The sequence below is a fragment of the Hemiscyllium ocellatum genome, chromosome 23 (genome assembly GCF_020745735.1).
Source record: "Hemiscyllium ocellatum isolate sHemOce1 chromosome 23, sHemOce1.pat.X.cur, whole genome shotgun sequence".
Lineage (NCBI taxonomy): Eukaryota > Metazoa > Chordata > Chondrichthyes > Orectolobiformes > Hemiscylliidae > Hemiscyllium > Hemiscyllium ocellatum.
Window position 1 is genome coordinate 7,142,800 of NC_083423.1, and position 144,179 is coordinate 7,286,978.

Here is a 144,179-nt window from a genome sequence, read left to right on the forward strand (position 1 = left end):
TTTGATTGGTGGAAGTGTTGCCATTGGAGAATGTACCAATTAATGATGATTGATAGTTCATTATTGGACTTTGTTCATATTTTAAACTAGGCAGGTTGACACTTATTTGTCCAGCATTATTCTAAGAAATGAACCATTAAATAGCTGTCACCTATTTTGTTGAGATGAAACAGGCGCATTGTGTATACATAAAATCCGAAAGAACTGCGAATGGTGGAAATCAGAAACAGAAACAGAATTTGTTGGAAAGACTCAGCAGATCTGGCAGCATCTGTGGAGAAAGATCAGACTTAATGTTTCGTGTCGAATGACCCTTTCTGAAAACTCAGAGGGTATTTATGTTCCTTCTGTCTGAAAATAGTACAAATGTTGGTTTTCTACTTGAATTGGTATTCATACAAATTGTCCGGATGAATAAGAGACACAAAAACTTCACAAAAGTGTGCTTTCTTAACTGCATTGGTCAAGGATATGGGAATGGAACAGAAAAGTGGAGGTGAATCAAAAGCCAACCATGATCTGATTGAACTAGACAAAAGTGAGGCCTGCAGATGCTGGAGATCAGAATTGAGAGTGTGGTGCTGGAAAAGCACAGAAGGTCAGGCAGCATCTGAGGAGCAGGGAAATCAATGTTTCCAGTAAAAGCCTGACGAAGGACTTTTGCCCAGAATGTCGATTTTCCTGCTGCTTGGATGCTGCCTGAGCTGCTGTGTTTTTCCAGCACCATACTCTGGGCTACTGATTGACGTTTGGTGTAACTTGAGCAGTAATATGCCAATGTGGTAATCTCCAAATAAGATTGTAGAATTTATGTATTCATTCAGTTAAGGATCCCTGCATCTTTGCTGAAAGCAGACAAAATGTGCAATATAAAGAGAATAAAGCCGCAAGATTCCACAGTTTTGAACAAACAAAATAAATTTCTTTATACAGAATTAGCAAAGTATTAAAACCACTATGAATTGACATAAGCTAAATATAGGTTAACTAGGTTAACTAACAAATGGCAGTAGAACGCCTCACAGAACATCTCAGTTATAGCACTGGGCCTAGGAGCCAGTAGTCACTGCCAAAACTGCTCCAACCAACATGGAACATTTGCAAAGAACGTGCTGGGAACAGTCTCATCAGGACTATGACATCTTGTTGTTTCCCCATCTCGTACCCCTCTGCCCCCACCTCCGCCACGCCTCCCCCTTCCCTCCCCCCCCTCCACACCCAGTAGTGGGGAGTTCTGTCTCAGAACCCAAGAGAAACTGTTTCCATTGCTTGGAGGATCGATAATCAGAAGACATCTATTTAAAGCTCTGGACTGATCACAGGAAATCTATTTTGTTTCAAACTGGAACAATTTATCGTTCTGTCACACATTACAATGTGATAAAAGGCATCTGGATGGGGTACATGAATGGGAAGGATTTTGAGGGATATGGGCTAAGTGCTGGCAAATGGGACTGGATTAATTTAGGATATCTGGTTGGCACGGACGAGTTGGACCAAAGGGCGTGTTTCCGTGCTGTATGACTCTATAATTGCTCTGTATAGGTGCAGTCAAGAGAGTTCCCGTGGATTTCTTAACATCTTATCCAAAGGTTAGTGACACCAAAGGTCAGTCAATCTCATTAAAACTGCTTCTTCATGAGAGATTCCAATTCTTCACTTTGGAAGATCTAACCACGGATCTCCCTTAAATGTAACTTCAGCACAATCTGCATCAATGACTCTCTCCCCATTGGTTCAATCGGTCTCAATGAGTCTCCTCCCATTGGTACAATCAGTCTCAATGACTCTCCTCCCATTGGTTCAATCGGTCTCAATGACTCTCCTCCCGTTGGTTCATTCTGTTTTCCTGGGACATGAGTGTCAAGACCATACTCCAGCAACTTCTCACGGTAAGCATTCCAGTTCTTTCTCAAACAGCAGGCCACTTCTCTGACTTCCAATATTTCTCAACTGTAACATTGTAGGCTTCTGAAAGAGCAGCACGGTGGCTCAGTGATAAGCAATGATTCCAGCCTCGGGTGCCTGTGTGGATTTTGCACAATTGCCTTGTGTCTGCGTTGGTTTCCTCCCACAGTCCAAGGATGTGCAGGTTAGGTGCATTGGCCATGCTAACTTGCCCAGATTAGGTGCATTAGTTGGGAGAAATGTAAGGTAATAGAGTAGGGGAATGTGTCTGGTTGGGTTACTCTTTGGAGGGTCACTGTGGACTTGTTGGGCCAAATGGCCTCTTTCCATACTGCAGGGATTCAATTGACAGGATTAGTGCTGAAAGGAAGTTTCCCATCATGGGAGAATCTAGGACCAGAGGACAAAGTCTCAGAATAAAGAAGTGCCAATTTAAGACTGAGGTAAGGAGGAATAAAGAGTTCTGAGTCTTTGAAAGTCTTTACACAGAGAGCTGTGGGGGCAGAGTGCTTGATTAGATTCGCTATGGTGTGGAAACAGGCCCTTCAGCCCAACAAGTCTGCACCAACCCTCCGAAGAGCAACCCATCCAGACCCATTTACCCCTGACTAAGTACCTAACACTATGGGCAATTTAGCATGGCCAATTCACCTAACCTGCACATTTTTGGATTGTGGGAGGAAACCGGAATACCCGGAGGAAACCCACGCAGACACTGGGCGAATGTGCAAACTCCACACAGACAGTCACCCAAAGTGGGAATCGAACCCGGGTCCCGGGCGCTGTGAGGCAGCAGTGCTAACCATTGAGCCACCATGCCGCCCCTACAGTCTATTTAAATCTGAGATCACTGGTGAATTAAGGATTATGGGAAAATGTGGGTGTGACGAATGTCTGATCAGATATAATCCTAATGAATGGCAGAACAGGCTTGAGGGGTAGAGCAGATGAGTTCTGTTCCTATTTGTTATGTTTAATGGTCTTACGGTAAAAAGCAAATAGTGTTTGCAGACTCCCTGATCCCCAGCTCAGAGCTACCAAATTGCTGATTTGACTTCAATATGGGACCAACAACCCTGAACTGCAGCTGGGAATACCTGCTCACCTCCGAGATACGTGATCTCTCCTCCCGAGTGTCCCATCAGCCTACAACTTGTTCCTGATCAGAAAGTTGTATAATTCCTTTTCAAATATCTTAAGGAAACTTTCTCATCAACCTCTCTCAATCCAGTTAAGGACTGTATAAAGATAAAAGAGAAGTATAACATAGCAAAGATGAGTGGGAAGTCAGAGGACTGGGAAACTTTTAAGGAGCAACAGAGGACAACTAAAAAGGCAATACATGGAGAAAAAATGTGGTACGAAGGCAAACTGGCCAAAAATATAAAGGAGGATAGTAAAAGCTTTTTTAGGTATGTGAAAAGAAAAGAAAATGGTTAAGACTAAAATTGGGCCCTTGAAGACAGAAACGGGTGAATTTATTATGGGGGACAAGGAAATGGCAGAAGAGTTGAATAGATACTATGGATCTGTCTTCACTGGGGAAGACACAAGCAATCTCCCAAATGTAATAGCGGCTGAAGGACCTAGATTAATGGATGAAGGAAATTTATATTAGGCAGGAAATGGTATTGGATAGATTGTTAGGTCTGAAGGCTGATAAGTCCCTGGGACCTGATGGTCTGCATCCCAGGGTACTGAAGGAGGTATCTATAGAAATCACGGATGTATTGGTAATCATTTTCCAGTGTTCTACAGATAGAGGATCAGTTCCTGCAGATTGGAGGGTGGCTAATGTTGTCCCACTTTTCAAGAAAGGAGGGAGAAAGAAAATAGGAAATTATAGACCGGTTAGCCTGACGATCAGTAACAGGTTAGGTCAGAGTCAGCATAGATTTACGAAGGGGAAATCGTGCTTGACTAATCTTCTGGAATTGTTTGAGGTTGTAATTCTGAAGATGGACAAGGGAGAGCCAGTGGATGTAGTGTACCTGGACTTTCAGAAAGCTTTTGATAAAGTCCCACATAGGAGATTAGTGAGCAAAATTAGGGCACATGGTATTGGGGCAAAATACTGACTTAGATTGAAAATTGGCTGACTGACAGGAGGCAAAGAGTAGTGATAAGCGGGTCCCTTTAGTAATGGCAGGTGGTGACCAATGGGGTACCACAAGGTTTGGTGTTGGGACCCAGCTGTTTACAATATACATCAATGACATAGATGAAGGCATTAAAAGCAATATTAGCAAATTTCCTGATGACACAAAGTTGGGTGGCAGTGTGAAATGTGAGAAGGATGTTGGGAGAATACAGGGTGACTTAGACAGGATAGGTGAGTGGGCACTTCTTCAACATGACTTGATTATAACACGGTTTAAGAATTTAGACCATTATTTGCTAAATGCAAACTTTCTTTACCTATATTGGCTAAAACGCAATTCCAGAGCTATTGGTTTTAAATGGCACTCCAATTTTCTTATAACACAGAATCGCACAGGAACAGATCTAGCACATTATATCAGAACAGACTGTATCCCTGTACTGCATACACATGACAATAAAATCTAACTCTTTGTGGTGGAACAGAGGGATCTGGGTGTGCAAGTACATAGATCCCTCAAAGTTTCCGCCCATGTGGACAGGGTTGTTAAGAAATCATATGGTGTTTTGGCTTTCATTAACGGGGAGTCGAGTTTAAGAGCCACAAGGTTTTGCTGCAGCTCTACAAGTCCCTGTTGAGACCACACTTGGACTATTGTGTCCAGTTTTGGTCGCCCTACTATAGGAAGTATACAGAAGCTTTGGAGAGGGTGCAAAGAAGGTTTACCAGGATGCCAGAAGGACTGGAGGGCTTGACTTTTGAAGAAAGATTGAATAAGCTTGGACTTTTCTCTCTGGAGAGAAGGAGGAAGAGAGGAGACCTGATCGAGGTGTACAAGATAATGAGAGGAATAGATAGAGTCAATAGCCAGAGACTTTTCCCCAGGACAGGATTGCCTGGTATGAGAAGTCATAGTTTGAAGATATTAGGAGGAAGGTATAAAGGAGACATCAGAGGTAGGTTCTTTATGCAGAGAGTGTGAATGCATGGAATGCGTTGCCAGCTGTGGTGGTGGAAGTGAAGTCACTGGGGACATTTAAGTGACTGCTGGAGATGCACATGGATGGCAGTGAGTTGAAGGGTGCATAGGTTAAGTTATTATATTTTACATTAGGATTAAACCTCGGCACAACATTATGGGCCAAAGGGCCTGTTCTGTGCTGTACTTTTCTTTGTTCTCAAATTTTAATTTCAATTTCTAACTGCTTATTAAAGTCTCTTTTCTGCTCTTCCCAGTTCCCATGCACACTAAGGTTCAGCGTGTGTAATAAAGTATATTCACAGGCGAGTAAGCCCCAGTTAGTTAACTCACTTACACTCCTAGGTTTGAGCCTGAGCCTCCCTCTCGTTCTCATTGATATTATTGCTTCTTGTGACACATATTTAGATTAACTTTAGGAGGTGTAACAATATACTGTGCTTGAATTCTCATCCACCTTGGGGCTGTCAAAATTTAGTCCTGGACATAGATAAAAGTAAAGCTTTCTTGTTCAGGTGCTATTTGCATCTTAGCCTCTGGCTTTGTCACCTTTGTTAAATTCATGAGATGTAAACATCACTGGCTCGGTCAGAAGTTGTAGCCATTCCTGTAATCCCTGAAATGAGTGGGTTCTTCTGTCATTTCAGGATGAACCATTTTACTATGGGACAAAAACAGAAATTGTGGGAGAAACTCAGCATCTGTGGAGAGAGAAATGGTATAGGTTAATGGTATAGGTTAATGATATAGGTTAATGGTATAGGTTCACTGACCCTTCAGAACTAATGGTAACCAGGAAAATGTGGTATTTATGCTGTAGACAGGAAGTGGGGAAAAGAGTGAGCAGACTGATGGTGATAAACCCCAAGAGAGAGAACAACAGTTTGGGAGGTAAAGGGATGGATGATAGAATGCTCAGGAAAAAGCAAAGCTGAATTAGAATGAGTCTGGATTTACACATTGGCTAAAGTACAAAACTACAGGATATTAAAGAGCCAGGTGAGGCTCCATGAAAATTAGTGATTGTTTCATTATCAATATTGAGATGAGATTTGAATTTCAATTTTTCTTAAAAAAGAATGTGAATTCCACCAGAGATTTTGTTGTGGGATTTGAAGCCGTGCTTCCAGAGTAATATTCTGATCATCTGGATTAAAACGACTTTGTAATCACTGGCAAAAATCAGCAGGTCTGGCAACACATGGAATCCCTACAGTGCAGATGGAGGCTATTTGGCACTTCAGTAAGGCGTTCAATAAGGCTCCTCATAGTACACTGGTTAGCAAGGTTAGATCACAGGGAATACAGAGAGAACTAACCATTTGGAGACAGAACTGTCTCGAAGGTAGGAGACAGAGGATGGTGGTGGAGGGTTGTTTTTCAGATTGGAGGCCTGTGACCAGTGGAGTGCCACAAAGATCGGTGCTGGGTCCACTGCTTTTTGTCATTCGTATAAATGTTTTGGATCTGAACATAAGAGGTATAGTTAGTAAGTTTGCAGATGACACCAAAATTGGAGGTGTAGTGGACAGTGAAGAAGGTTACCTCAGAGTATAACAGGATCTTAATTAGATGGGCTAATGGGCTGAGAAATGGCAGAAGGAGTTTAATTTAGATAAATGTGAGGTTTTGCAGTTGGGAAGGCAATTCAGGCCTTATCCACTTAATAAGACCACTTAAGAAATAGGAGTGGAAGTAAGGCTATTTGGCCCATCAAGCCAACTCTGCCATTCAATCATGGCCAATAGGCATTTCAACACCAATTAACCGCATTCTCCCAGTATTCCTTGCGAGATTAAGAATTTATCAATCTCTACCTTGAAGGCATTTAATGTCCTGGCCTCCACTGCACTCTGTGGGAATGAATTTCACAGGCCCACCACTCACAGGCTGAAGAAATATCTCCTCATTTCCATTCTAAATTGATCCCCTCTAATTCTAAGGCTGTGCCCATTAGTCCTAGTATCCCCGCCTGATGGAAACAATTTCCCAGAGTCCATTCTTTCTAAGCCATGCATTATCTTGTAAGTTTCAATTAGATCTCCCCTCAACTTCCTAAACTCTAATGAATGCAATCCCAGGACCCTCAGCTGTCCATCGTATGTTAGGCCTACCATTCCAGGGATCATCCATGTGAATCTCTGCTGGACACACTCCAGTGCCAGTATGTCCTTCCTGAGGTGTGGGGCCCAAAACTGGACACAGTGTTCTAAATGGAGTCTAACTAGAGCTTTGTAAAGTCTCAGAAGCACATCACTGCTTTTATATTCCAACCATCTTGAGATACATGACAACATTACATTTGCTTTCTTAACCATGGACTCAACCTGCAAGTCAACCTTTAGAGAATCCTGTACTAGCACTCCCAGATCCCTTTGTACTTTGGTTTTATGAATTTTCTCACTTATTATAAAAGAATTCATGCCTATGTTCTTTTTTCCAAAGTGCAAGACCTTGCATTTGCTCACATTGAATTTCATCAGCCATTTCTTGGACCATTCTCTTAAACTGTCTAAATCTTCCTGCAGCTCCGATCCACCCGCTCCCCCCCCCCCCCCAACCTCCTCAGTTCTACCTGCCTGTCCACTAAACTTTGTATCATTGGTGAACTTCACCAGATGCACCTAGTCCCTTCATCCAGATCATTAATGTATAAAGTGTACAGCTGCGGCCCCAACAATGAACCTTGTGGGATATCACTTGTCACCATCTGCCATTCTGAAAAACAACCTTTTATTCCAACTCTCTGCCTTCTGTCAGACAGCCAATCCTCAATCCATGCCAGTAGCTCATCTCGAACACCATGGGCCCTCACTTCACTCAGCAGCCTCCCATTAGGCACCTCATCAAAGGCCCTTTGGAAGTCTAGGTAAATAACATCCGCTGGGTTTCCCTGATCTAACCTACTTGTTACCACTTCAAAGAATTCTAACAGGTCTGTCAGGCATGACCTCCCCTTACTAGATCCATGCTGACTTGTTCTAAATCGACCCTGCACTTCCAAGAATTTAGAAATCTCATCCTTAACGATGGATTCTAGAATTTTGCCTACAACTGAGGTTAGGCTAATCAGCCTATAATTTTCCATCTTTAGTCTTGATCCTTTCTTGAACAAGGGGGTTACAACAGTGATTTTCCAAACATCTGAGACTTTCCCTAACTCCAGTGACTTTTCAAAGATCACAACCAACGCCTCCACTATTTCTTCAGCCACCTCTATCAGAACTCTAGGATGTAGCCCATCGGAGCCAGGAGATTTATCAGTTTTTAGACCTTTAGCTTATCAAGTACTTTCTCTTTTGTAATGGCTACCATACTCAACTCTGCCCCTTGTCTCTCCTTAATTGTTGGGATATTGCTCATGTCTTCCACTGTGAAGACTGACACAAAGTATTTATTAAGTTCTTCAGCCATTTCCTTATCTCCCATCACTAGCCTTCCAGCATCAATTTAGAGCAGCCCAATCTCTACTTTTACCTCTTGTTTGTTTCTTATAAATTGAAAGAAACGTTTACTATCATTTCTAATATTACTGGATGGCATACCTTCATATTTAATCCACTCCTTCCTTATTTCTCTCTTTGTTATCCTCTGTTTGTTTTTGTAGTCTTCCCAATCTTCTGATTTCCCACTGCTCTTGGCCACTTTACAGGCTCTCTCTTTTTCTGTGATACATTTCCTGAGTTCCTGAGTCAGCTATGTTTATCTAATTCCCCCCATCCCCCCCCCCCCCCCCCGTACTGTGTCCTCAATTACATACAAAAACTCCTGCCATTGTTGCTCTACTGTCTTCCAGTCAATTTTCATCAGTTCCTCTCTCATGCCCCTGTAATTGCCTTTATTCTGCTGTATCAGCATTACATCTGATTTTGCCTTCTCTCTTTCAAACTGCAGACTGAACTCTACCATATTATGATTGCTGTCTCCTAAATGTTCCCTGACTTTAAGATGTTTTATAAAGTCGGGCTCATTATATTGCACTAAGTCCCGAATAGCCTGCTCCCATGTGGGCGCCATCACAAGTGATCCAAAAAGCCATCCAGTAAGCATTCCATGAATTCCTTCTCTTTGGATCCATCGGCAACATTATTCACCCAGTCCACCTGCATATTGAAGTCCCCCACGATCACCATGACCTTGCCTTTCTGACATGCCCTATCTATTTCCTGGTACATCTTGTGCCCTGGTCCTGATCACTGCAGGGAGGTCTGCACATAATTCCCATTATGGTTTTTTTGTCTTTGTGGTTCCTCAACTCCACCCAAACAGACTCCACATCATCTGACCCGATGCCATTTAGTGCCATAAATTTAATTTCATTCTTAACTAACAAGGCAGCCCCATCCCCTCTGCCCATCTCCCTGTGTTTCCGATACGTTGTTAATCCTTGGATGTTTAACTGCCAGTCCTGAACCCCCCGCAGTCACGTCTCTGTGATGCCTACCACATCATAATCATTTACAATGATTTGTGCTGTTAATTCATTCACTTTGTTATGAATGCTTCAAGCATTCAGGTAAAGCACCTTAATGCTAATTTTCTTATCCTCATGATTTTCATCACCTCTACCTAAGTTATCCTTCCTTTTGGCTTCATTCCTAGTCTGCCTCGAACTTAAACCCTGTACACATGCTAACCTGCCCCTTATCTTTCGACTTGACTCCATACTCCCTGTTGCTTTCCCTTTCCCTTCCCCCGGACTCACAAGTTTAAAGTCCTAGTGACCACCCTATTTAACACCCTATTTTTCCTTTTTGCCAGAATACTGGTTCCAAATCAGTTCAGGTGGAGACCGGGTACAGATAGTCCCGGTTCCAAAACTGATGCGAATGTCCTATGAAATGGAATCCCTCTTTCCCACACCAATCTCTTAGCCACGTGTTTACTTCCCTAATTTTCTTATCCCTATGCTAATTAGCATGTGGCTCAGTCAGGAATCCAGAGATTATGACTCTTGAGGACCTGTTCTTCAATTTCCCTCTTGATAATCCCCAAACAGGTCCTTCTTCCTAGCCTTGCCTATGTTGTTAGTGCCAACGTGGACCACAACAACTGGATCTTCTCCCTCCCGCTCCGATACCCTTTCAAGCTGATTGGAAATGTCCTGCATCCTGACACCGGGCAGGCACACACCATGCTGGACTCCCGATCCGGCTCACAAAGGATACTATCTGTTCCCCTAATTATAGAGTCCCCTATAACAACTACTTGTCTTTTAGCTCCCCCCTCTTGAATGGCCTTCTGCACCTTGGTGCCATGGTCAGCTGGCTCATCCTGTCCACAGCCCTTTTCCTCATCCATAACAGGGAGCAGGAATCTCATACCTGTTGGACAAGGTTAGGGGCTGAGGCTCCTCCACTCTGAACCCAGAATCCCCCTACCTGCCTCACTTACAGTCATACCCTGTTGTCCCTGATCACTGACTGAATTTGAATTACTTAATCTGCCGGGTGTGACTGCCTCCTGAAACAAAGCGTCCAGGTAACTCTTCCCCTCCTGGATGTGCCGCAGTGTTTGAAGCTCAGATTCCAGATCATCAACTCTGATCCGGAGTTCTTCTAGCAACCAACACTTGCTGCAGATGTGGTCACTGCTGTTCACAATGGGATCAGCCAGCTCCCACATCATACAGCTACAGCACATCACCTGAACAGTCATCTCTACTTATTTAATTAATTTATGAGTTAAACAAGTACTTCTCTATGGTGTTATTCAACTAACCAATTAATAGCAAACTTTTAATCAATCACACGAAACACAAGAAATATCAATTGAAACTCGTTACCTTTGCAACACGAGAGTCCCTTTTTTGGTTCAAGGAGGAGGGCGGGTGGGAGACACAACAAGTGTAGTGACTCAGGATTCGGCCGCTGCCAAAATATGTACTTAAAACTCCTGAGGTAAGTTTATATATTTAAAAATTACCTTCCTGTCATACCACTGGTCCTTGCAGTCACTCCTCCCACTCCAACTGTCGCTGAGAAAATGAAGACTGAAATGGTAAGATTCTAAGGAGTGTTGCTGAAGAAAGAGACCTTAGAGTGCAGATATATTGTTCCTTGAAAGTGGAGTCGCAGGTCGACAGGGTAGTGAAGAAGGCATTTGGAAAGCTTGCCTTTATTGGTCAGTGCATTGAGTATCGGGGTTGGGAGGTCATGTTGCAGCTCTACAAGACATTGGTTAGGCCAATTTTGGAATACTGCGTTCAGTTTTGGTCTCACTGCTATAGGAAGTCTGTTGTGAAACTTGAAAGGGTTCAGAAAAGATTTACGACAGAGCTTGAGGGTTTGAGCTATAGGGAGTGGTTGAATAGGCTGGGACTATTTTCCCTGGAGTGTTGGAGGCTGAGGGGCGGATCTTACAGAGGTTTATAAAATCATGAAGGGCATGCATAGGACAAATAGTCAAGCAATTTTCCTCAGGTAGGGAGGTCCAGAACTAGAGGGCATAGATTTAAGATGTGAGAGGAAAGATTTAGAAGGGACTTAAGGGGCAACTTTTTCAGGCAGAGGGTGGTGCATGTGTGGAATGAACTGCCAGAGGAAATAGTGGAGGCTGGTACAATTGCAACATTTAAAGGGCATCTGTATGGATACCTGAATAAAGAAGGTTTCGAGGGATATGGACCAAATGCTGACAAATGGGACTAGATTAATTTAAGGTTGGCATTGACGAGTTGGACCGAAGGGTCTGTTTCCATGCTGCACATCTCTATGACTTCACGACTCTAATTCACATCACTGCACTCGAAATGTTAACTCCGCTTTCTTCCTGCATGTGCTGCCATATCTGCTGAGTTTCTCCAAAACCTTTTTTTTGTTTCAGATCTCCACCATCAGTCGTTCTCTGTTTTACTTTTGACCTATTAGCTCAGGCATAGTGCCACTACATCATCTGTTAGGTTACTTGTTGATGCTCAGCACAATGCTTCCCTGGTCTGATGAACTGCGACTAATAATCTAACTCCACACACAGGTTTAGCACCATGTTTGGTCATCTCCAGCAGCAGAAAAATGTTACACTCCAAATAGTTTTGAAACTTTTATCTTCAGCGTTGTCAGCCTGACTACTTGTGCTGTACTTCAGCATATATGATTGTTATTTACTCTCTCCACACAGCTCTCACCTTGATTTAGATGGTGCTAAGCATTATTGAATTCCAATGGACGCACCACAGAAATTCACCAAGGTTTCTTTACCAGCACCTTCCAACCATGCAACCACCTCCGTCTAGAAGGACAGGGGCATCAGATACATGGGAACACCATCCACTGCAAGTTCTCTTCTGAGCCACTTATCATCCTGACTTGGAACTATTGTGCCGTTCCTTCAGCATGTCAAAATCTTTGAACTCTCTCCCATCAGCACTGTTGGTGTTCCAACCCTCCAAGAACTATGAACACACAAAAACGAGGAAAGGAAAATAGTCCACTTGGTCCCTCAAGACTGCTTCACCATTCAATAAGACCATAACTGATCTAATTTTCACCTCAATTCGACATTTATGCGTACCCCGATATTTGTCCATCCCCTTGGTCGTCACTGCCCTTTGAGGAAGGGAATTCCAAAGACTCACAGCCCTCTGAGAGAACATGTCTTTCCTCATCTGTGTTCTAAATGTGCAACCCTTTTGTTTAAACCATGAGCCCAAGTTCTAGATTCGCCCATGAGAGGAAACAGCATTTCGGCATCAAGTCAAGGTCCCTCAGGATCTTCTATTTTCAATTAAGTCACTTCTGACCATTCTAAACTCCAAAGGGTACAGGCCTTGCCTGTCTAGCCTTTCCTCATAAAGCACTCCATTCGTTCCAGGTATTAGTCTAGTAAATCTTCTCTGAAATACAAGAGATTGATAAGCCTACTTCCCATCGCTTTCTCAAAAAGCAACCAAAGATGGGCACTGAATGCACCCACAGCCAATGAATGGATAATAACCTACATGAATGGATAGAAGGTTATATTTGATGCATTACCCCAGCCTTTCTCTCCACAGTTATCTGTGAACATTCTGCAAGTGTCTCCCTTTGTGCAGAACAATTCTGGTTTAAGATTGCAAAGTTCCCACATTGATTCCAAGTCAATTATCTTCACAGTGTGTCATATGGTTGAATAGATTGGAGCTCATAGCAGGAGTTGCTGACAGATAGAAATGGAAGGGAATTTGCCTCAATCACAGGAATCCCACTGTGATTGACTTCAGTACTCTATTACACAAATATTGATTTTTCAGCAAAATACAGACGCAGAACTATATTTAAATTACATCCAGTACTTAGATTGATAAAAGTGCAGGCATGTGCACCTCGAACACTGCAGCTGAACAAGTGTAGCAGAGACCTGTGCTAAAATGTTCCTGTGTCAACAATGTGTGAGAAGAAGAATTGAATTAATGCTTTATTATATTAATCATATATTTCAGATCCAAGATGCTGCAAAAAATGACTGTTCAGTTATAAAATTCAATCAGTGTGGCACTTATTTTCAGGCGGTATTACCCAGTGGATTTGCATGGTGCTAAATTACATACATCAACCTTCTTCTGTCTTTTCTATTCCTGTAATGTTATGCTTTATGATCATAAACATACAAATTGTTAGATTGTATATACAAGTATAAATACGTAGGCTATGTGTATCAATCACCACCCTTTGGTGGTTTTGGGTAATGCAGGTTATGCTTTTTAAATACTCTTACAAATATGTACCTTCAGCAGATCTGTTCTCTATATGGTACTGATACCCATAAAATTCATTTGGAAGCCTTCTGCTTATTAGGATGAATGAGGATAACGATGGGGATTGGAAAATACCCAATGTCAGTATCAAGATGAGCCGGGTTTTGAGGTTGATCCAAGCTCTCCATGCTGTCTTCACCGACAGTAATATCTAACCCCAGCCTCACTGCCGACGATGACACTGTGACATTTTATAGCAGCTGTCCACATATTCTCTCTTAATGAGGTTGCCAATTATAATGGAACATCTTTACGCTGTTTAAAGGGAGTGCCAGCTGTCATGAGTGATAGGAATTGACAGGCGATCGAAAGCTCCAAAATGTCCCTTTTGTGTGCAATATCACACAAACAGCAGTAAATCCTGATACCAAAGGAGACCTCAGACTGTTGCTTGTTTTATAAAACCCGTGGATTGTTGGAAAAAAAGATACATTTTTACAAGACTTTTCATTGTGCACTCTCGGGGCAATTTGAAAGATTATCAACATATGGGGAAAATCAACTTTTATACAATACAGTGCAATAAAATACAGCACAGGAACAGGCCCTTCAGTCCACCAAGCGTTGCCAATTCTAGTCCTTATTAAGACCCGCTACTTATTGCCTGTGTGTGGTATGAAAGGACAGTGCCAATTGGTTGGCAAATGGACTCCGACTGTGTTAACGGGAAGCAATGTCCCTACCAATCAGAATCTCCTCTCTTAGTGTGTAAGGGTTGGTTTCCATTTGCATTACTTGGGACGTCCAAAACCTTACCTAAAAACTAGGAGCAGACTTTTCAGGAGCAATGTTCCGTGAATATCTTGTTTTTTTGTGTGCGTGCAGAGTTCCATGCATGGGAGCTGTACAAGGAAGCAGAAACCAATGTATCAGCACAGAATCTCCTAACAACTCAGCAGCTTCAAGGGAACATGGTCCAGGGGTGACATTGGGAAATAGGCAAAAGCTGGCAGTAGCAAAACAAAAAGACCTTTGGGTGCTGGAAATCAGAAGCAAACAGATATTGCTGGAAAATCTCAGCAGTAGCATCTGTGCAGAGAATTCAGAGGTAATGTTTTGGGTCCAATGACCCTCCTTCAGTATCAATGGTGGTTAGGAAAAAATTGGAATTTATGTTGAAGTTGGGGTGGGTGCAGAGGGAAGTGTAAATGATAGGTGGAGATAGAACCCAAAGAGAGAGAAAACAGTTGGTTAGACAAAGGAGTGGGTAAAAGTCAGCCTGAGAAAATGAATAGCTGCTTAGAGGGACATTAGTGACTGACAATGGGTTGTGTGTGGTAGCAGCCCATGTGATGATGAGGCCAGGTGTGTGGGGATTGGTGTAAGGACATGGGAGAAGATGAAGGGCTTATGCCTGAAACATCGATTCTCCTGCTACTCGGGTGTTGCCTGACCAGCTGTGCTTTTCCAGCACCATACTCACTATTCTGATTTCCAGCATCTGCAATCTTCACTTTCTCCATGGGAGAAGATGGTCAAGCCCTAAAATTATTCCCCTCAATATTGAGTCCAGAAAGCAGGAGAGTTCTCAAGCAGAAAATGACGTGATGTTCTTCCAGCTCGCACTGATTTTTGCTGGAGCACTGCAGCAAGCCTGTGACAGAGATGTTGGCCAGGGAGCAGGGTGGGCTGTTAAAGTGGCAGGCAACTGGAAGTTCAGGGTGTTTTTTTGTGGGCAGAACGTTGGTGTTCACCCAGTCTATGTTTTGTTTCCCCAACGTAGAGGGGAGCACATGGTAGAATTGATGGGGATTCATTTGGAACTTTGTTTTGCAGGCAGCAAATGACAATTTGTTCATTTTAAAACCAAGATTGATAGATTTTAATTTGTCAAAATTACTAATGAATCAGCAACAAAGGTGGATGCCTGGAGTTAAGTCATTGAATAGCTGAAAATGTGTTGCTGGTTAAAGCACAGCAGGTTAGGCAGCATCCAAGGAATAGGAAATTCGACGTTTCAGGCATAAGCCCTTCATTCCTGATGAAGGGCTTATGCCTGAAACGTCGAATTTCCTGTTCCTTGGATGCTGCCTAACCTGCTGAGCTTTAACCAGCAACACATTTTCAGCTGTGATCTCCAGCATCTGCAGACCTCATTTTTTACCCTTAAGTCATTGAATAATCAGGATCTCATCGAATATTGGAACAGGCTTGATGAGGTACGTTTCTAGAGAAATTGTCTCCTTTATTTCTTTGATGCTAGTTTTATTTTTGGCTGGATTATTCATTGGAAGACATTTGTGAACAATAAATTCGAAGAACGATTGACACCAAGCTCAGTATTGTTAGGTTTGTCATTCTTTTCCATCAATTCTGTGGCATGTGGGTGTTTTTCCACCATCGTGTTAAACTTAGGAACAGAGGAGTTGCTACTTCAAACTAAAATTCAAACGGTTGTGATTCAGTATCCAAGGGTGTGTGAATGAGTGTGCATTGCACTGTGCAGTGTATTTTTATGCACAAGTATAAACCTTACTATTTTTAATACTTATAATTTTATCTATAATTTAAAAATTTCTGAATTTCTTTACTGCAATGCCTCTTAGCCAAAGTATATATCTAGCTGTTGTGGAATTAGACCATAAGACATAGGAGTGGAAGCAAGGCCATTCGGCCCATCGAGTCCACTCCACACTCCGAATTGTGTCAGAAATCCCAAGAATTTCACCCGCGTGCCCATTCCTCATGCCTGACTCTCGAAAGAGGGCTGACAGTCTATTTGTTGCAAACCTGGTCTTGTAGTCAGTCCTCATTCCCAATTCTTTTTGTTCAATTCTTGAGATGTGGGCGTTTCTGGCAGCATTTATTGTTATGCCTCAACAGCTTTGGGAAGGAAAGTGGTGGCAACTTCCTTGGACCATTCCGGGAGTACACCCACATTGCTCTCAAAGCGGGACACCAAAAATGGTCGCTCAGTGTTGGTGAAGGAATGGTGAACGAGTTCCAAGCCCTTGGTTAGGACATTGGTGGTTGTTGCCAATTTTCTGCTGCTTTTGTCAAATGTTTGGAAGGTGCCGTCAAAGGAAGTATGTTATCACAGTGGAACATACTGCTGAGACTGCGTGTTGGAGATGATGGGAATGAATGTTTAGAATGGTGAATGCGATGCCAATTCAGCTGCTCTCTCGGATGGTATTGAGCTTCTTGAATGTTGTTGGAGCAGCAGGGCAGTGGGCAGTATTCTGTCACACTCCTGACTTGTGCCTTATGGATAGCAGACAGGCTTTGAGAAGGGCTTATGCCTGAAACGTCAAATTTCCTGTTCCTGCCTGACCTGCTGCGCTTTTCCAGCAACACATTTTCAGGCTTTGAGAAGACACAAGATAAGTTACTTGCCACAGAATTGCCATTCTTGGATCTGCTTTTGTAGCCACAGTACTTAAATGGTTGCTCAGGTTATGTTTCTGGTCATGTGTAACTGTCAGGATGCTGACAGTGAAGGATTCAGCAATGACAATGCTGTTGAATGTCAAGAGGTGATGATTAGATTCTCTCTCTTTGAAACTGGTCATTTCCTGGAACTTGTGTAGCATGAATGTTACTTCTTAGTTATCAGCCCAAGTCTGATGAGGACAGCAAGCCAAAGCAGGAAGACCCATTGAAATTTCTAGCTGGTCCAGGAATAGATGCCAATTATTCTGAAGTTTTGACCTCTGGTCAGGCTGGGAGAAAGGGATGTATTTTCTCACATGGATTCAGGATCCTGACACTGGGTCCAATGGGGATCACTGAGTCATACAGCACAGAAACAGATCCTTCTGTCCAACTCGTCCATGCTGGCCCGGTTTCCCAAGCTAAGTTACTCCAACTTTCCTGCATTTGACCCATACCCCTTTAAACCTTTCTTGTTCATGTTGTAAGTGTACTTACATCTATCACTTTCTCTGGCAGCTCATTCCATACACGAACCAAAGTTGCCCCTCAGGTCTTTTATAAATCTTTCTCCTTTCACCTTAAACCTATGCTCTCCAGTTTTGAACTCCCCTATCCTGAGGAAAAGGCCCTTACTATTCACCTTACCTGGTCCTGAGCCAGGGGATACTCTGATTGGATGGCTCCACAATCACTCAGTGCCCCTTAGAGCTGCCATCCTGATTAGGGGCCTGACAGATCTGCACCCTTGCCAGTCTCAGAGGGTGACGGAGGCAAGTGGGCAATGAGGACTATCTCAATATGGAGGCTCAGCTGGTGTTGTGTCTTGAATTGATTGATGATGAGGGAAAGGCTGTTCTGTCCCTCAAAATGGAGGGGAAACACTTCCAAGTGTATCACCTGGGCCAAAGGTGTGGCCTGTTTTGGCCACAAAACCTTTGGCTCTGATAATGTTCAGCAGGAAGACTGCCCTCATTGACTGGCGGTCTCTGAACATGCCTGGGGAATGGGGTGAGAGGTGGGAGTCTGCAATCAGTTTAATTGTCTGCCCACATGCAAGGTCTGTGCAACGTCCCCATCCACTCATGGGAAACTTCCATTACATTGCCAAGTCATCCTGATGTAGCCACCCCCTATTTTCCTGACCACCCCCTGCCCCTTGCCCTTACCCTCTCCAACTCCATCCACATAGACGCAGGGAAATTCAACCCAATTCCAGTCTTCCTGCTTGGGTTTCTTTGCCTGCATCCTAGTGCCATCTACTGGACAGGGCAGGTTTGGACATTGGTCGAGTCTAGTTTTAGTTTTGGGTTTGGATTTGGGCTGAATCCTTTCATTAACTCAACAGCCGTTGCCACTTACTGCTTATTCCTCAATTGCTTTCGGGGATAGCTTGACATTTATGTTGTATCTAATAACTCTCAATGTCTTTAGGAGAGGCCAGATGTGATAGAGAAGGAGTTCTCAAGTGACTCTCATGAACCATCTTTCCCCTGAAACAATGCCAGCATATCAGACGACCTGGTTCCCTTAGCTCATTGCGATCTGTGAGGTCATGCTGTGTACAGATTGGCTGTTGCAATTCCATTTGCTATAACAATAATTAAGCTTCAAACTTCCTTCGTTGACTGTGGGACACCTTGAGGCCGTGAAAATGCTGTATCAAAGCGAGTTATTCCTTTTTTAAGAGAGGTGCTAAAGGTATCGCTTGGAAATTACATTGTCTATTAGAATTGGCTATGTCTTCATGGAATCTCATTGTCTTTGCTGGAATTACACGCATTCCGAATTCCTCTATTTTATATTTTTAAAGACAATTAGAAACACCTCTGGCAATTAGACCTACTCTTTTATTTCAAATCAATCAAGTCACTCCCTGGAGAACAATTGCAATTGGGCTCTCTGCGCTATTAACTTGGAGATATTTTTAATTGACTTGTTCAGATAAATTATGATACGTACATGGAGAATGCTAGAGAAACTTAGTATCTGTGGAGAGGGAAACAGAGTTATCACTTTGGGTCCTACGTGACTTGTTCAGCTAAAAGAATCACTGAACTTAGAACATAGAGCTCCTACAGTGCGAAAGCAGGCCATTCGGCCCATCAGTTCCACACTAGCCCTCTAAAGACCATTCAACCCTGGTTTACCCTTTCACCCTGCTATTTTCACATCCACCCACGTAGCCTGCACATCCCTGGACACCATGGGCAATTTAGCATGGCCAATCCACCTAACCTGCACATCTTGGACTGTGGGAGGAACCTGGAGCACCCGGAGGAAATCCATACAGAAATGGGGAGAATGTGCTAATTCTATCTAGACAGTCATCTAAGGCTCTCAGTGATGCTAACCACTGAGCAACTACACCATCCTTGAAGCATGAATGATCTTCGTCTCTGTTGTGGTTCTGTTCGCCGAGCTAGGAGTTTGTGTTGCAAACGTTTCGTCCCCTTTCTAGGTGACATCCTCAGTGCTTGGGAGCCTCCTGTGAAACGTTCTGTGATGTTTCCTCCGGCATTTATAGTGGCTTGTCTCTGCTGCTTCCGGTTGTAGAGTACTGAGGATGTTACCTAGAAAGGGGACGAAACGTTTGCAACACAAACTCCCAGCTTGGCGAACAGAACTACAACAACGAGCATCCGAGCTACAAATCTTCTCCCAAACTTTGATCTTTGTCTCTGCCAGACCTGCTGATTTTCTTCACCATTCTCTGTGTTTATTCAGAATTCCAGCATGAACAGTATTTTGCTTTTATTATAATGGGCACATATCTGGAGCAAGTGGGATTTGAACTCTGACCTTCTGAAGAAGGCACACTACCACTGCACCACAAGATCCATTACTGTACAATTACTGAAATGCAGCAACTCCAGAAGAATTCATTTCCCTTTTGGCCAATTAAAACTTTACTGGCTAAGCAAGCAACATCTTAAACATTCTAAACATTCCATCACCGTTATCAAATCTTCCCATTAACCTTCACTGTCCTCCAATTACAAACTTTTTTGAGAAATCTGTGCTTCTGTCCTTCTGCCTTCTTGAGCATTTCCTAATTCTAATTGCTTCTCTGATGCCTTGTCTTGTTGCAGCTGTACAAGATGTTCTACAGCCACATTTGAAGTACTGGTCAGCCGACTATAGAAAGAATATTATTAGACTGGAAAGAGTGCAGAAAAGATTGACTAGGATGCTACCTAGACTGGAAAGTTTGAGTTACAAGGAGGGGTTGAACAGGCTGGGGCTGTTTTCCCTAGAGTGTAGGAGACTGACAGGTGACCTTATTGAGATTTATAAAATCATGAGAGGCACAGATAAGTTAGATAGCCAACAGCTTTTCCCCATGGAAGGGGAGTCTTAAGCTAGAGGGCATATGTTTAGGGTGAGAGGGGAGAGATACAAAAGGATCCAGAGGGGAAATTGTTTCATACAGAGGGTGGTGAGTGTCTGGAATGGGCTACCAGAGATAGTGGTGGAGGTGAGTATAACTTGGTCATTTCAAAAATATTTGGGTAGGTACATGGATGAGATAGGCATGGAGGGATATGGACCAAACGCAGGCAAATAAGGCAAGATTAATTGTGAAAACTGCAAGAGGCAATTTGGGCTGTAGGGCCATTTTCCATGTTGTAAACCTCTATAACTCTATGTGGCTCAATTGTCAGACTCCTAAGCTCAAGACTAGAGTGGTGCTGGAAAAGCACAGCAGGTCAGACAGCATTTGAGGAGCAGAAAAATCAATGTTTTGGGCAAAAGCCCTTCATCAGGGCCCTCATTCCTGATGACGGGCTTTTGCCTGAAATGTCAATTTTCCTGCTCCTCGGATGCTGCCTGACCAGCTGTGCTTTCTCAGCACCACTCTAACCTTGACTCTAATCTCCAGCACCTGCAGTACCCACTTTTGCCGAGACCCATAAGCTCGACAATTTCTTCTGTGAACCCGACTCTTTGTAACCTCCCACACTGACTAAGCTTTTAATATAGTGCCCCAATATCTCCTTATATCCAGTTTGACTTTGCATAGAGTACAGATCGCCACAGCACAGTACAGGCCCTTCAGCTCATGATGTTGTGCCAAACATTTATCTTAATCTAAGATCAACCTAATCCACGCATTCCTCAATTTAATGCTGTAAATGTGCTTGTCCAGCAGTTGCTTAAATGTCCCTGATGTCTCTGACTCTACCCCACTGCTGGCAGTACATTCCACACACTCATCACTCTCTGTATAAAGAACCTACTTCTGACATCTCCCCTATATCTTCCTCCAATCACCTTGAAATTATGACCCCTCATGACAGCCATTTCTGCCCTGGGGAAAAGTCTCGGGCTATCTACTCTATCTATGTCTCTTAATACATTATACACCTCTATGAAGTCACCTCTCTTCAGTGTGAAAAGTCCTACCTCACTCAACCTCTCTTCATTAGCCAAGCCCTCCAATTCTTTAAAATGATCCCATGAAGAAACCTGGGACAATTTATTACAAGTAAAAAGTGAGGTCTGCAGATGCTGGAGATCACAGTTGAAAATGTGTTGCTGGTTAAAGCACAGCAGGTTAGGCAGCATCCAAGGAACAGGAAATTCGACGTTTCGGGCCAGAGCCCTTCATCAGGAATGAGGAGAGTGTGCCAGGCAGGCTAAGATAAAAGGAGGGACTTGGGGGAGGGGCGATGGGGATGTGATAGATGGAAGGAGGTCAAGGTGAGGGTGATAGGCCGGAGTGGGGTGGGGGTGGAGAGGTCAGGAAGAAGATTGCAGGTTAGGAGGGCAGTGCTGAGTTCAGGGAACCGACTGAGACAAGGTGGGGGGAGGGGAAATGAGGAAACTGGAGAAATCTGAGTTCATTCCTTGTGGTTGGAGGGTTCCCAGGCAGAAGATGAGGCGCTCTTCCTCCAGCTGTCGTGTTGTTATGTTCTGTCAATGGAGGAGTCCAAGGACCTGCATGTCCTCGGTGGAGTGGGAGGGAGAGTTAAAGTGTTGATTTCTCCAGTTTCCTCATTTCCCCTCCCCCCACCTTGTCTCAGTCGGTTCCCTCAACTCAGCACCGCCCTCCTAACCTGCAATCTTCTTCCTGACCTCTCCGCCCCCACCCCACTCCAGCCTATCACCCTCACCTTGACCTCCTTCCACCTATCACATCCCCATCGCCCCTCCCCCAAGTCCCTCCTCCCTACCTTTTATCTTAGCCTGCCTGGCACACTCTCCTCATTCCTGATGAAGGGCTCTGGCCCAAAACGTCGAATTTCCTGTTCCTTGGATGCTGCCTAACCTGCTGTGCTTTAACCAGCAACACATTTTCAACAATTTATTACAATCAAGACATAACTGTCTTATTTCAAAATAAATACGATTAATTTTGTATAGTGCTGCTCAAACCTGAGGAATAATCCTATGAGTATTAATCTTCTGTTAAAGTGGCTGTAACATGGTAAATTTGCCATAGGCCCACTCTGAAAAGAGAGAAAGAGAGAGATGACTGACCTTGAACTTAACCTGGGGATTCTCACCCCTCATGGAGGAGGTGAGAATGAGGAAGTGGAGGGTTTGTAGTAACCTCACCCGATGTAGGAATTGAACCCATACTCTGGAGTGTAAGCCAGTTGCCCAGTCAACTGAGTTAACCAACTTCCAGTTAAAATGGAAAGACTGACATTTAGATTTTAATTTCTTTGGGATCATAGATTTTATTGTCAGAAGTACAGGAGTACAGTGAAAAGTGTATAATGTCACCACACAAGACGCCATCTTAAGTACCAAGGTACCTAGGTGCAATTTAGTAAGGGAAACAGAGTTAAAACATTAAGCATTACTTCATAGAAAAAGTAGAAAAATAAAGTGATATGGTAATACAAAGAAAACAAAGAAAATTTACAGCCCTTCGGCCCTCCAAGCCTGAGCCTATCCTAATCTACTGTCCAAACCTGTCGCCCAATTCCTAAGCATCTAGATCCCTCTGCTCCCCACCTACTCATGCATCTTAAATGAATCTACCGTGCCTGCCTCTACCACCTCTGCTGGCAATGCATTCCACACACCCACCGCCCTCTGTGTGAAGTATTTGCCGTGTGTATCCCCCTTAAACTTTTCACCTCTCACCTTGAAAGTGTGACCTCTCGTTAGTAGGTCCATGAGGTAATAGTTAATATTAAAGTTTTTCTTAAGTTTAAACAAGGAAAATAAAGGAATAAGTTAAAAGTTCAGCAGTCTGAACTTACCTCAGTCTCTGGGAGACCTCAGCTGCCCGTCCTTGATGCTGCTACTGCCACAGATACCAGTGGGATCCCCCTCACTACTCGCTGCTCCCATATTGGGCTGTGATGCCATCGCTGATGCTGAAGATGCCACCTCCCCGATCTCCTCCTGGTGCCTCGGGACCATGCCAGGCAGTACGCACTCACACACTGGGCCAAAACACCTCCTCGAGCAGCGGAGAGACAGGGCTGAGGAACGTGCCAGAATGCTTCATATGCGACGCATTGCTTTAATGTGCACTGAATTCTGTCACACAGGCAAATACGCTGGTCACTTGATGAACAGGAACCGGCTGTATAAAATCAGATCAATGGCAGTTTATTTAATTGTGTTGGTGAGGATAAAACAGTGACTGGGACACTGAAAAATGCCCCTGAGATCCAATGTCTATTTAGCAACTTCATGAGCACAGAGAGGCAGGCAGACAAAGGAGGTACCTTAATATTTTATCCAGACCACAGAACTGTTGTTGATCAGAAGCAGACCACTTGGCTCATTATGCCTGTACAAGATGGCATTTCTGTCTTCAGTTTTGCACCAGAATGTCAGCCCGGGTTGTGTACTGGGGACAGGGTCAAGATTAGAGTGGTGCTGGAAAAGCACAGCAGGTCAGGCAGCATCCAAGGAGCAGGAAAATCAACGTTTCGAGCAAAAGCCCTTCATCAAGTTCATTCCTGAGGAAGGGCTTTTACCCGAAACATCAATTTTCCTGCTCCTTGGATGCTGCCTGACTTGCTGTGCTTTTCCAGCACCACTCTAATCTTGACTCTGATCTCCAGCAACTGCAGTCCTCACTTTCGCCTTGTGTACTGGGGAACTGAAGGTGATGTATTAAACTGATTAAGTGCTGATTTGTCGATTGGTCAGAGACATTGTTCGCAATCCAGTTTAAATGAATTGATTCAAAAATGGTTACTCCCCACGGTTCTAACATTTCCATGATTGTAGTTTACAAAAGGCGCAGTGATTTGTTGCTCTCAGCAAATCCATGCCATCAAGTCTGTGCTGCCTCATTACTGCCTGATTTACGTTTAGTTACAGGATTAGAGTGTTGCTGGAAAAGCACAGCAGGTCAGGCAGTATCCAAGGAACAGGAAAATCAATGTTTCAGGTAAAAATCCTTCATCAGGAATGAATGATGAAGGACTTTTGCCCAAAGTGTCAATTCTCCTGCTCTTTGAATGCTGCCTGACCTGCTGTGCTTTTCCAGCACTACTCTAACCTTGACTCTAATCTCCAGCATCTGCAGTGCCCATTTCTGCCTTATGTTTAGTTTTGTTCACTGGCAAATATTGTTTTCAAAGATTCCTATTGCTGAGGCTGCTATTAAACCACTCAGTACACTGATCACCCAGGTTTCAATTAAATGGTGGAACAGAGAGGCTGAGTGGCTCTCTCCTGCCCCTATATGACCCTTCCCTCACCTAAGTTTTTTTTAGATTATATTCCCTAGGGTGTAAACAGGCCCTTCGGCCCAACAAGTCCACACCGACCCTCTGAAGAGTAACCCATGCAGACCCATTCTCCTACTCCCTACTAATGCAGCTAACATTATGGGCAATTTCTCATGGCCAATTCACCTAACCTGAACATCTTTGGATTGTGGGAGGAAACTGGAGCACCCGGAGGAAACCCACACAGACACAGGGAGAATGTGCAAACTCCACACAGACAGTCACCCAAGGTGGGAATCGAACCTGTTTGTTAACAGCCATAAAACTACATGTCCCAAGCACATGGGAGAAAGTATAAGACAGAGTGTTACAGAACAGGTTACCAACTAAACAACAGAAAATATAATGTCGGAGCAAATTAGTGCAGATGCTGGAATCTGTACTGAAAACAAAAAAAGTTCTGGAGATCACAGTGGGTCAGGCAGCATCCATGGAGAGAGAGCAAACTAACATTTTGAGTCCAGATGCCTCTTCATCAAAAATATAACCCATTTTAACTTATGAAGGGTGAAAAGAGATTGTATTTTGAGATTCAAAGTGTTTAAAAGCTCCACAGACTAAAATAATGCTACTGAGGGAGCCCAAATCATCCGAACAATGTCAGAACCTTGCACCTGATGTTGAACAGTCAGAAAACAGCACAATTATCTGGTCTGACTTCAAATCCAACACCTTGAAAAACTCACATCGCCCTTGACTCTGTGCAGAGAGTGAAAAGAATTAGTGCAAAAGACACATCCATTTCTTTTTGAACAGCTCAAGCTGTTCTTGTGCAAGCTGAAATAGCCAGAAGAATTGTTGGTGAATTTTAACTTAATGGATTAATATTAGTGAGTGGCTTAATGACTGAATGGTTGTGGTGTTAGGCTGGATAGGAAGGTGAGGTAAGTGGGTGAGGTAAGCCCTTCATCAGGAAGGGCTTATGCCCGAAACATTGATTCTTCTGCTCCTCAGATGCTGCCTGACCTGCTGTGCTTTTCCAGCAACACACTTTCGACTCTGATGTCCAGCATCTGCAGTCCTCACTTTCTCTTCCCTCAGGTAAGTGGGTATCTGAATGAGGTTCTAGGTATTCAGGTTGATAGGTGGGGTCTAGTTGCTTAGGTCAGGGATAGACAGGTGCTGGAGACTGGTCAAGCTGGGCAACGTAATCAAGGAGAGGCAATGGCCTAGTGGTATTATTGCATAGCTGTTAATTCGGAGACAAGGGAAATGTTTTAAGGACCTGGGTTCGAATCCTGATGGTGGAATTTGAATTCAATAAAAATCTGGAATTAAGAGTCTTATGATGACTATGAAACAATTGGTGGAGGGGAGAAGCCAGTCCTGTTCATTAATCCCTTTGGGAAGGAAACTGCCAGTCTGATCTACATGTGACTCCAGACTCACAATAATCTGGTTGACTCTTAACTGCCCTCTGGGTAATAAGCGATGGACATTAATGCTGACCTAGCCAGTGATGCCCTCATCCTGTGAGTAAATTTGAAAAAGGGCAGATTACAGTTAATCAGGTATGGAGAATAGTGTGTGGAATGCAGAGGGGAAGCAAGGCAGTTGGGGAGGAGTTAGGGGGTGGGTGTGTTTTCATTATGAATGCTTTGATGATCAGCTGCATAGCTAGCCTGGAGTTAGACTTGGACGTTTTTTTTTCACACCCCTAAGGTCGGTCCTGTGCAACTGGCTGGAGTTTCAGAACCTTACTCAGCGAGAGAGACCTTTACAGAGGGACCTGGGAACAGAAGAATTGCACATTGGAAGCTCGAACTTCCCAGGCAATTCCCACGTGGGCTGATGTATTCCCACGGATCCCTGCAAATCCCAACACACATCTTGGTTTGTGACTCTGGTCAACAATAATCCACTCACAGGAACTCTGGGTCATTGGTAATGTCAAAAAAAAATTGTCAAATCTCTGGCAATGTCAAAGCTTCAGAAACTTAAACCAGTCTGAATGGAACTCTGGGGAAGAACTGAATGTGTAAATAGATGAAATGATTCAAGATCGTAGCTCATAGCCCCAGAAATGAGGTGATATGCTGGTGGTGTTGTCTAATGGAGAAGAACAGGATGTCAAATTCTGAGCAATCTGACACTGACAGAAATGCAGACTCTCACTGAGGTTTATTTTAATTCAAAATCTGTCTGTTGGTGATAAATTGAGAGAAGAATGGTTACTCCACAGAGTGATGCTTGTTAAAGACTTGCCACCGACATACAAAGAGAGTGTTGGGGGTGTTGATCAGAACAAGCCAGAGAGCAGCCATCATTGAACTAACTTTGACACCTACCCAACACAGAGGGCTGCAGTCTGGGTGAGAAAGTAACACACTCAGGTCCTGTGGTAAACTGTTTCTACCTTGGTTTTTCCCTGCAGGTTGACTGTTAACTGAATCCAAGGTTATCTTATCAGCTTTGACTTTTTGTCTGCAGTAATCAGATGGAATTTCAAATAAGCGGTCACGTGGCAAATGACCTTTAAAGGGCTGTATCAAAGTGTAACCTTTAGCTTCTGTCGATGAGCGATTACAGAATAAGACAACAAAGATCATAACCGCTCAAAGTTGCCAAATATAATGAAAGCAAAAGACTTCTTATTAGTGAACAATAACTTAGACTCCTGGAGGCACTATTGTTTGATCTTTGGTTCAGAAATCTTTACCTAGATGTTCTTAAAGCAGATGCTGTTAACAATGTTTTGGTCTCCAAGACATAGTCACAGAGTCATACAGTATAGAAACAGACCCTTCAGCCCACCATGTCTATGCTAACCAACAAGCACCAATCCACACTAAACCCATTTACCTGCATTTGTTCCATAACCTACTATGGATAAAAGTAGGTACTGCAGATGCTGGAGGTTAGAGTCAAGATTAGAGTGGTGCTGGAAAAGCACAGTTGGTCAGGCAGCATCTGAGGAACAGGAAATTGGTTTGATGGCAGGTGATAGAGGGTGGCAGTAGAGGGTTGTTTCTTTGGACTGGAGGCCTGTGACCAGCAATGTTTCATGAATTGGTACTGGGTCCACTTTTGTTTGTCATTTATATAAATAATTTGAATGAGAATTTAGGAGGCACAGTTAGTAAGATTGAGAGTGACACCAACGTTGGTGATATAGTCGACAGTGAACAAGTTTATCTAAGATTACAAAGAGCTCTTGATCAATTGCATCAATGGGTTGAGAAGTGGCAGCTGGAGTTTAATTTTAGTAAATGTGAAGGATTGCATTTTGTTAAAAGAAACAAGGGCAGGGCTTATACAATTAATAATGTAGTGGATAATGTTGTAGAACAGAGAGAGCTAAGAGTTTAGGTACATAATTCTTTGAAGTTTGTGTCAAAGTTAGACAGGGTGGTTAAGAAGGTGTTTAGCGCACTTGCCTTCATTGCTCAGACCGTGAGTATAGGATTTGCATGTCCTGTTGAGGTTGTACAGGATGTTGGTGAGGCATTTTCTGGAGTATTATGTATGGTTCTGCTTGCCCTGTTGAAGGAAAAGTATTACTAAACTGTAGATGGTTCAGAAAATATTTACCTGGATGTTGCACGGATTGGAGGGTTTGAGCTATAGGGAGAGGCTGAATAGGCTGGGGCTATTTTCCCTGGAGTGTTGGAGGCTGAGAGGTGACCTTAAAGAGGCTTATAAGATCATGAGGGGCATGAGTAAGGTGAATAAGCACCTCTTTTCCCAGCAGTGCGGGAGACCAAACATCTCACTTGCATTGTTCGCACATCACTTTAAATCTCTCTTTTTTTCACACTCTTTTTTTCCTTTCAGTGTGGGAACAGCTTCCCCTCTATCCAGTCTGGCATTGATTTTGACAGTGGAGTTGATTGATTTGGACCTTCAGATCAAAAACACAATTTCTAAACTTATGGATCACACCAAAATGGAAGGGATGATCAACATTCGCTTTATTCTATGCTAAACTAATACTGTATTTGGACAGCTTGATAGTTACCCTTAGTATTCTGGATTGTGGGTTTTTACACTATGAACAATTTTGGGGTTCCTTTTGTAAGGAAAGCTGTACTGGCATTGGAGGTGGTCCAGAGAAGTTTCACTCGGCTGACCCCGGGCGTGGAAGGACTGTCTAGGAGGAGAGGTTGAGTCGATTGGGCCTATTCTTGTTGGAATATTGAAGAATGAGAGGTGAATTTACTGAAACGTACAAGATCTTTAGGGAATTTGACTGGGTAGATGCTGAATGGTTGTATCCCCTTGTGGGAGAGTTTAAGACCAAGGGGCATGATCTCAGAATAAGTGGGTCACTCAGTTACGACAAAGTGGAGGAATCTGCAACAAAAGCTGATGAATTCTGATCAAGAGTCACTGGACTCGAAATCTGAACTGTGTTTCTCTTTCCACAGATGCTGTCAGATCTGCTGAGTTTCTCCAGCAATTTCCGTTTTTGTTTCAGCTTCCCAACGTCCGCAGTTTTAATGAGGAGGAACTTCCTCTCCGAGGCAAGTGAATCCATGAAATTCTTTACTACAGAGAGCTGTCGTGGCTAGTTCATTAAATATGTTCAAGGCTAATGAGTAAATAGAAATCAAGGGTTGTAGGGAAATGGCAGAACAGTGGAGTTGAGGGTTATCAGATCAGCCATGACCTCATTGGGCAGACCCGATGGGCAGAATGGCCAACTGCTGTTCCTATGTCTAATGGTCTACCTCCTTTGTGTTCTGGTTTCCACCCTATCTACTTTTGTAACCTCCTCCAGTCCTTGCTCGGTGTCTACCTCGATCTCTTGAACACCTTGGATTTTAACCTTTACACAATCTGCAAAATCATGTCTTCAACAGTCAAGCCCCATCCCTATCTGCTCTTCCCCTCTAAATCTCTTTGCTCCCGTAGGATGTTCGATAAAATGTACATTTCTGAATTAGCCCTTGGCCTTCTGCACCACAATTTGTTTGTGTGGCTGGATGTCACATTTTCAAAGGTGTTTTTGGGTGCTTTCTAACTCTTAAAGTAGATTACTTACAGTTTGGATACAGGCCCTTCGGCCCAACAAGTCCACACTGACCCTCCAAAGAGCAACCCCACCCAGACCCATTCCCCTACATTTACCTCTTCACCTAACACTAGGGGCAATTTAGTATGGCCAATTCACCTAACCTGCTCATTTTTGGACTGTGGGAGGAAACCAGAGCACCCGAAGGAAACCCACGCAGACACGGGGAGAATGTGCAAACTCTGGCGCTGGCACTGGTGCTGTGAGGCAGCAGTGCTCACCACTGTGCCACTGTGTCACCCACTGTGCCACTGTGCGTACAACATACAAAACATCAGTGCACAAAATTGTTTGTCCTGACTCATCTGCCCGGTATGTCATGCCCTCTGCAATGCATTTGTTGGAGTTATTTTGTAATGTTGGCGTTGAGAAGGGAAAATCTGGTAGATATTCCATAGACTGTAAACCTTTGTGAGAAGGTGGGGTTGGCTGTGAAGTGGAAAATCTAAATGTTAACCCAATGCAAAGTGCTTCCACAGTTGAATGATCTTTCAGTCATATTAATTCTGGGCCCAATGTTGAATTCAATTCATGTTAAAAAAAATTTCAATGCATTTTTCATGTTATGATTGCTGGGTAAAATTAATCTATTATAGTATCCCATCAAAAAACCAATGAATAAAACATTTTTTTTGTATCTCATCAGATGCTTAGATACTATACTGAATAAAAGACTCATCCCTTATGGGACAAAACCATCTGTGAGTCCTTAATAGGAACAGACGCACATGAGTAGGAATGAATTTGTCATCTTCTTTTGCTTACTGATATTGTGACATTTAACACAGAGAGACTATCACCAAAATGATGTTGCAGTTCCTCCCCCATCAAGAAGTTATGACAATATTGAATAAATATATTAATGAGAACTGTCAGTTCTGAAACATCTAAATTGATCGCTTGATGTGTACCTTGGCCAGAGAGTATAACCCATAATAATTCAAATATCTGCTGGGTCCCAATCTGTCTCTTCCTGTCACTTACAGCTTCTCTTGAGTGAGGAGCTTCCTTCGTTAGCGATTTGCACAATTTCATTATAGAGTTAAATCAGTTACTGTGATCAGGTGCATGAACATGGGAGACTCTGTATAATGCAATAGTTTGTGAATTACTCAAAAATTGTTCTTTACAGGAAGGAATTTTTCTTCTGTACACCAAGTGACGTGAAAAATGTTTTTACAAAAGGACCTTGTTACCATAGTGCAGAGACGACTTTTGTTATTTACTTATTTGTGGGATGTGGGTGTCACTGGCAAGGTGAGTATTTATTGTCACTTTGTAATTCTCTTTGGGAAGATGTTGCAGAGATGTCATTCTCAATCCTGGCCTTTCTTACAGTCAAGGCATGTCCCATAGTGCTGTTTCAGGAAGTAACCTGGTCCCAGATCTTTTTTTTATTTATTCTCTTGTGCCATCTTTGGTTGACCAGCCTTTTCATTGCCTGGCCCTAGTTGCCCCTTGAGGAGGTGGGGGTGAGCTGTGTCCATGAACCGCTGCAATCCATGTGCAGTAAGTAGCCCTCCTGATGCCCTTGGGGAGGGAATTCCAGGATTTTGACCCAACCACACTGAAGGAATGGTGATATATTTCCAAGAGAGGATGGTGAGTGTCTTGGAGGGCACCTTGCAGGGACTGGTGTTCCCATGTACCTGCTGCCCTTGTCTTTTGAGATGGAAGTGGTCACACGTTTGGAAGGTGCTGTTTAAGGATCTTTGGTGAATGTTTGCAGTGCATCTTGTGGATGGCACATTTTGATGTTGGTGAGCATTGATGGTGGAGGGAGCAGGATGTTTGGAGTTTTTCTTCAATTATTTGTTGAGATCAGTGATACATTCTACAGCAGATGGTAATCTCAATGATTGTAGAATTATGTTTCAATCAACCAGTCCAGGTATGTTGTGACACATCTCTGGAGCAGATGGGATCTGACCCAAGGTTAGAGGTAGGGACTACACTGGAGTGTACTCCCTTAAATTTGAAAAGATTTTCAACTGAGATTGTTACAAACACTTCACTCAGGTTGATCAAGAAAAATAATTCCCTCTTCTTTTTATTCATTCACAGAATGTGGGTGTCACTTACTGGGCCAGCAGTTATTGCCCATCCCTAATTGTCCAGAGGGCAGTTAAGAGTCAACCACATTGCTATGGGTCTGGAGTCATCGGTAAGTGAGATCAGGAAAGGTTGGCAGATTACCTTCCCTGAAGGATGTTAGAAAGCCAGAGCCTTTTTCCCCCTCAACAATCGACATAGACTTTCATAGACTTTTTATTTCCAGAGTTTTGATGAATTTGGATTCTGCCATCTGTCAGGGCAGGATTTGAACCCCCATGTCCAGAGCATTATCTAGGGTCTCTGAATTAATAATCCAGCAATAATTTCACTAGATCATTGCTTTCTGACCTCTGGTAAAGGGATCCAGAGGGAGAGGGAGTGGTCTGAACATTGACAATCAATAATGGCTTCCTGAAAAAAAGGTGCATTTTTAAGATTGTGATTGATAGATTTACATTGAGTAAGGCAACCAAAGAATAAAGATGGAGAAACAGATCTGGTGCACCAAATCTGGAGTGTACAGCAAGGCTCTCCCTCAGACTGATCCAACACTTGGAATCTCCCCTTCAGGATGCTTGCCATCTGTGATCCCCGTTTGACAAATGGGCTGTTTTGTATCGAGGCTCAACCTTAGTCAGGGGAGTAGGTAACAGAGTCACCAGCTATCTCATTGGCCTGGTAAAGCATCCAGCCCTTGACAAGAAGCAGGAGCGTGAGAACTATTGACGATATAGACATCATGGCAACTTCCAAGGTGTCTAGCACAGACTTATAAAATGACTTCTGATGATCACAGATTGCTCGTGCACTTTCTGTTGATAATGTCAACCATGTCCTAATAGAGTGCAAAGAGTGCATGGTGTGGGGAAGACAGCCATATTGGAAAAGTTGGAATGCAGCACTGACCCTGTTTCAGAGAATCAGGATGAAGTGGTGAGATCTGGCTTAATAACTGCCTTCGTGCATGATTGAGTTGGGAGATTGTACACCACTCTCTGGTGGACCCTCAGAAGCGGCCTGTTGCATGAAATTTAAGAGCAGCTTGCGCCTTGTTGACGATGGGATGGGATGGCCACCTCCTCCTTCTGGCTGTTTGGTAGCTGCTGGACCTAAGGTTTCCTGCCACATTTGGCCGTGCTGTATTTCCCTGTGTCTTTGCTGCATCTTAGCACCAGTGAGGGGAACTCCTGCTGCGGCGGGATCTATTGGTCATGGTTCCAATGAACCTGTGCGGGTAACCTCAGAAACAGAACAGCTCCTGAATAATCTGAGTCTCAGGCTTCACAAATGGCAGTTCAGTGTCAGCCTCGATACAGTGGGACATGGAGGATCCAACAAGGAAAGCCATGGAAAGCCTCTAGATGAACCTTTGGCATTAGGGAACCTTATTCTGATAGATATCACACAAGCTGTGCCACACCAATGCAGTAGAATGTTGTTAGTGCAGTAAGATGACTGAAACTTTACCCCCTTCCGACTGCTCCATCCCCCCCACCCAAAACCCCCTCAGAAAAGCAGCATTGTGCATCATAACATAAGCTCCAATCCTTACAGTTCAAGGTGTGAAGAGAGCAGCTCCCCATTCCAATGCTGCCCGAGACTTTCATGAATTGTGGCTCATAGGTGGCACTTTGAAAGTCACCAGTGATTATTTCTGTCTCCCAAAGATGATAATTTGTAAAGACCAATGGAACTTGTGGCCAGAATTTTGTATCTCACTTCATTGGTCACTGCCTGTGGATCGATTGATTGATTTATTTCTTGTCACAGGTACCGTGAAAAGCTTTGTTTACGAGCAGTACAAGCAGATCAGAGTAAGCTAGGATGTACACATCAGAAAGACATAGATAGAGACATACAGGTTACATTGCACAGGGTGTGCAGTAGGAAAGATTAACATTAGCAAGATCAGCATTATTTGAGGCTAAAGTGTCCATTCATCAGTCTAATTACAGTGGGAAAGAAGGTGTTCCTGAACCTGGTGTGTGTGTGTTGGATATACAGTACAGAGCTCCATGTGACAGCTATATTATAGCTGTTTGGTGTAAGTGTCAGATTAATACACTTACCCCTTGAAGGGTCTCACGTCACTCACAACTACAGCCTGTGTCCTCAGACAGAAAAATAAACCCTTCCTCCATCCACTCTGGGAATGGTTGCAGCCATTTTAAAATTTTCATTGTGAATTTATGATTTGGATGGAAGGCAGCACAGATCACACTTTTCCAAATAAATCACCTGCGCAGCCTGGTAATTCAGGCACTCCCAACAAACCTCCATGCTCCTTTCTTCCTGGCACTCCCTGTTGACACCATCGCCATTGAACTGCCACATGTTCTTACACAAGTCTTGGATGGACACTCCTGATTGATGGATGACCCAGAACCAATAGGGAGCTGATGGCCTGCTGGTATTATTACTGCACTGTTAATCCAGAGACCCAGGTAATGTTCTGGGGAACCTGGGTTCAAATCCTGCCACAGTAAATGGTGGAATTTGAATTCAATAATCTGTGCTTAAGATTCTAGTTATGGTCATGACACTATTATCGATTGTTGAAAAAAACCCAACTGATTCATTAATGTCCTATGGGGAAGGAAATCTGCTGTCCTTACCTGGTCTGGCCTACATGTGACTCCAGACCCACAGTAATGTGGTTGATTCTCAACTGCCTTCTGGGTAATTAGGGATGGGCAATAAATGATGATCTAGCCAGTGATACCCACATCCTGTGAATGATTGAGAAAATAACCCTTACTGATCTCTGTCAATCTTCACGTGACTGACTGTGACTCCTGGACCAACAGGAATGCCATGTCTCAGTGACTGGATTGTAGTGTCATAGAATCCCTGACCATGACCACCCCAAGGCCCTGGACTAATACCAGATACTGCTCTAGACTGACTGCAGTGACACCCTTGACTGACTATAGTCCTCCCCAGTTGACTTGCCTGGGAATTACTTCCTGATGAAGAGCTCTGGCCTGCAACATTGATTCTCCTGCTCCTCGGATGCTGCCTGACCTACTGTGCTTTTCCAGCAACACATTTTTCAGCTACTGTGCTTTATCAGCAACATACTCGTGACTCTGATCTCCAGCATCTACAGACCTCAATTTCTCCTGGGAATTACTGCCCTGAGACTATCAGACAGGGCAGCTTGATGGAAGTCTGGACACTAATGCTGGCTGGGCAAGGTGCTGGCACATGCTGTGGGTGCCATACAATAGCAATGACCAATCATTGCTGACAATGTTCAAAAGATGCCTGGTTTTGCTTCTGTGCTAAACAGTGAGGCAACACGAACCACAATGAGCATTTAAATGCTGAATGAGACAGCAAAACGGAAAGGGGCCAGGCAAGGGGCAGACAGTGCTGTGAGTGCCCATGTAGGTGCAAATGAAGGAACATTGGAAGTGCAAGCAAACAAATCCTTAGATAGACCCTGCTTTGACTCCTGTGGTGGGAGACTGTTCCCTGTGTGTTAAGGGAACTAGCAGGGTTACAATGCAAGATGTCAGGTCACTCCAAAGTGCAAGTGTTGAATTGGAGAACTGTGTTCCAATGGAGCCCACAATGCACCATGACAGTGGGGTGGGTTTCTGATGCCAACCTGCATGGATGGAAGAGGGGGGAGAGGCAGACAATAAGACATAAGAGCAGAAGTTAGGCCATTCAGCCCATCAAGTCTGCTCTGCCATTCAATCTTGGCTGATAAGTGTCTCAACCCCATTCTCCCGCTTTCTCCCCATAGTTCTTGATCTCCCATGGTCACTGCTGTTGGTCCAATACATCCAGTCCAGGCAGTCACAGTGTGTCACTTGAGGATTGACAGCGAGATCAGTAAGGGTTTTTAAATTCATTCACAGGATGAGGGCATCTCTGGCTAGGCCCAGCATTTAACTGTCCATCTCTAATTGCCCAGATGGCAGTTAAGGGTCAATCATATTGCTATGGAAATGGAGTCACATATAGGCAAGACCAGATAAGGAACTAGATGGGTGGAAGTAGTAGTTGCAGAGTACCCAGAGATGCTGGGAACTGGTAGCCATGATGGAGACCAAGAGGAGAAATCCCTAAGCTGGAACTGATAGATATCATCACTGCCGAGTGTCTCCCCAATGTTGAAGAGCAGTGAGCTGCACAATGGCTTAGTGGTTAGCACTGCTGCCTCACGGGACCATGGTTCAATTCCAGTTTTGGGTAACTGTCTGTGTGGAGTTTGCAAATTCTCCCCATGTCTGCATGGGCTTCCTTTGAATGCTCTGGTTTCTTCCCACAATTGAGTTATGTGCAGGTTAGGTGAGTTGGCCATGCTAAATTGCCCATAGTGTTCAGGGACGTGTAGGTTAGTTGCATTAGTCAGGGGTAAATATAGGGTAGGGGAATGGGTCTGAATGGGTTACTTTTCAGAGGGTTGGTGTGGACTTGTTGGGCTGAAGGGTCTGTTTCCACACTGTAGGGTTTCTATTTTATCAATGAGGTGAGATTAGGTACTAATGAGATACAAAGTCATGCAAATAGAGATCTTGCCACTCACTAGTGAGGTTCATAAATTCTGTGTGGAAAATATGACTTCCTTTTTTAAAACACTGAGAATCTAAATTTTCATATTTTCCCAACTGACTCATCAAGAGCCCACATTATGTTTCGGGGCTGGAAACTTCAACTTCAAGTCAAAAAGTGGAGCAAACATGGCCACCAGAGGGAGCTGAAAAACACTTGAATTTTATTTTTTTTTAAATTGTCGCCACGGCCTTTTAATATTTAATGAAGAGAAAATTGAATGAAAATACAAAGGCTGGAATTCTGACATAAAAACATAAAATTATCTTGTTAGGAAGACCATCATGCTATCAAATTATTATAAAGACATTTCTTTTAATGACAACTTCAGTGTTTAAAATCTAGTATCCATGCCAACCTACATTAATTATCGTAATTAGAAAATTAAACTGTTTTAACAGCTAACATTTGTACAAAAGTTATTGATATTTCAGTGTGTATTATCTGACTACTTTTAGAAAGATACATTTAAGCGACTGTATCAACCTTACACTGTGTGAATCGTCAATGTAAATATTAGAATCCCTATCGCGTGGAAACAGGCCATTCGGCCCAACAAGTCCACACTGACCCTCTGAAGGCCATCCCACCCAGACCCATTCCCCCACCCTATTACTCTACATTTGCCCCTGACTAATGCAGCCAACTGACACATCCCTGAAAGCTACGGGCAATTTAACACGGCCAATTCACCTGACCTGCACATCTTTGGACTGTGGGAGGGAACCCATGCAGTCACAAGGAGAATGTGCAAACTCCACATGGATAGTCACCTGAGGCTGGAATCAAACCCAGGTCCCTGGCGCTGTGAGGCAGCAGTGCTAACCACTGAGGCACTGTGCTGCCCAATAGCATAGTACCATAAAATGCTTGCACTGTGCCCTGTCACTTCCTATGGCATGAAGAAACTGTTCACTGAGCAGAACGCAAAGAAAAGAGATCGTCAAAAGAATGGCTTCACAGGATAATGGAATCACAGAATTTTTATGGTGAATAAGGAGGCCATTCAGCCCATCAGGCCTGCACTGGCTCTTTAAATGAGCATCATTACCCAGTGTCAATATCCTGTCTTTTCCCCATTTCCAAAGAATAACCATCCAATGCCCTCCTGATACCTGTCTCCACACATATCCAACCAGTGCATTCCAGATGCTAACTATTCGCTGAGTGAAAAACTTATTTCACTGTTGCCTGGTTTACACATCATTTAAAAATCTTTGCTGTCTCATTCTTGTCCGAAAGCCTATATCAGACCTCTACTCAGCCCTCCTCTCTGCAAGGAGAACTGTCCCAAACTCTTCAATCTGTCCTCATCACTGAAGTTTCTCATTCCTGGAACCATTCATGTAAATCATTTCGTCCCTCTCTTGAATGCATATACATCTTTCCTATAATGTGGCACCTACAACTGTACACAGTACCCCAGCTGAATCAGCAACTATCTTATACAAAGCTCAACACCACTGCCTCGCTCTTGTCACTATTAGTAAAATTGTGCAGACTCTATGCTTTATTAACTGCACTCTCCACCTGCCTACCACCTTCAATGAACCATGCACGCCTACTCCCAGATCCCTCTGCACCTCACCCCCTTTAGAATTGTACCCGCTATTTCATATTCTTTTAGTGTTCTCCCAGCCCAAGTGGATCACCTCACACTTCTCTGCATTAAACTTCATCTGCCATCTATCTACCTACTCCACCAACTTCAAACGTCCTTTTGGAGATTCACACTGTCCTCTTCATTGTTTATAATTCTTTCAAGTTTTGTGTCATCTTCAAATTCTGAAATTGCCCCTGCTCACCAAGATCCAGGACACTAATACATATCGGGAAAATGAAGGTTTCACTAGTAACTCCTGGAGGACTTAGCCATGATCTTTTCTCCAGCCTGGAAAATATCCATTGACCGTTACTCGGTGCCTCCTCAAACTCAGTCAATTTTGCATCCAGCTTGTTACTGTCCCTTTTATATTGTGGGCTATAACCTTCCTCACAGGACCGCTGCGTGGCACTGCAAGAAACACCTTGTGGAAACCCATGTACATCACATCAACATTGTTACTCTCATCAAGCCTCTCTGTTACCTCTTCAAAGACCTTCAGCAAGTTTGTTTTGAGCAGGATCTTAGAATAGAAGAGATAGAAAGAAGGACCGTTTTCAGAAGGAAGTTTCGAACAGTGTCGTGTTATAATAAGTTTCATGTAAATGACAATGATATAACTGATCACATGACTGACCTTAGTAAGAGAGAAGACACAAGTCTAGACCGAGCATGTGAACAGAGAGGTCTCAGACACTACACCAGTGAGGGGCATCACAGTGCCTCAGTGATTAGCACTGCTACCTCACAGCACCAGGGATCCGGGTTTGATTCCAGCCTCAGGAGACTATCTATGCGGAGTTTGCACATTCTCTTTGTGTCTGTGTAGGTTTCTTCCAGGTGCTCCTGTTTCCTCTCACAGTCCAAAGATGTGCAGGTCAGGCGAACTGGCCATGCTAAATTGTGTTCAGGGATGTGCAGGCTAGATGTATTAGTCAGGGGTAAATATAGAGTAATAGGGTAGGGAATTCAAAGTTTGTGAGAAGATTTATAGCTCATGTGCTCGTTGTTGTGGTTCTGTTTGCCGAGCTGGGAATTTGTGTTGCAGACGTTTCATCCCCTGTCTAGGTGACATCCTCAGTGCTTGGGAGCCTCTTGTGAAGCGCTTCTGTGATCTTTCCTCTGGCATTTATAGTGGTTTGAATCTGCCGCTTCCGGTTGTCAGTTCCAGCTGTCCGCTGCAGTGGCCGGTATATTGGGTCCAGGTCGATGTGCTTATTGATTGAATCTGTGGATGAATGCCATGCCTCTAGGAATTCCCTGGCTGTTCTCTGTTTGGTTTGTCCTATAATAGTAGTGTTGTCCCAGTCAAACTCATGTTGCTTGTCATCTGAGTGTGTGGCTACTAAGGATAGCTGGTCATGTCGTTTCGTGGCTAGTTGGTGTTCATGGATGCGGATCGTTAGCTGTCTTCCTGTTTGTCCTATGTAGTGTTTTGTGCAGTCCTTGCGTGGGATTTTGTACACTACATTGGTTTTGCTCATGCAGGGTATTGGGTCTTCTGTCCTGGTGAGTTGTTGTCTGAGAGTGGCTGTTGGTTTGTGTGCTGTTATGAGTCCTTGTGGTCGCTGTAATCTGGCTGTCAGTTCAGAAATGTTCTTGATGTATGGTAGTGTGGCTAGTCCTTTGGGTTGTGGCATGTCCTCATTCTGTTGTCTTTCTCTTAGGCATCTGTTGATGAAATTGCGGGGCTATCCGTTTTTGGCGAATACATTGTTGAGGTGTTCTTCTTCCTCTTTTTGCAGTTCAGGTGTACTGCAGTGTGTTGTGGCCCTTTTGAACAGTGTCTTGATGCAACTTCTTGGGGAATGGGTTTGGGTGGGATGCTCTTCAGAGGGTCAGTGTGAACTTGTTGGGCCTAAGGGCCTGTTTCTACACTATAGGGATTCTATGATGAGAGGTTTGTTTGATAACCACCATGAACGCTTGGAATTGAAGAGCCTTACTTTGAAATAAGGAGCAAACAGCCACAGGGATCGTGCTTGGACAAACAAATACATCCCAGGATGCTCCACATTAAGATCTCAATGTGCAGGGAACAGTTTTTAGATTAGATTACTTACAGTGTGGAAACAGGCCCTTCGGCCCAACAAGTCCACACCAACCCGCCGAAGCGTAACCCACCCAGACCCACTCCCCTACATTTACCTGCACCTAACACTACGGGCAATTTAGCATGGCCAATTCGTCCAACCTGCACATCTTTGGATTGTGGGAGGAAACCGGAACACCCGAAGAAAACGGGGAGAACGTGCAAACTCCACACAGGGAGTCACCCGAGGTGGGAATTGAACCCGGGTCTCTGGCGCTATGAGGCAGCAGTGCTAACCACTGTGCCACCATGCCACCCACATGCACAAGGTAAAACAAATGGGAGTGAGCTGGCTGAAAGCACAACCATTGCAGGCCCAGTGGCCTGAACTGCCTTCTTCTGCACAATAATCATTCCGTGATTCTATGATGGAGCAACGAGGGGAAAGTCAGTCAAAAGAAGGGTTAGCAGCAGTGTTAGTGTGGGAGGAGATTACAGAGATAGCAAAAGGCGAGACATTTGAGAGATTTCAAGAAAATATTGAGAATTTTACACCTGAGCCTTTGCTAGGCCAGAACACAATGTTGATCAATTCAGGCACGGCTGGGTGGCAGGGACGGACTTGGTGTAGGTTAGGAGATAAGGTTAGGAGATAAATGAACTGATATTGGCAGAGGATACGGAAAGGAACACCACCATGAAGAAGTCTACAAGTGGCAAGGCTGGGATGAGTATTTCAATGTCAGATGGGCTGAGGTAGGAGTAGAGGTGTCTACATGGAGCAGATGGTGCCTGTTAGTCCCGGAAAGCGTGAACTGACATTAACAGATAAGCTCCGCCGAGGCTATAAAGGAATATTCTTGGGAGGAGTTAACTAATTTTGCTTGGTTTCAGTGCTGCTTTACCAATTGTAAATGCTAATATCAACATAGCTAACAGTAATGGGCACTTACATTTAAGTCAAGCCTAATGTCGTGGGCTCCATATCTCAGGAAGGATGCGCTGGCCCTGGAGCGTGTTCAGAGGAGGTTCACGAGAATGGTCCCAGGAATGAAAAGCTTAACATATGAGGAACGTTTGAGGATTCTGGGTCTATACTCGATGGGGTTTAGAAGGATGAAGGGGGATTTAATTGAAACTTACAGAATACTGAATGGCCTGGACAGAGTAGATGTTGGGAAGATGTTTCCATTGGTAGGAGAGATTAGGACGTGAGGGCACAGCCTTAGAGTAAAGGGAAGACCCTTTAGAATGGAGATAAGGAGAAACTTCTTCAGCCAGAGAGTTGTGAACCTATGGAATTCACTGTCACAGGAGGCTGTAGAAGCCACATCATTGAGTATATTTAAGATAGATACATTCTTGAGTATCAAGGGGACCAAGAGTTCCAGGAAGAAACTGGGAGAATGGGATTGGGAAACTTATCAGCCATGATAGAATGGTGGAGCAGATTTGATGGGCTGAATGGCCTAATTTCTGCTCCTATGTCTTAGGGTCTAATGGATGTCTCAGGGATCTCAAAACAAATGTTGAGTGCTATGTAATAAATCTTTACTAATTATCCAGTTTGAGACCATCTTTTGCTGAAGATCTCATCTTTCCCTGTTTGGCATCAGTCATTGAGACAAATGCCAATAAGATGGATTGTGGCAATGAATCAGCTCAAAGCATCTCAAATGTCCCAGTGAACATGATGATAGTATATTCTGTGTTGACAGATTTTGCCATAGATACCAGAGATGATTTAAATTTGGAAACTCCAAAGAGGTGGATTGGTTCACTGGTGTGGTAACAGAGATTGTGGAGATGTTTGGTTGGACTATCAGAGAGTGTGGAAGTGTTTGATTGGACTGTCATAGATTGTGGAGATGTTTGATTGGACTGTCAGAGTGTGTGGAGGTGTTTGGTTGGACTGTCAGAGAGTGTGGAAGTGTTTGATTGGACTGTCAGAGAGTGTGGAAGTGTTTGGTTGGACTGTCATAGATTGTGGAGATGTTTGATTGGACTATCAGAGAGTGTGGAGGTGATTGATTGGACTGTCAGAAATTGTGGAAATGTTTGGCTGGACTGTCATAGATTGTGGAGATGTTTGATTGGACTGTTAGAGAGTGTGGAAGTGTTTGATTGGACTATCAGAGAGTGTGCAGGTGTTTGATTGAATTGTCAGAGAGTGTGGAAGTGTTTGATTGGACATTCAGAGACTGTGGAAGTGTTTGACTGGACTGTCAGAGATTGTGGAGGTGTTTGTGTGGATTGTCAGAGAGTGTGGAGGTGTTTGATTGGACTATCAGAGATTGTGGATGTGTTTGATTGGACTTTCAGAGATTGTGGAGGTGATTGATTGGACTGTCAGAGTGTGTGGAGGTGATTGATTGGACTGTCAGAGATTGTGGAGGTGTTTGATTGAAATATCAGAGATTGTGGAGGTGTTTGATTGGACTGTCAGAGATTATGGAGGCATTTGATTGGACTATCAGAGAGTGTGGAGGTGTTTGATTGGACTGTCAGAGAGTGTGGAGGTGATTGATTGGGCTATCAGAGAGTGTGGAGATGTTTGATTGGACTATCAGAGATTGTGGAGGTGTTTGATTGGACTATCAGAGAGTGTGGAGGCGTTTGATTGGACTGTCAGAGATTGTGGAGATGTTTGATTGGACTATCAGAGATTGTGGAGGTGTTTCATTGGACTATCAGAGATTGTGGAGGTGTTTGATTGAAATATCAGAGATTGTGGAGGTGTTTGATTGGACTATCAGAGAGTGTGGAGGTGTTTGATTGAAATATCAGAGATTGTGGAGGTGTTTGATTGGACTATCAGAGAGCGTGGAGGTGTGGAGAGTGTGGAGGTGATTGATTGGACTGTCAGAGAGTTTGGAGGTGTTTGATTGGAGTGTCAGAAATTGTGGAAATGTTTGGTTGGACCGTCATAGATTGTGGAGATGTTTGATTGGACTGTCAGAGTGTGTGGAGGTGTTTGATTGGACTGTCAGAGAGTGTGGAAGTGTTTGGTTGGACTGTCAGAGATTGTGGAGGTGTTTGGTCTGGGCTGGGAAGTGTTGAAGGTTTGATCGGTGATGATGATAGCTTTGGCCTTGCTAGCATGAAGTTGAAAGCTGAAACCTAGATGTTGGATGAGCAGTTGGGCAAAACAACTAAAAGTAGAATGATTTAAAATAAAATCGTTTTGGGACACAAATATCACTGGCTGAGCCAGCATTTATTTACTGTCCATCCCTAATTGCCCGGAGGCTAGTTAAGAATCAACCACATAGCTGTGGGTCTGGAGTCGCATGTAGGCCAGCCCAGGTAAGTGAACCAGGTGGATTTTCATGACAAGTGTTCGCAGTTATACAGTCACTGTTAGACCAGCTTTTTATTTCAGATTATTAACTGAATACAAATTTTACCATCAGTGAGGGTGAGATTTGATCCCATGTCGTCAGAATGCTAGCCTGGGTTCTGGATTACTAGTCCAGTGACTGGAATGCTGTAACAACATTATGGAGACCTAAATGCTGAAGGGGCAATGTTTGTAAAAAATTGAGATAAATGATCACATTGAGAAGGCTATAATGTTATCAGATGATTACAAAGATTCTGATACAATTCATGACTTTTTTGTCATCTTCCAGCAGCTTGTATGAATTATTTGAGTTTGAGTTATTTGATTTATTTTTTGTCATGTGTACTTTATTATAAAACACAGGGAGAAATGTTGTATAGTGTTACCACCTTAAAACACAAAAATAAGCCATAAAATGTAAAGGTACAAGAATAAAGAAGAGCTTTACAGTCCTTCTTGTTGAGTGTTACAAAGTGGAGGTCAAACCCTTCCAGAAACTACCCCAGGAAAGCTCACCTAGCCTTATTACCTGCTAAAAGTGTGAGTACATGCAAGAAAACCTCTGATTTCCACTGTTTAAAGAAAAAAAATATTTTCCTATCGCGAACGGCGAACACTAAATAAAATCTGTTTACAAATTTGAGTTCCCTGTTTCTTAACTAATCACTGTCTGACCCCAACTCTATTAAACTGCTGTTCCAGTAACACAATTATTAAACATTATATTAAACTAATCTTTCAAAGTCCATACAGCCTCTTATGCTGTCTTCCTTCCGGACTTCTGATTCTGTTATCTTCTCTCTGTGTCATCTTCTTACTTTTTACTGTGAGTATTTTGAATAATCGAATGCCTTGGTACCTTTCAAATAGATGGTGCCTTGTTAGAGATGTCTTTTGAGAGCAAGATGTTTATTTATATGGTTGGCTCTGACTAATTTTGAAAATGCCCTTCTTTTTACATCCCCAAAACCTGTACCCTCTTATTGGTCCAATGTTGTCAATAAAATCAAATTCAAATTCAATTGGACTTAGGAACCCTGGGCATATCCTTGCCAATGTAGAGGCCAAAGATGCTGCTGGGTATCACTCCGGCCCTGACATCACCAGGAACTCAAACTTGCTTCCATCACCACTGCAATGAGCCCGTACTGGCCCCACTCAAGTTCACACAGGGTATACTCAAGTCTGCACTGGGTCTAATCGAGTCCATGTTGGACCCTCTTGGGTCCGTGCAGTGCCCACTCGAGTCTGTGCTGGGCCCACTCGAGTCCGCGCTGGGCCCACTCGAGTCCGCGCTGGGCCCACTCGAGTCCGCGCTGGGCCCACTCGAGTTTGCGTGGGGCCCACTCGAGTTTGCGTGGGGCCCACTCGAGTTTGCGTGGGGCCCACTCGAGTCAGCGCTGGGCCCACTCGAGTCTGTGCTGGGCCCAGTTGAGTCTGCGCTGAGCCCAGTTGAGTCTGCACTGGGCCCACTCGAGTCTGCACTGGGCCCACTCGAGTACGTGCTAGGCCCACCCGAGTCTGCGCTGGGCCCACTCGAGTACGTGCTAGGCCCACTCGAGTACGCGCTGGGCTCACTCGAGTCTGCGCTGGGCCCACTCGAGTCTACGCGGGATCCACTCGAGTCCGCGCTGGGCCCACTCGAGCACGTAATGGGCCCACTCGAGTCTGCGCTGGGCCCACTCGAGTCTGCACTGGGCCCACTCGAGTTTGCGTGGGGCCCACTCGAGTCTGCGCTGGGCCCAGTCGAGTCTGCACTGGGCCCACTCGAGTACGCGCTGGGCCCACCCGAGTCTGCACTGGGCCCACTCGAGTTTGCGTGGGGCCCACTCGAGTCTGCGCTGGGCCCAGTTGAGTCTGCGCTGGGCCCACTCGAGTACGCACTGGGCCGACTCGAGTCTGCGCTGGGCCGACTCGAGTCTGCGCGGGACCCACTCGAGTCTACACTGGGCCCACTCGAGTTTGCATGGGGCCCACTCGGGTCTGCGCTGGGCCCACTCGAGTACGTAATGGGCCCACTCAAATCTGCGCGGGACCCATTCGAGTCTGCGCGGGGCTCACCCGAGTCTGCGCTGGGCCCCCTCGAGTCTGCGCTGGGCCGACTCGAGTCTGCGCGGGACCCCCTCGAGTCTGCGCTGGGCCCACTTGAGTCTGCGCGGGACCCACCCGAGTCTGCGTGGGACCCACTCGAGTCTGCGCGGGACCCACTCGAGTCTGCGCGGGACCCACTCGAGTCTGCGCTGGGCCCACTCGAGTACGTAATGGGCCCACTCAAGTCTGCGCGGGACCCATTAGTGTCTGCAAGGGACCCACTCGAGTCTGCGCTGGGCCCACTCGAGTACGTGCTGGGCCCACTCGAGTCTGCGCTGGGCCCACTCGAGTCTGCGCTGGGCCCACTCGAGTCTGCGCTTGGCCCACTTGAGTCTGCGCTTGGCCCACTTGAGTCTGCGCTGGGCCCACTCGAGTCTGCGCAGGACCCATTCGAGTCTGCGCTTAGCCCACTCGAGTCTGCGCTGGGCCCAGCCAAGTCTGCACTGGGCCTACTCAAATCCATGCTGGACCCACTCGAGTCCGTACTGGGCCCACTCGAGTCTGTGCTGGGTCTACCCAAGTTCGTGCTAGCCCCACTCGAGTCCACGCGGGACCCACTCAAGTCCGTGCTGTGCTTACTCAAGTCCATGCTGGGCCCACTCGAGTCGATGCTGGGCCCGGTCATTGACTGCCACAGGTCAGCTCCGGGCCTATTTGCCACCGCCAGTACCATCGCAGCGACCAACAAAAGATAAATAAAATAAATGAGGAAAAGTGAAAAAAAACCAAATGGAATGAAAAAAAAATCGGACAGAGTGTACAAACCCTGGGCTCAGATGCCCTACTCCACTGCCATCTTACTGGATTGCTAATTACTGGATATTACTAATTGTCTTAATTGATAAGCCAAACAATTTCATTACCAGATGAAGAAATCATTCAGAGCAGGGGTTTAAACAAAGGATGAAATAATTGAAATAATCACATAATGTGCCTTCAGCTGCTATTTCAGCTCTGACTAACAGATACCTAAATGACTGATGAACATGTTACTCATGTTTACACAGATATCCCACTCAGTCAGCCCTTCCTTGTCTTTTTAACTTCCTGGAGCTATTGGTATTTATCTGACCAGAGAGACAAAGCAATCTTATTTATTGCGAACTCCTAACATGATTGTAACGCCAAAGTGAAAACACAGCCCATATTAAAACTACAGTACATAAAATTGATTAAGATTTCTCAGGAAGACTGTTAATAGACCGTAAGCCCACAGACAATAGGAGTCGAAAAAGACCATTCAGCCCATCAAATCTGCTCCACCATTCAATGAGGTCATGGCCGATCTGATAATCCTGATCTCCATTTTCCCAATAACACTCGAGACCCTTACTGATTGAAAATTTGGTTGTGTCGATTTTAGATATATGCAAGTTCATTTATTCTCTCAAAATGCTGTGACCTCTTGAAACTAGACGATGTATGTCTATGTTCGAAAGACAATGTCAATATTTGTATCATCGTGATTCTCACAGACTGTGACAGAAAATAAAATACTGTTCTCTCTTGTAATTTACTCCTGCCTATGGTGATGGGGTTGAATGATCTGATTCCACAGCAGGATGCTAAATAGTGAGGAGTATGCTACAGACGTGTTTGATCCTGTCAATGAGTTTAAAATCCTGGAATTCCCTCCACTAAGGACATGATGGTCTACCTACAGCATATGGACTGCGGCTTTTCAAGGTGTCAGAAGTCACACAACACCAAGTTATAATCCAACAGGTTTATTTGAAATCACAAGCTTTCAGAGCGTTGCTTCTTCATCAGGTGAAGTGACATCACCTTTCAAATAAACCTGTTGGACTATAACCTGGTGTCGTGTAATTTCTGACCTTGTCCACCCCAGTCCAACACTGACACCTCCACATCACTGTTCAAGAAGGCAGCTCGCCTTTATCTTCTCAAGGGGCAATTAGGGACAGGTAATAAATACTATCCCAGCCAGCGACGCCTGTCCCAAAAGTGAACAAAAGAAAAACAGCAATTCAGTAGGAAGTAAAACACCCTGACGAAAGCCTGACTGAATGTCCCTCTCTCCCTGCCAGTTAAAGATGCTAAAGTCAAGTATCTGTCTCATATGGTGTCCCTGCCCTCAAACAGAATGACAGAAATATTATGATGCAAAACGAGGCCATTCAGTCTATGTGACTCTTCAGATGAGCATCATTAACTGCTGCCAGTATCCTGCTTTCTCCTCTCCCCTTGCACATGATTTCGAACCAAATAATCTCTCTTGAACATCTCGAGTACCACCACACTTCCAGGCAGTGCATTCCACAGACTGAACCGTGGAGCATTGAGCCATCCATCTCCTTTAGACCTTGGCAACATGGATAAAGAGATTAGGATAAATCTTCATAACACTATAAGATAAAAACATCACCATGCCATTTGTATGGTAGATGCACGTGTTTCCTACAGCTTTATTTAATGTGCATATTGCATTGCTCAACTGCAGACATCGGGTCACTTTTCAACTTAGCGACAAAAAATAACTTTGGGTCTTTTCAAAATTAATTGATATTTGTTGGAATTTTCTGCTTGTCATTTTGTGTGTTATTTATCCCAGCATTGATCGACCGAATCAAATTCCATTCTGGTTAAAAAGTCATTGCCATCAGACATCAAGCGTGGGCAGAATTTTCCCATTTCCAATTAAAACGCTTTGTCGAGTGAGACTCTGACTTTTCTCAGTCTGCCCTCTGCTCTCATTACTGGTGTGGCCAGGTCCCACGGCGCCTTTCGGGCCCAGAGGGGAGCAGGTATTTGCCAGGGCCAGGACCATTGGCTGTCGACGCCATGTTAAAAACTCAGCTGCAGACTACTTCAGGCACCATCAGCCAGGAACGAACATTCACACTGTGATGCTTGAGCCTCTCTACAGTCACAAAATGGGCCCTGAGGAGAAGGAAGCGTGCTGCCCTGCTTTACTGACAGGGACCGTGTTGTTGAACGGGGCTTTTCGGGGGGACAACAGTCTGTTCTCCAGTTGATGGCCCAGGAGGTCATGCCAAGCCAGCCCAGGGACTGATTCCAGCTCAGGACGCTGCTGTGTGAAGTGGGACACCCACTCCAGCAGGGCAGGAAGAAGTTCTGCTGCCTGCAAGGGTAGGCGCTACTAGTATAAGGGCAACTAGGTACTGGCAATAAATGCTAGCCAGCCAGGAACACTCACATCCCACTGAATTACAAAATACCTTCTCTGGATGAAGGGCTTATGCTGGAAACATCAACTCTCCTGCTCCTCGGATGCTGTCTGACCGGCTGTGCTTTCCAGCAGTACACTTTTTGTCTTTGGATTAATAGTCCAGCGATAACACCAGTAAACCATCACCTCCCCTGACATACAGCATTTCAAATCAATGGCTCTCATCCTGTTCATCCTTCCAAACCATTAACCCCTCCCTGCCCTCACTCACTCACAAGGGTGACCTCCACACTGCTCCTGCTCACGCCTTACCACGAGCTGTTCTTTCGTCAGCCCCAACCATCCCTTTGTCTCTGCAGGGAAACTGGGCCCAACTCCAGCCTGGTGTGTGGTGCTGGAACAGCACAGCAGGTCAGGCAGCATCCGAGGAGCAGGAGAATTGACGTGTCGGGCAAAAGTCTTTCACCAGGAATGAGGCTGGAAGCCTCAGGGGTGGGGAAATAAATGGGAGGGGGGTGGGGCTGGGGGGAAGGTACCTGAGAGTGCAATAAGTGGATGGAGGTGGGGGGGAAAAAGGTGATATGTTGGAGGGGAGGGTGGAGCAGATAGGTGGGAAGAAAGATGATTTTACAAGACGATTAGCGGTTTAGATAGGGTTGACAGTGAGAACCTTTTTCCGCTAATGGAGTCAGCTGTTACTAGGGGACACAGCTTTAAATTAAGGGGTGGTAGGTATAGGACAGATGTTAGGGGTAGATTTTTTACTCAGCGGGTTGTGAGTTCATGGAATGCCCTGCCAGTAGCAGTGGTGGACTCTCCCTCTTTATGGTCATTCAAGCGGGCATTGGACAAGCATATGGAGGTTATTGGGCTAGTGTAGGTTAGGTAGCTTCGGTCGGCGCAACATCGAGGGCCGAAGGGCCTGTACTGCGCTGTATTTTTCTATGTTCTTCTATGTTCTATGAAGATGGACAGGTAGAACAGGTCATGAGAGAGGTGCCAAATTGGAAGGTTGGAACTAGGAAAAGGTGGGGGGAAGGGAAATGAGGAAACTGGTGGAATCGACATTGATACCATGGGGTTTGAGGGTCCCAAAATGAAGATGAGACGTTTTTCCTCCAGGCGTCAGGTGGTAAGGGAGTGGCGATGGAGGAGGCCCAGGACGTGCATATCCTCAGCAGAGTGGGAGGGGGAATTGAAGTGTTTGGTCATGTGGCGGTGGGGTTGGTTGGTGCGGGTGTCCCGGAGATGTTCTGTGAAGTACTCTGCGAGGAGGCGTCTTGTCTCCCCAATGTAAGGGAGACAGCATTAGGAGCAAGGAACATAGTAAATGACGTGTGGATGTGCAGGTGAAACTTTGATGGATGTGGAAGGCTGGCCCACTCAAATCCATGCTTGGCCCGGATGTGGAAGGGGGGAGGGGTGGGTGCAGGTTTTGCAATCCATGGTGGCAAGGGAAGGTGCTGGGAGGGGAGGGTGGGTTGGTGGGGGACATGGACCTGACGAAGGAATCGCGGAGGGAATGGTCTTTACGGAAAGAGGATAGGGTTGAGGAAGGAAATATATCTCTGGTGATAGGGTCTGTTTGTAGGTGGTGGAAATGGCAGAGGATGATGTGATGTATATGGAAGTTGGTGGTGTGGAAGGTGAGGACCTGAGGATTTCTGTCCTTGTTGTAAGGGTGGGGCTCGAGGGCAGAGGTGCAAGAAGTGGATGAGATGCACTGGAGGGCATCATCAACTACGTGAGAGGGGAAATCACCGTCCTTAAAGAAGGAAGCTACCTTCTGGGAGCAGATGTGGCGGAGGCAGAGGAATTGGGAGAAAGGAACAGCGTTTTTGCAGAAGGCAGGGAGGGACAAGGTGAAGTCCAGGTAGTTGGTCACTGTTGATGGAGATGGAGACATCCAGGAAGGGGAAGGAGGTGTCTGAGATGATCCAAGTAAATTTCAGGTTGGGGTGGAATATGTTGGTGAAGGTGTTGAAGTGCTCAACCACCTCATGGGAGCACGAGGTGGAGCTGATGCAGTCATCAACATAGCAGAGGAAATGGTGGGGGAGTGATATCGGTGTAACTACGGATGATGGACTGTTCCAGGTAGCTGACCAAGAGATGGTCATAGCTGGGGCCCATGCGGGTGCTTATGGCTACCCCTTTAATCTGGAGGAAGTGGGAGGGTTCGAAGGAGAAATTGTTGGGGAGAAATTGAGGGTCTGGGAGTTAGGAGACATATAAGATAATCAGAGGGTTATATAGGTTGGACAGTGAGAGCCCTTTTCCTCAGATGGTGATGGCTAGCATGAGGGGACATAGCTTTAAGTTGAGGGACGATAGATATAGGACAGATGTCAGAGGTAGTTTCTTTACACAGAGAGTATTAGGGGCATGGAACACACTGCTTGCAACAGTAGTAGACTTGCCAAATTTAAGGGCATTTAAATGGGCATTGGATAGGCATATGGATAAGAATGAAATAGTGGAGGATAGATGGGCTTCAGACTGGTTTTACAGGTCGGTGCAACATTGAGGGCCGAAGGGCCTGTACTGTGCTGTAATATTCTATGTTCTATGTTGTAAGGATTACACCCAAAACATTGACTTCTCCACTTGCTGATGCTGCCTGGCTTGCTGTGTTCCTCCAACCTCCTGCCTGTCCAACTCAGAATCTGTAAAAACTGGACTTCACTGAGGTGAGACTGTGGATGTGAATGCAAGCCAGTAAACATCTTGCTGCTCACGAGGTGAGAATTTCATCTCACCGTGCAAGACCGTGGAAGGTAAGAATCCTTGCTCCTGACATTGGGAATTTCACACAATTCACTCAACTCTCTCACCAGTTGCGCACATTGTTCAGGGGCTGGGAAGGCTTCTCTCTCCTCAGGTGCTGCTTGCATACAGGTGCCCCCCACCCCACGGGGGATACATTCCAAGACATACCGCGGATGTCCAAATTCATGGAAAACTGCGGATCCATTCATTTAAATGGGAAATTTACCTCCCCGGCAGCTCCCAGGTTCTGGAAATTTCCATGTAATATTTTCGGGCTGTGGCAAACCTTGGATATCTGAAACCTGGTATATGGGCCAGAATGAAATAGTGTAGTGTATCTGCAGATACAGTGGCTGCCCTATAAGCAGTTTGTTGCTGGAAAAGGTTCAGCCTTCAGAATGAACTCGATTCATACTTTCATTGGTGGCCACTTCTAAAGACAGTGGAGGGTTAACCATGTTGCTGCAGGTCCATAATACCATAAGATATAGGAGTAGGAGCAGGCCATTCAGCCCCTCCAGCCTGCTTCACCTTTCAAAAGGATCATGGCTGATTTGCCACTTGTAAAGGCAGCTTCTCTGCATTAGAGTCATATATCTGTCAGACCAGATAATTATGGCAGATTTTCTTGCCCTAAAAAACATGACTAAATGGGTTTCAATAACACACAGTGGGGCCCCATGGTCAACATTTTACTCCTACAAGGTTTCTAATCTGGAACGATTTAATTCGCTTCAATTCATCATGGCTATCGTGGGACTTGAATTCACGTCTTTGGGTTCAATAACACAATGTTTACGAAAGTTTCTCACTGATTCTGCAGGGTTCTGTGATCGTTGCTAACCAGTGATTGGAGATTGTATCACGGTGCCAGTAGTTTTATAGGGTGGTGAGGGCAGGCTGGGAGTAAGTGTGTTTCTCTGTGATATACAAATGAACTGTTATCCACAGTCATCAGACACACTCAAAGTCACGACCACGGCTGTGTTCAGTTCTGGTTTTGTTGCGAGGGTTTTCGGAGAACTGAAAACCAGCTCTTGAAACCGAGATATCAACAGCTTCAGGTTCATTTCCTCAGCTTCCCTTCTCCAGAATAATAAACAGGAAGTTGACTGGTCCATGTTGGTTTCTGCAAATTTACTTACATTGACAGAAAGAATTTAAAAATCCAGGCGATTGAACAGGTCCAATCAGAACAATCAACACTCCCACTAGCTTTCCTCTTATGTCTTTGCTTTAAGTTACTTATTCACCCTCATTAATAATTTAAATGAAAATTAAAGACTGAGAAAACTTGAAGCAAAAAGATTTATTTTCTGTCTAAGGGCAATGGATACATGGAGTAATTAACATAGTGAAAATTCGAGGTCACAATTTGAGCGCATAACTTCCGTCTTGATTTGTGGCTTGCCTGGATGAGCTAAATCTACACAATAGATTGAGCAGAAATACTTTGCTGTGTTTGTTTTTCTCCCAGCAAAGTATCTTTACTTGATGTGGCAAAGTTTAACGTATGCCTCGTTAGCATTGGTAACGAGGAAGTGATATGGTTTTGAATAATCCAATAGGTGTTTATTACAGCTCACTAATATATACATGCATTGCATTCTGCAGCAATTTAATACCTGCACTAACACTAAGTTCATAAGTTCATAAGATATAGGAGCAGAATAAGACTAGTCGGCCCATCAAGTCCACACTGCCATTCGATCGTGGCTGATATGCTCCTCAACCCCATCTTTCCACCTTCTCTGCATCACTCTTCAACCCATTACCAATTAAAGATCTCTCCAACACCTCCTCAAATTTACTCACTGTGTCAGCATCCACTGCACTTTGAGGCAGAGAATTCCACAGATTCACAATCCTTTAGGAGATGTTTCTCCTCAATTCTGTTTAAAATTTGCTACCCGTTATCCTAAGTTATTTAGCTAACGAGAGTAGTGTGCTTCCTTCAGCATGTCATGCCTCAAGTGGCTTGAGTTAAGATGGAGTCTGAAACCTTTATTCCCTAAGCTCACAAACGATGTTTCATAGATGAAAGCATGTCCTTTAAAGATACACTCTGTTTGTGAGCTACAATGCAACACAATCTTCTCATACTTTTCAATGATTCGATCTCCATAAATGAATGGTTCGAAAAATCTTGTACTCCATGTAGCAAATAAAAGTGCATTCTGACACTATCTGATCAGCGGGTGATCCAATAACATACACAGTAAAATTTACCTGTGATGGTTAAACTGCCACATTACGTAATAGGAGTTATTTACAGAGGGTGACAGGGGTGTCACACAAGGCTTACAGAAATAGCAGGAAACCCCACATTGTGTCTCTCTCAGAGGCTTGATACAATCACAAGGGAATCACACACTCACCTGGACAGAATAACAAACAGGAAGTTGGCTGGTCCATGTTGGTTTCTGCAGATTTACTGATGTTGGAAGAAGGAATTTAAAAATCCAGGTCCAATCATTTAAATGTAACCTTATTGCCCAGTGGTATTATCACCAGACTATTAACCCAGAGACACAGGTAATGGCCCAGAGATCTGGATTTGAATCCTGACACATCCGATAGTGGAATTTGAATCCAACAAAAATCTAGAACAGCCCCAACCCCTCCTATTTATCCCTTGCCCCTCATCACCCCCCCATTCCTGATGGAGAGCTTATATCTGAAACATCGATTCTCCTGCTCCTTGGATACTGCTTGATCTGCTGTGCTTTTCCAGTGCCACACTTTTTGACTCTGATCTCTAGCATCTGTAGTCCTCACTTTCTCCTCATCATGAATCCATTCTCAATTGTTGGGGGACAAACCAATCTGGTTCACCAATGCCCTTTTGGGAAAGAAACTGCCATCCTTACCCGGTGTGACTCCATCCCCACTGGAATGTGTTTAACTCTTAACTACTCTACGGGCAATTAGGGATGGACAATAAATGCTGGCCCAGCCAGTGATGCCCTCATCTAGTGAAAGAATAAAAAAAATCTTACTGTGTCTAAAAATGACAGTGTGGGTAATGAAGTGGAGTTTCTCCCAGGAGTCTGCCACTCCATGAATGGCCTGTAGATGTCCTCACCCAGCTGCTAGTTCCTCAGGCCTTTTATTGTTGAGAATAGCTCTGTGCTGTCACATTCTGAACCCATATACCATTCTGCATAACAACAAGGGTGCATTGTTGTGACAAGTTCTCCACTGCTCATAAATCAGATCCAGTTTTATCTCAGTCCCAATCACAATGCCACCAGTGTACTGCCTGATAGCTAATGATTTCACATGATTTGGAGATGCCGGTGTTGGACTGGGGTGTACAAAGTTAAAAATCACACAACGCCAGGTTATAGTCTAACAGGTTTAATTGGAAGCACTAGCTTTCGGAGTGTCGGTCCTTCATCAGGTACCACCTGATGAAGGAGCGTCGCTCCGAAAGCCTGTGTGCTTCCAGTTAAACCTGTTGGACTATAACCTGGTGTTGTGTGATTTTTAACTTAATGATTTCACAAGTAGTTAAAGGAGTGTTGCTTTATTTTGTCCACATCGAGAACGAGGGAGGGGTTAGCTAGGTAAAGAGGCTAGGTGAATGTGAATTAATATAAAAGTTGAAACAACTAAAATGTAAGACCACTATGAGATGCTGTCAGACTTGCTGAGTTTCTCCACTGTTCTCTGCATTTGCTCAAAGTAATTATTGGCAAATTGGTCTGCTCCATATTAATATTTAAAAGACCAGACTACTGTTTTTGGTGACAAGTGGTGTTTAATCAAATTTACATCTAAAATTAATGTCATTAGATATAGGGGTGCAGCACAGTGGCTCAATGGGTTAGTGCCAGGGACCCAGGTTTGATTCCTGCCTCGGGTGACTGTCTGCATGAAGTTTGCACATTCTCCCTGTTTCTGCGTAGGTTTCCTCCGTTTGCTCTGGTTTCCTCCCGCAGTCCAAAGATGTGTAGGTTAAGGTGGATTGGCCTGGGAAATTGCCCATAGTGTCCAGGGATGTGCAGGCTAGCCAAGGGTAATGCAGAGTTACAAGGATAGGGTAGGGGGCTGGTTCTGGGTGAGATGTTCTTCAGAGGCTCTGTATGGAATCGATGGCCTCCTTCCACACTTTAGGGAGTCATTAGACAACAGGTCAGCTAAAACCTGAAAGGATTATGGGGAAATACAGGAAAGTGGAAACGAGGAATGGCAGTGCTCTCTTGAAAAGCCTACTCCTATTCGTATTACTTATGATCTCAGATAACTTTGACACAAAGTTGCGTTCAGTAGTGTCTTTGTTGGAATGCTGTAGAAGAGGCTCTTATCTTAAACAACAAGGTAAGCTTTATTATATAGAGTCAGAGAGTCACAGAGATGTACAGCACAGTAACAGACTCTTCAGTCCAATTTGTCCATGCCGACTAGATATCCCAACCTAACCTTGTCCCATTTGCCAGCACTTGGCCCATATCCCTCTAAACCCTTCCTATTCATATACCCATCCAAATGCCTCTTATATGTTGCAATTGTACCAGCCTCCACTACATCCTCTGGCAGCTTATTCCATACACGTACCACCCTCTGCATGAAAAAGTTGCCCCTTAGATCTCTTTTATATCTTTCACCTCTCACCCTAAACCTATGCCCTCTAGAAACTTTGTCTATTTATCCTATTCATGCCCCTCATGATTTTATAAACCTCTATAAGACTACCCCTCAGCCTCTGACACTCCAGGGTAAACAATACGAGCAAAATGCACTGCACCAGGAATTTCCACTTAAGGAAACATTTGTTTAGCTAATTATTACAGACTCAAAATATAAATTATTTGGGACTAAACCTGCAAGATTTAAATAATCATTTACTTCCAATCCGAGGCACAGTTTAGTGCTCAGCTTGTAAAATGCTTTACAAAGTACTGTCTGAGAATTGAGAGATGCATGAATTCCTTAACAATAACAAAAGTGGAAAATAAAGGACAGCTACTAGAGAGGAAAATCATGCAATTGGCTCACAAAAGACTATTTCATGAACTTTAATTTTGGCCTTTAGTAAAATCCACAATTGTCCTTCAAACTGAATTGTGTTGGTGCCACAATGATCTGCTCAGGTACAACTCCAGTGAATTACAAAACTGATGATATTGTATTTTTTTGAATATATATCTAATCCAGATCAGGAAAAAAAGTACCTGAAAATGGATCTTAGTTACTATCTACAGGTTAGATTATCCTGATGGTTAAATAAGGAGCAGATGACACGATAGTGTCTGACTGGAATTGCCCAGAACTCCCTGAGATTTTCTCAGACTTACCAAACACTTCCCATTGTCTCTGTTCTATTTCAGATTAACCAGAGCTATAGAATCGCTTGTAGATTAACTCTTGCACATCTGTGCAAAATGGTGTCAGAAACATGGGTCAGCACATCCGCTCTGAATTGAGCCAGTTCTGTGAGGGAACTGACACATGAACTGCTAACGGATGCTGGAGATTTGAGTGTGAGAGACTGATTTGACTCCAGAGATACCATTTTGAGCTCAATACTTGAGCCAACAATCTCTGGGAATTTTTACCCCATGGTTGATGACTTTTAAGACCGGAGGTTGCAGACTATCTTCATCGATGACCTTGAAAAACATGGCTTCACGCTGTTTCGTCTCACTAAAACTGGCAGTGGCCTGGACTGGCAGGAAACAATGAAGATATTGTCAGCATGGCAGGGTTAGGCAGAAGAATACTACCAACCCCTTGGGTGGCATCTCCGCTATCCAGGTAATCTGTTTGATGACCTGTGTATTGAAGGTTTACCAGACTGATACCTGGGATGGCAGGACTGACGTATGACGAGATGGGCTTGGAATGTGTTCACTGGAGTTTAGAAGAGATGGGGGATGGGGCAGGATGGGGGATCTCATAGACATCTAGAAAATTGTACCAGGACTAGAAAGGGCAAATGCAGGAAGGTTGTTGAATCATCAAGTCATAGAGATGTACAGCATGGAAACAGACCTTTCGGTCCAACTCGTCCATGCTGACCATGTATCCTAACTTAATCTAGTCCCATTTGCTAGCATTTGGCCCTATCCCTCCAAATCCTTCCTATTCATATACCCATCCAGATGCCATTTAAATTTTGTAGTTGTACCAGCCTCCACCACTTCCTCTGGCAGCTCATTCCATACACGCACCACCCTCTGTGTGAGAAAGTTGCCCTTTAGGTCCCTTTTATATCTTTCCCCTCTCACCCTAAACCTATGTCTTCTAGTGCTGAACTCCCTGACCCTACGGAAAAAACGTTCTCTATTTATCCAATAATGATGGTGTAAGGGGTACTTACCTTGAATAGAGTTAAAAGCTAGCAGAGCTACCTGTCAGCACTAAGTGTTCTGAACAAGATACAGTGTAGCCTTTTGGTCCAGTAGCTAGATTAACTGGGTTGCCTGGAGACAAAAAAAACACATATGAATTCAACCAATCAGTTGAAATTATGCCCCAAAATACTAAATTTCAATCAAGTTTGAATTTGATATTTTAACAACATTAACACCAATGAAACGATTCCATTATAAAAATGAAAAATATTGAATAGTTGGAGAACTACCAAAAGACCAACAAATGTAAGCTGTTTGTGAGAGCTCTCCAAAGATCTGTCTAGAAAAGAAGTTTGCACAGAGAGAAAAACAGCAACACTGACCTGGAGGGCAAATCGACAGAGGAAGGTCCAACAATTTTTAACATTTCGACTTTTGGTAAATCTTAAACGGGGGTTTTATCGGACTATTATTATAGAGGGGAAGGTAAAAGATAGGTTAGAGAAAGGAGTTGCAAATAGTTGCTAATTAGTTATTCTCTGTTAGACTGTAAGAAATAAACTTGTTACTTTAACTAGTTCTTGGCCTCTTGAAGTTTCACAGATTAAATCTTTTCTGTGTTGCTGGTTTAAAATTAACAGGTGGGGTTTACCTCATGTCATAATAACTGTATCCATGCCCCTCATGATTTTATAAACCTCTATAAGGTCACCCCTCAGCCTCCAATGCTCCAGGGAAAACAGACCTAGCCTGTTCAACCTCTCCCTGTAGCTCAACTTCTCCAACCCAGGCAACATCCTTTTATATCTTTTCTGAACACTTTCAAGTTTCACAACATCCTTCCAGTAGGAAGGAGACCAGAATTGTACGTAATATTCCAACAGTGGCCTAACCAATTACTTATACAGCTGCAACATGACCTCCCAGCTCCTGTACTCAATACTCTGACCAATAAAGGAAAGCATACCAAACGCCTTTTTCACTATCCTATCTACCTGCAACTCTACTTCCAAGGAGCTATGAATCTGCACTCCAAGGTCTCTTTGTTCAGCAACACTCTCTAGGACCTTACCATTAAGTGTATAAGTCCTGCTCTGATTTGCCTTTCCAAAATGCAGCACCTCTAAATTGAACTCTATTTGCCACTCCTCAGCTCATTGGCCCATTTGATTAAGATCTCATTGTAATCTGAGGTAATCTTCTTTGCTGTCCACTACACCTCCAATTTTGGTCTCATCTGCAAACTTACTAACTATATCTCCTATGTTCACATCCCAATCATTTATATAAATGATGAAAAGTAGTGGACCCAGTACCGATCCTTATGGCACTCCACTGGTCACAGGCCTCCAGTCTGAAAAACAGCCCTCTACCACCACTCTCGGTCTTCTACTTTTGAGCCAATTCTGTATCCAAGTGGATAGTTCTCCCTGTATTCCGTGAAATCTAATCTTGCTAATCAGTCTCCCATGGGGAACCTTGTTGAACGCCTTGTTGAAGTCCATATAAATCATGTCTGCCACTCTGCCCTCATCAATGCTCTTCATTACTTCTTCAAAGAACTCAATCAAGTTTGTGAGACATGATTTCCCACGCACAAAGCCGTGTTGACTATCCCTCATCAGTCCTTGCCTTTCCAAATACATGTACATCCTGTCCCTCAGGATTCCCTCCAAAAACTTGCCTACCACCAGTGTCAGGCTCACTGGTCTATAGTTCCCTGGCGTGACCTTACTATCTTTCTTTAACTGTGGCACCACGTTAGCCAACCTCCAGTCTTCCAGCACCTCACCTGTGACTATCAATGATACAAACATCTCAGCAAGAGCCCAGCAATCACTTCCCTACTTTCCCACAGAGTTCTTGGGTACACTGATCAGGTGCTAGGGATTTATCCACTTTTATGCATTTCAAGGCATCCTCCATCTCCTCCTCTGTAATATGGACATATTTCAAGATGTCATCATCTATTTCCCTACAGTCTATATCTTCCATGTCCTTTTCCACAGTAAATACTGATGCAAAATACTCGTTTAGTATCTCCCCCAATTTCTGTAGCTCCACACGAAGGCAGTTTTGCTGATCTTTGAGGGGCCTTATTCTCTACCTTGTTACCCTTTTGTCCTTAATGTATTTATAAAAACCTTTTGGATTCCCCTTAACCCTATTTGCCAAAGCTATCTCATGTCCCCTTTTTGCCCTCCTGATTTCCCTCTTAAGTATACTCCTACTGCCTCTATACTCTTCTAAGGATTCACTCGATCTATCCTGTCTATACCTGCCATATTCTTCCTTCTGTTTAACTAAACCCTCAATTTCTTTAGTCATCCAGCATTCTCTATACCTACCAGCCTTCCCTTTCACCCTGACAGGAATATACTTTCTCTGGATTCTTGTTATCTCATTTCTGAAGGCTTCCCATTTTCCAGCCGTCCCTTTACCTGCAAACATCTGCCTCCAATCAGCTTTCGAAAGTTCTTACCTAATACCTTCAAAATTAGCCTTCCTCCAATTAGAACTTCAACTGTCAGATCTGGTCTATCCTTTTCCATCACTATTTTAAATCTCATAGAATTATGGTCGCTGGCCCCAAAGTGCTCCCCCACTGACACCTCAGTCACCTGCCCTGCCTTAATTACCTAAAAGTAGGTAAACATTTGCACCTTTTCTAGTCGGTACATCCACATACTGAATCAGAAAATTTTCTTGTACACACTTAAGAAATTCCTCTCCATCTAAACCTTTAACACTATGGCAGTCCCAGTGCATGTTTGGAAAGTTAAAATCCCTGACTATAACCACCCTATTATTCTTACAGACAGCTGAGATCTCCTTATAGATTTTTTTCTCAATTTCCCGCTGACTTTAGGGGGTCGATAATGCAATCCCAATAAGGTGATCATCCCTTTTTTATTTCTCAGTTCCACCCAAGTAACTTCCCTGGATACATTCCCAGGAATATCCTCCTTCAGCACAGCTGCAATGCTATCCCTTATCAAAAATGCCACTCTCCCTCCTCTCTTGTCCCCCTTTCTGTCCTCCCTGTAGCATTTGTATCCTGGAACATTAAGCTGCCAGTCCTGCCCATCCTTGAGCCATAATGGCTATGATATCCCAGTCCCTCATCTGCCTTCCCTGTTAGGCCTCTTTGCACTGAAATAAATGCAGTTTAATTTATCAGTCCTACCTTGTTCTCTGCTTTGTTCCTTCCTGCCGTGACTGTTTGACTCGCTCCCTTTCCTAACTGTACCTGTCTCAGATTGATCTCTTTCCCTGGGCCCCACCCTCACACCTTATTAGTTTAAATCCTCCCAAGCAGCTCTAGCAAGTTTCAATTTAGGTGCAATCCGTCCTTCTTGTACAGGTCACTACTACCCAGAAAAGATTTCAATGATTCAAAAATGTGAATCCTTCTCCCATACACAGCTCCTCAGTCATGCATTAATCTGCTCTATCCTTCTGTTCCTGCCCTAGCTTAAGGAGTAATCCAGATATTACTACTCTCGAGGACCTCCTTTTTAAATTCCTGCCTAACTCTCTATATTCTCCCTTCAGAATCTCATCCTCCCTATGTCATTGGTTCCAATGTGTACAATGACCTCTTGCTGGTCCCTCTCTCCTTTGAGAACATGTCTCTCTAAGACATCTTTGATTCTGACACCAGGGAGGTAACACACCATTCTGATTTTTCGCTGCTGGTCACGGAAACATCTGTCTGTGCCTTGGACTAGAAAGTCCCCTATCACAATCGATCACTTGGAACCCGATATATCCCTCATAACATTAGAGCCTGTTTTGATACCAGAAACTTGGCTGTTTATGCTAAATTTCCCTGAGAGTCCATCACCTCCTACATTTTCCAAAACAGCATACTTACTTGAGATGGGGATAGCCATAGAAGGCTCCTGCACTACCTGCCCACCTCTCTTACCCTTCCTGGAGCTAACCCATCTATATGACAGTATCTGCAGCTTTTCTCCCTTCATATAACTGTCATCCCTCACACCCCCCCTTTGCTCTTGTAAATTCCTCATTGCCTGTAACTATAGTTCCAACCAATCCATTTGATCTGATGTGATTCATAACCAAAGAAGTTTTCTGCAGATATAATCTTCAGTAACATGCAAACCCTCCCTAAACTTCCACATCTGACAAGATGAGCATATCACTCTGCTAAAAACCATCTTTGCTTCTTCACAATCTACAGACCCAGGAAATAGCACTGTCTTAATACTCTCAAGGAAAACACTGCTCAAGGCTAACTTAATACTTATGGATTATATTTTTAAAAGTTAATCAAGAGACAGATCTCAATAAAACATATAATAAAGAAAGAACCCACTCTTGTAGATTTACAGCAAGGCTACAATTAAAACCCATGCACTTATCTGTTCCTGTACTATGAGTTCTCCCACATAGGTTCCTCCAAGATTAATTGTGAATTTCACTGTTTGTTAATTTTCCCAGATGCTCCCTGATGGTCCAGAGATACATGAATTCAAACGGCAAAGGCAGTAACTGTGCAGGTTCACTACTGCGTCAGTTAGCAGAGTGGGTTTCTCTCTCTCTCTCTCTCTTCCCCTCTCCTTCACTGACCATGTGTTGCATGTTGTCTGTCCTTCTCTCTTTTAAAAGTGCCATTGTTTTGACTTTTTTTTCTCCAAAGTTCCAAAACAATGGAACAGCATATTAGTCAGTAATTGCTGCTCCAAGAATTTGAGGAAATTACCTCCAACACCTGAAGTATCTCAAAAAAGAGCAGCTCTACCTGCCACAAATTTTTCCTGCCCTCCATACTGGATTACCCAGAATCCTTTGCCATGTTCCTGATGACTTGGGAGTTCAGAGCCAGGGGGTCACAGTCTGAGGATATAACGTAGGTCATTTAGCACACGGACGAGGAGACATGTTTTCAGCCAGAGAGTGTTGAGCTGGGGAATTCTCGGCCACAGAAAGTAGTTGAGGCCAAAATTTTCAATATTTTCAAAAGGAATTAGGTTTGGTTCTTAGGGCTAAAGGGGTTAAGGTGTAGGTGGAGAAAACAGGAACAGGCACTGTGATGGATGGCCGGCCATGATCATATTGAATGGTGGAGCAGGCTTGAAGGGCTGAATGGCCTACTCCTGCTCCCATCTTCTATGTTCCTATGAACAGTATGGCACATTGCAGGTCATTGGCACATTGGGATCCCACATTCATGATGCCCACAGACTGACCTTGCATCCCAAAGGGGTTTGAGTTTCCATGACGACATCCATACAAATATCACATCGGCTGTCAGATACACTCTCATGGTCCACAACTGTGTTGATGTGGTTGGCCAGAAATGCTGACCTCTCAGCTCTAGGCCATGTTGGCGGTAGTTCCTCTGTGCATTTTACTGTGGGCATCCAAATGGTCTTCCTTTTTATTGTGCAGAGATATATGAGATTTCCTCTGTAGACCTTCTCATTTAAGCCCTCAGCTGCAGTTGACCTTGCATGCAACCCTAACACTCAAGCAAGCCGAGTTGTCACAGCCAGCCCTGTCCAGAATGCACTCATGCCTGGTATTAAGTCTGGCCTCAAATTATCGTTTGAACACAACGTCTAAGGTGGGGGTTCTGAATGGAATTCAACGATGTTTCTGAGTCTTCATCATCACTCATCCAATGTGTGGTCACTTCTTAGATATCTAAAAGGAAAAGGGATGAACTTGCAGGGAGGGCAGAGGGGCTGATATAAGACATCTGAACTTAACCCATCCACAGCTTGTCAATCAGAAGGGAAATTCTGATGGGAGAATGCGATATGTGAATAAAACTCTTAGAGGATAGGGTGAATAGCTGAGGGGTAGGGGATCCAAAACTAGAGGGTGCAGGTTTAAGGTGAGAGGGTAAAAATTTAAAAGGAACCTAAGTGGCAACTTTTTCACTCAGAGGGTGGTGTGTGTTTGGAATTAACTGGCAGAAGAAGTGGTGGAGACTGGTACAGTTGCAACACTTAAATGGCATCTGGATGGGTTTGGAGGGATATGGCCAAGTGCTTGCAAACGGGACTAGATTAAATTAGGATATCTGGTCGGCATGGATGAGTCGGACTAAAGGGTCTGTTTCTGTGCTGTATGACTCACCTTTTATGGTACAATTCCAACAATAAACACAGTTTAAGATGTTACTTGTATTAAAATAATTGAATCGTCCGCGACTACTGAACATTTTGTAAAGCCAGATTTTTAAACTGACAATGTAACAATGAGATTAACATCACTGACAGCATTTATGCTTATTGTGATTGTAGCTTTCAGACAAATAAATGAACAGAATTGTGATCTAGCTTCATACTGTGGTGTTTTCCTGCAATCACTACCAGTGGTTTAAGCATAATAGATATTAATAATGTTCAGTGGGTTAACCTAATCCCATTAATCTTGCTTCTCCATTGCAAAAAGGAAATACAATTCATTTGCACTCGTGTGACAGAAGATAAAAGACCTTGTCTCTCATATCAAAAGTTCTGAAGAAGGGTCACTGGAACCCAAGTGTTCACTCTGCTTTCTCTCCACTGATGCTGCCTGACCTGTCGAGTTTCTCAAGCAATTTCTGATTTTGTTTCTTATCTCATTAATTCCTGACTTCCAGCTGAGAGTGAGTGAGGTGTTGGACCATGGAGCCAAATCTTTAGTTGTTTGATGTTGGAGATTTGCTTCAGTTCACAAATGATGAATGATCAGCTGTGGGATTGTCCAGATCTCTGGCAACAGCTGACAGTCACAGTGGACAGTGGGAGGAGTTTGAGGGCACAGCACTCCCCGAGCATCTAACCAGCTTTCAAATACTTCACCCGCTCAGAAAATAGGGCACTTTGTCGCTCAACTTCAGACACAATCTACTGAATTGTTCACATTTTATCAGATCCCACAGGTGATGTAGATATGAAAAGGAGAAAGTGAGGTCTGCAGATGCTGGAGATCAGAGCTGAAAATGTGTTGCTGAAAAAGCGCAGCAGGTCAGGCAGCATCCAGGGAACAGGAGATTTGACGTTTCAGGCATAAGCCCTTCTTCAGGAATCGCTAGATATGAAAAGGGTCTGATAACGTATGGGGATGCTTGTGGTCGAGTGGTAATACCTCTGCGCCACTTGACCTGGCTTCAACTCCCATTTGCTTCAGAGTTTTGTAATAAAGTTGCTGGATAAGTAGGTTAGAAAATAAAAACTAAGCAGCTATGGTGTTCACACTGCTGAAGATATACTTGCAATTATGCTACGCTGTTCAACAGCTTGCATTTATGTGGAGTTTTATCTATCAAAACATCCTAAAGCTCTTCGCACAGAATAAATTTCTTCAAAGCAAAAGGGAAGGTGTAAGTTCAGATAGCACCTTTAACCAAAGCTGAACACAGCAAGATATTTTGCAGCCTGCACCTCCTGATACTGCCTGGCTTGCTGTGTTCCTCTACCTCCTGATACTGCCTGGCTTGCTGTGTTCCTCTACCTCCTGATGCTGCCTGCCTTGCTGTGTTCCCTCTCCCTCCTGATGCTGCCTGCCTTGCTGTGTCCCCCTCCCTCCTGATGCTCCCTGCCTTGCTGTGTTCCCCCTCCCTCCTGATGCTGCCTGCCTTTCTGTGTCCCTCTCCCTCCTGATGCTGCCTGCCTTGCTGTGTCCCTCTCCCTCCTGACGCTGCCTGGCTTGCTGTGTCCCTCTCCCTCCTGATGCTGCCTGCCTTGCTGTGTCCCCCTCCCTCCTGATGCTGCCTGCCTTGCTATGTCCATCCAGCCTCCTGCTTGTCTGCTTTGGATTCCAGCACCTGCAGTTTTTTTTTGTCTCTAGCCTGTAGAACATGCAGCAGACAATGTGTGTACAGGAAGCTCCCACAGGCAGCCCTGTCAGAATGACTGTGTTTTTGTGATGGGAATTGTAGATTAAATATTGGCCTGCACCTCTCAGAGGATAGGACCATTGTATCATCACATTGATCTTCAAAGGACACCAGCCCTTTAAGATAGCTGGTAGGCATCACGACTTGTGACACTCTAGTATAAGAAGTCTACTTCTTTACAATCGCATCAAGGATCCCTCTGTAGTGAAGTATCTGCCTTGATTTTAGTGCTCAAGGTCCTGGAGTGGGACTTGAACTCACAACCTCTGCCTCTAGGCCAAAAGCACCAATTCCAGCAGCAAACAGCTGTGAATTTCAAAGATGGGAATGTGCAACAGAGAAATGAAACAGCTGGATTTTTGCAGATTGGGCTTGTGGTATAAATTACTGGTGATATATCATTGATGAAAGATTATAGCTAGATTTAACAGCAACTTGTATTTTTACAGTATCTTTTGCAAAATAAAATATGTGTTGAAGTACTTCACAGGAGAATTACAAATATAAAAAAGGAGCCAAATAAGGAGTTATTAGGATAAATGACTAAAAGTGTGACTAAAGGGGGAGGTACCTTAAAGTGAAAAATAATGTATTGAGACAATTCCTGAACGTAGGACCTTAGCAGCTGACAGTACAGAAACCGATGGTTGAATGATTAAAATTGCTGAAGAAGCTAGAATCAGACGAACAAAGGTATCCCTAAGGGTTGTGGGGCTGGATGAACTTAAAGAGAGAAGAAGGACTGTACATTTCATTGCACCCCACTCACAACGTTATACATTCACTCCCGCCACCACCAGTGCCCAGTAACAACAGTGTGTATCATCTACAAAGTGCACTGCAGCAGGTCACCTTACCAACCCATGTCCACTGTCACTTGGAAGAACAAGGGTATCAGGTACATTGCAACATTGCCATTGATAATGTTCCCTCCAAGCCACACACCAAATGTCTCATCACTCCTTGATTAGCACTTGGTCAATATCCCAGAACTCCCCCTTCAAACAGCACTGTGGGTGTAGTTGCCCCTTTGTGGACTGTCACGGTTCAAGAAGGGACCTCACAACCAAGTTCTCAAGGGGTCATTAGGGATAAGCCTTGCTAGCAATACTCACGTCCCATTAAACTGTATGAAAAAGAAGATTGACAGACATCAGAAAGAAGTACATCTTCTTGAATTTTCTTATTTCAAAAGGTTTTGACAATCCAAGGTACTTCTGGAAGTAACATGCTAATATTTGATTTTTTTAGCGGACTAACTCAGGAATTTCCTCTCACAATTATTTTCTTTTATTCATTCATGGGATGAAGGCATTGCTGACCAGGCCAGGAATTAGTACCCAGTCGTAATTGCCCAGAGATAGTTAGGAGTCCACCACATTGCTGTGGGCCTGAAGTCATATGTAGAGTCGAAAAGGGTGGCGCTGGAAAAGCACAGCACGTCAGGCAGCATCTGAGGAGCAGGAGAGCTGATGTTTCGGACATAATCCCTTCAACAGGATTCCCTTTTCCAGCGCCCCCCCTTTTCAACTTTGACTCTCTAACATCTGCTGCCCTCACTTTCTCCTGGAGTCATATGTTGGCTAGATCAGTAAAGATGGCAGCTTCCTTCCTTAAAGGATATTAGTGAACCAGATGGGTTTTGTTCTGAGAATTGACCGTGGATTCATGGTCATCATTCAACTCTTAATTCCAGGTAGTTTTTCAAATTGAATTCAAATTCCACCATCTATCTTACTGGGATTTGAACTCTGGTCCCCAGAACATTTCCTTGGTCTCTGGACCAAGAGTCCAGTGCAAGTACCATGAGGCCATCGCCTACCCCCTTATGCTTTGACTCTAGCTCCTTCTGCTAGGCCTGAAGCCTGATCTATCTGATTGACTATTTTCAGTCTTTGTCAAGAGTGTGGTGCTGGGAAAGAACAGCCGGTCCAGCAGCATCCAAGGAGCAGGAGAATCGACTTTTCGGGCATAAGCCTTTCATCAGGAATGAGGCTTGTGCAGTCCTCATTTTCTCCATTCAGGACACAGCCAAAACAGTTAAGCATCAACTTGCAAATCCTTTCAGTGCACACCAACAGAAGTCTGTAAGAGATGGAGAGATGGATAGGAAGTTGGAGCCTCTACTGTCCGTGCCATCATTCCAGACTGTAACATGCATGTCACGGTGCATGTCTAACCATAACAACTCAGTTTCCTAGAAGTGCAACATCCCATCAACACTTTATCACACACAAAATTGTGAACTATATAGTAAATAGAAAGGTCTGGGGAAAATTGACATACAGACAGATCTGGGTGCTCAGGTCCATTGTTCCCTGATGGTGGCAATGTAGGTCAGTAAAGTGGTCAAGAAGATATACGACATGTTCTCCTTCATCGGACGGATATTAAGTACAAGAATTGGCAGATCATGTTACAGTTGTATAGGACTTTGCTTCGGCCACATTTGGAATATTGCGTACAGTTCAGGTCGCCACATTACAAAAAGGATGTGGATGCTTTGGAGAGGGTGCAGAGGAGGTTCACCAGGATGTTGCCTGGTATGGAGGGTGCTAGCTATGAGGAGAAGTTGAGTAGATTGGGATTATTTTCATTAGAAAGACAGAGGTTGAGGACAGACCTGATTGAGGTCTTCAAAATCATGAGAGATATCGACAGGGTGTATAGCAAGAAGCTTTTTCCCAGAGTGCAGGACTCAATTACTTGGGGTCACGTGTTCAAAGTGAGAGGGGAAAGATTTAGGGGAGATATACGTGGAAAGTTCTTTACTCAGAAGGTTGTGGGAGCCTGGAATGCATTGCCAGCGGAGATGGTAGAGGTGGGAACGATAGCATCATTGAAGATGTATCTAGACAGATACATGAATGGGCAGGGAGCAGAGGGATACAGACCTTAGAAAATAGGTGACAGGTTTAGATAGAGGATCTGGATCAGCACAAGCTTGGAGGGCCGAAGGGCCAGTTCCTGTGCTATGATTTTCTTTGTTCCTTGTTCTTTGAAAAAAATGCCTTAAAGATATTGGTACCTTCGGTGTTAGCATAAAATGCTCAATTACAACAGTAAACATCATTGTTCTCAGCATGGAGTTGGCCATTTAGTCCATTTAGTCTATTCTATCATTTTAATCTCAACCCTTTCTACCTACCCTTTAATCCTTTTCCTTCCTAAATAAATATCTATCTTGGCTGTAAATACTTTAATTGATTCTTTCTTTTCACTAGTGCATTCCATATCCTCTTTTTACAAAGACATGTTTTCTCCCCCGGATTCTCTTTTAACTGGTTTAGATTTAATTTTAGATTATCTCCCCTTGTTCTTGATTCTCCTATAAGTGGAAATAATCACTCCTTATCAGTTCTGTCAATTTCTTTCAGGATTCTAAACACTTCAATTAGATCAGTCCTTAACCATTTCATCTCCAGAGCAATAACTCAAGTTTCCATAGTCCGACATCAGGCGGGATCCATCTTCACAGCTATCATTCAGGTGAATTGCCCTTCCCTCAAGGTCAGTCTATATCTCTCTTGAATCAGTTGAAATGAGGTATGACCAGCACTCCGCATAACTGCCTGATCTCCTCACTTTGTATTCTTTATGGTTTGCAATTCTTCCTGTTGAAGAACCCAGTCACTTGGGTTGGGATTGACAAATAGATTCTATGGCGAATCAAACAGTGGCTTTGGAAGCTCATGGGTAGGCATTTGGAGCTGGGTATTGGGGTGGAAAATGGGAGGATGTTGTGTATCTGTGCCACAGAACTGAACAGAAACAAAGACAGCAAGAAGATGGCACAGGGAGTTCGGTTGAGGTTGGTCCCGGGTTTGTTATTTGCAGAACAGAGTTTAGAAACTTCTCTCAGTCACAGTTGACTCTGTGATCACTGCCCGTTGTAATGCAGTGCCAACACCATTAGGTGTGTTAGCTCAGGAACAGCAATGGAGACTCCCATGGACACAGCACTTTGGTATATGCATTACAAAACCATAGGACAGTCTATTACAGCCATGAGATGTGTTATCATATGTACTGGCTTGATATTGTCTCTCAGAAAGATCTTTAAAGCAGGCCGTATGCAAGGGAGAGAGGAGGTGGTGATGGAAAGCAATGTCAGTAGATGAGGATCTAGAAACTTAAGTTAATGTCCTGGTGGTGAAAATCCTCTTCATGGTGACACTTGAAATCAATTTTTTTTAACAATCTGGAATTACGAAGCTGGTCTAATGGTGTCCATGTCCATATCCATTGTCAATTGATATAAAAACCCATCTAGTTCATGAATGTCCTTACTGAAGGAAATCTACCATCCTTACCTGGTCTGGCCGACCTATAACTCCAGACCCACAGCAATGTGGCTGACCCTCAACTGTCCTCTGAGACGGTCTGGCCTGTCACTCAGTTCCAGGGTAATTTGGGATGGGGCAATAAATGCTGGTGTAAAAAGTGACACCCACACCCCATGAATGAATATTTTTAAAGAACATAGGTCTACAGCATGTAAACATCACAGACACACTACATACAACAAAAGGTGAGCTGTGTCAATGAAATGGCCAGCTATTCTGTTTTTGTTAGCATTGATTGACATAAAAAGGTGCTCAATGCCTGTGAGGGTGGAGGGAGTGAGGAAGGTTGGGAACGCTGAGGAGGTGCAGGATCTCTGTAAATGGTGTCAAGAAGTTTTCGACCATTCTTCCAAACTTAAATAAAAACAGCAAGCACTCATAGCTTTGAAGAAGCCAATTAAATTCTGATGTATACACAGTCATTGAGACATAGAGTCACAGAGTCACAGAGTCACAGAGTCACAGAGTCATAGAGTCATCGAGTCTTCGAGACATTGAGTCATAGAGTCTTAGAGACATCGAGTCATAGAGACATAGAGACATCGAATCATTGAGACATAGAGTCAAGGAGACATCAAGTCATAGAGTCATAGAGACATCAAGCCATAGACACATAGAGTCATCAAGTCATAGAGACATTGAGTCATAGAGTCTTAGAGACATCAGGTCATAGAGACATCAGGTCATAGAGACATCGAGTCATAGAGACATCGAGACATACATAGAGACATAGAGTCATCGAGTCATGGTCATAGAGACACAGAGTCAGAGTCATAGAGTCAAAGAATCATAAAGACATAGAAGCATAGAGTAAGAGAGTTATTAAGTCACAAAGTCATAGAGATGTACAGCACAGAAACACACCCTTCGATCCAACTTGTCCAAGCCGACCAAATATCCTAATCTAATCTAGTTCCATTTGGCCCATATTCCTCTAAACCCTTCCTATTCATATACCCACCAAGATGCCATTTAAATGTTGTAATTGTACCAGCCTCCACAACTTCCTCTGGCAGCTCATTCCACACATGTACCACCCTCTGCATGAAAGCGTTGCCCCTTAGGTCCCTTTTTTATCTTTCCTCTCTCACCCTAAATCTATGTCCTCTCATTCTGGAGTCCCCCACTGCAGGGAAAAAACCTTGTCTATTTACACTATCTATGCCCCTCATGATTTTTTAAACCTCTATAAGGTCACCCCTCAGCCTCCGACTCTCCAGGGAAAACAGCCCCAGCCTATTCAATCTCTCCCTGTAGCTCAAACTCTCCAACGCGGCAACATCCTTGTAAATCTTTTCTGAACCCTTGCAAGTTTCGCAACATTTTTCAGATAGGAGGCCTGATTCTCAATCTCTGAACACCGCACTGCTTAATGGTGAACAGACAAATTAAATTTTGAAACAAAATCAGAAATTGCTGGAGAAACTCAGCTGGTCAAACAGCGACTGCAGAGAGAAACAGAGTTAATGTTTCGAGTTCTACATGTAAAAATAATTAATCTTATTAAAACATGAGTATAATTATATTCCTGGGCTAGCAATCAAGAAATCCAAGTATGTTCTCTATTGATATATGTTCAAATTCATTGTGGCAGAAGGGGAATTTAAGTTCAGTTAATTAAATAAATCAGAAATTAAAAAGCGGTCATAAAATCCCAATTGCTTTATTTACTCTTTAAGACCAGAACATTAGATTAGATTCCCTACAGTGTGGAAACAGGTCACTCGACCCAACCAGTCCACACCAACCCTCTGAAGAGTATCCCACCTCTGACTAATGCATCTAATACTACGGGCAATTTAGCCTGGTCAATTCACCTGATCTGCACATCTTTGGACTGTGGGAGGGTATCAGAGCACCCGGAGGAAACCCACGCAGACGCAGGGAGAATGTGCAAACTCCACACAGACTGTTGCATGAGACTGGAATCGAACCTGGGATCCTGGTGCTGTGAGGCAGCAGTACTAACCACAGAGCCACCATGCCACCCTATATTAGGCTAGTTGGCCATTGGTGGATATGCATATAATTACAGCATTTAAAAGATATTTGGATAGATACAGCAAATATAAAAGGTTTGGAGGGATATAAGCAGGTAGCTGGGACTAGTTTAGTTTGGGATCATGGTCGGCATGGTCTGGTTGGACAGAAGGGTCTGTTTTCATGATGTATATCTCTATGACTCTATGACTTTAGTCTATCATTCAATCTTGGCTGATTATTTTCTAAATCCTATTCTCTTCTCCCATAATCTTGATCCCCTTATTAATCAAGAACCAATCTGTGTCTTCCAGCCACTCAAAGAGTTCCACAGATTCACAACCCCGTGACTGAAGAAATTTCTCCTCATCTCAATTCTTAAGGAAAGGAAATGTGCTCCCTTGACCAAAGTCTGGCTTCATGTGACTCCAGACCTACAGTAGTGTAGTTTACTCTGAACCATCCCCCAAAAAGGCTGATTAAAGAGATAGCTCATCATCACCTTCCCAACGATACTTAAAGGAAGGCAATAAATTCTATTGTTACAGGTGCTCAAATCTTGAACAAATATACAAAGAAAAGGTTTTACTCGGTTAAGAACATAAAAGTGCAACTCTCCTCATCAGGACTTAAGAAATATATTAAATGAAGTATCAGGTTTATTCCGAAGAACATTGAACTGGACAGGAAAAGGCCCTTCTGTCCACAACGTTGTGCCAAACATTAAATTAAACTAGTGCCTTCTGCCTGCCCTTGGTCCGTATCCCTCCAATCCTTGCATGTTCATGTGCGTATCTAAAAGTCTCTAAAATGTGCCTGTCATATCTGCCTCCACCACTACCCCTGACAGTGTCTTCCAGACCCTGCCACTTTCTGTGTAAAAAAACTTACCCCTCACATCTTACCCCTTACTCCTTTGAACTTGCACTCCCCAGCCCTCCCCCCCACCCCCTCCGCCCCACTTCATCTCAAATGCATGCCCCCTAATATTAGATATTTCAACTCTGGGGAAAAGATTCTGACCATCAACCTTATCTGTGCAACTTAATTTTACGGATTTCTATCAAGCCTCCCCTCAGCCTTTGTCATTCCAGAGAAAACTCCTGAGTTTTTCTGGCCTCTCCTTATAGTTCCTGCCCATGTTAATATAAAGTGCACTTTGCATTACCAGATTTAAATATTGCTGCAACCAAATCTGAACATGCAAAACACAGGATCCATTTCCTAATAAAATCAATGCTATGCCTCACTTTCAAAAAAGCGTTATCATTTTGCGACTATTTGTGAACTTGACATCTGCTATATTTCAGGCTTTAAACTCAAAACGGTTTGTAAAGATTGTAGCTGTTGATATATTCAAGTGAAACATTCACATCAGGTTATAATGGATACTAGATTTCTAGACCATTAAAAGATTGTGTGTGTGTTATCATGCCATCTGAGCTCTGCCCAAAGCTGGTCCTTGGCTCACTGTCTACTGATGCCTCAAACAGAGCTGCTTTCTTCACAGATTTTGTTGGTGGGACCTTGCCATTTCCTTCCACCCACTGAGGCAGAGTGAAAACTCAGGTCCAGAGTCCACCTCGGTCAGAATGGGAATCAAAGCCACACTGTTGGCATTATACGAAACTACATGCTAGCTACCTGACCCAAACCCAGTCTGAATATAACAGTTCGATATGGATATGTCGGTAGTGCTGAATAATATGCTGATGGGATGTAGCATTATCTATAACTTAATAATGACATGGATGTAAGTATTTATATTTGAGTGCAAATAACATCTTGGGTAAAGCACAAAAGGAAATCATTGATAAATAGACAAGGCCTTTTCCCTGGGGTGGGGGAGTCCAGAGCTGGAGGGCAGAGGTTTAGGGTGGGAGTGGAAAAATTTTAAAGGGACCTAAGGGGCAACTTTTTCATGCAGAGGGTGGTGCATGTCTGCCAGCGGAAATAGTGGAGGCTAGTACAATTACCATATTTAAAAGGCATGTGGATGGGTATAAGAATAGGGAGGACTGAGAGGGATATGGGCCAAGTGCTGAAAGTGAGACTAGATTAGGTTAGGATGTCTGGTCAGCATGGACGAGTTGGACCGAAGGGTCTGTTTCCATGCTGTACATTTCCATGACACTATCTTGTTTCCGGCACTGACCTGTCATGCAAGGAAATGTCTAAAATATTTTACATTAAAAGGAATATAAGTGGACAGCTGCAGTTCAAGAAGATAGCTCGCCACTATCTTCTCAAGGGCAGCTGGCGATGGGCGATAAATTCTGGACCTAGCCAGCAACGCTATCTTCCCTTGAAGGAATAAAGAAATATAATAATTAATGAAAAAGTTGTGAAATTAAAAGTAAAATGTCTTGCGAATCAGTCTCAATATGGGAACAGATAAAGTTTGGTAATGGATGTCACATATCCAAGGCAACGTGGCCTTTCTTCTGAGAGGAAAGCTCTCTGTTATTTTTCTTTGGCTGTGCAATACTGTAGATATTCATTACTACACTTTGTTTCATGAAATTCCTATCTTAGCCAACATATTTCATTTTATTGAACTCGTTAACTTTTCACAAAGTTAGTGAGGACAAGATCCCCTTCTGTTATTGCTTTCCTGGTCAATATTACTTCCACTAATCATTACCATGAGCATGGATTATTTGGTTATTCTCTTGCTGCTGCCTATTGAGAGATTGCTGTTCCTAAATTGGCTCATACATTGTCCATATCACAAGAAGCCTCCACACTTCAGAAGTATTCCTGTCGCTGTACAAAGGGACATTCTAAGACTGTGAAAGTTGCTACAGAAATGTAAATCACTTCTTCTTTCTTTCCCTACAGTCAAGTTTTGTGAATTTCAATTAATCTGAAGAAACTCACTCAGCTTCTTCGAGATAACTTTGAAATATGTGTCCCTCCGTTGTGGTCTTTATTCCCAGGGAGATCAAACAATTGCTCCGTAAGGCAGTTTTCCTTTCTTTCTGCGAACATTCAGAATGGATAATCAAAATATCCGAACTTCTCAAGTGACACTGTGGTCAATTCTGATCTCTGTGCGATAAGAAAGATGTTCTTAAACATGAAAGGGTTTAGAAAAGACTTACAAGGATGTTGCTGCTGTTGATTGTTACAGAGAGTGGTTGGATGTGCTGGGCCTATTTCTCCTGGAGTGTCGGAGGCTGATGGGTGACCTTACAGAGGTTGATAAAATCATGAGGGGCATGGATGGAGTGAATACTCAAGGGTTTTTCCCAAGGGGAGGGGAGTCCAAATTTAGAGGGCAGAGACTTAAGGTGAGAGGGGTTGAATTTAAAAGGAACCTAAGGGGCAACTTGTTCACGCAGAGGGTGGTACATGTGTGGAATCAGCTGCCAGAGGAAGTGGTGGAGGCTGGTACAGTTACAACATTTAAATGGCACCTGGATGGATATATGAATAGGATAGTGTTCAGAGGGATATGGGCCAATTGCTGGCCACTTGGATTTGATTAATTTAGGATATCTGGTCGGCATGGGCAAGTTTGACTGAAGCGTCTGTGTAATTCTATGACTATGATAAGCCTAGGGGAACAAATTGGTGATATCTGTGTATTGCATACTATTAAGTCTAGCTTCCTGAAATTGTCCGGTTAAGACCAATATGAGGCAGAGGGTGCTGAATCTTCCAGGAAAACTAAAAGCTGATAATGATTTGGGACATTGGAAGCAGTAGTGTGATGACAGAAGTAGTAAATATAAATGTATTGTCGTAAAATTTCTGGGCTGAAAATGTGTTGCTGGTTAAAGCGCAGCAGGTCAGGCAGCATCCAAGGAACAGGAAATTCGACGTTTCAGGCACAAGCCCTTCATCAGGAATGAGGAAAGTGTGTCCAGCAGGCTAAGATAAAAGGTAGTGAGGAGGGACTTGGGGGAGGGGCGATGGAGATGTGATAGGTGGAAGGAGGTCAAGGTGAGGGTGATAGGCCGGAGTGGGATGGGGGCGGAGAGGTCAGGAAGAAAATAGCAGGTTAGGAGGGCGGTGCTGAGTTTGAGGGAATCGACTGAGACAAGGTGGGGGAGGGGAAATGAGGAAACTGGAGAAATCTGAGTCCGGACTACATTCCGACCAACAAAATTTGGACCCAACCAAACTGTACCTACATAAAATTTTTGGGATTTGGATTTCAAAATAGAGACAATTGAATGTGGGTCAGTGCTGTGGAGATTTTTAAAATTTTGTCAGAAAGTCCTTTGGAAAGTAAGCTAAGGGCATTAGTCCATATACTACAGTCAACTGCCTGAGAGAATCGTTGTGATTTTAATGTTAAAATGTTAATAAAGGTGGCTTTATGATAGGCAGAATTAATACATTGAGGCAGTTCATTTAAATTTGATTTCCATTAAGAGGGATCAAAACTTTTAGTTCAGAAGAAACCAGAGTTTAGTTCAGAAGGTAGAATATTTTCTCCTAGCAAGAGAGTCAAGTTTTATCCAGTTCCATTCAGAGGAACCAGTCACTTTAGCAGAAGCAATTTCTACTCTGTGTAGTTTCCAACCTGAGAAAGCTTGGATAGAAATCTTCAAGTTGTTAGAACAGAGAAAGTTTAGGTCATCAGAACTATGAAATGTTCATGCCATCATACTCGGTGAAAATATTTGTTCAAGACATGTCTTCAGAAATCCAAAGTAAAGAGAATGGAAAGTGTCATTAAGAAAAGATTGAAAAAGTAGAGATAGGAATGATATTTCTCTGGGATTGAGTAGCTGTAAGGAATGATGTTGGGAAACAGGCTGAAACAATGTCTTGATTTTTTTGTTGAGATATTTCTAATTATAGTATCTATAAACATGTATAGATTTGTGTGTTCAATCTCTTTTGTGAAATAAACTTTTGCTCTAATGTTAAATAATATCTGCAGGCTTGTGTGAATATGTTTCAATGACTAACTATAATGATAGCCAAAGGTGAAAAAGTAAAACTATCAAGCCAGATTTTATTCAGGTATCTGACTTCACCCATAACGACATCAGCTGGGATCATAACAAATCTACAGGAAGGCTGGCATTGGACAGTGACTTTACACAGGGAGTGCAGAACAAATGGCCTCTTCCAAAGCCACAAATGCCTAAGGAGCATTTGTAGAAGAATTTCACCAAGTTTGCAGATGACAGTCATAGAGTCATAGGCATACAGCATAGAAACGGACCCTTCAGCCCAACCTGTCCATGCTGACCAAGTTTCCGAAACTGAACTAGTCCTATTTGCCTGTGTTTGGCCTATCCCTCTACACCGTTCCTAGTCATGTACCTGTCCAAATGTCATTCAAATGTTGTAATTGTACGTGCCTATACCATCCTCTTGTTCCATGCATGTACCACTCTGGGTGAAAAAGTTGTCCCTCAAGCCCCTTTTAAATCTTTCCCCTCTCACCTTGAACCTAGGTCCTCTAGGACATAACAACTAGGAACAGGAATAGACCATCGGCCTTAGTTTTGGACTCCCCTACCCAGGGGAAAAAACCTTTGCTGTTCACCTCATCTATGCTGCTCATGATTTTACAAACCTTTACAAAGTCACCCCTCAGTCTCCTACGCTCCAGGGAAGAAATTCCCAGTCTGTCCAGCCTTTCCTTCTAACTCAACCTCTCCAGTCTCAGCATAGAGTAGAATAGCTTTTTATTTGTCATTTCTCCATATGTAACTGATACAGTAACAACGAGACAGTGTTCCTCCAGGACCGAGAGTGCTACAAGGACAACACAAACTACACAATCGTACACAGCATAAAGTGCATGAGAAGTGAAAAACATGCAAGTTACAGTGAAATGGAGGAATGATAACTAATAGACATTGTTCTAGCAACAATTCGAAGTCGTGCAAAGAATTCCAGATGCCAAAGAGTCCAATCATATTGTGTTATGGAGCCTGTTGATTTGGGGGAAGAAACTGTTGCAGTCTGGCCACAAGAGATCGAATGTTCCAGTATCTTCTGCCAGACGGCAGGAGGGAGGAGAGTTTGAGTGAGAGGTGTGTGGGGTCTTCCACAATGCTGTTAGCCTTTTGGATGCAGTGTGTGGTGTAAATGTCTGTAATGGAGGGGAGAGAGACCCCGATGATCTCAGCTGTCCTCACTATCCGTTGTAGGGTCTTATGATCCGAGACGGAGTAATTCCCAAACCAGGCAATGATGCAGCAGCTCAGGGTACTCTCAATGAACTCTCTGTAGAATGTGGTGAGGATGGGGTCTGGGAGGTGGGTTTCCTCAACCAGCACAGAAAGTAGAGACACTGCTAGGCTTTCTTGGCTATTGAGCTGGTGTTGAGAGTCCAGGTGAGATTCTCTGCCAAGTGCCAAGAAATTTGGTGCTCTTCATGATCTCCTGGGAGAGCTGTTGATGTTCAGTGGAGAGTGGTTGCTCTGTGCCCTCCTGAAGTCAACAACCACCCCTTTTGTCTTGTCCAAGTTCAGTAAATCTTTTTTTGCATCCTTTCTAGTATCCTTCCTATAGCAGTGTGACCAGAATTGTTTGCAATACCTCAAATTTTCCCTTACCAATATCTTTGTTTGTGATTAGGTGATTGATTTTTCAAAGAATTTCCTCATGGTCAAATAAAAGGTATCTGACAGAGAGTAAGAAGAATGATCTCTCACTTTAGCTCATCAATGATTTAACTGAAAGTTCAGTCTATTGATTGATCTGGTCTGGCAGGAAACTTTGGATAAAGTACATTCAAGAATATCCTGGTGTGTAAAAATGTTATCATCTTTTCCAATCCTGCTAGATGTTTTCATCAAGGTATTTACACTTTTATAAGGGTCAGGTTTATACAAACAAAAGTAAGGCCTTGGCGAGTGTTGTAGAACAAAGAGACCTAGATGTTCCCGTACATAATTCTTTGAAGTTTGCCTCACAGATGATGGTTAAGAATGTGGTTAGCACATTTGCCTTCATTCCTCAGCTCAGACCTTTGAGTATAAGAGTTGGGAAGTCATCTCCAGGTTGTACAGGACATTGGTGAGGCCACTTTTGGAGTACTGTGTACAGTTCTGGTTGTCCTTTTATGGAAAGGCTATTTTTAAACTGGAGAGGGTTCAGAAATATTTACCAGGATGTTGCTGGGAATGGAATGCTTGAGCTACAGAGACAGGCTGGATAGACTGGGACCTTTTCACTGGAGTGTAGAAAGTAGACAGGTGACCTTACTGAGGTTTATAAAATCATGAGGGGCATACATAAGATGAATAACAATGTTCTCTTACCTAATGCGGGGGATTTCAAAACTAGGGGGCATTTTTTTCAGATGAGAGGAGAGAGCTTTAAAAAGGATATGAGGGGCAACATTGTTTTGACACAGAGAGTGGTTCGTGTGTGGAATGAACTTCCAGAGGGAGTGGTGGATGTGGGTTTTGTTACTATGGTTAAAAGACATTTGGATAAGCTCATGAAGAGGAAAGGTTTGGAGAGATATGGGCCAGGCGCAGGCAGGTGGGACTGGTTTAGATTGGGATTACGTTCGGCATGGACTGGTTGGACCAAAGGGCCTGTTTCCATGCTGTATGAATCTCCGATTCTGTCAGAAGCTTGCACAAGTGCTGATGGGAAAATGAAAACACAAGACGTCCTTACAGATTAGAATGAATAACTGAGACACATCAGCAAAATGCCTTGGTAAGGGGACTGGGAAAACATCTGCATCCTTTTAAAACAGACTTAGTTCAAAAACATTTTAAACCTTCAGATTTCATTTTTCTCTGACAGGAGTGTTCTAAACTCTAGTTAAGCCAACTACACATGACCAACATATACAGCCATTTTCTTGCGTTCAAATGAACAAAGCTCTTTCGAGTATGTCTTCATAGATTGTAAAACTACAAAGTCGCCATTGAACTTTCCACATTTAAATTACAAATGCATTACCTGGTGAGAAAGCAAAAAAAATGCTGGAGATCACGACGGGTCAGCCTGACCACGGTGATCTCCAGCATGTTTTTGTTTTCAGTACAGATTCCAGCATCTGCAGGAATTCGCCCCTTTATCTGGCACAAAGTTCTTGTAAAGGCATTTTCAAAGACAGGACAAAAAATGACACGTCGAAGGCAAACCGACCTTGCGATTTGCTCAAAGGTGAAGCCACATTTCCGCCATCAATATTCCAAACTGCACTGATGCGACAGCAGAACACAGGAAAATGGAAATGAAACCTGAAATGCTGGAAGCCTCCTGTAGGATTCCCTCCATCTGAAAGAAATAGAGTTTACATTTCAGTTCTGATGAAAGGTTATTGGCCTGAAACGTTAACTCTGTTTCTCTCTGTGTATTTACTGCCTGACGTGTTGAGTGTTTCTATTCTGATTTTCTCTTCATCAGAATCTGTGGAACGTGGTGAGCCACAGTCACACAGTCAATTTTTGGGGATCTTTATTGACCGTGTGGATCCAGGCCATGTCAGATTTGTGGAGCAGGGAGGGCAATGAGCTTATAGAAACTGTGTTCCTGTGAAATGGATATCACTGACAAGGCTGAGTTTATTCCCAGTGGAAAATAAAATAGTAAAATAAAACGGTATACTTGGGATTAAATGTACTGGGGCTCCATTCTGTGATACGCAAGATGAGTTAGACCATCATCAGTCACTTATAGGCTTTAATGGTTATTCCTTCTTGCCTGTCTATCCTTAGCTAACCTTAGATTCCTGCATCTACAAGGCATATGCTGAGGGTGCTCCCACAGTCCATGCAAAGATTACTTACGGACATACAGAATCTTGTGAAGCCGAGGAGGAAGAGGAAAGAGAAATGATGATCTAATGTTCCGGTGAAGTTTATCTGAAGTGTTTCAGCTCATTTTGAATGAGTCATTTAGGACCTTTGTTAAACACAGAATTCTGGCATTTAGACAAACAAGTCTTTAGTACAAAGCATGACAACTAGAATTACTGGAGACAAGAATGGAAATACAATAAACATTTTCTTTAATAGCCGACCTGCCATTTAATGTTGCTGTTGCCTTCACACAACTTGCCTCAGATTATGTTGAAGCACAAGGTGCATTGAGAAGATGCAGTGTATCCCAGTTGGAAGCACATTTCTGAACTTGGTTATGAAGATGCAAAGTGAAATCTGAGCTTGAGTGAGTAGAAAGAGGTAAACTCAACTCCATTCAGCTCCTGCTAATGACTCTTCAATGGTTTTCATTTTGAAGCATTGGTTGTGAGAAAGAATAACAAAAGGATTACAAAGGTTGTGTTTAGAGATTAAAGTATAATTAGAACACAATTTGAGACAATGCTGTTCTATAAATATGGACTTTGTTCCAGTTCATGAATGAACCCTATAAATAGATACCTACAGCAGCTCTTTTGAAAGTTATACCAAATGAGTACAGCATTTACTCAGTGAAAAGAAAACTTAATGCAAGTTGGCCAGTTGTGAGTTGAATCATTTCATGTGTTTAGAAACAGCTAACATTTGGAAAGACAGAATAGCGCTCACACAGCCAATTAACAATGAGAAGGTGCATTGACTTATCCATTGACTTCAATAAGCTATTCAGTTGGGTGGCACTGAATTGCCCCATTTCATTTTTAACTATCCAGTTGTGACTAGCGAAACTAAGCTTCTGTTGTCACCTGGTTTTCAAACATAGAGTTGACTTTTACATGCATCAGGACAAATGCAAGAATGCCAAATTTCAAATGATTACAGCAACTTATACTGTAGAAGAGTAAGGTTGGAAAGTTGATCCTGATTGGCTGAAATGTTACAATTGTCACAATACTGGTTCTTTTTACAAGGTTACTATGCTTTTGTGTTTTTATCCAGGGTGGGGGAGGGGGTAAGTGGCCAGACTCCAACTAAGCTGGGTTTGAAAGTTTTATTGAGGCCCTTTGTTTACCCCTAATAGATAGTGATTCAGGCCAAAAGCTTTCATGTCTTTAAAAGGGGAATGGCCAGCTAACTGCATAGCTAGCCTTCATTTAGATTAGAGTTTTTTGATTCAGTTTAGTTACAGCGGGGGATGTGTGAAGCAGGGTGCTGACCGCTCTCTCTAACTTCAAGCGTGTAAGGTCTAGATTTTTTTTCATTTTTACTGTTTGTGCTAAAGGATGTGTGTGTTGGGACTGTTGCAAGTATTTTCGGAACATCATCATTAAGTAGGAAAAGTTATCTGGTACTCGGTTTTTTGTACTTTGTGTTTCATTCCATAATTTCGTAAATACATTTTGTTTGTTTAATAGTTGGCAGTTGAATCAGCTATCTACTCCAGGAATATCCATTATACACCTAGCTAAAACAAATAGCAAAGTTATGGTCTGGGCTACCTGCTTATAACCGTTTTGAGGGGTCTGGCCTTGTCAATAACACCAAGGTGGAAGTAGCAGAGAGCTATAGACTACCCAAGCTCCTGCACAATTTAACATATTATTTTTGTTTGCAGAGAACGGTTCCCTGCATTTGAATATGTGCTGGCTCTGCAAATATAAAGGAGCCAAATTATGAACCTGAATGATTATCTCAAAATTATTTCTGAATTAGCTATTGAGGATTGATCACTTGGGATTGATCAACAGGTGTTACCCAATTGCAGAATCTCAGCTAACAGTAGATTATTTGTTGTTGTGTTTTGGATGCATGTGCTGGTTGTGCTCTGTCTATTATGAGCAATCAAAGGGATATATTGTTTGACTCAATCTGTCAGTATATTAGGATTACAGTGGTGTTGGAAAAACACAGCAGGTCAAGCAGCATCTGAGGAGCAGGAAAATTGATGTTTCAGGCAACAGCCCTTCATCAGGAATGGCTTTTGTCCGAAATGCCATTTTCCTGCTCCTCGGATGCTGCTTGACCTGCTGTGTTTTTCCAGCGCCACTCTAATCTTGACTCTAATCTCCAGCATCTGCAGTCCTCGCTTTTGCCCAGTCAGCATATCAGCTTGCTCCTGCAGGCATTTGCAATAAACTGACAGATTGCTTGCCCGACATACCGGATGAGCAGAAATCTTCATCAACTCCAGAGGCATTATGATGAGTTCCCACAACAAACTGGTTCTGCAGCGAGGATACAGTTTGAAATTGTTGAACTCAGCGTTGAATCCTGAAGGCTGCTGACATAGAATTGACGAATGAGTTCCTGTTTCTGAAGCATGCACTGAGTGGAACAGAGGTTAATTGTTAGACCGGAGATTGTTTTGGGATATTATTACTGGTCGTAAGCTAAGTGTCCATTTTGTTTCCTCTTCTTTCAGTTTTGAGTTTTCTCTTTCTTATTTATCTTGCAGACAGCAGCAGAGTGAATGATGAAAGAGCACCATTTTAAGGTGAAGGGCAAAAGGGTTAAAAGGGATTTGAAAAAAACGTTTACTTTGGTTGCACTGCCTGGGTGTCTAGTTGAGGCAGGAAGCCTCACAACCTTAAAATATGTAAATGTGAAATGCCATAATATTTAAGGCTATGGGTCTAGTGCTGGAAAGTGGGAATAGTGTAGATAGGTCAATGGGCTGAAGGGCCTCTTATCTGCTCCATGAATCTATGGGCAAGACGTCGGCTCTAAGACATTCCTTTTCTTGTTTCCATTTGTATTCCTTTTGGTCTTGGAAGACTCATTCTTCTCTTATTAAATCTCTACATTTAACCTTAAAAACTGAAACAACTGCGGATGCTGGATATCAGAAATAAAAACAGAAGTTGCTGGAAAAGCTAAGCAGCATTTGTGTAGAGAAATTGGAGTTAACGCTTCTGTCCAATGACCCTTCCTCAAAAGCTGATGGAAGGTTGAAAAAAGTTGTTTTTTATGCAGGTGATAGGGTGGGGGGAGGGGGTACGGAGTAAACAATAGCTGGAGATCGATTCTGGATAGAGAGAGAGAGAGAGAGAGAGAATAGAACAGTTGGACAGATAAAAGAGTGGACAATGATCAGCCAGGAAGAATGTTTAGTTGTGAATGGGAACTGTCAGTGGCTAACAATGGAATGTGTGTAATAGCAGTCCATGTGATAACAAGGCCTGATGTGTGGGGATTGAGGTAAGAACATGGGAGCAAGTGCTTCAAGCCCTAAGATTGTTGAATTTGATATTGAAAGTAGAAGGTTTTAGAGTTCTCAAGTGGAAAATGAGGTGCTGTTCTTTCACCTCTGATGTAAAGCTCACTGGTCTATCATTCCCTGACTTTTCCTTACCACCTTAACCACCCTCCAGTCTTCTAATGCCTCGCCCCTGGCTGTTGATGTTACAAATATTTCAGTAAAGGCCCATCAATCACTGTCCTGGCTTCCTGCAAAGATCTGGGATCCCCGGGATTTACCCATCTTTATACATTTTAAGTATAAAGTACCAGCTCCTCTGTTAAGTCAACACTTTTCAAGATGTCACTGTTAATATTTCTCTAAGGTCTCTAGCTTCCATATCATTCTCCACAGTAAACACTGACGTGAAATACTCGTCTAGTATCTCACCCATCTCCTGCGGTTCCACGCGTAGACAACCTTCTTGATCTTTAAGGGGCTGTATTCTCTCCCTACTTACTCTTTTGTCCTTAATGTATTTGTAGAATCTGTTTGGATTTTCCTTAACCCTACTTGCCAAAGGTATTTCATGTCCCCTTTTTGCCCTCCTGATACCCCCTTGGATAGACTCCTACTGCCCTTATATGCCTTGAGGGATTCACCCGATCCCAGCTGTCTATACCTGCCAGTGCATCCTTCTTATTCTTGACCAGACTGTCAATTTCTCTTGTCATGCTGCATTCTCTACACCACAGCCTTGCCCTTCACAGGAACGTACTGCCTCCAGACTCTCACTGTGAGGAAGGGCCACTGAAATGTTAACTCTGATCCCTCTCCACTGATGCTGTCAGACCCGTTGAGCTTTCTTAGCAACTTTTGTTCTCGTTTTCTGATTTCCAGCAGTCTTTAAGGTCCGTATAAGATTGGTATGTTTAAGTCAAGGAGAGGAAGAGTGGAACAAACGTTTGATGGTTTTGCCTCTGGCTGGGTGAGGAGGAACGTGACCTTGACCATGTTGTCAAGCCCCCTGGAAACTCCAAGGGAAAGAAGGTTCTTGGAGCTGGGTATGTTCCGAAGGCTTTTGTTGAGGAACGGTTACAGGCCATGAGATCAGTCAGAACAGCACAATCTGCTGCAGAACCAAGAGAGCATGGAGACTCAAGAGGGTGGACCAGTAGAACCAGCTTGCAGTGCGTTGCTGCCCAGCAACTGCAGCATTCCATGCCTTCAACGCAAGTCAATGCAAGAGATGAGCACATACACACTGGCCCTCACATTGGTAATTGAGTATTTAATCTGCAAGTGTCAGTGTAGCCCTTCCAAGCCACTCCAAGCCATTGCAATCAACAATTCGGCTTAAAAATATGTGCTGAATCCAACATTTCCAACTGTCTTATCTGAGCGCTGCACCCATTCAAGATCCAGTTTTACCTTGGGGTCAAAGTAACCTCAGAGTGTCCGCATGTCGGACACATCAATGGGTGGGATAATACCATTTGTCTTTAAATTATAATGAGGGAATGCAACACATCAACACTTAGGGAATGAAATATTTGGTTACAGAGTACACTGATTGGCTGGGAGGGCAAGGGGAATGAATAATAATGTGGGAGAGAGCCAGAGTTGCCAGGTGCCTGCCTCGTAGTGGACCACGCTATGCGAGAGTCATAGCATAGTGTTTACATTCTACAACCACCCCCTCCCATGAGTCCATAACAAAGTGGCTACCTCTTAGTTGCCCTCTGACATGGCCCAGCAAGCTGTGCAGTTGTGTGAGGGTCAGCTATAAATGCTGTATGCCAGCCATGTTCACATCCCATGAGAGGATCATGCCAATTAGGTAAGTGTCCCCTCTCAGAAGTACAGATTTTTGGGGTCTGTCATGTGGGAATTGTCCTCAATGCACTTCAGTGGGTTGGTGAGAATTATAGCAGCTAAGTTGACTTGCTGAATCATTGGGCAAAAGTGAGGACTGCAGATGCTAGAAACCAGAGTCCAGATTAAGCTTTGACAAAGAGTCAGTTAGACTCGAAACATCAGCTCTTTTCTCTCCTTACAGATGCTGCCAGACCTGCTGAGATTTTCCAGCATTTTCTCTTTTAGTTTCAGATTCCAGCATCTGCAGTAATTTGCTTTTATCCTAGGTTAAAGTGTTGCTGGAAAAGCACAGCAGGTCAGGCAGCATTTGAGGAGCAGGAAAATCGATGTTCCAGGCAAAAGCCCTTCACCAGGAATGGGTGATGAAGGGCTTTTGCCCGAAATGCTGATATTCCTGCTCCTCAGATGCTGCCTGATCTGTTGTGCTTTTCCAGCACCTCTCTAACCTAGACCCTTGCTGAATCATTGGTATAGATTAAATCATTGCCTCGGTCATTGTTCCCAAATGGACTGATGGCCTTTTCAATGTTGCTCCTTTGCACCTCTTGGATAAAGAGGTAAATATTTGGAGGTTTGCTCCTTGTCCCGTTATGGCCAATGTTTGTCTGAATGGGATGGTGCTATACCGGGTTGTTCTTTGCAATGGCTTCTGGAGAGGTACTGACCATCCGGTCTAACCATAATGGGCAGAACTTTACCACAAATCGGCCAAGAATAAATTTTGGTGAGTTTTTGTGGCAAGTTTCTCTTGTTCCCTATGAGCCCTAGTGAGGTTTACAACGCTGCTCTCCAAAGCTCACATCCTTAGCAACGTAGAAGTATCGCTTCTGCGGGGAGGTCTCAGATTTCTGTTACACCATGATTGTTAAAGTCCAGCCGCATATTCGGTTAAGAGCTGAGTCATGAATTCTCCTTCTTCATGTACCTAGTGGCTGGAGAACTGAACTGAACTGAACTGAATGTACTTCATTGCAAATGCATGTGTACATTTCTAAATATATTGCTACTTCAGAACCAAGTTACGTAAGGTACGTGTCTTTAGCCTCATTCTGTTGTCGAACCCTGACTAACGGAGTGCCAATCTTCCCCAGAGCCCATTGTAACCCGCAGCTTAGTCACACCAGTCATTACACTGCACTGTCTCACTGACGTAGCCAGGCTGGTTCTGTCCATCAATGACGTCGCTCTCATAGCAAGGCCTGTACTCCAACACACTACCATAATCCACCAGCCCTCTTCCCACTTAGATGTTGAGCTTTGCCACACCTTCAGCATTATTGTCCCTCCCACTATCAAACATACTGCTTCCAATTGCCAGGATCAATTCCCCCAACTTCCATGTGACAGTATTAGCCCGTGATAACCCTCTTTACCTTTCACTAAGTTGAGCACCAGCACTGACTGTGGCCCCTGGCCTTGACTGACATGTACAGACAGCCCTGGCAGATGAGTGTCCAGACTCCTGACTGAGGTCTGACTGGATAGAAGACAGGAGCTGGAGTAGGCCATTCAGCCCTTTGAGCCTGCTCCTCCAGTCATTATGACCATGGCTGATCATTCAAATGTTCCCACTTTCTCCTATAGGCTCTGTTCCTTTCAGCCCCTAAGGACCATAGCTAATTCCTTCATGAAAACATTCGAAGTTTTGACCTCAACTACTTTCTGGTGTAGGAAATCCCACAGGCTCACCACTCACTGGGATGTAGACATTTCTCCTCATATAATCGCTACAGAGTGGAAGCAGGCCATTCAGAACATTACAATCACTCTGACTCTCCTAAAGGCATCCCAATCAGTCACCACCCCAACCCTATAACCTTGCATTTGCCATGCTAACCCACCTAACCTGTCCTTGGACATACTAGCCTTGCCCATAGCCTCATGGCAGATTTACAACTCACTTACAGTACAGCTCTGCATTGCAGCACTGTACTTTGTAGTACCACAACTTTATCGTAACATTATTGCCAGAACTATTTGAAAACCGGAACAGGATTCCCAACTGTTGGGATCGACCAGGATGCACCTCAGGGCTCCTCACCATTTTGATTCTGGGATGGCGAGACTGACATATGAAGAGGGACTGAATCAATTAGGATGATATTCCCTGGAGAACAAAGGATGATCTTGTAGGAACCTGTAAAATTCCAACAGGACTAGACCAGGTAAATGCAGGAAGGATGTTTCTATTAACTGGGGAGTCCAAAACCAGGGATCATAGTTTAAGGATAAATGGTAGGCCATATAGGACTGAGATGAGGCTATTTAGGGTGGCACTGTAGCTCAGTGGTTAGCAGTGTAGCTTCATAGCGCCAAGGACCTGGGTTCAATACCACCCTCAGGTGACTTACTGTGTGGAGCTTGGATTATCTACACCAGAAAGTAGTTGAGAAAATTTGAATGTTTTCATTCAACAGACTGTGCCCTGAGTTCTTGGTGACTACTGTTCAAGATGGAGGGCCAGAGGAGTAAGCAGTGAACTGGAGTTAAACAAAACCAGAAATTGCTGGAGAAACTCCAGCAGCACGGTGGCACAGTGGTTAGCACTGTTGTCTCACAGCACCAGAGACCTAAGTTCAATTTTCGCCTCAGGCAACTGTCTGTGTGGAGTTTGCACATTCTCCCTGTGTCTGCGTGGGTTTCCTCCCACAGTCCAAAAATGTGCAGGTTAGGTGAATTGGCCATGCTAAATTGCCCATAGTGTTAGGTGAAGGGGTAAATGTAGGGGAATGGGTCAGTGTGGACTTGTTGGGCCGAAGGGCCTGTTTCCCCACTGTAAATAATCTAATCTAAAAAAAATCTCAGCAAGTCTGGCAGCATCTGTGAAGACAGAAACAGAGTTAATGTTCTGAGTCCAGTGACTCTTCTTCAGAGCTGCAGTTGCTAGGTTACTATGGAAGTAATCCCTTTTTCAGTTCTGAGGATGGGTCACCAGACCCAAAACGTCAACTCTGATTTTTCTTCACAGACCAGCTGAGCTTTTCCAGCAATTTCTGTTTTTGTTACCAGATTAAGAGTTTGACTTTCACTTTGGGAATGGTTGGATCTCGATTCTATTGTGGGCGCAGAAGAACGAGAAACTGCGCGTTAATGAGGCGACATTGGGTAATAACAAAGTGTTAAGACCTGCAAGTGGGTCTCATGCATGAGATTCTCATCTTGTCACTCCTCACTGAGTTGGAGAGACGAACATTTTCCTCTCAACGTTGAGAATCTCCTCACTGCCACAATTTCACCCTATTTTACCAAATTTGTCACCAAATACCTATGTGGTTCAGAGGCTGGAAAGTTTCCACCCCGACCCCCATCTCTGTAATTTGGAATGTAACCTTAATGTTTTTGACTGAAGGCAGTCAGGAGCAGACACCCGGGTAAATCAAGTTCCACACAATGTGTTTGGCTGAAATTGCTCTCCTCTATTTGTGCAGAGCTGCAGGCAACTCTGACCTACATAAAATAACCAGCGAGAGCTTGGGCCAAACATTTCGAAGATATTATCCCAGAATATTGTTTGAAGGGCAGAGTTATACCACTGTTAGCAGTGATACTGGGTTAACATTCTCAATTACCAGTCCAAAAAAAAAGCTGCGATTACATAGGAGAGTTGATCTCCACTTACTGTACTGACATTCAAAAGCTCATAAAAATTTAACATTATCAGAGTCACTTTTCTGCTAACATGAGGCGGATTTTTCAATTTCATTTTAACAGGCCTGCAAACTCTATAAACATTACTTCGGACTGATTGCATTTATCCTGCGTGACTATCTGCTCAAGGCAGTCCAACACTCAGAACTAAATCAGTTTAGGAAACTTCACACCCAATTATAATGGGCAATCTTCATTTATATAGCGTCTTTAACACGGAAAACATGTTCCAAAACGCTTCACAGAGATGTAATATAAAAAACACCAATAAAAATGACCCATAGCAGCTTCGTATCAGCACACACTGTGTTATGTGACTGGCCTGTAAATGAACCTGTGTCACTTCACAAACTGCTTCTCAACATGTTTAAATCAGTTCTAAAATGGATACAATTAGTTTGAGCCACAATTTTTTTTTAAACCTGCTTTTGGCACTTTTTGACAATGACTTTAGCAGAATGTGACTTTCTGGGAGAATAAACAGAATTTTTCTTATTGCAGTATTGAGCTCAGTTAAACGTAAGAACTGAATTAAAGTGCACAGTTGAATTGACAATAAGGCATTGCACCCTGAGCTAATGGTGTCTCAGCAGATATTAATCAGTTCCCTTATGCAAGCAGTTTTTCAGACCTATGGGCTGATAAATATATTAAAAACTAGACAGAACAAAACAAGCTGAAGTCAATCCCAGTTTTCACACTGGGATTTGATATAAATTTTAATAATATTTTTACTTGCTGCAAAGAAACAGGACTCACATCAGTGACTGCTTATTACCTTTTGCCTATGTCACACATCTCTGCATTCTAAAAATATTCAGTTTGCCTGCTGAATAACAATCAGGGAAAAAAATCAGGCTATGTTTTCTAAAATCAGCCATTCAATTTCTATTACACACAATGATAAATAGCTGGCAACTAGTTGCAAGCTGTAATTTATCCCTGTTATTCTGTTGTATGCAACATTCTAGCTGCGCTGTCATTGGTTTATGATCTCATCAGAAGTGCTCGATTGAATTACAAACTTGTAACTCACTGCTGGCCATATATCACGGCACATGCAGGCAATCTATAACTGGTTTCAATCAGAGTCTGTAACAGGTTAAGGAATCATTTACCATAATACATTGGCAAAGTAAAACGAAGAGACTGTGCAATGATTTAGGAACAGGTACTACAGTGAGCTGAGTTCTCTGATTGATGGTACTTTCCAGTTTACAGAATAATAAAGTGTAATGAGAATTAGACCCTGCTCAGGATGAAGAGATAAGCGACAGAGCATGGCAGATGCTTGAAAATCTTTAATAACCTCTAGTTTATTACAAATTAACAGCATGTTATACAGTATTACTGAGCATTTATGAACTGGCTGTAGATTCGTGTTTAGTTTGGTGGACTTATTATGAACAGAGCAATCTTGTTTATGTGTGAGAGGTCAGAACAGATGGAAATACTGCATGTAGCCAGGTCTGCGTGTAACAGAACTAAGGACATTGGTGCTGACTATGAAAGCTAAACAATTTACACTTACCAGAACCTTGCCAGAAAGATGTTTACATTAGGCTTCTAAAGATGTAAAACAAACACCTGAATGGTGGAAATTGGAAATGAAAATGGAATATGCAAGGAATACTCAATATCTGAAACAGTGAACCATTTTTCTTGAAGACTCAAATAGGAATCTTCATCAGAACTCAAGGATATTTATTCTTTGTTGTGACAAAGTATTATTTTGCTTCAATTAGCCTGACTCAACTGATTCCATTCTCACCTCTAAATCGCTCACGTATTGAAGTCCTATCCCACAGCTACACACCATCCACTATAGAGTCATAGATAGAGTCATAGAGATATACAGCATGGAAACAGACTCTTCGGTCCAACCTGTGCATGCTGACCAGATATCCCAATCCAATCTAGTCTCACCTGCCAGCACCCGGCCCATATCCCTCCAAACTCTTCCTATTCATACACCCATCCAAATGCCTTTTAATTGCTGCTATTGTACCAGCCTCCACCACTTCCTCTGGCAGCTATCTCTGCTTGTTTCTGTTTATTCAGGAGAGACTGAGGAATCTCAGGGTGTGAGCTGAACAGTATGGTTTGCTATGACTGACCATGAAATGGAATAGAAGTGGTCTACTCAAACCCCTGGTCCACAAAAGGAGCATTTGTATTTTTGGAGTTCCACCTATTCCTGATAATCTTTGATTCCCTTGTCCAGCAACAATTATCTACCGCCACCTTAAAAATATTCAGTGACTCTGCCTCCAGTACTTTCACAATCAGAGAGTTCCACAGTCACACAACTCTCTTACATAGAAATAATTTCTTCTCATTTCTATCCTGACAAGGTGACCTCTAATTTTAACACAGGATCATCTCATCTTAGATTTATTCACAACAGGAAACATCATTTCCACATCTACTTTGTCAAGACCATTTATGTTCTTAAACACATCATTCCAGTCAGCCTTCCATCTTCTAAACTCAGTGGAAAGAAACCCAGCTTGTCTCAGTTTTTATTTTAAAAATACCCAGTTACTTCAGATACTAAACATCCTCTAAAGTACCTCCAATCCAGCCTTCTCCACCAAGGAATGATGTTATATGTTGCTATTTGTGAAATTTAGGGTGTAGGTTTGCTCGCTGAGCTGTAGGTTTAATATCCAGACATTTCATTACCTGGCTAGATATCATCATCAGTGGAGACTCCAAGTGAAGCGAAGCTGTTGTCTCCTGCTTTCTATTTATATCTTTCTCCAGGATGGGGGTTCCTGAGATTTTGTGGTGATGTCATTTCCTGTTCGTTTTCTGAGGGGTTGATAGATGGCATCTAGATCTATGTGTTTGTTTATGGCGTTGTGGTTGGAGTGCCAGGACTCTAGGAATTCTCTGGCATGTCTTTGCTTAGCCTGTCCCAGGAAAGATGTGTTGTCCCAATCGAAATGGTGGTTTTTTCATCCATGTGTACAGGGCTATGAGGGAGAGAGGGTCGTGTCTTTTTGTGGCTAGTTGGTGTTCATGTATCCTAGTGGCTAACTTTCTTCCTGTTTGTCCTATGTAGTGTTTGTGGCAGTCCTTGCATGGAATTTTGTAGATGACGTTGGTTTTGTCCATGGGTTGTACTGGGTCTTTTAAGTTTGTTAGCTTTTGTTTGAGAGTGTTGGTGGGTTTGTGTGCTATTAGGATTCCGAGGGGTCTCAGTAGTCTGGCTGTCATTTCTGAAACTTCTTTGATGTATGGTAAGGTGGTTAGGGTTTGTGGCTGTGTTTTGTCTGCTTGTTGTGGTTTGTTCTTGAGGAATCTGTGCACTGTATTTTTTGAGTATCCGTTCTTCTTGAATACGTTGTATAGGTGGTTCTCCTCTGTTTTCCGAAGTTCGTCTGTGCTGCAGTGTGTGGTGGCTCGTTGGTAGTGTTCTGATACAGCTTTGTTTGTGTGGATTGGGATGGTTGCTGGTGTAGTTAAGTACTTGGTCAGTGTTTGTCGGTTTTCTGTATATGCAGGTGAGATCTATATAATGCTGTCATTTTATTTTCTTCCAGGACACAACTGCACCATTCCACAGAAGTACAAAAAATAAAATTGAGATAGAAACAGTATAAGACCATAAGACATAGGAGTAGAACTTAGGCCATTCAGCCCATCAAGCCTGCTCCACCATGGCTGATAGGTTACTCAACCTGATTCTCCTACTTTCTCCCTGTAACTCTTGATCCTGTTGACAATTAAGAACCTATCTATCCCTGACTTAAATATACTCAATGACCCGACCTCCAACAGTCTTCTATGGCAATGAATTCCATAGATTCCCCACTCTCTGGCTGAAGAAGTTTCTCCTTATCTCCATTCTAAAGGGTCTTCCCGTTACTTTAAGGCTGTGCCCTCGGGCCCTAGTCTCTCTGACCAATGGAAACACCTTCTCAACATCCACTCTGTCCAGGCCATTCTGTAAGTTTCAATTAGATCCCCCCACATGCTTCTAACTCCATCGAGTATAGACCCAGAGTCCTCAAACATTCCTTGTATGTTAAGCTGTTCATTCCTGGGACCATTCTTGTGAATCTCCTCTGAACACGCTGCAGGACCAGTACACCCTTCCTGAGATATAGGGCCCAAAACCACACACCATACTCTAAATGTGGCTTCACCAGAGCCTTATAGAGCCTCAGAAGCACATCCTTGCTTTTATATTCAAATCCTCTCAAAATAAATACCATTGTTGCATTTGCCTTTCTAACTACTGACCCAACCTGCAAGTTTACCCTGAGAGAATCCTGGACTAGAACTCTCAAGTTTCTTTGCACTTCAGACTTCTGAGTTTTCTCCACATTTAGAAAATAGTCCATGCCTCTATTCGTCCTACCAAAGTGCATGACCTCACACTTTCCCACATTTTGTACTCCATCTGCCACTTCTTTGCCCATTCTTCTAACCTGTCCAAATCCTTCTGCAGCCTCCCACCTTCGCAATGCTACCTGTCCCTCTACCTAAGTTAGTTCTAATTGGGGGCCAATGTGTATTTTACAAAGTGCAGAGGTGGCTTGGTGGGTGTGGATTAGTGAAGGCACTTGAAGGAAAATCAATGAGACATCAGAGGGAGGCATTCGAACATCAGATTCTACAGACACAGTGTAGACTTGTCAGTGTAAAGATTAAGGGTGGTACTGCCAGGTCTAGGGCTCTTGTCCTTGGTTGGGCTAGTCAACATGATCGTATTATGGGAAAGTTGCATCTTAAAACGTCATTATTTTCTTGAGGAATTAACAAGGAGGATGGATGCGAGTAGAGCATTGGATGTTGTCTGCATACTATTTGGTACTTGACAAAGTTCCACGTAGTAGACTGGTCAGAAAGTTAAAGGCCCCGAGGCTACAGGGGAGTGTGCTGCACTGGGTCCAAAGTTGGCACAGTGATAGGAAACAATGGTGTACAGATGGTTTTTGTGAAAGGTAAACTATTTTCACAGAATTCATAATTGGCTCCTTTCTGCATGTTGCACATACAACAAACTTTTTATTAACAAACACCTATGGGACCAAGAGGCTCACTTTATCAATATAGAGTCACACACTAAGTAATAGAAATGTGATGCAGCAAATGTACACATCACTGTTATTCTTTATTTACAACATCAATCACTTAATTAATAACACAACTTTGCCTTGAATAAAACTCGTTGGCAGAGAGTTGTCTCACTCACACCCTCAACTAAATACTCGGACATCATGATAGATTGTGGTATTTGAGGAGAAATTGACTCGAGATTGAATCGACTGTTGATATTTCACATGGCCATTCGATTGAACAACAAGTGCATTTACATTGAGGCAAATTAATTAATAAACTATAATAATTGGATGGAATCACACTGTAAACATCAGTAACATACGATAGATTGCAGGTATATAATTTTTGCCAGTTGCTGGTTCATAAGGTGCAGGTTAAAACAAAGTTTGCTGCATTAGTGATTTGGATTTAAATGTGAGAGGCATAATTGGAAAATTTGCAGGTGAGACAATAATTGGAAGGCCATGGAGAGGATGGCTATCAACTGCAAGACAATATTAATGTTTGGTGGAGTTGGTGAAAAAGTTGCAAATGCAATTCAATCCAGAGAAATGCAAGGTTATGCATTTGGGGGGAGTGAAAGAGAAAAGCAAAGAAAAGGCAATAAATGGGGGGGATGGGGTGGGGGTGGGGAACCGGGGAATTTTGAGAGAAGTACAGGAAGTAAGAGACCTTGGAGAGTATACCCCATTGGTCCCCATTGGATAGGAGAAAGTGAGGACTGCAGATGCTGGAGATCAGAGTTGAGCATGTGGTGCTGGAAAAGCGCAGCAGGACAGGCAGCATCCGAGGAGCAGGAGAAACACCATTTCAGGCATAAGTTCTTCATCAGGATTGAAGCTTGTGGGCTGGGGGGGGGGTGCTGAGAGATAAATGGGAGGGAGCTGGGGCTGGGTGGAGGCTGCCTTCACATTTATCTCTCAGCCCTCCCCCCCCAACCCCTCCCATTTATCTCTCAGCTCCCTCTCAACCCACAAGCAGATAAGGTAGTAAACAAAGCGCATGAAATGTTTACCTTCATCAGATGATTTTGATTTTGATTTGATTTAATTTCATTTCACTTATTGTTGTCACATGTATCTAAGTACAGTGAAAAGTTTTGCTCTGCGACAGTACAGGCAGATCGTAGCAAACAAGGGCATACAGATCATAGGGTGCTAAAACAGAGCGAGGCAAAAAGGGTTACAGCAGCACAAGAGGTGTGCAAAGCAAGATCAACATTATTTGAAGTTAGAGAGTCCATTCAACAGCCTAATAACGGCCGGGAAGATGCTGTTCTTTAGCCTGCTGGTGTGTGTGTGTTCTAGCATCTGTATCTCCTGCCTGATGGAAGAGGCTACTGGAGAGCATTACCAGGGTGGAAGAGATTGCTCTCTGTGGCAACAAGAAGCATAAATGTAGTCCACGGATGGGAGGTTGGCTTCTGTGATGGTCAGGGCTGTGCACATAACTTGCTGTAGTTTCTTATGGTCCATGCACTGAGATAGTATGCTCTCTGAAGTATGGAATACAAAAATAGGGATGTAATGCTGGAACTAGATAAAACGTTTTTTTTTGCAAAATAGTCCCAACTTTATTCGAAAACTAAGCATACTCCTTCTCACCATATTCAGCGCTTGAAGTTTGCAATACTTCCCAAATATTTTGTAGATTTGCACAGCCACACACATTCTGTCTGTCTGTCTCTGTGGGACTGTGATGTTGCCTTCTCTGGTTCTTTCTCTCTCTCTCCCCCCCTCTCTCTCTCCCTCCCTCTTTCTCTCTCCCCCTCTCTCTCTCCCTCTCTCCCTGGAGAGTCAGCAGGTCTTTGCTTTTAGCCAAGTTTGTTTTTACGGAATAGCTAGAATTTTATGCACAGTTCTGGATACCACTTTGCGGAAGACCATAAGACATAGAAGCAGAAATTAGGCCATTCAGCCCTTCAAGTCTACGCTGCCATTTAATCATAGCTGATGAATTCCTCAACCCATTTCTCCCAGGTCTGGTAGCGTTTCTGGAGAGAGAATCAGTATTTGTGTTTTGAGGTGAATATGACTGTTCTTCACACCAGTTCAGCACATCACCTTGGTGGGGGACAAAGCTGCAACTGTTATCTCTTGGATGTGACGCTCAGTTATAGAGTCACAGAGACATAGAGTCATACAACACAGAACCAGACCTCTCAGTCCAACCAGTCCATGCCAACCAGAATCCCAAACTAACCTAGTCCCATTTGCTGCTCCTGGCCCATATCCCTCCAAACCTTTCCTATTCATGTACTTATCCAAATGCCTTTTAAATGTTGTAACTGTACCCACATCCAGGAAGTTCATTCCACAGATGAACCACCTTCTGTGTAAAAACTTTATCTCTTATTTCTTTTTCAAATCTCTCTCCTCTCACCTTAAAAATGTGCCCCCTAGTCTTGAAATTCCCCATCTTGGGGGAAAGACAACTACCATCATCAACACTATACAAACCTCTCTTTATTTTGTAAACTTCTCTCAGGTCACATCTCAACCTCCTACGCTCCAGTGAAAAAAGTCCCAGCCTATCCAGCCTTTCTTTGTTACTCAAACCTTTCACACCGGCAACATCCTGGTAAATCTCTTCTGAGCCCTCTCCAGCTTGATACTATCCTTCCTATAACAGGGCGACCAGAACTGGAGACAGTATTCCGGAAGGAACCTCACCAATGTCCTGTACAGCCTCAACATAACATCCCAACTCCTATATTCAAAGGACCGAGCAATGAAGGCATGTTTGACATCATGGGTGGATATAAAAGGTTATGCTGGGGTTACAGTTAGGTTTAGGGTCAGGGAACTTGTCATAAGAACAGAAACCTTTCAGATAGTGAGTAGTTAAGGTATTGAATGCACTGCCTGGAAATATGGTAGAGGCCGGTTCAATTAACATTTGAACACAGGAACAGGAGTAGGCCATTCAGCCCCTCCAGCCTGTTCTACCATTCAATGAGATCATGGCTGATGTGTGGCCTAACTGTATGTATCTGTCTTTGGTCCATGTCTCTTAATATCTTTGCTTAACAAAAATTTATCTCTGTTTTAAAATTAACAACTGATCCAGCATCCACTGCCATTTGTGGAAGAGAGTTCCAAACCTCTCCCAACCTGTGTGTGTAGGAGTGCTTCCTAACATCTCTCCTGAATGGTCTGACCCTTATTCACAGAGCATGACTCTAGTTCGAGAATCTCCAACCAGTGGAAGTATTTTCTGTTTATCTATCCTGTCTTTTCCTATTAAAGTCTTGAAGACTTCGATCAGTTCACTCCTTAATCTTCCACATTCTGGAGAAAACCGGCTTAATTATGTTTAATCTCTCCTCATAACTTAACCCCTGGGGTCCAGGTATCATTCTTGTAAGTCTACATTGTACTCCCTCCAGGGCCAATCTATCTTTTCAAGGTGTGATGTTCTGACCTGCTTTCAGTACTCCAAGTGTGGTCTAACTAGGGCTTTGTATAGCTGCAGGCACTATTCCTGATGAAGGGCTTTCGCCCGAAACGTCGATTTTCCTGCTCCACGGATGCTGCCTGACCTTTTCCAGCACCACTCTGATCTAAACTCTGGTTTCCAGCATCTGCAGTCCATGTTTTTACCTTCGTATAGCTGGAGCATAACTTCTGCATTCTTATACTCCGGTACTCTAGATATAAAGGGCAGCATTCCATTACCTTTCTTGATTATTTCCTGCACTGTGTGTGGCATTTTAAAGATCTATGCACCTGAACCCACAAGTCTGTTTGGACATCCACTGTACTTCATTCCATCTGGAAAGTATCCCGATCTCTCCATTCCCAGTCCAAAATGGAGAATGTCACTCTTTCCCATCTGCCACAGCTTTGCCCATTCACTTAGTCTAACAATATTCCTTTTGTAATTTTGTGCTATCATCTACGCTGTCTGCAATGTTTACAACTAAGGCATTTAAGAGGGAATTGGATGATTATTTGGGATATGGAGACGGATAGGAAATCAGCACGAGTAGCACTTGTTTGCGGAGCTAATGCGGGTAAGATCAAATGGATGGCTTTCTTCTGCTCCCTAACAATTCCATGATTCTGTGAAAACCTCTCCCTACTGCTCCCTGTTTTAGTGTGGCTCAGTGGTTAGCACTGTTGCCTCACAGCACTAGGGGCCTGGATTCAATCCTACCCTTGGATGAATGTCGACATGGAGTTTACACATTCTCCCCATGTCTGCATGTGTTTCTCACAATCCAAAAATGTGCAGGTTAGGTGGATTGGCCAAGTTAAGTTGCCTCATAGTGTCCAGGGATGAACAGGTTAGGTGGATTGTCCCAGTTCCAATCTTCCAGCTCAGCACACCCTCATAACCTGACCTACCTTCTCACCTACTGACTCCACCCTCCTCTCTGACTTATCACCATTACCCCCACCTCCATCCACCTATTGCTTTCTCAGTTACCTTTCCCCCAGCCCCACCCCCTCCCATTTATCTCTCCACCCCCAAGGCTCCCAGCCTCATTCATGATGAAGGGCCTGAAACATCGATTCTCCTGCTCCTCAGATGCTGCCTGACCTGCTGTGCTTTTCCAGCACCACACTCTTGATTCTGATCTCCAGCATCTATAGTCCTTGATTTTGCCTAGGTGGATTAGCCATGGGAAATGTGTGGTTATGGGATAGAGGGCTGAGTCTGGGTAGGATACTCTTCAGAAGTCAATGCGGCTTGATGGGCCAAATGGCCTTTTTTCACACTATACAGATTCTATTCTATATTTATCCCTCAGTCAACATCACATCTGAGGCCACTCTTCAAAAGGACAACATAGGGTGGCACAATGGCTCAGTGGTTAGCACTGCCGCCTCACAGCATCACGTTCCCAGGTTCAATTCCAGCCTCAGGCGACTGTCTATGTGGAGTTTGCACATTCTCTCCGTGTCTGTGTGGGTTTCCTCTGGGTACTCCAGTTTCCTCCCACAGTCCAAAGATGTGCAGGTCTGATGAATTGATCATGTTAAATTGCCCATAGTGTGAGGTGTATTAATCAGAGGGAAATGGGTCTGGGGAGTTACTGTTTGGAGGGTCAGTGTGGAGAGGTTGGGCTGAAGGGCCTGTTTCCACACTGTAGGGAGTCTAAAAAATAATCTAACTTGCTGTAAACCACTTTGGGATAGCCTGAGATTTAGGAAGGTATTACATAAATGTAATTATGCTTTCTCATTTCAACAAAACTCATTGTCTGCAAAGTGCTTTGGGATGTCCTGAGTGATAAAGTTTTATATAAATATCAGTTCTCTCTTTGTTAAAAAAAACATTTTCCTGTTCAAATTCAAATCAAACAAAATTATGGCCAGATTTAATACCTTTCAGTTGATCTTATAACCCTTGTACTTAAGCAATGATCAGTGACAGTCTCATGAGGAATTTGTTGAAGTCAGTTTTTGAACCCTACTGTGTGAAAGATTAACATTAGCAGTTCCAGGCATTAACATAGAAAGCACTTCAGTGATTTCAACTGTGCGGTTTACACAATTGCCTTACTCTCTTTAACAGTATCACCAATAATCACAATGAAAATAAATGAAAGTCTTTGAAAAATGATGAAAATTATTGTTTAAGGGCACATTTTGGATGGAATAGCGGTGGTGGGAATCTCACAATTTAGATGCACATTACAAGTAACACTGCGACGAATTAGCAATTAGTTAATTTGCGATGGTGTTTGTTTAAAGGTTATTGTTGGTCAGGACTCCTTGCGATTGTTTCATCGCTACCATGGAACATACACAGCCCTTATCAACAGATAGCCAGTTCATTTAACATCTCATGCATTGGACTTCACTTGTTACAGTACAACATGCCTTCCCTAATGTAGCAGACAGTATGTTCACAATGGTTGAGTTGAATAGCTATTGTTCATATATATCAATCTACCCCTGTGCTCTAGTGTATGGTTTAATGCAGTTCTGGGCAAGAAAGATAAATACTTTCATCCGGTGCCTTTACAGATGACAAGACTTTACAGCCAATGAGGTGCAATAATTATTTTAATGCGGGAAACTTAGCCAAACTGCACATAGCAAACTCCTACAAAGCACAATATAATAAGCAGATGATTTGTCTATTGTGCGGATTTTGATCACAAAATAAGTATTAGCCTATGTTCTAGTTTTGGTCTACTCTGGATTGGTTCAAAGTTGAGTGAAAAATGAGGTCTGCAGATGCTGGAGATCACAGCTGCAAAGGTGTTGCTGGTTAAAGCACAGCAGGTTAGGCAGCATCCAAGGAATAGGAAATTCGACGTTTCGGGCATAAGCCCTTCATCAGGAGTGCACCACACTCACTACTCTAGAAGAGATGGTAATGCACTGGTAATGTAACTGGACCAGTAATCCTGACCTGCATCACTGCTGATGTGGGTTCAAATCCCACTCCAGTAAATTAGATTACTTACAGTGTGGAAACAGACCCTTTGGGCCAACAAGTCCACACTGAAGCGCAACCCACCCAGACCCATTCCCCTACATTTATCCCTTCACCTAACACTGCAGGCAATTTAGCATGGCCAATTCACCTAACCTGCACATCTTTGGAGTGTGGGAGGAAACCGGAGCACCCAGAGGAAACCCACACAGACATGGGGAGAATGTGCAAATTCCACACGGTCAGTCGCCTGAGGCGGGAATTGAACCCGGGTCTCTGGCACTGTGAGGCCACTGTGCCACCGTGCCGCCCACAATTGGTGGAGTTTGAATTCAATGAATAACTTGGAGCTAGTCTCGATGGTGACAACTCCAATTATAGATTAGATTACTTACAGTGTGGAAACAGGCCCTTCGACCCAACAAGTCCACACCGACCCGCCGAAGCGCAACCCACCCATACCCCTACATTTACCCCTTACCTAACACTACGGGCAATTTAAAATGGCCAATTCACCTGACCTGCACATCTTTGGACTGTGGGAGGAAACCGGAGCACCCGGAGGAAACCCACACAGACACGGGGAGAACGTGCAAACTCCACACAGTCAGTCGCCTGAGTCAGGAATTGAACCCGGGTCTCAGGCGCTGTGAGGCAGCAGTGCTAACCACTGTGCCACCGTGCCGCCCTATGGGTTATGTGATGATGCTGTCACTTGATGAGGTTATTTTGTCCTTTTTATTTGGAAGAGAGTTTATAAGGTAGAGGTGCTGAGCTGTTTCTAAGAAAACAAACAACTTGTGAGGCCTTGGGGTTTTTGTTAGAAGTTGGAACACTGGAAGCAGCCTGGGTATGGCCAGCTCTCCCAGACAACGGGCTCTATTTTTAGTTTCAGTTTTTCAGATTAGTTTTGAGCAGAAGCCTTAGGGGTTGCAAAAGAACCGAAAGCCTCAACAAATGTCTCCCAGCTGCTACTCTGAATCTTCTCTTGATGTTTTTTTCCTCCTGGATTGGAGAACTGCATGTGAGAATCTGTGTCGGAATTTGCCTTTTTGCCAAAGATGTTACTATATTGAAACATTTAATTAGTGATAGGTATTGTATGTATTATTCAGTTAAGTTTTCCAATATTTGTTATTCTATATTCCTCTTCCTTTTGTTTGTATTGTATATAATTATAGAGTTTAAAGAAATTGTGTTTTGTTTAACATCAAGTTTGGCCAGTCACCTTGAATGTGGAATGTGAAAATAAGAAAAAGTTAGGGTCTAGGCTACCTTCTTAAAATATTTTATGGGGGTCTTGATCCATAATCCATGATCCATAACAGTTATCATTTATAACACATCTGGCTCACCAGCAGCCCTGTGGGGAATGAAATCTGCCATCCTTATCCAGTCTGGCCGACATGTGACTCGAGACCTACAGCAATGTGGTTAGCTGCAAAATGCCCCTTATCAAAACACTCAGTTTGGGGGCAATTAAGGATGGGTAATGAATGCTGGCCCTGTCAGTGACACTGAAGTCACATGAAAGAAGGAAAAGCTAATTAAACCACAGCTGTCGATTAAGTCGCGCTTTCAATCACTCGACAAAGCTTTAGTTCAGGAATGAAAGAGCTCGGACCTTGTTCCAATACAAACAGCCTAGTGCCCAGGAGTCAATCACACTCAGCTTACATTAACTCTTCGTCTTCCGAAATTATTTGGTCCAGGCTTTGCTCAGACCACGCTGTAAATCCACCCCACAGAATTCCCATTGAGGTGCTGTGATTTATTCCAAGCCAGGGTTTAGTAATAACATGTGTTATGAGCTACCTAATGAAAGTGTTATTTAAAGTAGACACTTGTACAAGGGAAATGATGATCAGTGAAATGAAGTTGGACTCATCTATTAGGGGCTTTGCTTTGGAATCTGAATTAATTCATAAGATGCTTAATTATCCTTAGCAGGTGTTGATTAATCTGATAACTAATGAAGCTTTTATGAGCATATGATGGAGATCATCCCGGAAACCAATTATAGTCATAAAATGTATCTCGATTCAAATTAGTGTAATGATTGCAGATTACAGGTGTTTATGATTATCAGCCATAATTACTTCCTGTATAAGTAATTGGTAACATCCTCATCTAAGTTCCAATTGTTTTCATATTGTAAATTAGCGATATGCATGGCTGGAAATGTAATATCACTGCCTTTGTAAATGCCAGGCATAATTCTTATCCAAGGACCATCTCTTTGAGACTGATAGATTGATTGTGTTGGACTGTATTTAGCTCAACTAATGATTTTTTCCTCCTTTTCTCTTCACAAGCATTCAGCCTGGAAATTATGATATCCGTGTCCAAATGATTAACACACTTTTATGGCTGCTATTTTAAAAATGCCATTAAATGCATTTACAAAATAATTTAATGCTTCTTTTAAAATAGCAGATAAAGTCACATAAATATTTTAAGTGTTCGGCTACTCTTATTGCCAAATGTCATTTCTCAATATAAATATTTACCATTTTCTGTTTGGTTACTGTACGTGCTTAGCTCTTTGACATTTTGAAAGTTTCTCCTTTCGTTTTTAATCATTCTTTCCTGATTTTTCTGAGCAGTGGTCCTGCAGGAGTCAATGATTTCCCTACTGACCATTCCTTTTGCCTGACCACAGAATAGACTGTCTGCAGGCTCCTTGTGCAATTGGTCAATTGAATTATTCATCTTCCTCCTTGTCCTCATCTTGAAATGAACATTTGAAAATGACGCGTTGGAGAAAGCCATCTGCCCCTCTCTGTCCTGTAGCTGAAACTATTATAAATGGGCATAGCGCACCAATCTGCTCTCAGCGTGTAATCCTCAGGGAGAGAAAAAAATAATCAGATCTAAATTTCATGCCAATTAGAGGGAATGAATCTGAAAAACAAAATCCTCGCCCAATCTCTTTAGGTAGTTGAAACAAATGAAGGAGGTCGCTGTCATATTACCTGTTGTTACATTTGTCTCTTTTAAGACTCTGGTTCAGTGAAGGATTGTTGTCCAGATCTCTCGGAAGTTTGCCCTCAGCCAGAAGCATGCTCCTTCGATCTACTATCATCTGGAAAAGGATGGAATTCCAAACATCAATGTCTTCGGTGTTGGTTGGGTCTGGTGTTGGCGGTGGGGAAGCGATGACAGAATGGGCATCATGGTGCTGGAATCAGAGAGGCTGGATTTGGCTACGGCAATGCGGTTTTTCACTAGTCTGGAGAAAACAGCAAATCTTGGCATTGAAAAAATCTGGTTCATTAGCATCAATGGAAGGCAATGGCCTAGTGGTATTAAAATGGACTATTAATCCAGAGACCCAGGTAATGTTGTGGGGACCTGGGTTTGAATCCTGCCCTGACAGATGATAGAATCTGAGTTCAATAAAATTCTGGAATTAAGAATCTAATGACTAATATAAATCCATTGTCGATTATCAGGAAACGCCCATCCCTCTCAAGAATGCCCTTTAGGGAAGGAAACTGCCATCCTTACCTGGTCTGGCCTACATTTGACTTCAGACCCACTGCAATGTTGTCAATTCTTAACTACCCCCTGGTCAATTAAGGATGGGCAATAAATGCTGGCCTAGCCAGTGATGTCTACATCCCATGAATTAATGAGCTTTGAGAAGAGTTGGAGCTCAGGTTGAAGTTCTGCATGTAGGTTTTCTCACTGAGCTGGAAGGTTCATTTCCAGACATTTTGTCACCCTACTAGGTAACATCTTCAGTGGGTCTCCAGGCGAAGCACTGCTGATAATTCCTGGTTTCTATTCAGATGTTTGTGTTCCTTTGGGTTGATGATGTCATTTCTGGTGGTGATGTTATTTCCTGTAGGTGATGCCATTTCCTGTTTTTTTTCCTCAGAGGGTGGTAGATGGGATCTAATTCGATGTGTTTGTTGATAGAGTTCCAAAATGACAGCACCACAGGAAATGACAGCACCACAGGAAATGACATCACCACAGGAAATGATATCACCCACCCAAAGAAATGTCTGGAAACAGACCTTCCAGTTCAAGGAGCAAAGTTACATCCATGAATGAATTAAATTGAGGGAATGGAAATCTGCCAACCTTACCAAGTCTGGTCTATTTGTGATTCCAGACCCATAAGACAACAGAATGGAAGTATCTATTCAGTTCTTCCAAACAATTCTTAACTACATTCTGGGCAATTGTAATGAACAAATAAAGAGAACCTAATTTAATCAGCGCCATACCATATCCGGGGAAAACAGTGGAAATCCTGGAAGGCGGGTGTAGGCTAATAGCAGGCACAATGGACTGAATGACATCCTGCCCCAGGTTATTCCCCAACCTGTCCATAAACAGGTGCATGGGAGAGTAAGGCCTGGTGTGACTCACCTGCCCTCTTCCCAATGAAGGCCCTTTTAGCCAAATATTATCACCAGAGAGCCTCTGCCCCAATACTGAGGCTGGCAGGAGGAATTCTTGGGGGGGGGGGGGGGGGGGGATGGTGGAGGGTAGGGAGGTGGAAGCCCTCCCCAACAGATGACCTTGGATGGAAAGGAAAATGGGTGGGACCTCCCTCAACAGCCCCCTTTCTAGATCAGGTGACCCCTCCCCTGGAGTGATGCTGGTTCCTTCCCCTGACCCCCAGCGGCTCTCTGTTGAAACCCTCCAACCATTGGCCTCAGCTCCACACTGCACATACCCCCACCCTCCCAAAACCCCAACCTTGATTTGATTTTTTTTTAATGTCCCATGTACCGAGATACAGTGAAAAGAGTTGCCTTATGTTTGACACTGACAGCTTGCACCATGCAAAGTCATCAGGGTAACAGGACAGAGTGCAGAATACAGCGTTATAACCACAGAGAAGGTGCAGAGTGAGATCAACATTAACACTTGAGAGGTCCAAGATGCAGTTCTTGAATCTGTTTGCAAGTGTATTCAAAATTTTATACCTTCTCCCCTAGAGAAGAGGTTGGACGTGAGTATAACCAGGATGGGAGGGGTCTTTGATGATGTTGGCTGCTTTCACGAGACAGTGGGAAGTACAGATGGAGTCAATAGATAGAAGGCTGGTTTGGGTGATGAACTGGGCTGTGTAAATCTGTGACATGGAATATGGACACTGCTTCCAATTCCCAGCCTGACCTGCTCTGTGTCCTGGCACACTGTTGGGTGAAAAGAGCTCATCAGGTCATAGCAGCATAGAGTTGTACAGCAGTGAAAAAGGCCCTTCAGCCCATTGCGTCCACACCAGTCGGAAAAATACCCACCTAACTCCCAACTTATCAGATTGGCTGCCCACTCTGGGATTCAAAATACCCAACCTCAGTTTCTTTTTCTTTGTTCATTCATGGGATGAGGGCACTAGCTCAGCATATATTGCCCATCCCTAATTGCCCAGGGGCAGTTAAGAGTCAAACACATTGCTGTGGGTCTGGAGTCACATGTAGGTCAAACCAGGTAAGGATGGTAGTTTCCTTTCTCAGAGAAAGATAAGTAACTACAAGATGATTAGGGGTTTAGCTAGGGTTGACCATGAGAACCTTTTTCCACGTATGGAGTCAGATATTACGAGGGGCCATAGCTTTAAATTAAGGGGTGGTAGATATAGGACAGACGTTAGGGGTAGATTCTTTAGTCAGCGAGTGGTGAGTTCATGGAATGCCCTGCCAGTAGCAGTGGTGGACTCTCCCTCTTTATGGGCATTTAAACGGGCATTGGATAGGCATATGGAGGAAAGTGGGCTAGTGTAGGTTAGGTGGGCTTGGATCAGCGCAACATCGAGGGCCGAAGGGCCTGTACTGCGCTGTATTTTTCTATGTTCTATGTTCTAGAATATTAGTGACCCAGACGGGATTTTCCAATAATCGACAATGAATTCATGGTCATCATTAAATTCTTAATTCTATATTTCATTTTAAATGAATTCAAATTCCTCCCTATTGAGAGACGAGAGCTTCGTGGTATTATCGCTGGACTGTTAGTCCAGAGACCCACGTAATGTTCTGGGGACCTGGATTCGAATCCCGCTATGACAGACAATGGAATTTGAATTCAATAAAGACCTGTAATTAAGAGTCTGATAAAGACCATGAATCCATTGTCAGAAAAACCCATCCTAACGTCCTTTAGGGAAAGAAACTGCCATCCTTACCTGGTCTGGCCAACATGTGACTCCACACCCACAGCAATGGGGTTGAGTCTTAACTGCCCATTGGGCAATAAATGCTGCCTGGGCTGGTGGCCCCTCATCCCATGAATGATTTAAAAGAAAAGAATAAAATCTGCCATGGCAGGTTTTGAACCCAGGTCCCCAAAACATTACCAGCATTAACTCCATTATCTCCAAACAAATTGATCAATTTTATATTGTGCTGTACACTTACTAAGAATAACCATCTTTGACAAATGGTTTTATTTATTCATGGGAAGCGAGTATCACTAACAAGCATTGTCCATCACTAATTGCCCCTTGAGACGGTAGTGCTGAACTGTCTTCTTGAACTGCTGCAGTCCGCGTGGTGGAGGGACACCCATCGTGCTGTTTGAGAACTTTTTAACATGGTGAAAGAACAGTGATGCAATCAGTACCGACCCATCAGAGCTCTCAGCTCTCCCATATTTCAAAAATCTGTCTCCCTCCTCTTGAAATACCTCCAGTGATCTAGTGATGGTGCTGCCCTTGTCCTTTTCGATGGTAAAAGTTGTAAAATTAGAAGGTGCTGTTGTAGGAACTAAGAAGACTAGCACATGCTATCGGGTAATAACATGGCTCAAACATGAATAGATGAAGGGAAGGATAACAAACTGATTAATAATAGCCTCATAACCAGATTGAAATTGTTTCATTGGATTAAAATAATATTCAGCATACATCTGCTGCTGTACTTCTGTAGTACATAAATCCCATTTAAAACCACTCTGCGGTTATGGGATATTAATTATTGTCATTTTCTAGGTGTCATTTAGAAGCAGCTGTTATTATGGGAACTGTGCAAAATTGTTTCAGACCTTCTCCATCCATTTGTAGAAATGATGGAGATATCGGAGTCATTACAGCCGAAACGGGCCTTGCGGTACTTGGAATAAAAGGCACTGAGTCCAGAGGCTGCATGAATTAAAAAGAGGAGACAAGTGTGGTGGTTACTTTGCTGGAGTGGTGTGCAGAGGCCTCTATGATAAAGACACAAGTTCAAATGACACCTGGGGAATTTTAATTTAGTTAATTTAATATACCTGGAATTAAAAATGGCTATCAATTACAGTGATTATGAATGTTGTCTAACTGCACATCCAACACATTGTAAATGCTGGTTACTGTTAGAACCATCTGGGATGTCTTGGATAGATTCCCTGTCACCAATTCTTATTGCTGGTATTAGTCAAGCTAGTGATACTGTGTGGGGAAGGATGTCCGTATGGTGCCTTTGGAGAAAGATATCCTCTGTCTTGATTAATCAGCAAAGGTTTATTGTATAGTAACTAGTTACATCACATCTCAGATACACGATTCTCTCTTGTGAGACATGAGGCTCAACTTAAAGAGTAAATATTGAACCTTATTTTAACAACAAGTTTTCTCACACTGAAATATCACTCTGGTGCCCTCTCTGCAACTCTGGTGAACACATGGAGAACTCATATGAGACACACACATGCACAGCCGCATATACTCACATGCATATATACATAAACACACACATTCGCTCTCACACACACACATTCTCTCTCACACACACACACACACACACACACACACATTCTCTCTCTCTCTCTCTCTCTCTCACACACACACACACACACATACACATACACATGCACACACATGCATATATAAATGCACACACACACACATATACTCACACACACTCACTCACATCCTTACATACACGCACACGTTCAGTCACACACAAAATACATATATGTTCACACACATACATTCACACACACACACACACACACACACACACTCTCTCTCTCTCTCTCTCTCTCTCTCTCTCTCTCTCACATACATACACACGCTCACACATCCACATACACACTCTCATACTCTCACACACAACTCTGGATAGGTCCTTCCAGAAACATATCCTGATAGGTGGAGTTTCCCTTGTGATGCCAGTTAACCCCTTCCAGGTACTAATCTTTGATGTAACAATGGTGACTGTGAAGATACAGGATTGTTAATATAACCCACCTGCTTCACTCATGTCCTACACGCGACTCCAAACAAGTGCAGCGATGTGACGCCTGTGAATGTAGTGATTGTAACGATGTCAGCCAGGTGGACCTCATAGAATATGAGTTCCCTGCTTGGGGATGTTAACCTGGAACAATCAGAGAGCCCTGGCTGACAGGTACAGACAGAAGTCTCAGAGGTTCTGCTCACTCTGAGAGCTGACTGAGGGAGCTGGATCAGTCTCAAGAACTCTCCACAGGGAAATAAACTTGGAGATGGAGACCAGCCTCTGTGGAGTTATTTCAGCAGCTCCACAAATTCAGCATCAACTCAACTCAAGAGAATGGCCCACCACTACTAACTTCTCGAGAGACGGGAGATAAATGTTGCCCTTACCGGTGAAACCCATACCCTGTGACTGAACAACATTGAAAAGAAAAAGACAGATTGGCATTATTGTATCTCCTTTCATAATCTAGGATGTCCTGAAAATACAGTCCCAGCAATGGAATGTGGTCACTGTTGCATGGCAACCAGTTTGTGTATGGCAAGTTCCCACAACCTGCTATGTGATGCTGACCAGCTTGTTATCTTCAGTGATTAAGATATTAATAATGACTGGGACCCTGGGGAGTATAACTGTGTTCCTCCACAAGGCAGTGAGCCAGGATCTGACAGTTCTGAGGAAAGGTCACTGGACCCAGAAGGTCAACTTTGATTTCTCTTCATAGATGCTGACAGTCCTGCTGAGCTTTTCAAGCAAGTTTTGTTATTGTTTAGGATCTGACAAGGTCTGGGATGAGACCTTCTGTTGATGTTTCATCCTCAATCATATGGCCAGACATAAGTAAATTTTCCTGAACCAAAAACAAAAGTTGCTGGAAAAGCTCAGCGAGTCTGGCAGCATCTGTGGAGAGAAATCAATGTTAAAGTTTTGGGTCGAGTGACCTTTCTCAGAACACTTTCCTCGGAATGGATTTCCTGAAGCTGTTTGTTAGATCCAGAACCAGCAATATGAGTCAGCTCAAAGGCCAATAGCAACGTAATTCTGAGAAGGAACGTGGAATCTCACTCCCTCAGAGGGGAATGATTCAGGGAGGTGGTGAGCTCAGTTATTTTCCACCTGCATCCAAAAGATTAACCCAGCCTCTCTCTTAATATCAGACGCTGATTCTCCCAAAAAGTCCATTGCTCCTGGAAGCTCTCACTGTATTGGAACTTGAAGATCTGTATGAGTTCAACATTAGCACCCTGTCAGTGTTAGCTGATAGTCAGTCATCTGCTGCATGTGGAAAAAAAAACCAAATTATTGTGCATTGATACAGAAAGAGATTGAAAAACCTATAACTGAACTGTTCTTAACCGAGATGTGGAGGTGCCAGTGTTGAATTGGAGTGGACAAAGTCAGAAAACACACGACACCAGATGATAGTGGTCCTTTATCAGGTGATTTGAAATAAATCTGTTGGACGATAACCTTGTGTCATGTGACTTCTGACTTTATAAATACGTTACACTGGAATGATTTAAATACTTTTTAGTCCCATGATTTAGCATTGTAGTTGCTTGGTCCTCATTAAAGGTTGAAGCGTGTTCTCACCACTAAAACTCAATTTTCATTAATAACTTTATAAAATATCATTTCACCTGATGAAGGAACAGCGTTCCGAAAGCTTGTGATTTCAAATGAACCTGTTGGACAATAACCAGGAATTATGTGACCTTCTGACTTTGTTGTTAACCTAATCTTCATTTATTTCTAGAAGTCATTCTTATTGAAGTCCCTTTACTTGCAAATTCTAACTGAGGACTTTAGGTTTGAGGTGCAGTATAGATGGCAATAGGAATTGTCCATTTATAAAAGGATTACCGTGGAGCCATATTTTATTCGTAGCATTTTGTGGTGAATTGGGTTTATGCCACAGCCACTGTCACCAACCTAATGAACAATATACTAATGATGATTGATTCTTTATGTCCCCCCTTTAGCAGTCAGGTAAGGGTTAAGCGATTGGTTTATGTCAATGGGTTGTTAGCATTTATTTTTGGGAATGGCACCCACATCGACTCTTTGCAGATGTGTCATCACAGAACATGCCAGGACATTGGGTCATCTAAATTGTATAATAAAACTGACACATATTGCACCTTTAGGGTAACTTAAATGTAAGGATTTCTTACCCATCAATTTACATCAACTCAGTGTGATAAAAAGTCAGAAGATTCCCATGAGGGATGATTAATCCACTTTGCATGGTCAATCCCATGTGTGTGAAGGTCGGACTATACTCTTGTGTCATTTGAAAGTCACCAGACGTGTGTCTTTCAGAACGCGGTGATGGCAGGAGAGTCCAGGAGGCTGAGAGGAATGTTTGATCTTTAAGAACAGACTGAAGACAGCAAACCTCTTGCTGGCTTTGCAGAGTCCTTGGCTTGTGGCCGATCAATATGGAAAATGTTCAACCGGGAAGTCATGAAACGCAACAAGAGTCATCACATCAGGAATGTGCACAACCTCCCAAAAAGCTTCCTACCTGATTCTCCAATCACCACCTGCTCCTGATGGCAAACTCTGAATTGGACCTCATCAACCACCTCCAAACCCATCAAACTCTAGTGGGAGCGAGTCACTCTCAATCTCAAAGGACAGCCGAAAAGATGGAAAAGCCCTCATGTATTCCAAAAGCCACACACTGTTGTAAATGCACTTATTTTCAGGTGAGGCCATGGCCTAGTGATATTCTTGCCAGACTGCTAATCTAGAGACCCAGATAATGTTCTGGGGGCCTAGGTTTGAATCTCACCACAGGAGATGGTGAAATTTGAAGAAAGAAAATCTGGAATTAAAAGTGGAATGACGATTGGGAAAATCCCATTTGGTTCACTGATGCCCTTTAAGGAAGGACTGTCATCCTTACTTCGTCTGGCCTACACGTGACTCCAAAACCACAGCAACAGAGGTGGTACTTAACTGCCTTCTGGGCAATTAGGGATGGGCAATAAATGCTGGCCTAGCCAATGATGCCCTCAGCCTGTGAACGAAGGAAGGATGCTGTGAAACTTGAATGGGTTCAGAAAAGATTTACAAGGATGTTGCCAGGGTTGGAGGATTTGAGCTACAGGGAGAGGCTGAATATGTTGGGGCTGTTTTCCCTGGAGTGTCGGAGGCTGAGCGGTGGTGGAGTCCAGAACTAGAGGGCATAGGTTTAGGGTGAGAGAGGAAAGATTAAACAGGGATCTAAAGGACAACTTTTCATACAGAGGGTGGTGTATGTATGGAATGAACTACCAGAGGAAATGGTGGAGGCTGATACAATTACATGATAGGCACATGGGTAGGAAGAGTTTAGAGGGAAATGGGCCAAGTGCTGGCAAATGGGACTAGATTAGGTTGGGATATCTGGTCGGAATGGGTCTGTTTCCGTGGTGAACATCTCTATGACTCTTTGACTCTATGAATACATAAAAAAAGAAGAAAATTTTAAACTATGTCACTTTCTATGACCTGAAACAACTTAGTTCTGTTTTATAGAATTAACTTGGATTCAGAGCATTAAATACAGAGTTAGTTGACAGGGCCTCAGATTGAGATTGGGATCGTTGCTTTGTACCAGTTGCAATAAAAGTTGGTGATATCGTGGATGGGGTGTAATGAGAACATTTTGGCAACTATCTCATCTGATGTACTCTGAATGAAAGTGTGGGAGAATTAATGTTTCAGGCATAAGCCATTCATCAGGAAGTACTTATGCCCGAAGCGTCGATTCTCCTGCTCCTCGAATGCTGCCTGACCTGCTGTGCTTCTTCAGCACCACACTTTCGACTCTGATCTCCAGCATCTGCAGTCCTCACTTTCTCGTCCTGAATGAAAATGTGGCCTGTGCCAGGTCAAGAGATCACAATTCAACTTCCAGTTGTGAAATTGCCAACACCCACCATCCAATTGAAATATGAACACTAGAGTGAGGTCCTCCTGGGAGGCTTTTGTTACAATTGAGTTCTGGTAGAGCAGTTGTTTCAGATGTCTGGTGTCTTCTGATGACAAGGGGATATAGTCCTTCCTTCATGCATAGTGCGTTATCATTAGAGATCCTTATAATGTTCTGGAGTCCCTGGGTTCAAATCCCATCCCAAGTGATGAAATTTGAATTCAATAGAGATCTGGAATTAAGAATCGAGTGATGATCATAAAACCATTATCAATTATTGGGAAAGCCCATCTGGTTTACTAAAGCCCTTAAGGGAATAAAATCTGCCATCCTTATCTGGTCTGGCCTACATGTGACTCCAGACCCACAGCAATGTTATTGACTCTTAACTGCCCTCTGGGCAATTAGGGATGTCCAATAAATGCTGATGCCAGCGATGCTCACATCCCATAAATTCTTTGAAAAAACATCTGGCGAGCTATTAGTGTCCGCGCATAAGAAAGTAATAACAGTAGGAATAGGCCATTCAGCCCCTCAAGCCTACTCAATCATCCAATAAAATCTATACTAAGGTCTTTTTCCTAGGTGGCAGAGTCCAGAACTAGATGGCATGGGCTTAAAATGAGAGAGGAAAGATCTGAAAAGGACCTGAGGTGTAACTTTTACACGCAGAGGGTCGTGTGTGTCTGGAATGAGCTGCCTGAGGAAGTGGTGGAGGCTGGTACAATTAAACATTTAAAAGGCATTTGGCTGGATATATGAATAGGAAAGGTTTAGAGGGATATGGGCCGGGTGCTGGTTTTAGATTTGGTTGGAATGTCTGGTCAGGGTGGACAAGGTAAACAAAAGGGTCTGTTTCCTTATTGTATGAGTCAATGCGGAAAAGTTAGAGCAAATTGGATAGGAGGGAAATCATTTTTTAAACATAAAATATTTCAGCTATGGAGCTATCTTAACGCGAAGGTTTACAACATTTCAAACTCAGCTAGATTTGGTCAAGGTGTGAAATAATATGACAGATTTAAAAACAGAAGAACAAGAAAAACTGCTTCCATGAGTTGATTGCACCAGGAGTCCAGAAACAAGTTTAATGTTTGGGGAAAGAAATGTAGCAGGAATGTGAGGATGTACATTTTTACACAAGTGGTTGCAATCTGGAACTGACTGCCTCTGAGAGTTGGTGAAATAGGGCGTGAGATCAACTTGTTTGCTCCAAAGGAAGCTATCATGGATTCGATTGGTCAAATGGCCTTGTCTGTGACTCTAAACACTTACAATAATACAGCTTGGGACATCTTGTTGACATTGTACAGGATGTTGGTGAGGCCTCTTCTGGAGTGCTGTGTGCGGTTCTGGTTGCCCTGTTATTGGAAGGATTTTATTAAACTGGAAAGGGTTCAGTAAACATTTACTAGGGTGTTGCCGGGAATGGAGTGTTTGAGATATCAAAGTAGACTGGAGAGACTGGGACTTTTTTCACTGGGGTGTAGGAGGTGGAGGTTTAGAAAATCCATGAGAGGTTTAGCTAAAGTGAATGACAAGGGTCTTTTCCCTATGGTAGGGGATTTCACAACAGGGAAGCATGTTTTTAAGAAGGGAGGATAAAGACTGAAAAAGAACGTGAGGGGCAATGTTTTTACATAGAGAGTGGTTTGTGTCTGGAATGAACTGTCAGAAAAAGTGATGGATGCAGGTACAGTTGCAATGTTTAAAAATATTTGGATAAGTGTATGAACAGGAAAGATTTGGAGAGATACAGGGCAAGTGCAGGCAAGTGGAACTAGTTTAGTTTGAGAACATGTTTGGAATCGACTGGTTGGACTGGACGGTCTGTATCCATGCTGTCTGACTCTATTTGGTATCAAGTAATAGAATCATAGTCAAAATCAGACTGGTAATAATTTTTAAAAATTAAAAGTAAACATTCATATTTCAATATTTTTAAATTAATATTTTCTGGTGTATATTACCCACTCAGTAGTATTTCACTCTGATGATAATTATATCTTCAGCATCTTTCAGAGCAATAGCTCATGTGAAAATAGGGAAACAACAATCTTTTTCGACAACAGGCCTTAGTAGATAGGCTCAGGGCTCAGAAATTCTGTAGGACGACATTTAGAAAGAAATATGTTTTGGGGAAACCTTTGTATAGGGACACAATGCACTGATGAAAATCTCACAGTGTAGCATGCCATAGGATCCCCGCAGAGTATGAAGCATTCAGTATATGAAAGGCTGCGATTGACAGCCATCTGATTGTCAGAGATTCAAAGGTTATGAGGGCAGGCAGGAAAGCAAAGTTGACCACAGTAAGTTCAGTCGCAATCTTACTGAAGGGCCGAGTCGGTTTGAGGGGCTGAATGGCCTTCCTCGGCTCCCAGTCTGTATAACCTTGTGGGAGTACTTCCAGCTGGGAATTGTTTATAACGTCATGGTCCACTGCAGAGGCATTCAGTAACTTCATTAATTAATTTAAAATGTTTTCTCTAAGAAAAATATTGAAGTGAAATGAAACCAGTACACATTGTCACAATAATAAAAGCAGCACAGCAAGATGTAATTGCTATTCTTCATTTTCAAGATGTGAGCATCGCTATCTAAGCCATAAGGTCACAAGATAAAGGAGCAGAATTAGGCCATTTGGTCCTTTGAGTATGCTCTACCATTCGATCGTGGCTTGATTCTCTTAGTAATCATGAATGTCTCTATCTCTGTCTGAAATACACTCAATGACTTGACCTCCTTAGCAATGAGTTCCACAGATTCATCCTGAGACTTTGCCCTTGAGTCCTAGTCTCTCCTACGAATGGTAACAGCTTTCCCCATGTCTACCTTAGCCAGGCCTGTCAGGATTCTGTAAGTTTCAATCAGATGCACCTCATTCTTTGAAACTCCATCAAGTACAGGCCCAGAGTCCTCAACCGCGGCTCAAATGACAAGCCCTTCATCTCTGTGATCATTAATGTATAACATGAATAGATTTCACATCATCTTCAAATGATGTCTCTTTGTCCTCAATTCCTCCACGAGAGGAAATAGTTTGTACATCTATCCACGGACCCTTACAGAACTCCACTAATCATCCGCTGCTCATCCTGAACAAGACCCCTTTATCCCTGCTCTCTGCCTTCTGCCTGTCAGCCAATCCTCTATCCATGCCAGAACCTTGCCCCAAACACTATGGGCTCACCTTATTTAGCAGCCTCCTGTGAGGCATCTTGTCAAAGGCCTTGAGGAATGAAAGTGACAACATTGTATTAAATGTATTGCCTAGGAGAAAGTGAGGACTGCAGATGCTGGAGATCAGAGCTGAAAAATGTGTTGCTGGAAAAGATTCCTGAAGAAGATAAAGGAGCAGAATTAGGCCATTTGGTCTTTCGAGTGTGCTCTACCATTCGACCGTGGCTTGATTCTCTTAGTAATCATGAATGTCTCTATCTCTGTTGATTATCCTGCTCCTTTGATGCTGCCTGACCTGCTGCGCTTTTCCAGCAACACATTTTTCAGCTTAAATGTATTGCCCATCATTTCAACAAAGATCTCACTCTACACTGTTAAAATGAAGGAATTAAGATAAAGTTAATGTAACAGCCCCAAGGACCACTGCAACTATCAACAGAATGTCAAAGCAAGCTTCTCAAATTTAAGCTAATAATGATGCACCTCAGCCCCCATCATGCTCACTGCTTGCAAATGGCCTGTACTGAACACGTGCTCCCTATCCAAAGACAGACACAATCACAGAAACCGAATTAATGTTTCAATTCGGGTATGACTCTTTTTCAGAACTGAAGTCATATTGGACTTGAACTATTAACACCGTTTCTCTCTCCAGAGATGCTGCCAGACCTGCTGAGTTTCTCCAGCACTCTCTATTGGTTGCAACTGCACCTCTACAGCCCTGTTCCTGGTCTGGCTCATCATCATCACATTCCTGATGAAGGCCTTATACCCAAAACATCGATTCTCCTGCTCCCTGGATGATGCCTGACCTGCTGCAGCAACACATTCCCGACTCTGACCTCTAGCATCTGCAGTCCTCACTTTCTCCTCATGGTCACAATGGCTTGGCCCAGGATCAGACACAGGGGGACGTTCTCCAATCCACCTGCCCCTCTCCACATCAAGTAGCCAAAGACCTGGAGAAGATCTCAGTCCAACAGGAAGGATGGCAAGACGCTATTAAAACTCGCTGAGCTGTAAGCCCACAAACTGGGACTTGATGAAGCTGCTATGACCAGGAGAATAGGATCATTTGAGAGAAATGAAAATCCTTCAGGATTTGTATTAACAGAAAAACTTCAAAGAATGAATGATTGAGAATGCTGGGGTGGGGGAATAGGTCAACACTTCAAGAGGAATGGGGGATGGGAGCTAAAGTACAGCTTTTCATTGTTTCATGAAATTAAAAACCCTTAGACATTTAAATCATTTTGAGGATCTGAAAGGCTTGTAAGAATTTTCTCACAATGACACACAGCCTTGTTGATTGTGTTCTCCCTTCAGTGGGAGCTTTGTTTTAAAATGCTGGTGAGAAAGTGAAAGGTTTACTGCTATTCTGAGACCACAGAGCCCTTAAATCAAACCATTATTATCCATATTGCATCCAGCAACTAATCTGCAACTATTGAAATTGGAATCAATATGTAATGAATATCAAATTATTAGATGTATGGATCCATAAAGCAACTTTATGTTCACCATACCAAGCAGCACTTTAACCTAGTCATTGCCCTGTGATAATATCTTATGAATCCTTAATACATTCATTTCATGTTCCTCAATTGATATTTTAAGAGCAGTTAATCCACTTAAAGTAAGTGAGGTTTTCCAATTGAATTAATTGTTAATCTCTCTCTTAACAGCAAATTGTGGAGCTTTTGGCAAATACACTGTATCACAATCTTGTAAAAATATTTGTTCCTCGATTATTATTTCGACGCTAAAGGAGTGAATGCTGTACAATTGCCATGACCACAGAGGATGAGTCAGCTACGAAGTAATAGCAAAGCTTCGGTCTGACTGCATGGGCTCACCATTCTAGGAGGAAGAGCAAGAAATGCAGAATAAACAATATTCAAATCCTTTCAGTGATCCACTCCACCTCCAGAAGGTCAATACAAAAACATAAAAGAATACGATTCTAAGAACTTCTGTTTGTATGGGGACAATGTGGGTGATTTACTTGAATTACTTACTAATACTTACTGAGAAATTCCTCTTTTGATGTGAAAAGATTTGCAAGGCTGTTGCCAGGGTTGGAGGTTTTGAGCTATAGGGAAAGGCTGAACAGGCTGGGGCTATTTTCCTTGCAGCATCAGAGGCTGAGGGGTGACCTTATTTAGCTCTTTAAAATCATGAGGGGCATAGATAGGATAAATAGACAAGGTCCTTTCCCTGGGGTGGGGGAGTCCAAAATCAGATGGCATAGGTTTAAGGTAAGAAGGGAGAACTTTAAAAGGGATCTAAAGGGCAACTTTTCCATGCACAGGGTGGTGCGTGTATGGAATGAGCTGCCAAAGGAAGTGGTGGAGGCTGATACAATTACAAAATTTAAAAGGCATCTGGATGGTTTTATGAATAGGAAAGGTTAGAGGGATATTGGCCAAGTGGTGGCAAATGGGACTAGATTTATTTAGAATATCTGTTCAGCATGGACGGGTGGGACAAAGGGTCTGTTTCCGTGCTGTACATCTCTATGACTTGATAACTCTAAATGGGAAAGTGCCAGTTGTACTTAAAGGTGCAGGAACAGAATCACACACACAGAAGTTAGATTTTTTAAAAATTAAAATGTCAAACTTATAGATCTTGAAGTGTCTCAGTAATTAAGAGAGTTTGGCTTGGGGGGTGGGGTGGTGTGGGTGAATTCTGATGTTCTCCTGTTTGGCATGAGGAAAGAAATTTCACCTCACAATGTACAATGAAACAGAACCGATAAACCAACTGAAGCTGATTGCAATGTTCTGCTATTAATTCTTCCTTAATTAGGTCCCTGTCCATGAGATCATTGCATAATCACATATTTTAATCTGGTTTGCTGCAATAAAATAAACAATCATTCTAACTATGGGACATCATAAATGTTTTAAAAATTGCAGCTTTGGAAATCTTTATTCTTCTGTGGGACTGAGATTTTCATGCAAGCAATTGGTATTCTTTGCTGCTTAAGTGGAAAATCCCTGAGGAGTTTATTCCCCTCAGGACTGCAGTCCAGCTGCTGCTGAAATAAGCCACATATTGTGACTAAAGAAACTTATGAAGTTTCCCAGGATCACACACACTTGCTCAGGGTGCTCAATAAAATGTTGCAGTAATAAAGTTCAAACATTAGGATGGGAGACAGCAGGGGCAATGTCATCCACAGAGCATCCTTTAATAATCCAAGACAATGTCAATTTGTTAAAGCTTCAGAGTCTTCCTTTAAATACCTGACCCTTGTTCTCGTAAACCCTTATAGTCGCCTTCTCCACCAACTTCACTCATGGCAGCTCCTTCCAGTTTCAGTGCAGTTTTCTTAAAGCTGGCAGTCGGTGAGATTATTTTTCAGGCACTGATTTGATCTCTGAGGACTGGCCCCCAAAGAAAATTGCATACAGAAGAAACAAACACATTATAGAATCCCTACAGTGTGGAAGCAGGCCACTTGGCCCATTGAGTCCACAATGACCCTCTGAACAGCATCTCACCCAGACCCACGCCCCTACCCTATCCCTATAACCCTACATTTTGCACAGCTAAGCTATCTAACCTATACATCCCTGGACAATTCAGCACAGCCAATCCTCCCTGACCTGCACATCTTTGGATTGTGGGAGGAAACTGGAGCACCCAGAGGAAACCCACACAGACACAAGGAGAATGTGCAAACTCCACAAAGACAGTCACCGGAAGGTGGAATCGAACCCAGATCCCTGGCACTGTCAGGCAGCAGTGCTAACCACTGAGTCATCGTGCTGTTCCTCTGAAAGGTGCTAATCCCCACCCCCCCCTCCACCACCCCCCAACTGAGATTCTGTTTCACTATTTTTCTGGAGCATTTCTCTCACTGACCTTTAAGCCAATCAGCCCAAATCAGAAACTGTTGGAAAAACTCAACACGTCTCGCAGCCTGTCACCAGAAATATTTGGTGACCCGCTTTCTCAACTTTGAGAGAAACTCATTCATCTTCAATCAAAGTCCCTGACATTGATACGATTCTCTCTCAGAAGCAGTGAGCTGTGGAATTATTTCTTGTTGGAGAAAGTGAGGGCTGCAGATGCTGGAGATCAGCGTCGAGAGTGTGGTGCTGGAAAAGCACAGCAGGTCAGGATCCTCTGCTGATAGAGAGTGGGGAGCCCAACATTGAGCAGGCTAACATTTCTCCTTCCTCTTTCTGACCCACTGCGGGCTGTTTTCTCCTGAGATGAGAGAAAGGGAGACATTGACAGAGGTGAAATTCACTGACACAGCTTCAATTGCTATAGGAGGAGGAACGGTGTCCCAAACAAGTGCATTCACAACGCCGGGGGCTCGTCATGTTAGTGATGTGGGAGTATTGGACGAATGAGAGTGGGAGAGGGAGAATGATGCAAGCAATAATGAGAGTGGTGGGGAATGGTGCTTGCTGGTAGCTGGGTGCAGAGATAGAATGAGTGTGGGATATCAGAGAGCAGACGTTGACACTAATGCTAGTGGAGTGGAGAAGACCATCAAGCGGCTTCCTACATAGATGGGCGTTCTTCCAGATGAGTGAGTTTGCACTGTCTTGACTGACAATCTTGGACCAGGCTGGAAGGGTCTAATGGTGTAATGTTCTCTACCTGTCCTGGGTGATGTGGATGTTCCCTTCTCTGCACCACTTGCCCATCAGGACCTTCAGAAGCGTGTCCACAAAGCAATAAACCAATCTCCTTCGTGGGAGATGTCTGGGGTGAATGCACAGGGCAGCTCTGGACTCACAGTGATTGCCTGGGTGCAGACTGGTACCTGTGCCAGTCAGTTTAGCTTCTGGCAGTACAGATTTCCTCCGGGTACAGTGAATGGTAGAATCCAGCTAACATCAGATGAGAGGAGTGCCAGAATGGATGAGGTTGGTGGTGAATGTGGCATTGAACAATGTGGTGCTGGAAAAACATAGCAGGTCAGGCAGCATCCGAGGAGCAGGAGAATCGATGTTTCGGGCATAAGTCCTTCTTCAAGAATACTCCAGCATCTGTATTCCTCACTTTCTCCTGGGTGAATGCAGTATATTTGCTGATAGCATGAGAAAACCCATTGGGACTCACCAAGAGAAGCCTCTGTGAAACTCAATGAAACTGATGTTCTGCTTAAATATGACAAAGTTTGGCCCTATTTGTTAACTTAAAATTAATAATTGTTTTGTTCAGGTGTACTAAACTACAGGAAAGGGAAATAATTCTTGCTTGAATTTAATCCTGTTTTCATCAATACGATTGTTCGCCATTGACTCTATCCATCAGCTGAGATTTCAAGTCTTTATTGTTCTACACTTGAAGGTAACTGTATTTAAATATAATCCAATTTGATACTTTTAGTGAGAGTTTTATTTCAGTTAGTCACACTCCATGAAATTCATACCCCACTGATTACTAACTCGCCATATTTATACAATTTGTTCTTTAATATATCTATCATCTGTTCCCTCATTCCATTAGGTCTCAGGCCTCCTTTCAGAACATATTAGATGATATTACACCTAGAACTCTTAGAACAGGACAGGTTCAGACACAATATATTTTCAAAACAATGTAACCTCCACTTGACAACCATTTGTAGATGTAAATCAAATATTCATACTTTGTTTTGGTAATGATAAAGTATTGCCTTAATTTGCAGATGGCTAATGGACAACAGCTTGTGGAAGTTAATTCAACAAATTAAAAAATAGGTAGTGGATGTTAACTATGTTGTTTAGATGCATAAGTGAGTGCATTATTTACTTAAGTACATGGGACACTTATTAAGAGAGATTGCTATGACTGTGACTTGGTAAATGTAATGTTGTATTCTGAAAAACTCCACTTTCAGGAAAAGAACTGGTGTCTAGTTTCATAATTCAACAAGCAGTTTAGTGTTGGATTGAAAATATCCCTTTGTCTTTGTTAATGGTGTTTAAAGCTAGCTAGGATCGAAGGAGTGGCATTTTGTTTCTCCTAATAGTTGTGAGGCTCCTGACTGATACAAAATTGGGGTGATCCAATCCAATTCCTAATCAGTCAGGGTCACAGAACTGATTAAGCCATCTTACATGGACAGACTGTGTCCATAGACCAGAGGTTCCACCTTCTTTATACTGGGGGTGAGGTGGGGAGGGGGATGAAGTCACTGGAGAAGTTGGAGTTATGTCTATGTTGGAAACAATATTGGATGTTGGTCTGTTTAGGAAAAAAACTGATTGGCAAAGCAGACCTTTTAGCAGCTATCTTCGAGCCAGTGGAATATTTATATCAACACGAGGGACAGGATTTGTAAGAGTTTGGTGCAAGCTGTCTGTCTTCCTGACGATGACACCAGGTTGGTCGAGATGAAAGCAGAGTTTCCATACTGAGTGTTGAAGAAGGATAACTAAAGAAAGATAAAGAACATGGCAACACTGCAGAGGACAAGTATGATTACCACCTCAGAGAAAGCAGGACTAAAGATATATGCCATGAAGATCCATTGCACAAGTAAATCTGAAGGCTGTGACTGAGCTGAAATGGAAGTTGGCCAAGATCCATTGCCATTTGAATGAAGACCCCCAGTGGGAATTCTAATGCATAAACTACACTCATGAGGTGATCATTTTCAGCCAAAGCAGAAGAACAGGTCCGATGAAAAGAAACAATGGAAACGAGATAAAACCTTTCAAAAGAAGCCTCAGCCTGAAGATCCTGACCTTGTCTTCACATTGATCAGTCTGTTCTGAATCCAAACTCCTGGATGTGGACAACAAGGCATAGGCTCGAATAGGAAGACACTATGATATAGCGACATCTGAGCACATGGGTTAGGGGTCAGAGGCAGTATGGTCCTAAAAGGTGTCCTCTCTCACTATGCCACGTTATGTTCTGTGACAGAGTGGCTCATTAGGAGTTGACTGTGAATGGGTAACCATAAGGAGTGGAGGTGAGTGGTGAACTGGAGGAATGGAATGATTCCTAGTCAGGTTCCTTCTCAAATTTCACCCAGTTTCACATTAATCAGTGACAGACAAATGTTCAAATACAAATTTCACCAAACACAATGCCACAATGGGAAAATGGCACTCCCAGCCCAATTTGTTTTTTTAACTAAGAAGAAACTGCAGATGCTGGAAATCAGAACAAAAACAGAAATTGCTGGAATAAACTCAATGGATCTCGCAGCAACCATTGAGAGGAAGCAGAGTTCCAGTTTTGAGTCCAGTGACACTGCTTCAGGGCTGTTCTAATATTCTGAAGAAGTGTCACTGGACCTGAAATGGTTACCCTGCTTTCTCTCCACGGATGCTGCAAGATCCGTACAGTTTTTTTCCAGCGATCTCTGTTTGCATAGGATGTGAGCTTCGCTGGCAAAGCCAGTTTATGTTGCCCAGGCGGAGTGACCCTTCAACTGTTTGTATTTATAGACCATTTCAGAGGACAATTAGAGCAAACCGCATTGCTATGGGATCGAGAGTGACATAATGGCCAGACCAGATCATAGACTCACAGAGTTGTATACCACAGTAAGAGACCCTTTAGTCTAACCCACCCAGGCCCTCTAAATATCCCAAATTAATTTAGTCCCGTTTGCCAGTATTTGGCCCATATCCCTCTAAACCCTTCCCATTCACGTATCCATCCAGAGGCCTTTTATATGTTGCAATTGTACCAGCCTCCACCACTTTCTCTGGCAGCTCATTCCAAACGCACACCACCCTTTGTGTGAAATAGCTGCCCCTTAAGTACCTTTTATATCTTCCACACCACCTCCCCCCCCCCCCACCTCAGCTTAAACCTATGTCCTCTACTTTTGGACTCACCTACCCTGGAAAAAAATACCTTGGCTATTCTCTCTCTCCATGCCCCTCATGATTTTATGAACTCCTATAAGGTCACCCCTCAGCCTCCGATGCTCCAGGGAAAACAGCCCCAGCCTATTCAGCCTCTCACTATAGCTCAAACCCTCCAACCCTGACAACATCCCTGTAAATATTTTCTACTCCCTTTCAAGTTTCACAACATCTTTCCTATAGAAGGGAGACCAGAACTGTATACAATGTTCCCAAAGTGGCTTAAGCAATGTCTTGTACAGCCGCAATGTGACATCCCAACTTCTGTACTCAATGTAAGGCAGATTTCCTTTCCTAAAGGGCAGTTGAGAAGCAGAATTTTTTTAAAATGACCATCACCTGTAGTTGTACATTCATTATTCGGATATCTTTTAATTCCAATTTTTTTTATTGAATTAAAAGTTTAGTATTTGCCACAGTGAGACTCAAACACATTCCCCCAGAACATTAGCCATGAGATCTGGATTATCAGGCCAGAGATATTACAATTCTGTCACAGCTGCCTCATAGATGTTAAACAATGTATACAAATATTAGTTCATATCATGTTATAAAAGACTTTACATATATTGAGTCTGAACCTGTCCTATTCTAAGAGTTCTAGGTGTAATATCATCTAATATGTTCTGAAAGGAGGCCGAAGACCTAATGGAATGAGGGAACAGATGATGGATATATTAAAGAACAAATTGTATAAATATGGCGAGTTAGTAATCAGTGGGGTATGAATTTTATGGAGTGTGACTAACTGAAATAAAACTCTCACTAAAAGTATCAAATTGGATTCTATTTAAATTCTTTTAGATTGCAAACTGAAACCAGGAAAAACTGTTGTTGTTTTGAAGAAGGAAATGGTGAAAGGAGTTTGATTGAGATTTGTAAAACATTAAAGCTAAGTGATAATGTACATTTTGGAGACAGTGTGTCCAGAAGAATTTGGCACCATCTGTTGTGAGTTCAGGAGAGCGGAGCATAGTAACAGTGCTCTGATTGGTCCTGCTCCAGCTGAACACAGACTCTGTGAGTGAAATGCAGTCAGAAGCCCCCCAGGATCTGGTTACATCAACATTTCAGTCCCCTTTCTCTGTAATGTGCCCTGTCCCACTCATAAAAAGATCAGGGAAAACTATATTCAGGGACACTGAAAGAAAGGATTCTGTAATAGAAAGAGAAAGAAAATCTCCCATGTTCCACAGATCAGCAAATGAAGTAAAGCCTGCCCAGTTTGTAAACAAATTTGCATCATCATTGACAAGATTGAGGGGGATTATGACAACAACCTTTTCTACTTTGTGATGTGTTAACTATATAATTAATTCCCCCACCCATGGTATTTGCGTTAACTATCTGACTTCTGTGTTATGTGTGATTTAGTACATAACTGAGGAAAAAAGGATCTTTGTTAAGCTTAATAGTAGTAGTTCAGTAATTAATCATCCGTCATTTGGTTAAAGTTGATATGTTTATAATAAACAGATATATTTCCCGTTCACGATGAAATCAGGTATGTATAATGGTTACATTCTGAATTGCAGTCAGTGAGAGAAGTAAAGCGAATTCTATGGTTTAATTAAATTCAGACACATTTGACACAGCTTGTGAAATCATGGGGCTTTAGTGTCAGTGACTCTTTCCAGTTCAGTCTTGACATAGTTTCATTCGCATCTCTATTAAGAATTGATTTGGATTAAACAAAGGAGCCACTGGAGTGCACCATTTTCTCTGTTCACTAACCTTAATTTAAAAAGAAAGCATGAGAGAACAAGGATGAGGAGTGTCTGAAAATTGCACCAAATAAAAATGTCTCTCTATTTTGATCCATTCAGAACATCTTACTCGCTGCAAATTGCAATAAAATGCATTTGTGACCCAATTTCTGATCATCTGCTCCAAATTTATTTAACAATTAATCCTGTGAAGTGCGTGAGACCTAATGGTACAGTCTTAGAGGGGGTAAGGATAATCTTTTAGACCTAAGATGAACAGGACTACCATGGTGGCTCAGTGGTTAGCACTGCTGCCTCACAGCATCAGGCACCCAGATTCGATTCCACCCTCGGTCGACTGTCTGTGTGGAGCTAGCATGATCTCTCTGTGTCCGCTGGGGTTTCCTCCCATAGCCCAAAGATGTGCAAGTTAGGTGGATTGGCCATGGGAAATATAGGGTTATGGGCTCTGAATAGGATGCCCTTTGGAAGGTTGGTGTAGGCTTGTTGGACCAAATGGTTTCTTAACACACTGTAGGGATTTTAGAAGGACATTGCAAGTGCTCTACGTGTGCTTGCTGTTGTAGTAAGAAAGATGAAAAAGACAAAAATACATCAGATCCTATAAAAGGTGAATAAACATGGACTACAGAGATATGCTTAAGCTTTCACACCAACTCAGACCTGATTTTATTGAGAATAATCAAGAGAAAGATTCTGAAGTGGTACTGAGAAAGGGGAACAGTACAAAGGAAAATGGTGTCCATTTACAGGATTACTGCAGGCAACAAATAAAGTAGCAGAAAGTGAGACACTGAAAGAAAGAATCCTAAACCCTCAAGAGAAAGGAAAACCCCTATTTCCAACCAATCTGCCAGTGATGTAATGATGAACCATCACTTTGTGAACAACATTGTGTCATCATTGACATGAATAAGGAGGAATTGAGAATAATGTTATATTTTGGCGACATGGTCTCCATGGAAAAATGGGTGCCATCTGTTGTGGGTTCAGGAGAACTCAGCACAGCCACAGCCTTCTCATTGGAACAAACCATTCTACGTTGTTGCCTGAACTTATGACACAAGTTTTCAGTGTGAAGCTTAAAAGTCATCGCTGCTCTGAATTCAGTCAGTGGGCAGCACTCCAGCAGTCATTGTTAGAAAAATGGTTGATTTAATGGTTTCTATTTTCCAAATAGAAATGATTTATGATCTCTTCCAGTCAGCCTGTTCAGAAATATACTGCACAGCTCTGGACTGGGTGAGACTTGAACCTGAACTTTCTGGTCCAGAATCAGCAATACTGTACAATCCTGTTTATGATCGACTCTCTAAATCATCTGAACTTGCTACAGCCTCACATTTGCAGATAGGTTCTGTTCTCAGATCACCTTTACCTGGCTGGAGGAGAGGGGGTATTTGTTGAAGAGGCTGTGACTGAGACATACCAGAAGCAGTCACATGTCTGTGCATTACATGACATGAACATTAATTCTATCCTCAATCTTCACAGCACAGGAACTGTTCCTAGCACTCAGGTTGGATGTTGTGCATCAGACACTTTATGCTAATCCATGCCACTAAGGTGGTAATGGAAATGTGCTCTACCTGGGTTCCCACATCTCAATAAAACTTCAAACATCCAAGCCACTCTAGGCACAGAGACAGGACATGTCTATAACTGGAGATATCCTTGATGTCTGTCCTTTGTTTTCAGGATAAGGGGCAACTTTTTCATGCAGAGGGTGGTGCGTGTATGGAAAGAATTGCCAGAGGAAGTGGTGGAGATGGCTACAGTTACTGCATTTAAAAGGCATCTGGATGGGTCCATGAATAGGAAGGGTTTAGAAGAATATGGGCCAAATACTGGCAAATGGGACTAGATTAATTTAGGATATTTGGTTGGCATGGGAGAGTTAGACTGAAGGGTCTGTTTTCATGCTGTACATCTCTATGACTTTATAAACTCTCCTCAGGCTCATGAATTCCTGTTATGGGTCTTCATGTAAGTCTGATTGTTCAATCTTTTGGCTCAATCAGCAAGATAGTAAGGGGCTAGACTGTCTTTTCTATCTTCCTCTGCAATGATCTGTTTTCTCTGTAAGAGGTGTTTGTATTTGGAGTACATTATTTTCAACTGGGCATACTAGCATTGTGGATCAGAGGTTGGCCAGCAATATTCATTCATTGTTGTGCATTATATATATTTAAAACAATATTAAATAACTGATTCCTTGTTTTTTGCACAATTAAATAATGGCACGACAACATATTAAAAGGAAATTAATTCTGGATTTCACCGCTATCTTTGCCCTTCTGATTCTTAATGCGGGTGATGGTTGTACCTTATTATTGAGTGGCTTTATTGTTGAAAGAATTGTACTGACAGATGGCTACAGAAGCAACCAGAGCTGCAGGGTATATTGAGGTTTTCAGTATCACACATGATGCAGCAGCACATAGATGACAGCACCATATTCTGAGGTGAGATCTAGTAAATGGGCCCATTCATGAACTGCGGAGTTACTTACACTATCTCCTCAACTGTGCAGCTGTTTACTCAGAACCGAAAGCTAACTTCACTCTTCTTCTACTGCAATCCATTTGCAATTTGGTGTAACACTTACTTTCTCAATAATGATACTGTTTGATGGGTGAATTGTCTTGGCATAAAAGTGAAGCTTAATGTACAAATGTTTTATGAAGATGCATTTTAAACAGTTGAGTCCTGTCGAGTCTGGAGGTTACATGGAACAAAATGGTCAGTGTTTTAAAGCAAGGATCTTCTTCAGTTTGTAGTGCTCCACTTAGTGCCAGTAATAGTCAGTAATGTTAAACTGTCAGTGTTATTGCAGTCAGTAATATTACACTGTCAGTGCTGTTACAGTCAGTAATGTTACAGATGTTGTTAATGTAGTAACAGTCAGTAATGTTAAACTGTCAGTGTTATTGTAGTCAGTAATATCACACTGTCAGTACTGTTACAGTCAGTAATGTTGTGGATGTTGTTAATGCAGTAAATAGTCAGTAATGTTAATCTGTCAGCGTTATTGTAGTCAATAATATTACACTGTCAGTGCTGTTACAGTCAATAATGTTACAGATGTTGTTAATGTAGTAACAGTCAGGAATGTTACACTGTCAGTGTTATTATCATCTGTAATGTTACACTGTCAGTGCTGTTACAGTCAGTAATGTTACAGATGTTGTTAATGTAGTAACAGTCAGGAATGTTACACTGTCAGTGTTATTATAGTCAGTAATATTACACTGTCAGTGCTGTTACATTCAGTAATGTTACAGCTGTTGTTAATGTTTTAACAGTCAGTAATGTTAATCTGTCAGTGTTATTGTAGTCAGTAATATTACACTGTCAATGCTGTTACAGTCAGTAATGTTACAGATGTTGTGAATGTAGTAACAGTCAGTAATATTACACTGTCAGTGTTATTATCGTCAGTAATGTTACACTGTCAGTGCTGTTACAGTCAGTAATGTTACATATTTTGTTAATGTAGTAACAGTCAGTAATGTTACACTGTCAGTGTTATTATTGTCAATAATATTACACTGTCAGTGCTGTTACAGTCAGTAATATTACACTGTCAGTGTTATTATTGTCAATAATATTACACTGTCAGTATTATTGTTCAGTTTTGTTACAGACATTGTTAATGCAGTAAACAGTCAGTAATGTCACTGTCAGTGTTATTATCATCAGTATGCTACACTGTCAGTGCTGTTACAGTCAGTAATGTTACACCGCCAGTGTTATTATAGTCAGAAATGTTACAGACATTGTTAGTGCAGTAAACAGTCAGTAATTTACACTGTCAGTGCTGTTACAGTCAGTAATGTTAGACATTGTTAATGCGGTTATAGTCAGTAATGCTAACTATCAGTGCTATTTGAGTCATGTTAAAAATACATTGCTGAAGTGGTGTCATTACAATTCGAGGCAACTCCAATATATTTAGTCCTGATGCAGTCAATAGGGAGTTGTTCCCTCTTGTGAGTTATAGATTAGTCCATGCTGTGTCAGTTAGTTATGTTATATTCTCAAGTCTTTGTTTCTTTGTCCTGGAGAATCAGCTGAAATCATATTGTGTCATCTTAATAATCAAGACATTGTATCGGCCCATGTCTTATTAACAAATTATATCCCATCAATGTAAAAACATCTCTGTGCTTTGTTCAAGAATTGATCATTTTTGAAGAGGCTTTTCGTGCAGATAAATGTTGCATTGACACTTGTTACAATAATAAATCAATACCGCATATAACTTGGCTCAGATTTTGTTGCAGTTTGCCCTTCCATTTCTCAATGCTAGAACATTTTTTTAAAAAGTCATCTTGTTCAGTGATGTTAGTAAACACCATATTAGCAGGTAGGACTTGACGAAGGGCCTCCAGTCTCAAAGGCAGGGACAGTACCATTGACACAAGAGCCCGAATGCTGGAAACTTAATGTTACTTGCTCAAAATGATAACCAATTGAATTTAACATTGACTTCTGCCAAAAGCACCTCCATGATTGGTAATCTGAGAATAGGAGATAGTGAGGATTGCAGATGCTGGTAAGTCAGAGCTGATAAAGCTTGGAGCTGGATACAGCACAACAGGTCAAGCAGCATCGGGGAGGGGAGGGGGGGAGCTGGAGCAGGGGAGTCGATGTCTCAGGTCAGTCCTGATGAAAGTTCCCGACCTGAAACATCGATTCTCCTGCTCCTCTGATGCTGCTCGATCTGAGACTAGGACCTATTTGCAAATGTGAGGCTGTGTTGGAGGAAATCGTACACATGGTTATTGTGGTGCAACATTGCTGCTTCAGAACCAGGTTCAAATTACACCTATTCCAGAGCTGTATAATAGTATTTCTAAATAGGCTGATTGGAAGAGATCATAAATCACTTCTATTTGGAAAATAATCTTCAATGTTTCAGTTAACCATATATCTAATAATGTCTGTCATGCTAATAGTCTAAAAATCAATTGCTTGTCAGGGATTGATTAATTCAATGGGTTTGTTTATTTAAAACACCCTATAATTTGTGAAGCAGACATTTGTAGCAAGGAGGAGTCAGGATAGAGACACAATTCAGTAGTGATGACAGGTGACAGGAATTGGTTAGCTAAAATGAAACAATGAATGTTTACAATGTGTTGCAGATGTGACTCTTAATATCATGCACTGTCCTAAACAGAAGAGCAAAATCATTGAAATGGTGCCCAAAATGGCAGGTTCAGAAGTCAAGGTGGAGAGATTGACCTGACAAAAGGAATTGCCCTAGTTATAAGAATCTTCAGCCCAATAATAAATGTTCCTGCCAATGCACACATTGGAGATTCATACAGTCCCATACACTATAAGATCAATCCTAAAGATAACCTTGAGAATAGGGGCCTAACTATCTCCTCACTGTACAAACTTGATGTTGAGATAGGGCATAGAGAAACTATCCTTCATGATAACAGACATCTTGACCAAATCTTCATGTGGATGGCAAAAACTCACAGAAGAGTGTACATCCTTCACTTGCTGCTGCACACTCTATCTCAGATGACCCTGGAGGAGGGAGGGGTCTAAGACATTTGAAAAAGTTGAAGTGAGTTGTTTCATGCTGCAGTAAATCCAGGAGTGATTTTCTTCATGAACAAGATGTTGCTGTCAAACAAAAAAATGTTGTGTTTTCCACATAAATGAGTAACGTGACATATGAGTTTCAGTGCCAGTGAGGCACAGAATTTTCAAATATTTTTATGTTAGAGGTGGATAGATTCTTGATTGCTGAGGGGATGAAACGAATGATCGGGGTATATAGAAATGTAGAGTTGGGGTTAAAATCAAATCAGCCATGATTGTATTCAATAGTGGAACAGCCTGGAAGGGCTGAGTGGCCTACTCTTGTTTTGTGCTTGTGTGTAGGCCATTCCTTATGAATGGAAGACCGTGTCAAACTGCACACCCTGTTTACTATGCACAGTGAACAACATACTGATCATACTGAACCAGACTCTGTTCACAAGCTTCAGAGAAGTACATCCCCCCATTAGATGTGATTCTACTGTTGAAAACCACTTGGCAAATGATCCAGAATGTGCTGAGTTTTACATTGGAAACCTATTTAAGATCATCAGTCAGGCTCATTGTGTGATGCAATCACACATGCTTGAAACCGCATTTATAAATACACAGGACTCTGTTTTATGTGGGCAAAAGGAATTTGTACACACAATGCATCTTTCTAAAACAAAAGAGGGGTCATAGAGACAGCCAATCACTGCTGTATTACCATAGCAACAACCTGACCAATCAGAATCTACCTACCTGATCTCAGAAGTAAGAGTGACAGGTAACTGTTCTTGCTCATCTCCACACCAATGATGGTCCAGCTAATCAGAACCCTCCTCTGCTACTGTAGAAAATTTTGTCCTTTGTTCATGTCTGTTTCTTGCATCATAGTTTTGATGAGTGCAAGACAAAAAGCTTCAACACCTTGTTTCCTGTTAGCAATGTTTAATGTTCCAACCTCAAAATAATTTTAATTGCGTTATGGGTACACTATGGTCATATATTAATATTGCAAACCACAAGTTCCTATTTCAATGACACATTCAGTACTGAAAGATAATATGAATGATTACTGATTTGATTTGATTTATTATTGTTACATGTACCATGGTACAGTGAAAAGTATTGTTTTACATGCTAACCAGATAAATTGTCTCTTACATAAGTACATCAGTGCAATAGCACAGAATGTAGAATATAGTGTTATAGCTGCAGACAAGGTGTCGAGAAAGATCAACTCTAATATATGACAGGTCCATTCATAAGTCTGATAACAGCAGGGAAGAAGCTGTTCTTAAATCTGTTGGTCAGTGCTGGCCCGAATGTGCATAGAGATGAAATGAAGAATTCAAAAACGATAGTGCTGTCAGGATGATTTGTAGGAAGTATAAAGCTGCAAATTAGGATTTATGAAAGTTTACCATATCATTCCATATTTGTTCGATATTCTTTTTATGATTTTAATGTAAGTAGTGGCCATTTAAAATAAAGTGGACAATGTCAATGTTGGAGCTAATGTGGCACAGTGGATAGTGCCCCTGCCTCTGGACCAGAACTCCTGCTTTAAGTCTCACTCGAGAGAATGATGGCCAAGGAAGATGAGTTCAGACTGTATCTAAGCTGGCGGAGTATCAACTTATAAATCCTCTCGATATATGCCAACAGCAAGCAGTGAGAACAGGAGAAACTCTTGGTCAGCTATAAGATAGGAAGAAATTGTATATGAATATAATTGTCATTGTTGTTTATCACAGAAATTGACTGATATATGTGAGAAAAGGTATTGTGTACCTCTCCACATTCTCTCAAGTTCCTGTAAACTGCATTTATGGAGTAGAATGTATATATTTCCCTGAAAAACAAAGAGAAAATGCTTGCATGAATATTCATTTATACTCATAGATTTTATCTTCACCAATCATCACTCCAGACTACAACATGCATATGAAAGTGTGTATTACTTATGGTAAGCGCTGAAAATGTGTTGCTGAAAAAGCGCAGCAGGTCAGGCAGCATCCAAGGAACAGGAGATTCGACGTTTCGGGCATAAGCCCTTCTTCAGGAATGAAGAAGGGCTTATGCCCGAAACGTTTAATCTCCTGTTCCTTGGATGCTGCCTGACCTGCTGCGCTTTTCCAGCAACACATTTTCAGCTCTGATCTCCAGCATCTGCAGACCTCACTTTCTCCTCAAAGACATTACTTGTGGTAACTCAGGCTTTGGTGGTGGCACATTTGGTTGGTGTGGTTCAGATTGATCCGAGCAGAGCATGGTTCAATCCTGTTCTGGTTGGGGTGGATTTGGGATCTACCTACGTTCCCTAGCTATGATGGAGATCTTGGTCAAGTGGGTTAGTCCTGATCTCGGGTACAGAACTCAAGAAGGTCAATATCCAGATTAAAATAACTGGAAGAATGACTCTTGTTAAGAGGTGCAAATAGTTATTTCTAGGTTTGAAGCTCCAAACCAACCAAACATGAGAAACAGGAGCAGGAGTAGGCCCTCTGGCCCATTAAGCATGCTCCTCTATTCAATAAGATCATGGCTGATCTTTTCATGGACTTAGTTCCATTTACCCACCCTCTCGCTGTAACCCGAAATTCCTTTACTGTTCAAAAATCTATCTTTGCCTTAAAAATATTCAACGAGGCAGCCTCAACTGCTTCACTGGGCAGAGAATTCCACAGAATCACAACCCTTTGGGTGAAGGAGTCCCTCCTTAGCTCAGTCCTGAATCTGCTGCCCCTTATTTTGAGGCTATGCCCCCTAGTTCTTGTTTCACCTGCCAATGGAAACAACCTTCCCCCTGCTTCTTTCTTCTCTATTCCCATCATAATTTTATATGTTTCTGTCAGACCCCCCATCATTCTTCTCCTTGCTGCTCCCTTACTTCTCCCCCTCACTCCTGGCCATCAGTTCTTTATACACATATACATCTTTCCTCATTTAAGTTTATTAGGTAATTGTTCTGAATGGGTTATGGTTTGCTTTCAAAAGAAGGGTCCTAAAACATTCAGTCTGCTTTCTCTCCACTGATTCTGCCAGAACCTGTTGACTATCTCCAGCAAGTTTTGTCTTGATTACTGTTCAGGTTACGTTAGCTTCACCCATTCCATTGGCATAAAATTTGGAGGGGGCAAATGATTCTCCTGCAGGTTTTGGAGGGTATAGCTGTATCTGGATTATCTCACCAAGGTCCGAATAATTATGCCTGACCGAATACAGTTGTAGTTATTGCTGTTAGCTAAATAATCTTTTTCTATGGTGTTTCTTCTTTGAAGTTGATGTATCATCTACCACTAATCACTCAGGATCAAATCAGAGAAAAGACAAAGGAGATTGTTGGTAGTGATCTATCCTCCATGCCGGAGGAAAGATCACAGAAGCGCTTCACAGGAGGCTCCCAAGCACTGAGGATGCCACCTAGACAGGGGACAAAACGTCTGCAACACAAATTCCCAGCTCGGTGAACAGAACCACAACAACAATTCTTACTATAAACTGGCAGCAGTGGTGAGTATCACAAGGTCCCAAGAGTGGTAAAACACCTCACGTCATTTGGGGTGGTCTGGTAGTGTAGTGGTTAGCCCTGCTACTTCACAGCAAAACAAACCTGGGTTCAATCCTAGCTTTGGGCAACTGTCTGTGTTGTGTTTGCACATGCTCCTCACATCTGCGTAGGCTTGCTCCAGTATCCTCGGAAAGTCCAAACCGTGCAGGTTTGATGGATTGACCATGCTAAGTTCCCTGTACTGTCCAGGGATGTGTAGGTTAGCCGTGGAGTTTGCAGGGGTAGGGTAGGGGGTTGAGTCTGGGTGGGATGCTCTTCAGGGAATTGGTATGGACATGTTGGGCCAAATGGTCTGTTTCCACATGTAAGGATTCTATTCCACGTAAGAGTGCGAGAGATATGTAGCCACATTAAAGAGCAAATAACGCAAGGGCCACCTGATTGTGTCAGATGTTAAAACAAACAGGATTTACAGATTATAAAATCATTAAATGCCTTTCCTCTCTGAACCCAAGACCTTTCATAATTGTTCTCTTTGTCACTCATCAATTTCATTAATTCTACAAATAGCTTTCCCCTAGATTGTGAAAGGTCTCACCCAGAGCATATGACTGTCTTTGCTCTTTACATATTTCCAGTGCATAACAAGTATCTACTGTTCAGGGAAATCTGTGCATTCTACTGAATAAATGCAGCTTATAGGAATGTCTGGGAAAGTGGAGGGGAAACACAATATCTTGTCCCACACAATTTGGAGATGCCGGTGTTGGAGTGGGGTGTACAAAGTTAAAAATCACACAACACCAGATTATAGTCCAACAGGTTTATCTGGAAGCACTAGCTTTCAAAGCGCTGCTCCTTCATCAGGTGGTCGTGAAGCCGTGCTTTGAAAGCTAGTGCTTCCAAATAAACCTGTTGGACTATATCCTGGTGTTGTGTGATTTGTAACTTTGTCCCACATAGATCAGTCATTTTCAGTAATAAAGACCAAAGACAATTATATTCATATATTAAGCACTTGATAAAATGATCACAAGTGGACTCAGTGATCACAATGATCACAATCTTATCAAAAATTGCCAAATACGCCAAATTTATTTCAAAACTAAACTTATGTTTTATCATGTTGTTCATAGCATGCAAGTGCATCTACTTCACTAAAGTTACAATGAAGTAGAAAGTGCATCAGAACCTTGCCAGTGTTATTGGCAGTTTGCTTTTGTGTGTCTAATCAAGACAGATTGAGACTGGTACATTATTAAAATGTGCTGTACAGTGCAACAGCATCACCATTAATCTCCGCATTTATAAAATGGAACTGCAAGTGAAGAAAAGTGTATTTGTGTAGTGGAAAGTATCTTTTTGAATATAAATTGTGTGGCTTTTGTCGTTGCTCAATTACATGTCCTTTGTTACAGTGGAGTGTCACTTTAAGACTAAGGAGCTTATCTGTTCCCATGTTTGATCTGCACCTTAATTATATATTCAAGTCTAATTAGCCTTGTTAACAGCTGAGGTTGTTGTATAAAAGCCAAACATGTTAGTACAAGAGGTTCTTTTATACAAAGAGTTCTGAACGTTACGCGAGAATGGTAATAGGTTTTATTAGTGCTTTATGGAGATTGGAATTATTTAAATTATTACAATGCTGAGAAATGCTGTCTGTGAAAAGAATGCCCAGCTAATCAAAACTGTGCAAAAAGACTTTATTTCATTTTACTCACTTGTAATTTCATAATTCCCTTTCTATCATGTTGGGTTTCAGCACTAATGCCTTCCACCAATGCTAAAGAGAGATGACTTAAGAAGGAATCATTTAGTGATGTTTGCTTCAGCGCTCATAAACACAATGAGTCAAATGACCTCCCTCTATGTTGTGGAAAAAGTGAGGTCTGCAGATGCTGGAGATCAGAGCTGAAAATGTGTTGCTGGAAAAGCTCAGCAGGTCAGGCAGCATCTAAGGAACAGGAAATTCGACGTTTCGGGCATAAGCCCTTCATCAGGAATTTTCCTGATGAAGGGCTTATGCCCGAAACGTCGAATTTCCTGTTCCTTAGATGCTGCCTGACCTGCTGTGCTTTTCCAGCAACATATTTTCACCTCCCTCTATGTTGCAACAATTCTGGGCTCTGGGATTAAAAACTTTTCAGGAAGTGAGAACTGGGGAAATCAGAGTTTGCAAAAAGAATAGTTTGACCAGCAAAAACTCAAAGCTGGTCAAACTCTACCTTTCACAAACTCTCTGATTTCCTCAACCTTCACTTCCCAAAAGATTTTCATAGAATAGAATCCATACAGTGTAGAAACAGGCCTTTTTGGCCCAGTAAGTCCACACCAATGCTCTGAAGAGTATCCCATCCAGAGCCATTCCCCTATCCGATGACTCTACAGTTATCCCTGACTAATGGACCTAACCTATGCATCCCTGAGCACCACGGGCAATTCAGTATGGTCAATTCACCTGACATGCACATCTGTGGACAGGGTTATTGCATATAGGCCTGCAAAGATCTGCAAGTGTTAATACTTGAAGGAGTGGAACAAACACCACCCACTGTAAGATGATCAGAGTAAAGAAGGAACTTGTTGGAGACAAACCTCAGGCTGGTGTGTTGTAAACAGTCTCAGGGGTAATGTAGGTCATGTTTGTAATGCAATATGCCTGCATATTAATACATGCACACACTCTAAAGCTATGTAAGCCAATGCAGTGTTTACACTTGTATTAATCACTTTATAGCATGTAACTGTGCAATTATTTGTTTCGATTCATGCAAGTAGCTGATTGTCATCAAATTCTGGGCACTGAGTGTTTCATAATGGTGGAACAAGGAGCAACTGCTTATTGACTGAAGAACTACACTATTGGCACGAAGATCAGGCAGGCCAGGAAGATATTGGACAAAATAGGAATTTCTGTTAATCATCTGAATCTGTGTTAGAGCAGTGGAGGATATTGTTTCTGAGATTGTACAACCATCACTAGCATTCTGTCATAAGATATGTTCAAGTTAACATTCACGATGACTGCCTATATTTATTCAAACATTATCTTGGAGAAGATTTACAGAGGTAGTTCATCTGGCCATAACGTTGAATAGGACAGAGATCAATTCAAGGGGCCAGAAACAGGCAATGCCCACTACAGCACGCAAAGTGATAAGATGATGTGAATAAAGGGCTCTGTAAACTACACACCGCTGCAACCAGGGGAGAGCAGACTGGCCTGGAAGATATGCCAGGAGAACTGAGACTGACCCTGATCTGTGGGATTGTTAGGCAACTGGTCTCATTGTGAGGAGGTATCATTGCTTAACACTATAATAAAACAGGAAGAGGCACAGTGTACAAGTTGCTGTGTACAATTGATATCTAGGCCAGAACCTTTCGAACCTGAAGAGGATGGTTTTACCTTCTCATGTCAGGGGATGATGACATTGCAGAAATGTTGCCAAACTAGTAATCCCAAGACCCAGGCTAAAGCTCTGGAGGATTAAGTTCAAATCCCATATCTGAGCTGTTGGAAATGAAATGTGAATATTAAATCCAGAATATAGTTAGTCTCAATGAGGGTGACCATAAAGCTCTCAATTGTCATAAAAACATACTGGATTTAGTTATGTGCTTTAGAAAAGCAAATCTATAACCCTTCCGTGGTCTGGCCTTTTAGTGATTCCAGACGCATACCAATCTTGTTGAATCTTAATTGCCGTCTGAAATGGTCAAGCAAGCCACTTGGTTCAAGGGCCATTATGGGCTGGTGACCACTAGTGACCTTCTCCGTGGTGCCCACATCCCATGAAAGAGTTTTAAAAACATTAAATAAATTGTAGACAGTCTCTTTAGTATAATAAACTTCATATTGCTTTAGTCAGACCAAAAAAATGGATAAACTAACCAATGTTTGATCACACTAGATTTGACAGAATCCACTGAAATAACTGCCCAGAGGGTGGTATCTCGTCACCAAGTCACCCTTTATTTACACATGCACACCTCATGGGCTCTGACCAGTCAGCTCGGAGTCAGTCCCCACAACTGAGGAGATTCTAAACCTCCTGTTTTTTTTTCCCACTGAAAGTAAACGAATGCATAAGTTCAAACACCAAAAACAATAGTGCAAGGGCCAGACCCTGCCACAAAATCAGCATTGTCCTTGGTTAGAAAGTAAAAGAGTAACACACAAGCTGCAACCAGCCACCAAAATGACAAAAAGACAATAATTCCCTAATGAGAACTAAGTTATAACAGTACTGAGAAACCTTGATTATTCAAAGGACACGGTTGGGGAGTATTTTGTTTGGTTAATCAAATGTCAGATAATCGATGCCAGATAACATAGTTAGCCATACATCAGAACCTTGCAATCTTTTTTGGATCATCCGAAATTCAGTTAATCGAAGGCTGGACAATCGCGGTTCCTGGGTATACACTGACTGTGTGGCCAGCCAGTTCAGGAATCATTCTTCAACTGAGGAGATTCTAACACCCTCGTTATATTTTTTCTTGGTAAAAGTAAATCTAATCTCCTGGTTATGTTGGTCAGCCAGGTCTTTCCTGATAGGTCCAAGTTAACAACCCTAATCAAGGACATCGCAGTGAGCAAGATCCTGCTGATTCTAATTACTACATCACACACAACAGGGAGCAGGAAGAGGAACCGAATGAATTGCAAATGCTGGAAATCAGAAACCAAAACAAAATTGCTGGAGGATCTCAGCAGATCTGGCAACATCTGTGGAGAGAAATCAAAGTTAACATTTCGGGTCCAGTGACCCTCCTTCAGAACTGAGGAGGAATAAGATGCATAATGAAGTATTTAGAAGGAACAAATGGGGAAAGTTGAGAGGCGTAAGGATGCAAGGGACAGAGGTGGGTTGGAGGCTGAAATAGATTGAAGAGGAAGAAAAATTTAAGAGCATAGCACTGTAGCTCAGTGGTTAGCACTGCTGTCTCACAGTACCTGGGTACCAGGTTCAATTCCAGCCTCGGGTGACTGCCTGTGTGGAGTTTGCACGTTCTCCTTGTGTCTGTGTGCGTTTCCTCTGGGTGCTCCGGTTTCCTCCAATAGTCCAAAGATGTGCAGGGCAGGTGTATTAGCTGTAAAAAGTGAGGTCTGCAGATCAGATTTGCTAAATATTAGCTGTGCTAAATTGCCCATAGTGTTAGGTGTATTAGTCAGGGAAATGGGTCTGGGTGGGTTACTCTTTGGAGGACTGGTTGGGCCGAAGGGAATCTAATCAACAAGCATGTCCCAGAATGCTGTTTTCTACGTGGCACTTTTAAAGCATAATCATTGTTATCACATTAGAAACACAGCATGACAGTAAATACAAACAGAATTGCCAAAATGACTAAACAATTGGTTTGTGGTGGAGAGAGGAACACTCATCAGATGATAAGCATTTTTCTGTGTCATAGTCAGCGAGCCAGATGTTCGGAGACACACGAGAGAAAATATTTAAGGTTTGAACAGAATTGGGTTTCAGAGAGAGTTAGTTAAAAGAGGTGTTCAGCATGAATAAGTGGATGTACTTTAAATTTCTCAGCAGAAAATAGTTTTTAAACAGTTAATCAATTTTCGTTTTAAGAGATATAACTCACTTTGGGAAAAGATGGCTGCCCTGGGACCAAAGAAGGAAACAATCACTTTTCCAATTAAATTCTACTTATCCCAGAGCAGCTGAGATGATGTCAGCAGCTGCAATATGCAGCACACGTCGACAACAATTCAAATTATTACATTTGGAAGTCACAATGGAGCTCACTATTACCACTGCAGCAGAACTCAAAATGTATATTGTTTTAATTGATCAGCAAAATTGCTGTAGAATTTTCTGAACTACTTTTCAGTTGATGGGTTTTAATTAGCAATTTTTCAATATTCCATTAACCAGTTTCAGGCAGATGTTACAGATCACATGACACGCTGGGAATTCAACCTTAAAGTCTGCGCTGCAATGTGACAGTTTTGAAAAGCAAAATCGCTTATGCATCACCAATTATTTCATGCCTTGTTTAGTCTTGATTATCATCTGAGTGGAATGATCTTAAGCTGAGCAAAACAGAGCTGCACTGATACGATGTATGTTAATTTTCGGAGATATTCCTTGGTTATGTATATTCTGAAGGTTATTTGTAAATCACAGTTTGGAACCCGAGGTCATCTAATTTGAGCCACTGGCCAAATACACTAGATTGGGTTGGGATGTCTGGTCAGCATGGATGGGTTGGACCGAAGGGCCTGTTTCCATGCTGTACATCTCTATGACTCTAAATACACATCTTTCCAGAAGGGCTGCAGGATAGGAGGATTGGTTAGCTTAGTTAGCTGGACAGCTGGGTAACAATACTGAGTGGTGCTAACTGCAAGGGTTCCATTCCTGCCCCAGCTGATGTCACTATGGACGACTCACCTTCTCAAACTCTCTCTTCACCCACAGTGTGGTGACCCTCAAGTTAAATGGTCATTGGTTCTCTCTCTCTCTCTCTCTCTCTAATGAAAGAGCAGCTCTGTGGTCTGGTAAGACTATGGCAACTTTACCTGTTACCTGTCCAAAGTTCATCACCTGACATTGCTGCTCTTGGAATTAGATTGGGAGCCTGGGTGTCGTGCTGGGTTCCAGCCCTAATCGCCATTGGGAGTTTGAAAAATGCAGAGCAGGTAGATTCTGGTGTGAGTTAGTGTCCAGCGGTGATTTGGAGCCTATCCTGCCATTTTGGACCCCAGCAATCCTGTTATTACCGTCTCTTGAACCTGAGCTCCATCACCCCGGGTGCTGTCATAGAGTTGGTCACCACATTCCAACAGGAAAGGATGGGCTCCAAACTATTCGCACCTTGGAACCAGACTCCCCCCTTTTTCTTGATAATGAGCACTGGGGCATTGCCTGTCAATATGGCAATCCTGGTTTTGAAGATGTAAACTATATTGGAAACGTTAACTCTGTTTCTCTCCCTCAGAAATTGCCAGGCCTGCTGGGTTCCTCCAGTGCTCTCTGTGTTCATTTCAGATTGACAGCATCTGCAGTATTTTGCTTTTACTTCAACTCATATGGTGAGCATGACCATTGGCGGTGGGAGGCCCTTACCACATCCTCTGTAGTGCCGTTTGGCTGCAAGTTCTGGGGAACTGGAAAATTCTCCTTTCCTATCTTTGAACCTGACCTTAATGTTAACAGCTCCATTAAAGGCCTTTATTCATGAAGGTCATGGTAGATAGTAAGAAAATCCATTTTTGAGGTTTTTGCCACAGCTTCGTTATTTCAGTAAGAGATTTGAGTTGCTCGTGTCATGAAGGTGAAGGTCCTTTTCCCAGGGTCGGGAAGTCCAAAACTAGAGGGCATAGGTTTAAGGTGAAAGGGTAAAGATTTAAAAGGGAACTAAGGGTCAATGTTTTTCATGCAAAGGGTGGTGTGTGTATGGAATGAACTGCCAGAGGAAGTGGTAGAGACAAGAAACTGCAGATGCTGGAATCCGAAGTAGACAGGCAGGAGGCTGGAAGAACACAACAAGCCAGGCAGCATCAGGAGGAGGAGAAGTCGACGTGTTGGGTATAACCCTTCTTCAGGGCTGAGGAAAGGATAGAGGCTGGTACAATTGCATTTAACATGTATCTGGATAGGTCTATGAATAAGAAGAGTTCACAGGGATATGGGCCAAGTGCTGGTAAATGAGATTCAATTTATTTAGGTTACATAAGTTGGACCAAAGTGTCTGTTTCGGTGCTCCACAACTCTCTGACTCTACAACTATATAATTCTCTCTCTAGCCTTGATGAAGTTCTTTCATGCCCAGTCATCCAACAGATGCAAACTCTGCCCTCTTCAGCCTTTTAGACACCATTCTAAGACAAAACTGCTGGCCAAGAGTATGAGGTGGGTCGTCTTTTGCCCCTGAAAGCACAAATTGGTAAGGATTCAGTTGTAAAAGCCTTAGCAATGGCCTCTTCAATAATAGAGAACAACTGGAATATTGTATCCACTTTTGGAACACTTTAGGAAGGATGTGAAGGCATTTGAGAAATTGCCGAAAGGATTCACGACAATACTTCAGGGAAGAGGAACTTCAGTTGAGTAGATAGCTTGGAGAAACTGGAACTGTTCTCCCTGGCAAACAGAAAGTTGAGTGCAGATTATATTGGAATATTAAAAATCGTGAGGGTTTCAGGACAGACTAGGTCAAAAATATCTGTTTTCACTGGTAGATGGATTAAGACACAAGGGTACAGATTTAAGGTAATTGGCAAAAGGAACAATTGTAACACGAGGGAAAACATATTGAAAGTAACAAAGAACAAAGAACAAAGAAAATTTACAGCCGAGGAACAGACCCTTCGGCCCTCCAAGCCTGAGTCAATCCAAATCCACTGTCTAAACCTGTTGCCCAATTCCTAAGTATCGGTATCCCTCTGCTCCCCACCTACCCATGCATCTGTCCAGATGCATCTTAAATGAATCTATGGCGCCTGCTTCTACCACCTCTGCTGGCAACGCGTTCCAGACACCCACCACCCTCTGTGTGAAGTACTTGCCACGTGTATCCCCCTTAAACTTTCCACCTTTCACCTTAAAAGCATGACCTCTTGTTATTGAATCCCTCACCCTGGGAAAAAGTTTGTCTCTATCCATCCTGTCTATACCCTTCATGATTTTGTAAACCTCAATCAGGTTCCCCCCTCAATCTCCTTTTTTCTAATGAAAACAATCCTAACTGACTCAACCTCTCTTCATAGCTAGTACCTTCCATGCCAGGCAACATCCTCGTAAACCTTCTCTGCACCCTCTCCAAAGCGTCCACATCCTTTTGGCAATGTGGTGACCAGAACTGTACACAGTATTCCAAATGCAGCCGAACCAACATCTTGTACAATTTTAACATGACTTGCCAGCTCGTATAATCATTACCCTGTCCAATGAAGGCAAGCAAACCATATGCCTTTTTGACCACTCTATTCACCTGTGCAGCGACCTTCAGGATACAATGAACCTGCATTCCCAGGTCTCTCTGCCCATCAACTTTTCCCAAGGCTCTTCCATTCATTGTATAATTCGCTATAGAATTAGATTTACCTAAATGCATCACCTCACAATTATCTGGATTGAAATCCATCTGCCACTTTTCTGTGCAACTCTCCAGCCTATCTATGTCCTCTTGTATTCTTTGATAGTCCCTTATGCTCTCTGCTAATCCAATAATTTTTATGTCAGCAAGTGGCTTGGATCTGACTGTGTGGTGGAGATAAAATCAATCAAGACATTCAAGAAGGAATTAGATTATTTTGTGAAAAGGAAGAATGTACAGGGATACAGTAAGAGGATGGGGGTGTAGAATAAGACAAATTGCTCTTTCAGAGAGCCGGTACACTGATGAATCAAATTATTT